The sequence below is a fragment of the Eleginops maclovinus genome, chromosome 1 (genome assembly GCF_036324505.1).
Source record: "Eleginops maclovinus isolate JMC-PN-2008 ecotype Puerto Natales chromosome 1, JC_Emac_rtc_rv5, whole genome shotgun sequence".
Classification (NCBI taxonomy): domain Eukaryota; kingdom Metazoa; phylum Chordata; class Actinopteri; order Perciformes; family Eleginopidae; genus Eleginops; species Eleginops maclovinus.
In genome coordinates, this window is record NC_086349.1 from 6,792,444 (window position 1) to 6,897,288 (window position 104,845).

General features: G+C 39.5%; 1 protein-coding gene across 2 annotated transcripts; it reads right to left on the reverse strand.

Moving 5' to 3' along the window:
* Nucleotides 1-8,968: 8,968 nt before the first annotated feature.
* Nucleotides 8,969-89,241, reverse strand: LOC134866317 (vitamin D3 receptor A). Of its 2 annotated transcripts, XM_063886423.1 has the most exons (10): nt 89,144-89,241; nt 88,132-88,288; nt 40,553-40,700; nt 40,301-40,431; nt 27,703-27,887; nt 24,889-24,988; nt 23,664-23,841; nt 20,222-20,373; nt 17,953-18,069; nt 8,969-16,872 (listed from the first exon to the last, which is right to left on the reverse strand). In XM_063886423.1, the coding sequence occupies exons 3-10, from the start codon at nt 40,696-40,698 to the stop codon at nt 16,619-16,621; spliced, it is 1,263 nt and encodes a 420-aa protein (XP_063742493.1). In that variant the 5' UTR covers nt 40,699-40,700; nt 88,132-88,288; nt 89,144-89,241; the 3' UTR covers nt 8,969-16,618. The 2 variants fall into 2 exon arrangements, with proteins under 2 accessions (XP_063742493.1, XP_063742501.1); XM_063886431.1 differs by lacking the exons at nt 88,132-88,288; nt 89,144-89,241 and adding an exon at nt 59,314-59,396.
* Between the last annotated feature and the right edge of the window lie 15,604 nt (nt 89,242-104,845).

Here is a 104,845-nt window from a genome sequence, read left to right on the forward strand (position 1 = left end):
TTCTTTCCCTTTTTTGTTTCCCTTGTATTCTAAATTATTTTGAAGGTAAAAATCGCCCCCTCTTTCCTTGCCGTGAGAGTAGCATCGTTTCCCTCCATTTTTGTTATCCTTTGTTCGTCTTCTTGCTGCCTTTACCGCCAAACCGTCTTCAATTCACCGCTGCACGTATCCCTTTCATCCATAAAAGTGTTCCTTTCCGTCCGTAGAAGTTGTCCTTGCAGCAGGTTTACTGAAGAGGTGAAGCTTTTGCAGGGGAGGATAAAGTTCTTACTTTTTCCGTGGAGTATAAGTTCTTACTTTTTCCGTGGAGGATAAGTTCTTACTGTAACGGATCCCCGTATATAACTGGTTTGAGTCTTTACTGCTGGTTCAAATTTACTGTTTTATTTTCTCTTGTTCAATACTACATTCCTTATACTTTCAAACTATCACCACCGTAAGAACTGTTTGGCCTCATACGGGTCCATTAAAACTATAAAATCCTTCTATTTTACACACGTACATCCGTTCGTGACCAGATCATACACTGTACTAAAAAGTTACACGCTAACAAAGTGACGTATGATTAACATTTTACCTTTCAAAATAAAAGTCTATAGGAAAATGAATGGCATAAGGCCTGTATAAAATTCTTAAACTAATTCCGTGTTCACAATTATGCAAATAAGTACAAATTAAACTAAAAATGAATTATACCTTCATGGGGTTATTTACAGCGACCTCTTTCTTTCATATAAACAACACCTTTAGAGCTCTTATTAAGCTACAGGGCTCAATTAACAATGTTGAGACATCACAGCAGTTTCACATTCATTTTGGCCGCCTATTGTATGAAAAGCGACCAATTCTTTTTTTTTCTAATTGGCCCAGTTTTTGAAAAATGACAGCCTACAAAGCTATGCCTTAAAATTGACTTTTAGAAACCTGTTGTGACAAGGCTCGATCACTCCTCTATAACAAGTGAGTGAGCTGACCTTTTTCCTTCATTCCCATACTAATGCCTCCACCTGCTGCTGTGTGTCACTCTGCTGCCGTAGTTTACTTTACTTCTAGTGTTACCCTGGTTATTTTGACTTTCTCACCCCTGCCATAGTTTGTTCTGACTTAGCTTAGCTTTTTCCTTAAGTGTTGGATTTATTTTAAAACAAGTGGTGAGTCCTTTTGGTTTCATTGTCACTTGAGGAGGAGGAGGAAAGGGAGAAGAAGGAGGAGGAGGTCGGGGAGCGGAGGAGTGTCTGGGGTTTGGTCGTGGTCCCTTGTGGTAATATTTAATAACAAACATTAAAAATACCGCAGAAATCCTTCACCACATTCCCACGCTCCGACTGGCCGAACACACACACACATGTTCACATGAGCATGCAACCACACACGCACACACAATCATGCCCCTTATACATACCGATGAAACTTCCTATCTATCTCACTTGCACCAGTACACAAAAGTACACAGATGCATGAATTCCAATACAAGTACTAAAATAAAAACAGTTGTAGGGTCAAGTAAGCCTTCAAACAGAGAGGCACACCCACACACACTCGCATCAGATGAACTTGTGTGTGTGTGTGTGTGTGTGTGTGTGTGTGTGTGTGTGTGTGTGTGTGCTGTTGGGCGAATCAGAAAACATATACAACACAAAACAGCGTGTGTGACATTTATAGCAAAAGGCTGCACTAGAGAAGCGCTCATCTTAACTGTCAAACACAGCTGCACAAACAACCCAAACATTAACCATTGAACACACTGGCTAATGTCAAGATGCGCGCATGCACCCACGTGCATACACACACACACACACATACACACACACACACACACACACACACACACACACACACACAGGGACAGAGGGGTGGTGACAGAATGCTGTCCCAAAAAAACAGATGCACAGATTTTTAAATGTCTTTGAATGGGTCTTTGCGTGCGTGCGTGTGTGTGTGTGTGTTTGGGTTTTACCGCTAGTTCCCTCACTCCTATTGGTTTTACGATCAGAACCCAATCGATGATTATCACCTATTAAACTACTATTTAGTGTTATTATTACTACCCCGACTCTACCGTGTGTGTTTGTGTGTGTGTGTGTGTGTGTTCGTCATGTCGCCAGTGGCTTTCTGACCTCGTCTCGAGGTTTGGTGATCCCTGCCAGAGATTCCTTTCCATCCTTCCCTCCCCTCCATGTTTCACATGTGCGTCAGCAGTGTTACCGCAGGCTCTCTGCCTCTCTGTAACCCCATGATGTCCTTGTTTTAAGCACCCCACCCTCTTGTTTTCACCCACCACCTCCGTCCTCTTCTTCAGGCTCTTTCTATCTCTTTCTTTCTCAATGAGCACCCTCTTTCTTATTTTCCATCCCCTTCCTTTCTTCCAGTTTCATAATCACAACTCTCTTATTTATACAATGAGTTCAGGAGTTGAGCAATTGTCAAAAAATCTAATGAGATGTCTAAATCATCATAAACCCACCATTGAATCTATCATAACCAGCACGTTATGCAGCCAACGAACCCACAGAGTTTTATTTGAGTACCAAATCTGTCAAGTTGAATGGGGAAGTACGTCATGCATGTTGTCAGGTCATTTAAAATATTTTATTTTGATGTACTACTGCAGCCATAATAGCATTGTGTCATGTGACTGGAATCAGATGTTGGAATAAGCATAGAGAAAATGTAGGATATGGGCATACAGCTTGGGAAATGTTTTCCCTTTTAAAATCTTTGCAACTTATTTGAGCAAGTCGTTTTGTTTCTGTTGTTTGATTTTCAGCAAACAAATGTACAAAATACTCTATTACCTGCCCAGCAATGTTTGACGAATTGCTAGCAAGCTGACATAAATCATTGATCCTAAAAAGGTGGTGGGGATCAAAACAGAGCTCAAGGATAGGATATTTACATTTGCCACATAGCCACTACCTCCAAATGAATGTTAAAGTTGCTATGACTGCTGAATCGTTCAACAAAGACTACCTCATAAAGTAATAGTGTCAATACCTGTGTAAAAATGTGGAACTTGTTACACCAAATGTTTGACTCCTGGGGCTAGAAATAGATCATTTTCCTTTAAAAATCTAATCTAAGATTGGTTCATGCTTTGAAAATATGAAACCAGCAGCATCTGCAGCAGATAACAATTGACATCTGCTCAGCTGGGAATAATTTGACAGAGACTAAAAAAAAAAGATCTTCTATTCGCAAACATTTAAACAGTGTACATCATTATTACCACATACAGTCGTCTGCCTCTGTTTCACAGCTTTAGCTAATGGCCTGTTTTAAAAGCAACATGAATAATTATTCCTGAGAGTGTGTGTGGCCCCTGTGTGCTACAGTACATTATAGTTGGTGTTTAAAAATGGCAGGCAAAAGTGTACAAGCCTGATAAACTGTGAGCAACAGGAGGCATAATATCACCTAATATCGAAGAACTCCTTCTCCATTTGTCTGCCGCAACAGCTGTGGATGTTGGACGCTTGGCTGCAGGAACAAGAACCTTATTCACTGAAACACTCCTCCTCTGCTGGGAAAGCTGCTCAGCACTGGGAAATGGTGATGAGAGAATGAGACAAGTGAGAAACACTGGAGCTGACTCCCTTCTGGGTTCGGAAGCGTTATGCATACACAGAAATACTGAAAACATAACAAATGTACTATTTAAAACAGTTTAAGGAAATTATTCAGTCATTGATTGAACCTAAAATGATATTTTGGGACCTCAGGGTCTAAACATTAAGTAAACATTAAGTGTGTTAGCCTTGCAATCTTTCTAATATCCAGCAGGGAGCTTCGCCTCCTGAATCTAAGAAAAATAATCAGTGGCATTTGTTACTCCTTTTGTGTAAAATGCGGGTTTCTAAAAATGCACAAAATTCAGAGTATTTGAAGAAAACAGCACTCGTGTTTCCCATGTGCCTTGTTAAATGATTACAGGGGCATGAGAGCAGAGGGATCATAAAGTCCTGATTGGTTGCAGTGTAACAACATACTGTAAGCTCAGCGTCAGAGATGTTTCCCGACAACACTGCGAGCAGTTATTATGAAGGAATGTGACTGTAGCAGCACTTCAGACGCCTGGTTTTTCTGTGTCATCATCCATAACTGCAACTGTGTTTATATGAGTTAGGAGTGCCAGTGAGGTAATAGTCAATCAACGCACAGCAGCGCCAGCCATTAGCAACTGGTTGGTGGTCGGGGGGGGGGGCGACGACTTAATATAGGAAAAGCAGTTATTACAAAACCGCAATGAGTGCGATGTAGCTGCAATGGCGATGCAGTTTATTTCAAGCCTGAGAACACTGTCATCCAACCATGAGGAGCTTTGGCGAGAACATAAACAAAAAGAAAACACTTAATGTATAGCATTTAAGACCTTTTTTAATGAGCATTTCAACGCTTCCTATTACAATAATATCAGCTTTCAAAAACGTAATTAAAGTGTTTTTATTCAATCCTCTATCTTTCCAGGAAGCCCACAGATCTGCATGTGAGGCGTCTCCTGCAGGGTCACAAGGAGGAAATGCTCCTAATGATGTTTGGATGACTCTCATAACAGACAGAGATCCCCCTGTATAACCAGACCTGGGTCATGCAGGGGTTTCCTAACCACTGTCAGACATTTGTTTCATGCTGTCTGGCTGAACTGGGTTTGTAATAACTTTGAAAAATCAGGAAATGTCCATATGTGTCAGAAAACAAACTTGTCTGAAACGAGTAAGACACTTTCAGGTGTCTCTATTCCAGCTCTTGTGGAATTCCTCTGTGTTGAGGCCCAGAAGGATGGGTGGGGGTCAAACATCAGGAGGAAAGTGAATGCAACAGCCTCCAAGCAATGCCACTTTGTCTGTTTTTGAAAGTCTAACATTTATTTTTCCTGGTAGCTGTGAAGAGCTGAGGATTTTTGAGTTTTGGTGAGGATTTCAAAGTAGTGTTTAATTTTAAGAAAGATCTATTTGATCACCCAAAATCAAAGCGATGTTGCACAATAATACCACTTGTAAAAAAGAGGAAAAAGGCTCCACAAAAGAAATATAGATTTGGGGAGATGTGTCAGTCTACTTTGACGCTTTTTAGAATGGTTGAGGTATCAAGAGTTTTACCAAAAAGAAGAGTAAAATATGGGACTTTTCAGATTTAGCTTAGGACCTCACAGGAGGGATCCTGGCCCTTCAGGTTGAGAGCAACTGCCATGACATACAAAAACAGTATTTAATATTCACTGCAAACTGGGAATTTTCTCCTTTTTGCTTTGGCATTAAGTGCTTGTACTTTAGTTCTACCTCAGACCGGAATGGATTTTATCTAACTTGCTGGAATGGTGAACAATGGGCCAAGGAAGAACCCATTAGACCCAGAGTGGATACACGCATTATTTTTTACTTATCGAAACATAGTTGTCCAACAGCTTTCCACTGCTGCATTCCTTCACAGCTTTTGGGGAAGTATTTGAACAGCAATTCTTTTCAGTTTTTCTTTTACTGTAAAAAAACAACAACATTAAAAAGTTAGTCAGAGGTAGTGAAACGTATTTTGTATGGACATACATGTACTCACACATTCATTTTAGCAGCTTCTACAGGTGCACCATAGAGAGTATCTTAACCGGCTGCATCAAGGCCTGGTACGGGAGTTGCACCGCCCTCCATAAGACTCTACAGAGGTCAGTGAAAACTGCACAGCACATCACCAGGATTGAGCTGCCATCCATGGAGGACTTCTACACCCAACGGCTCAGGAAGAAAGCCCACAGGATTATAAAAGACCCCATCACAACAGCAACAAACAATTCTGTCTGCTGCTGTCTGGCAGGCGGTACCACAGCATTAGAACTATAACCACCAGACTCAGGGACAGTTTCTTTCCACAGACCATAAGACTGCTAAACACCTGAGCTCTGTAAAGGGCCTCCATAACCCAAAGCCTTCATCTGGTTGCTTTAGCAATTTATTTATCTATAAATCATATTCCATTTGTGTATACATAGACTACTTTTTGCAATATTTTTATTTAGTTTTTTATTTAGTAGTACATCTTGCAACATTCTCTTGCACTATTTTATTTCTAATCTAGTTATTTCTTTCAGTGTTATTATTGATTTTGATTTGTTTTGAGTCCTATAATATGTTGCATTGTTGGAGGAGCCTGGGACTTAAGCTCTTCATTGCCATATCTACACCTTAGCTGGGCTAAACTTAAAGCACGGGCCATCGCGCACAGTGGCGGTGATTTGGATGAGTACAGGAATTCCAGGTATGCACTCCGGAGAGCTATTAGCAGTGCGAAAAGACAATACAGGGACAAGGTGGAGTCTAACTACAAGGGCTCCAACGCCAGAAGCATGTGGTCTGGACTAAAAACAATAACAGACTACAAAAGGACAACGAGTGGTGCTGAGGAAGTGTCTGCATCACATGAACTGAACACATTTTATGCACGCTTTGAGAAGCCCCCGGCTGTGGAGGCACAGAAGGCCCAGGATCCCTGCTCACTGGTTTTAACCAGTGCAGATGTGTGTAGATCTCTGAAAAGGATCAACACACAGGGCTCCTGGACCTGATGGCATCCCTGGTAGTGCTCTCAAGGTGTGTGCAGTTCAGCTGGCAGATGTGTTCACAGACATTTTCAATAGGTCACTGCTCCAGTCTGTAGTCCCCACATGTTTTAAAGAGTCCATCATTGTCCCTGTCCCCAAAAAGACAAAACCCATCTGCCTCAATTTCTACCGCCCAGTTGCACTCACCTCCATCATCATGAAGTGCTTTGAGCGGTTAGTCAAAACTTTTACCACCTCATCCCTCCCTGACACACTGGACCCCCTGCAGTTTGCCTACAGGGCAAACAGGTCCACAGATGATGCCATCTCCCTCACCCTCCACACTGCCCTCTCCCACCTGGACCAGAGGAACACTTATGTGAGAATGCTGTTCATTGACTACAGTTCAGCATTCAACACCATCGTGCCCTCCAAGCTCATCATTAAGCTCAGGGACCTTGGGCTCAAAAGCACCCTCTGTGACTGGATCCTGAGCTTCCTGACGGGCAGATCCTAGGCAGTGCGGATGGGGAACATCACATCCTCCACCTTGACCCTCAACACCGGAGCCCCTCAGGGTTGTGTGCTCAGCCCTCTCCTCTACTCCCGGTTCACGCACGACTGCGTGGCCACACACAGCTCCAACACCATCATCAAGTTTGCTGACGACACGACCGTCATCGGCCTGATCACAGACGGCGAAGAGACGCCGTACAGAGAGGAGGTCAGAGCCCTGACATCTTGGTGCCAGGACAACAACCTCCATCTCAACGTCAGCAAAACAAAGGAGTTGATTGTGGACTACAGGAAGAGGCAGAGAGAGGCACACACACCCATCACCATCAACGGGACTCCTGTGGAGAGAGTCAGCAGCTTCAGGTTCCTCTGGGTAAACATCAGTGAGGACCTGACATGGACACATCACACCAGGGTCATATCCAAGACGGCTCGACAGCGGCTCTTCTTCCTCCGCAGGCTGCGGAAGTTCAACATGGACTCCAGGATACTCTGCAACTTCTATAGGTGCACCATCGAGAGTATCCTGACTGGCTGCATCACCGCCTGGTATGGCAGTTGCACCGCCCTCAACCGTAAGACTCTACAGAGGGTGGTGAAAACTGCCCAGCACATCACCAGGACGGAGCTGCCATCCATGGAGGACCTCTACACCCAGCTGTGTAGGAAGAAGGCCTGTAAGATATTAAAGGACCCCCATCACCCCAGCAACAATCTGTTCTGTCTGCTGCCGTCTGGCAGACGGTCCCGCAGCATCCGGACCAAGACCACCAGACTCAGAGACAGTTTTATACCACAGGCTATAAGACTGCTGAACTCCTGAGCTCTGTGAATGTCTACTCATATCTGTTTATAGTACACATATATATATATTATACACATCTGCCATATACATCTGTTTATACGTAATATATGCATCTGTCCATACCTCCTCATTCAACAGTGTAAAGTATTTAAATACTCTCAATGTATTCCACATATGTATATATTTCACATCCTCAAATCTTTATTGTTGTTATTGTAAATATTCTTCTCTCTTTTTGCACTATTTTATTTATCTTATTTGCACCATGTATGTTGAGTTGTTGGAGGAGCATGGGATATAAGATTTTCATTGCCAACATATACGTTGTATATGCTGTGCATATGACCAATAAAACCTTGAAACCTTGAGCTACTGTGCATATGACAAAAAGCCTTTGAATCTTGATTCTAGAGGTCAATCAGCTGGTCAGGACTCCTACAGCATCTTGGCGCCCTCTACTGACCAAACATGTACCTGCACCATGTTCAAACAAAGTATAAATGTACATTAATTATAATCAGCAATACGATTACAAACAGATTATAGGCCGATGTGTCTGTGATAAATAATGTGAATATTCTCTTAACTGAATATACATTTATGAATACTTGTGTCTTTTCCTTTTGCCAAAAAATCCCCATTCTAACTTTTTATTAAGCATTTTCACTTATGGTTGTTTTTAATTTATGAATAATGGTACATTTAACTATTTGTATGCATCTTTCTCAGAATAGTTTTCACTAATAAGTATGAAAAACCCAAGGACCTTAGTATAAAGCTGTATCGTTATATATCAGGGGGCACTATTATTCTAGTTCAGGTTCATATTTTGTATTTTGTGCTTCTCTCGTGACATGTTTCCATGCTGTAATGTTCAAAAAACTCTTTATTTTTCTCATACTGCCTGTGCTGTGGCACCTCTTTTCCCCCTCTGTCTGAAACCAGAGGCCAGTCTGCTCTGATTGGTTGGCCGTCTCTGTAGTGATTGATCAACCACTTGGAGATGTCTCGTGCTAGCCAATAGAAGCGTGAGAGTTCTAAAGTGATGTCTACGATCAATGCGTCTCTTTACATGAAACTGAACAGACCTGGAAAAAAGAAAAGCAGGAACACAAGGGTCGTTTTGCATCATTATATACAGCTGTTTTATTTGTGATTTCCCCAAAACATTATCAGTATTCTACTACATACAATGCATGTAAACAAAGTACAATGGATCAACTTTAAAGACAAGAGCAAAAAAAAGAAAGAGAAGAGCGACACGAAAAAAACAGGCGGTGATTTTGACCACGAAGAGAGACATTGGTTAAGGTACTGTATGAATAACACTACTTATTTTATATAAAGGGCTACTGATGCCATGGCAACGGTTTGCTGTATGTTGAAAATACTTAAGTTTCTGCACTGAGGTCGGGTGAGGTTTACTGCATGGTGGTGTGTGTGTGTGAAGGTCAAAGGTTCTTATCTTGGGACTCAACTATTGTTTTTTTCATTTTGATCTGCCTAATAATGAGTTCAGTTCATTCTGTGGGAGGCCAGTCTGCTGGGGGAAAAAACACTTAAATAAAATAATTTCATTAGAAAAAGTAAGATTTTTACTTTACAATTAGGCCATAAATACCATTTTAATATATAAAATATAATCAACCGAGGGGAATAACTTAATGAATAAACCAGCAGGAAAAGTCAGGACAAGCCCCTCACATATTTAATATAATTGTTATAACCAACAATAAGTGGATATAAAGAGAGGAAAAGAATCAGCTGCGGAAACTAAATGAAACAGTCAGAAATACAAAGACGGAGGGTCCTGTATTCTGGATTAAAACCCCTGATATTGTCCCAAAATAAGGCTGTGGGTTCTAGGCACACCAAGGTACAACTGAGCTGAGCAATATATGTGCATTAATGTTTGCTTTTTTGAACTTTATGTATGTTCTGGATGAGTTTTAAATGTATTTCTACTGACCTGGCTACCCCAGGACTTGCTCTAGAATATATTGTTGTACGTTTTTTTTTTTATTTAAGGTTGATTATTTTTGCCGAGTATTTCGAGAAAAAAACACAAGTGCATCATTGGCAAAGAACTGCTGGTGAAGTAGAAAGAAGTGCACACAAATGTGCTGCGTGTCTCTGTTGTGTTCAGTGTCGGTCTTTTTTTTTTTGTCAGTATGAGTGTGAATTCGCCTGTGAGACTTTAAGTGCGTGTGTGAGCAAGCGCATATTTAAAGAGGTAGCAGAGAAACACAATCAGAGCAACAGACAGTTTTGTTAGAAAAAAATGACTTTCTATCTATGCAACCGCTCTCCTCAGGTCCAAACACGGCCCAACAGTTTTGAGGTTTTACTCAAAATCTGACAAAAAATGGCTAAAAGTGTTGATTTTCCGCAGTAAGTTACATGTTAGTGTTAATCACAGAGATGCGATAAAATACTTGCATTACTAAATATCTAATACTTCAAAGAAAAACCTTTGTCACTTCCTGTGAGCTGAAACGTGATTTGAGATTCGACGAAGAGTGTTCACTAAAGGCGTATTGTGTCTTTCACAGCATTTTATTTTGAAGGGCTGGTTACCTGAAAGCTGAGTGAGTGCAGCGAACAAATGAAGGATGCGAGTTAGAAGAAGGCTGAGGTTGCACACACTATTTGGATCTAGGATATATAAAATAGGATCCCAATGTTACAAACCCTCATGAGACGTTAAGAGGAAAGCCACAGCGAGAGACGAACACAACAGGGAATCTGCGAGAGCAAAGCCAAGCAGACACTTTTTACATTTGAGATGTTAGGGCAGAGCTGGTTTTAAAAGTCTAACTACCACTCCCCTTATCCGAGTCAGACGAATAGACCCCAAGACCTCCGTCCCTGTCTCTGAACTGTTGTATAGAGCTGGAAAAAAAACACTGATCGAGGTTTGTCACTGTGAATCCAGCACTTTTAACTGTAAAACAAAAAACAAACAAAAAAAAAAACACCAGAGTACAAATGTCTGCTGTACTGACGGAGCAGCCGCTGCCTCTTGACTCCTGAGCCCAGTTTGCCCCTGAAGTGTCCACTCACGAGCGTTTGACGTCCATCATCTCCTCTTGTTTAATGCTACATTCACATAGCAAGCTAAAACTCGCGGATCAAGGATTCTCTAAATTAGCCTGCTTGCTAAACTTAAGCTAGCAGAGTCTTTTTGGTTTAAACTGCTTTTTTGTACTTTCGAGAAAAACTCAAACTTCAAATGTATACTCAGTTAGGCTGCATTCACATGACACGTTAAAATGACTGCGCTGACGCTGTGCTTCTATACACAGAGCCATTATGAATACGCGGAACCGAATCACTCAAAATTGTCGCCAAATTGAAATTATTTCAACTTGACATTGTATCGCTGAACTTTAGAAGCGCAACCAATCAGATGACAACTTCATGAAGCGGCGCAAGCTAGCAGCGGATGTAACTATGCAAACGACACCTAACAAGCTGTTTTCCCCACAAGGCTCAGTGCCCTCGAGTGGGCAAAGAGCAAATCACGTATCATGTGAATGCAGTTTGAGAAGAAAGTATGCAGCTATATTTACACTAAAAATGACCATCTTGTATGTCAAACTGTTTATTGAAATGAAACATCAAAAAGGTTAGATGTTGTTCACTGCTCAAAAATAACGGAGGTTCTTTTAGCTGCTATGTGAACGTTGGTCTTAACCCACATTGCCACACTTCAGTGACAAAGGGGTTGTAATGAGGTCTCCGATATACTGACTCCAAAGATGTGTAGGCTTATGTTGAGATATGAGGTATAAAGAAATCCAGCATTTGAAAACAGAGGAATCTACTGTACTGTACACACAAAAAAAACCCTTCTTCATTACTGTCAAAAAATGAAAATGGTTGCTTTATCACAAACACAATCATGCTGCGACAAACATACATATATATATATATATATATATATATATATATATATATATGTGTGTGTGTGTGCGGAAGGGAGAGGTAGTATGTTGGGTTATACGCGATGCCAAAGCTTAGCGGAGCGTCATCGGCATAGAGTCGGATAGAGGACAGAAAACAGAGATCTCGTGAGTAAAGCAGAAGAACGGTTAACATGTAGAAACATTGGGATCCACTGGTATACTGACTGGTTTACTGGCAAGTAGTTTGCTGTACGTTTGCGATAAACTGAGGAGAGTTGTGGCATGTTTATGTTTGTGTGTGTGTGTGTGTGTGTGTGTGTGTGTGTGTGTGTGTGTGTGTGTATGTTTGGTTCCCTTGAAGGCTGTTGTGAAGAAGTCTTCCTGTAAAATATTGAGGTATCTGTTAAATGTATCCAGCTGAGTGAGGTTACTGAAAGTAAGGCTACTGAGGTGGAGCTGCTGACCTGGGTTCCAGGGGCGGGGGGAGGGTTGAGACGAGAGAGAGCATCAGCTACAATACTCACGTTAGCCATTAGTGAAGAAAACTGTCATGTACAACCGTTACAAATGTAGTTATCCATTGCGATGTCGAAAAGCAGCTGAGCAAAGCTACATAACTGATGTTTCACTCTCACCCCGTTTCCCTGCCCTGCATTCCGTTTTGAAACAGAAACAACAAATGTCTTATTTTTTTTTATGGATATCAAATTTGCTTTCACTTTTTTTTTAAAGTCTAAAATTCCAAGAGCTGCAATGCGAGACATATTGAGAAAATGAATGTCACACTTTGGGTTCCGTCAGTCGCCGGTGCCTGTAGAGCACGTTACTACATCTGTGGATTCTCATTTTGAAAAATAATTTCATCTCCTAACATCTTCTGTACAGATCCTAGTCTTCTGGAGGTCCAATACCAGCGTTTTCTGGGGTCCGATTTCTACAGTCCTTTTCTCTTTTCACAGTTTGATAGTGACACGTCCAATTCCACAGCAGCTAAATCTCCCATCAGCCCTTGGTGCACCAGTTTTTTTTTAGAGCCTGAGGGGCTGCTGAGTTAAAGCTATGAAGAGTTATCCTGCTGTGATTGGCTATTGCAGAAGAAGAGGTGGTTAGAGGGTTGGGTGGCGGATGAGGAGGCACGCCCATGCTGCAGCTAAACTGTTGGCCATTGGCTAATTCCTGGATCAGTCATTTGAGGCAGTGTTAGTTCACTTGATAGTGTTTGACATCCTGCTTCTGGAAAGCACTTAGCTGTTTGTTTTTTTGAGAGCCAGGGATCTGCCTTTTTTCTTTGCCAATGAAACAGTTTTTTTCTCCTCTGTGTTTGTTCCTCTTGGGTGAGATACCAGGTGGTACAAGCAAAACGAACGAGGATGAGTCCTGTTCCCTTAAAATCCAGGAGGAGTTGTTCATTTTGCACCAAGAAAAAGGCTCCAGAAGTCCATCACGCTCATCTCTGCTTGTTTAAAAAAAATGACAACGGCCCAGCACAGCAAGCCAAAGCGCTAGCAGGAAAACGCTGACACACAATAAAATTGACAATCTTGAAAAGAAAATAAAGAGAAAAAAAAAAAAAGATTTTCACCAAAATGAAATGGATATACTGTATAATTGTCAAAAGCTTATCGATAGACTTTAGAAAGAGAAAAAGAGAAAAGATGTACATCCATAAGCTCGGAATGGACAGAGAGGACACGTCCTGGTGAGGACACATTGAGCTGTTAGGAGTCTTTTTTTAAAAAGCTGCCGGAGAGTTCAGGACTCTCACATCCTGGCTGGTGCAAGGACACTCAGCCAGTCGGAATGATCAACACCACCACTGGGAATGTTCGGCTACATCAAGACTTTCAATTATTACACGTCGGAGTCCCATCATTCATAGGAGCATCATCAGCACAGGGCTGGACCAATGCTGGCCATTTATTATCACTAAAACTGATTATAAATAACGGCGCAATTAATAGGGATTTTATCAAAAACGGAATTATCACAATATTCAAATTACAAGATGCACAATCTTTGTAAAAGCCAAAGATAATAAAATATATTTGTTTGTTTGGGATCATCCCTTAAAATTACATAAAGCTGTTTTTAAAATATATATTTGAACTATAAAGACAATTATAATGTAAGTTTCAGTTTAAATTTGCTGAAAACTATAAGCGTAACACTTTTTATGATGCCATAACTATAATGGTATACACTTTTTATAGTACTGTATAGTTAAAGACCTCAAACATATTCGCTATCCTTTATAATCATACTAAATAAAGCATATTTATTACAACTTATAAGGCCAACCATGATACTTTATATTTGTCACTCCTTTAGTTGGAATACATTATATTTTTTCTATGCATTATTATCTCTGCTATTATGCATTATAATGTGGATATAGATTAGTATACGTGTTCAAAATATATCATTATATCTATGCAAGAACACAAACTACTTAAAGTAACATATTGTGCATTATAAGAGTGACTATAATGCATTATATATAAAGTATTACAACAATAAATGTCATTGAGTAACCCGTTGTTATAAAGCTGTATGATACTTGACCTTATAAGTTATTATATCATGCTATGTGTTTAAAGATATCTATAAGGCCTTATAATAATGACACAGTGCCATAAGCAGATTTTGATGCATTTAAGGTATGCATGGGCATCATAGGAATTGAAATTGTAGAAATAAAAAGTGTAGCAGCTTTCTGGTCCAACTCGTGTCAGGCAGTCTTTTTTTTAAATGCTCCGACCAGCTCAGTCACATGACCAGGGTTTCCAGCTCTCTCCATTCTAGTTGAATACAACATAAGAGTCCATCTCCTAATTGCATATAGTGCTGCATCTCCAGAGCATCTTGCCATCGACAGTTGAGTTCTCTTAGTATTTTGTCTACATTAATCTCTAGCTATGTACAGACTTAGCAAGTGGTATTTACAGAGTTTGTCCACAAGGGGGTGCTGCCGGCCTGTGAGAGAGGGTGAGCATGCACTGTGTGAGAGAAATGATATGTAGTGATGTTTAACATCCTAAACCTCGCTTCTGTGGCTGGTGTTGAAATTGATTGAAATGTGACCCTAAAAATAAAAAAAGGTATGGCGCTTGTTAAATTTTAGGTATAAAAGGTCTCTGTTCAGCTTTACGTTACATTGCTACCTTCATTTTCACTTTTCCCTGAATAAAAATAACTTTAAGGCTTATATTAATCACCGTTGTTTTCAAATGTGGCCATTTAATGAACAGACCAGCTTTAACAATGATCTTTAAAGGTTTGTACAAACCATTTTAAATGTCTCATGAACAGATGATTAAAAATCTTGTAGTAATTTATATTTAAAAAAACGTTTAGCTTACTTATACTGTTACGTAGTTTGTTTAGAAGTCACAGTGATGCCTAGAGCTTCGAGAACGATCTCTGCCTTATGATTGTAAGCTAACGCCACACACACGATAAACACCAAGTACACAAAATCATCAGACAAACTTTTCCCTGAGGCAACAGCCGGTAAGTCGGTTTCTGTCCAACTACCTGGCCCTAACTGTCTTAGCAGCAATCTAACCAGCCGGGTCATTTTTTATTTTTTTTTGCTTGGATAATCTCTATCCACAATGTTTGTTTATGTCAGTCTACAAAATTCACAGGTCCGAAATAAGAAAAAAAGAATCCGTCCCTGTACTAAACCCTCGAGTTAAAGCCTGCACGCACCCCCTTGTGGTCCATCAGGATTCTCATTTACTGTACACACATCACAAAAATAAAAAAGGACTCCTCACACACTTCTCAGCGCTTTCTTATGTGTGACGACACACACAGAACTGAGGAGGGGCCTTCAGATCCTCTACATTATACAACACTATTTGCTTACACGGAAGCAACCATGTTTCGCTCTCTTAAATATATATATATTTATATATATCAGCTTATACGTATCATTTATATTTATATAGCATTATACATACATTCTTGTTTTGTGAAATTCCCTTTTGTCTCGTGAACAGGGAATTCCAACCGTAGCATATCCCTCCCTCCATCTACCACACCTCCGTGACTCCAAATCCCACTTCTCTTGTTGCCGTTACAACACTGAAACATTCCTAATTTGACTTCCTTTCTTTTCTCCAGCTGAGACCTCTCTTTGCACATACACAGAAACACAGCCCGTCTTAACCAAGCATTTAAAAATGTTTTTCCACTATATCATGGTAAGCTAGCTGGCCGTGTTGATGATAATATATTTGGATGTCTTTGCTGTCAACATAGCGATCTAGGTGTATGAACATTGATCGCGTATAATTTGTACCTCACAAGTGCCAGCGTGGTTAATAGATGTCAATCTGTGAATGCATTCCTCGCACTTGTTATGAGGATGATGGTTATAAAGAGGATGTAAACGTCACATCCGTCACGCTGTCAAAACAAAAAGAAAATGGCAGGAATCTAGCAGTGATGTCCGGAGGGGAAGGCGGTGATGAGAAAAGGCGATTTCTTTATTTAGAGTTTGCGAATTTCAGAGAGAATCAGGATGTCCGTCTACTCCAGAGTCAGGATATCTGCCTGGTGTGTAATGCGGAACTGTGTTCCAGAGGTTAACATATAATCTGGTAAGGTGCTGCAAAAATGCACAGCATATCCAGGTGTATTATATCCGTAAATCCAGAGCCTTGCCGCTCGAGGTCAGGTGATGATGAGGAGGTGAAAGTGACCGTCTATCTACGGGATTATCCATCTTCTCCCTTGTGTCTTTCAGAGCTGGGGGTCCGTCGGGGAAAAGAAGGCGGCAGGGGTCGGTATATTTTCCTGTGATGTGTGGTGAGTCTGTGTGTGTGTGTGTGTGTGAGTGGGCTTCCTCCACTGCTATGACACCTCGCTGCCGAACACCTCCAGCACCAGCGGGGTGAGCTGCATGCTGTGCTCGGGCTGGAAGGAGAGGGAGCGGTACTGCTTGGAGTGCTCCTCGTTCAGGCTGCGCAGGTCGGCCAGCTTCTGGATCATCTTGGCGTAGAGGAGGCGTCCGCCCGGGTGGTTCACCTGGATGTAGGCCTGCAGAGCCTCTGACAGGTGATCCTGCAGCTGCTCGATGCGACCATGGTCCTGGACTCCGGGGCGATCTGCCCGTCGGGGGAAGAAGTGGAGGAACATCATGAGCGTCAAAAGAGGAAAGGAGGAAGGCAGCAGAAGAGAGGGAAGAGGAGATAAGGGTTCAGGTAGGGATAGGGATAGATGGAAAGAGAACATCAGCCAGACTGGTGTGGTGATTTTGACTGTAGGGATCAAGCTAATATTTATATATTTCGAATATCTATTATGAGTATCATATTACTTGTAGAATTTGTGCGAGATTGTTTTCGGCTTGTGTGATTAAAAAATAGGTTTGTAAATCCAAAAAAAAGATAGATGTGATGATTTGCAAATTCCACAACATCTTTTTATTTTATGAGAAGTCGGCTTCAATCCAAATTTGTTGGCAGTTGAACTTTCTCAAAACAACATCTTCACACTAATGGAGGCATGCACCTGTATTAATGGTTCGTCTCGCAGCAAACATGTATGACGTTTAACTAACAAAATAACAAAAAATCCCTTTCAACAACTTATTTTAGGGCACTGCAGCATTATCAGTTTCTCTGGTTTAACTATTTATATATATGTTTTTGAGTTAAATGAATTTCAAGGAAATTTGTATTGTATTTTAAAAACTACTGACAACATTTATCTGTGTTGGAATTCAACAGACACTGGAATGGCTGCCATACATGTAGAGATAAAGATTTAAGAAAAACTTGGAGTCGTTCAAAACTTCATCAAAAGCCTCAACGGAAAATGTGGATCAGTGCCCTTGTTTTCCTTACTCTTAGGGGATGAATATATGTTCAAAACAAGGCCATCTTTTGAAGAAAAGAGTTGAAACTTAAGGAAAATGTTGAGTTTCCAATAGCGAGTCTGCATCATCTACTCTTGTAGCTTCTCTATGGCCTTCTTCAATTATTACGTTCATTCGCTGACAAGCGCAATGAAGCACAAACAGATGAGTCACTAATTTCTAACTGTGTAGTGTACCTTCATTCTTCATGTTTTTTCAGTATTGAAGAGCTAGACTTTCTGTACTCTCCTGACATGGCGTTGTTATTAGTCAATTTAGTAACACTCTCACTTAAAAAAGAAAAAACACTGGAACACACAAGCAGTACCTGGGGAGAGCAGGCAGATGGCCATGAGCAGCACGTGTTCCTCCTCGTGCAGGTTGAGTTTCTTTAGACCAACCTGGAACTTCACCAGCGGCTCCAACAGATCCAGAGTGTGACCAGCTAACAGGAAAAAGAACACAAACACACCGTTAGTGCTGCGAACATGTATTGTGCTTTTTTTGTTGAGTTAGAAGTGAAAACACACTTTATACAGCAGTGCAGAATGTTTATTTTCACATTGCGGAGAGAGAGCATTGCTTACTGCCCTGCATGTTTGAGTGAAAAAGAAGTGTGTTTAGCTGCTTTATTGCTTCAATGAAAATACCTGGAGTCAAAACCTCACAGTAATGTGCAAGTGTGCATAGAAAAGCAGCATGTGGGTGACGCTTGTGAGGGTGCGTTATATAAGGTGGGAGAAAAAAAAGAAAAGAGGAATCACAGCTGTGTCATCTGCTTCAACAAAGAACCTGCTTCTGTCCTTGAGACCGTGTACTTGCGTGCAAAGGAACTTTTTGCCAATGCAATGCTCAATGATGCTGCTTTCGTGGAAGTGCACAAGGAAGTATGGAAGCCTATTCACGCCAATGTGAAGAAGGAAAAGAAAGATTGTAAAAGTCTTTAATATGATTTAGTATAATAAAATGATGAAAAACGTCATTTTTGACACATTATTAAGTCATTTGCTGAAATGCTCATTATTACACTATTATAATGCTTATTTTTTCACAGGAGTTATAATTTAAGACACTAAAGCAATTTCTTTGTGAAAGTAGCCTATTCATTATTTTGAGACACTCTTCATTTTTATACGATACTTAAATCATCATTATTTAGATACTAAGTCATTATTTTGAGAAATCAAGTCATTGTTCTATGAAACTATTCATTTCTGTGACAAATTAAGTCAAGAGGATATTTTTTGTTATTACGTTTTTCTCTAACTGGCAGGGATGTGCTTCCGTAGAGGACTGTGTGTATTGACAAATGGTGAAATCAATAAGCAGCTCTGACAAGCTCGGTCCAAACATACTGCTCATGTGTTTATTTATTGATTGCGCAGTTAGAACCAGGGTGGGAATTTCACGGCGGCCATGACGGCCATGGCCTTCATTGCCCCTCGGTCTGGCCGTAATGCCCCGAATATAATTGTACCTCCTACGGCCACCATGGCCGTTGTGCCCCGATACTGTTAAAATCTCGAAGTTGCTTTAAAAGTGTCAGAGCAGTGGTCTGGGCTCTGAACTGCATTAGTCCTTGTAGCTTGGATTGGTTGCACGCACCTCCCGTGTCATCATCGCATCATTCAATCATCATTGCAGCGTCTCGCTATGAGAATACAAGGAGGCCTCGTGTCTGTTTTTGTCCGTGAGTTTATTCACTTCTGAGACAGGTTACTGTCGTCCGTAACCACGCCAAAACAACAAAGAAGAACGTTAATTATCACACACACATATACCGTTAGCTCTCCCATAGCATTCCCCCGTCTCTCTCTCTCTCTCTCTCTCTCTCTCTCTCTCTCTCTCTAGGAACCTCCCTTCCCCTCACCCAGTGGCGTGTTTATATGTACAAAACTGGTGAGGCACGAACAATTCGATGTATAAAGGCTTTTTCTACCTTAATACATGGAGTAAAGAGCGCTATCACAAAGCAAAACTTAACAATAACAACAACCGTGATGCCTCAGCATGAAAACATCAGACTGTAGGAAAACACAGACACTCGTCACCGTGGTTACAATAGCAATCGATCCATCGATACATAAAATATACTTCCGGTCATCAAAGCTCCAGTACATGGTCAACTTCTTTCATTTTCTGTTTGTATTATTTACCGCTGGTGATGTAGTCTAAGCTCTCTCGTCTCACACACACTTACAGCCAATCAGCTCTGACCTATGAGACGATGTTTCAGTGGGGCTGCGAGCGCTTTGCTCCACTTGTGATTTATTTTTTGCCGCACACATTGAATGAAAAACTACTCTATTCAATGCGCAGTGTAGTAAAAAAGTAATTTGTTTTCCATGTCATTCATGTGTTTTTATTATCAGAAAGTTATGTTGTTTATTTGTAAGCTCCAAATCCTAACTTTTCCCTAAATGGCCTTTGTGCCCTGGCATATGGCCTTTGTGCCCTAAAAGCATTTGTGACACAAAAGGCCAAATGGCTTTGCCCCTAAAATGACGAAATTCCAAGCCTGGTTAGAACTCGTGAAACTGAGCCACTCCTGTTTATTTAGTTTCACAGTGGTACTGTGACTGTGAGGAGTAACCAACCCTTTGTAACGTCGTTGATGCAGTATTTGAAGTCGGGTCCTCCGCAGCTCCAGGACATGTCCTCCAGACTGAACGACTGATTTGAGCGCAGCATGATGATCTCGATGGCGCTCGACTTCAACAGAGCGATCTGGTCTTCTGCCGTCAGATCCCTGGAACACACAGTCACAAACACAGAGTGTTAATATAGACGTCTAGCAAAGCTGCATTCCTAATCTCTAAACTTGGGATTTTAATGGGAGGGTAATAGGATAAACCTTTGTGAGCTTTGTTTGTAAACAAAACTTAAACAAATATTACAAAATTAAAAGAAAAAACATTTTGACAAGAAATAATGACCAAAAGTTGAAAACAATGTAATTACTTCTTTCCACCAAAACTAGACTTGAGATTTTTGAGGTGCCGTAGACTCAAACTAAGATGGATTCAAATAAAAAAGACATTTTTGTTTTAGTTTAGAGATCTGCTTACAAGATTAAACTAAAATGTTTCACTACAGAGACAAGAGAAACACTGTAACACACATGGATTTGTCAATAGCTTTCAGCTAACTGCAGCAGCAAATGTTGAAGGTGAAATCCTTTGGCAGTTTGTGGAAAACAAACAAACACACAGCAGATCAAGTGGTGCAAATTAAGTGGGATGAAAATTCACTTGAACAGCAAAACAACATTAGTATTCTCACGGGAAGGGAAGACAGATCGGGTAGCAAGTGATGTGTTGTTGATGTTTTGTAGCATAAATGAGCTGATAAGTAATATGGTAACGTGAAGTCAGATTGGCAGCCATTAACTATCAAGCATTTAAGCTGTAATGGACTCATTTAAGTATGGTAACAACTGGCCATGAAAGCATACACACAAGCACAGTGCCCCTATAGACACATCTTTCTGTAGTGTCAGTGTCTCCACTGACACTACAGAAACATGGTGTAAAACCAAAGAAGACAAAAAACCTTCACCTCTACATCATTGGATAACATTTCTTAATAAAGTGTCTCACTGACGATTAATACACTCAAAGCAGACAAACAGGGAGAGAAGAAAACAGCAGTAAAGTGGTCTATTAGCAGTACATGTACAGTTAAAGGGGCCATATTATGCTACTTTTCAGGTACATATATGCATTTTGCGCCTCTACTGTGAGATGTTTACACGCTTTAATGTTCAGAAAGCTCTTTATTTTTCTCATACTGCCTGTGCTGCAGCACCTCTTTTTACCCTCTGTCTGAAACCAGAACCCATTTACATACACAAAAACCTATAAAACACACTACAGGAAAGGGAAGCACCCCAAAAGCAGGATAGAAGCCCTTTAAAGGTTGTCTCTGAATAACTGTTCCCCATGATGGGCATCATTTTGATCAGTTGCCAATAAATTAAAAACACAGTATTGTATAAAAAGAATGAAAACATCTATAAACATTAATGACTTTTTAAATTATTTGTAGGACAATGAATTGCCAACCACAATTGAAAAGAGTAATGGCCCTAACTATGTAGCTCTTAGCATTGACCACAGAGCTATACGCTATGACATTGTTGCAGTAGATTCTCCTTATATTTCCACAGGAGATCTCCTCACTTCACACTGCTGAGACTCAGCATCATGATAAAGGCAGGCAGAAGGAATATACGTAAATATACCAACAATAATCGTTCTGTTTATATTCCGTTACATGTAAACACACACGTATGCCTTATGTATGCCCATATTTGTCTCCTTTATTATTTCATTATGTGCTCTCTGTATGTGCATACATTTAGAAACTTATCTCTCAACACAGCGTGCATTTATAAAGCTCAGCTTGTTCCTGTGGTTTCCTGGAAGCGCTTGTTTGTTTGGGAGTGATAATAACATCTCACCTCACCCAATGCATAAAAGCAGGCAGCAAATCAAAGTGCTCTGCTAGTGGGAGAGGCCTGGTTGGGTTGCTAGCCTTTGTGTTTGTACGTACTACTGGTTGGATGTAGCAGGATTTTACAACAAATCATAACAGCAGCCAGCGAAGCAGCAGACAGCTGCAGGGGAATGAAGTTTCATTTTCAACATGGCCCCAATATGATTTATTGCACCAGTGGATTTAATATATATTTATTAAACAGGTTGGGAGCAAAGGCAGCACCAACAGACTCGATAATAGTTTTACCTTGCAATTTGGAATATGTATATTTTTCAATCCAAACTAAAAATGTTAAAAGGCCATATAAATAGAATAGCTTATAAAAGAAAAGAAAAGAAAAAAGAACTTTAATCCTGGGAAGGGAGGAATAGTTTATAGAGAAAAGTTAGTTTCATAAATACAAATTAAAACATGTAATTAATACAAAAAATGGTTCTGCTTGTGATTCTAGCTCAGTAAGTAAAACTGGATTTGAACAGCCAAAACCTGAAAAGTAATCCAATTTGAGCGTGTTTGAACCAGTAGATAATTAAAATCCGGTCTATTATGCCATGCAAAATAATAACTGTCTCTTTTTTTATGATTAACTTATTTTCCTTTTTTCTGTGTTCTTATTTTCTGATCTTTTGGTCCATAAAATGCCATCAATACGAAAAGATATCCACCATCATTTTGCAGTACGAAGAGAAACAATATTACAGAATATCCTTATTATTTAAAACCAGTAAATCAGCAAATCCTCACATTTAAGAAAACAGAACCAGCAAATAGTCGGTATTTTTGCTTGATTACCACTCAAACAATGAATGATTTTTTTTATAAGAAAAACATCAATTGTTATTGTTATCTCATTAGCTAAAATGTGTCATTTTAAATTCCTCAAATAAAACCAAATTGGACTCACAGCCCATCAATAGAAGAAAATACAACCAGTATTACATTTTTATTTTTTTTAACCATGTGAAAAATAAAAGATCATTCTGAATTTGTTGAGTCCTTGTCTTGCTCCTTGTTTCGTATCTGTCATGTCCTTGTGTTGTGTTTTATTTTGAAGTGTTTTCCCCTCTTGTGTTATGTTAAGCTTCACTTCCTGTCTGCGTTTCCCTCCTGTGCCTGATTGTGTCATTGTGTTCACCTGTTGCCCCTGTGTTTCTCCTCCCCCTTCCAGCTGTCTCTTGTCTTGTGATTACCTATGTGTAGTTAGTCCCTGTTTCCCTTTTGTCTGTTGTTCGGTAGTCGTCATTTCTTCCCTGATCTTGTCCATGTTACCTGCCTGTTCCTGTCGCCCTTCATGTCTGAAGCGGAGTGTTTTTCATGTCCTGTGTTCCCCTTGCTTCGTGTTTTCGTCAACAGCTTTTGAATAAAGCTCGCTTTTTGTTTGGACCCTTACCTGCTTCCCCTTGATTTACTGCACTTGGGTCCTGTTTCCCCAACCCTGACAGTCCTAGGATAAAAAAGACACGCTGCCAAACAGATTTCCCTGCTGCTCTCCTTTCATGACACCCGAACTTTTTTACCAGCTATGATGGCAATTCGTACCTGAAGCCTGGGATCATCTTTGCAAAGCCGATGACCTTCTGTATGCTGTAGGACACCAGGTCTGCCAGGTGGGGCAGCATGGAAAGCTTCTGGTCCTCCTCGCTGGAGTCAGGACTGCTCGCCCCGTCCTGGTACATCATCAACAGGCTGGTGAAGTTCATCTTAGTGTCCACAGACTCTGTTTGAGGAGGGGAGTAAGACACAAGATGAACAAAAAGGCTGGGGGAGGGTGACAGAAAGGAACATTTTAAAAATAATTAGCTAAAGAGTGGTAAAACAAGGCAGAGCTGCAGGTGAGTTTACAGTGGCGCTAATATAAAGATGTGCAGGGGGTTAACCAAAGTCATGAGTATTGGGGACTGATCGCTAGTTTGTACAGCTCAGAAGGATTTTTAAAAATGTCTTATTTGATGAAACACTTTCTTTCAACAAAAAAAAGAAGGAAAGAAAAGAAAAGTATTTCTAACTATATATCCTCTCTATAAATCTCATTAACAATTCATATTCTCAAAAACAAATATGAACATATTACACAAACTCGTGTTTTTCACTGATTCTAATAATTCCTTTTTTTTGGTATTGGTTCATCTTCAAAAAGCGTTATAATAAATTGTTTTCTTGTACCTTATTTGTATATATTTATATTGAATTTGTTTAAAAAGAAAATGTATAACAATATTATTTGTTGATAAGCAATAGCTTTAGCCCTGCATTGACTAACTATACTGAAGCTAGAATTAATTAAGCAAAAACGTATATTTACAAAAGCCTGCGAGTACAAAACTTTGTGCATGAAAGGCAATTTTAAAACATTCCCTCTTCAGTAACAACTGACATTTTCAGACTTCTAGTTTGAAACCTGTGGATATGTTGTAATAATCGATGTCAAATAGGACCAAAAACATTCCACATTTCCAAAATTTGCTTTATCGCACCCATTCATGGCATGTTGTTGCTCAGTAACACGGTAAAATAGATACTTTATCTCTAGGAGCAGGACAAGGACAATACTTCATGAGTAATGTGTGTATTTGTCCAGTCAGACGCCTTGTGCAGTGAAATAATGTACAAATATAGATGTTGAACGAGCACTCTAAAAGTCAGTATGAATGAGACACAAATGTGTGTTTTTTTCTTTTTTTTGAAGAACAGAGCTGTGTCCTTGTTGAAGTGAACCCCGAAGAATGAAAGCCTCAAGGATAGCAGGAGGAGGAGGAAGACTTACCAGGTGAGTGGTTGAATGAGTCAGAGGAGGCGTCAGACAAAGAGTGAAGGGAGGCGGCTCTGCTGGCACTGCGTGTTACTGGACCTTCACGCACTGGAGGCTGCGGATACACAGAGACAAATATTAATATCAATTCTAATATATGTCTGTAATACACTGAGAAACCTATAGGCCGCTGTGGCTGGGGGATGGTTAAGAATCTTGTACAAATAATCAGCTGAACGGAGGAGGGGTTAAGAAAATATTTTGCGGCATTGACTGATTTCTTTTTTAACATTGACGGAAAAGTCTGAAGGCCGCCGTGTTTTTGACAGGCGAGGACACAGAGTCTGTGTTGACAGGAAAATGTCTTATCTCCATGCGCTTATCAATGCAAAATCCAAGCATGTGATTTATTCAAAAACACAGCGAGCACTTACTGTGGAAAGGTATTGATTTATGAAAGAAGTAATCATTTCAAAATTCAAAACATGTTTTTATCGTAGTAAATGTTATGCTTCAATCCATATTTTGTCAGGTCTCGGCCTCCAAAAACAACATTGTCATCGAGGTAAACAAAAAGAAAAACCTAGTGCCAATTCCGGCCCACAAAGGGAGGCACGCAGACCTAATATCAGCTTCATATGAAAACCTCAATGGAAGCTTGGAATGAAACCAAACACCTTTGATGAGATTCCCAGACCTTGAAAATGCCTTTGTGTAACAAAATTAAAAAGAAAGATGGTTAATAACATAATATGGCACATTTTTGCAAGAAGAAAGAGAGGACGCCTCAGTCGGGCAGATAAACATCTTTATGACTCGTGTTACGGGTGTTGAGAAAGATTGAAAACACACACGGGCGATGACAGCTGATGTGTTGGTGTGAAGTAAATATTGCTGTGGTTACACAAATTAAATAAAGCTATCCCACAATCACAGGGAGGGTTTTAAATCTTATGGCTTTTAATTCATTTTATACCACTTACTATAAATCACACTGTCACTACCACCATACACACCTTTACCCTAACTGTTTTAAAAATCAGAGAAGAGCACAGAAAAGTAAGCACAAAATCAGCAAAAGTAAATCTTCTACATTTGGGTTTGTTTGTTGATAACCATTGCATATGTGATTACACTTTAGTATGTATTACTAACTTAATAATACCCTTAAACCGTAGCCACTTGCCAGCAAAAAAAATTGAATTAAAAACACATGTCTTTTATCTGGACATTTTCCAGATTTAACTTTTAAGTAAAAACATTAAATACAGTTCCCAAGCTTCAGAATTTTTAAAAGCGAAAAGAGCAAAAATGACAAACGATAAAACAGGTGAGCGTAAACTGAGTTCCTAAAGCACACCTGCAATTACATCTTAGGTTTCACCACGGAGAATAAAACAGATCTTCTAGTTTGAATTCATGACAAAAACTGTTTTCCTATTGATACGTATAACAACGGAAACATGGCGCCCTGTGCTCATCAGTAAGGACGATAATGTTAGAGGTGAGTATGATAGTATGATAGCCTGTAGACTGCAACAATATGCATAGCAAAAATAAATAGAAACGCGTAGACTATAGGTTATCATTACAGGATTTAGCTCGTGAGCTAGCTAAATATTTTATTAAATAATATAGTAAAAATGTAACATGCAAACATTCATTGTTGCACTTTGCTGCCCAGAGTACGCTCTGTTGCGCAAGGACTGAGCTGCTTTGAGAAAATTAATAAAAAAGCTAAACCTTTAATAAACTACGACACATGACTTCAATGTCACCATCACTAATATTCAAACTTGTATCCTGATTTTGGGAAAGTCAAAGAACCAATCTATACATCTAAAAGGTTTTGATGATGATTGATGTCCCCAACAAATCTGCAGTCTCATTTAAGCATGTTAGCAAATGGCTTTCACTAGAAATGTACAGGCTCCAAAATCCAAGAGTGGGAAGTACTTGATTTCTGGCACCTCACAAAAACTTCTACACAAGCAAACCGTTGCAAACATGCTAACTCATTCCCTTGTTTGACTACTCATTCTTGCAGCAATCTATCAGCTTTCTAAATTGACTCACTCAGTGTTGAATCTCTAGAGCTCTTTTCTGGATCAGTTGTGGAAAGGCCATTTTCAACACTCAGGCAGAATGAAATGCAAAGCAGGTCTCAACAGCACTCTGAGTTAGCAAACAGTCCAGTTTGTGCCAGAGTGCACTCCATTACTACGAGGGTCTTTTTACCAAGGCACTCGAAGCCTTTTCCTAAATCCGTTTGAACATCAAGACTCATGAAACCAAACACAAATAATAAAAAAAGACTAGCTCAAGATGTATACTAAGTGAGATCATCTAGAACTTCAAACAAAACACCTGTCAAAGATGTTGGGTTGTACAGTGTGGTTACTAAAAGTGAATCCGGTCAAAAAATTCTGAGAATTATCAGTGGCCATGATAGAAGTAATTGAGTAAATGCAGTTATATAGTTTAAACTTCAGCCAATTACAGCTTGGGTACAAACTACAAGACAAGAGGCCAAGGTCTGTGGTGTTGTGGTAAACCAGAGCAGATGGCATCCATATCCTATTGCCAAATTGTTTTGTTTTCTTTGATCAGTTCTCAGGACTTAAATATTGCTTCTTTATTAATTATCTTTTTAAAAGAACATGAATTATTATGGTCCGATGCCGTGCTTCAGGGAACCTTCCCATCCGTTGCATGACATCATGTCCCGCTCCACCCATATTTATGGTTAACAGCAAAGTGAGTTTGGGCTGAACTGAGGATAATGTGATTGTGGTTTTGGTAAAGGAAGAGACTTTGCCATGGACTCACCCTGAAGCGGGAGAAGTCGGAATAGGAGGCATCGTAAGTCTTGTGGTGAGCTTCCACGAGACTGGAGATGATGCGGGCCTGCTCCTCGTTCAGACGTGGCCTCATCGCCTCGCGGGCTGCCTCCTCCTCTTTCCTCTTCATTATCATGTCCTTTTTCCTCTGAACCTCCTCGTCTGTCAGGATGACTGCAATCGAAGATGGAAGAGAGGATATATTTGAATATGTTGCTAAGAACAGTTCAAAAATAACACACACAATTTCACAAATACTGACATTTAATCTGCCAAAAGAAAAAAGGAAAAAAAAAAGCATTCCCGCAATCATGTCAATACAACATTTGCTTTGCTTTGATGAAACAAACAAAAAAGACAGCTGCGAACAAGTCTTGGATCAAGAGGTAACTCTATTAACACCCTGTGGATCACAAGGTTGGTCCTCTCATTGTGTCTAATCCAGTGAAAGTAAACACAGTCACAGATCCACACAGGTGGTGTCACATGGTGTAGCTCTCCTTACACTATCTGCATATCAATGGAGTTGAGCAGAGGAAAAAAACGAAAGATCAAAATTGTTACTTAAGGAGTGTAAGCGTGTCATGTTCTGTACAAAGGACATTCTGTCTGTGTGAAAGTGGATAGTAATGAAACGGAATTAAGATCAAAATAACAAATTTTTGAATGATGTCCCTGTCGATGTGTAATACATTGTGTCTTGTGCGTTGTTTAAAATGTATTGGGGTTTTTAGTTTCTATTTTATTTTGTAGTTCTTTTAAGTCCCAATTAAGATTTTTGGAGTGTGTTGTATAGGATTTTGTGTCCCTCCCACCTATTACATAGCCTTTTCTTTAATTGATTTTTTTATACATTTATAGGATATTCTAATACTTTTTCACAATCAAATTCCAATATTAATTCTTCAGAGTTAACTCCTTTTGAAAGGCCGTACTTGCAATAGTGTGCTATCATATTATATGTATATCAATGGCTTTAAATATATTTTATTTTCTCTATTTTTGTGACGATATGCTGTCCAATTAGAGTAGAAATCCTACTTATGACCCACACTGAAGAAAGGAATTGGTTGTGTTGTACCTTAAAAACACTCAGTTTTAAAGATGGGTTGTGGCTTTAACGAAAAAAAAATTCTACTTGTCAGCAGTTAAATAAGCTTTCAAAACTAAGTGAAGGAGCTGTAATGTAAGCTCCAAATATTTCCATCTAAGGATACATGAACCATACATCTCCTGAGCTTGGCACGCAGGAGAGGCTGTCTTCTGCTTTTTCATTCGGCTGATGCGGCGGGTGTTGGATGTTTAAGTGCCTTTTGCCTTATTCATGCTGCAGGAGCGGAGACTGCAGGCTGAGGGGAACGGTGGAGCAGAATGGATTGGACATACTGTTTATAGTCACTCTCTTAGCTTTGACTAGCTGAGATGAAGCGTTGGGGAATTCCTGGGTTTGCATGCCACTTCCACATGTCTGAAAGAATTACATTACTTTATGATCTTGTATTCACAACACTCATTATTCATTATGGATCAAAAACAGATTTGCATCTATCTGGATATGAAACCCAATGCACTCCAAGAAAAATAATGATTATTATGAGTTTATTATTATGAGTATTATGAGGCCTTTAAGTGGCATCTCAGTAAGAGTCAACCACTGCCTAAATTTAAATGCTATTGTTGGTAAGAGTGCAGAATGTTCTCAATAAGTCTCAACTCATCCTGGAGCTGTAAGAATCATGGTTTTAGTAAAATAACAGAAGGGAGCAGGAGAGAAACGAAAACATTGGCACCTGTGCTGCGGAAATATAGTGTGCATGACAGAACAAATGTTGCCAAGCAGTGACAGAAAAGGTTATATTATGGCCATTAGTGGATACAAATATACTGATTTAGACATATTAGCAACAGCTTTTCTGCATATTGAGTTAGGGGATGTGTCAGCTAGCATCACCCTGGTTCCTCGTAACAAATAGCTAATGGGATTTTTACATTGGATTTTTGATCATGGCAGAAAATGAGCTAACACTTTGTTGAACATCTTCAACAACGGACACAATCTTTATCATTTCTGAAAGATAAATTAAACACTAGAATGAAAAAAAGCCAAACCTTTGATCATCCAAATGACTCCAATCTCCACTACTTAGCTTCCAACTTGTATCTTGTTTTTTTTAAAAGCTCAAACAAACAATAATTTGAAAATACTAGAAACTAAAAACTTCAAAATGGTATAAGACTGTAAGGTGAACTATTGATGACGTTTAGTGTGATCTAAATCTTCAGTCTCATTTAGGCACTTGTTGGCAATCTCCTTCTTCTGAGTCTGAATCAAATCTCTAGAGCTCTTTTTCTACATCAGTTGTGGAAAGGCCTTTTTTTAACACTCAGGCAGAATTCCAAAACCCTAACCCAACTCATCATTCCTGCAGAGCAATATTTTTCTTCTAGACACACCTCTAAGCAACGGACTAAATGACCAACATCTGGATGTGTGGTGCGGAGAGACTATGCATGGTGTGAAACAGGAAAGGCTGGAACAAGCCGTGCCTGAAGACATTTTTATAAAGATGAAAAACAGGCGGTTCTAATGTCCCATGTGTGGGTGTCACAACTGAAAAAAAACCAACTCATGTTTAACAATTATTCGTAGACTTCTATGTAAAAAAAAAAAAGAGTTTAAATGGAAATACATTAACATAACTGTCATTGTTTTAATGGAGATGTTAGATTCTAAATGTAAAAAATATAAATGCTCATTACAATAGGACAAACATATCCACACACTAAACTTTCACGTAGCCTTTTCAGGTACATTTGTTTCTATCATTTATATCAGAACACGATGTTTCTGTTCAACCCAGATAAGGAGTGTTAGGTCATCAGTGTTTGACGTTGCTGACGACAGGAACAGATTGCAAGCTTCCCAGTACACACACAGGAAACTGTGCAGAACAAATATCACACAACCAACTGAACAGATATACACCCAGAGCAAATTTTTAACACTCAACAAAAAGAGATGCACCATGGTCGCAGAAAATATTTCATATTTTGAATGAGTTAATTGCTTATAGGCTTTCTTCTTCAGAATATCGTGGCACCCTAAAATTAACACACAAGTAACAAAGAAGCCCAGAATAAAGAAAATACTCCCAATAAAATAACAGTAAATGTATTTAATTATCCTTTTCTTCCTCGTCCGCCTGAGTAATGCACTGACCCCTGGATGCCTCCGCTCGTATTACCCTTTTGACTCTTTGCCACAGTGACCGATTACCTATGAAGCGCTCGACTGTGCAGACAGACACCAGAACTGCCAAAGAGAGACAGGCCCGGAGCCATGAGGTGACAGCAAACACATAAATGTAGCGCAAACTAATTTGTAGGCATGGCATTTACCGTTTTTATATGATAACTTGTTCATGTAGGCTAAATGCAGGATAACATTTCTGGTCTGCTGTAGTAACGTCTCCTAATCTGCATTTTATTTGTTGGACTTTTTTAATGTGTTCATCTGTTGAAGCAAAATCATCATACCTATCCATTATCTTAACATTGCTTTTGTATATACTGTATATAGCAGTCTAATTTACTAAACATTTTACTCTGTATTATTTTTAATGGCTGTTGACAATATTTGTCATATATATATATATCTGATTTAGAGAGTGATAGCGAGAGATATTTAAAATTCCATTTGTAATAACCCTTGATTCTAATATGACAACAAAACAAAACAATCATTTTGAACCCGGCTTTAAACTTGTCATGGAAAGAAATATTTACCTTGACAATGTAGAGGATTATATGAATATTAAATACACCAAATAAATACATACTTTTCAGTTACTGATGATTGAAGAGACCAATGTGATGACATTAAAGACTTAAGTAAATAATGCTCAGATAATGCTAACTTAATACTAAATACTGTTTGTTTTCCTGGAAGCCGTACACATCTATATTTAAAGGGGATTTACAGTGATTGAAACTGAGGCTGCGTTACATAACCGCATAATGTGGCGACGCAGACATCACCAACGTCAACAACAGTTTGGCTACAGAGGACTTAAAAAGGCAACTGAATGACTGCTAAGTTAACCAAAGGATTTGCTTGGCTTTCATCTCATTCAAACCACCGTCATTAATTAGGCTCTGGCTGCCCTCCAATGTCCAAGTCTAGCCAGGAGCCTCCAAGGACTCCTTGTGGTGAAGACATCCAAGGATGCAGCACGAAGCCCCATTGCGAATAGGCACAGTTTTTGGTCAAAGTTTGGCAAGGGCAGTCAAAGCAAGCTATTCTAAGGGCGGGGACGTGATTGAACCAGTCAGTGCCCGGCCAAGTTTGAGCCCGGGATGGCATAATTAAGGCGGCAGTGCACATAAAAAAGCAACAAACCACAAAAAGGAACATGTTGACCACCCCACAGCGCTTGGCAAATGCACCGCAGTTTGCCAAAAGAAGGTTTTCTGTTTAGAAAGTGACCGATTGGATGCTGTGATGTGGTTAAGAAAGAAATACAAAAAGGAAGGCAAACAGAGAGGGGGGGGGGGGGGTTGCGCTTGGTAATGCCAGAGACACTGACATGGAAGGTTAGGCACTGTAGTGGAGGTTCACAGCGGGTTTACTCATTAGACAGCCAAGCGACCAGTTAAACACAATGCATGCTGCTCAGACTTGGTGTGATATATGTCAAGCTGGACTTGGTGCAGGGCCAATATGACTGCACTGCTGGCCTGGGAGTGTGATGTTCCACGAGGTGAGCTCAGGTCAGTCAGGCATCAGGGCACCCACACATGCCGAGTGCAAACATAGCTACCAACAGCTCACAATGGCAGTTTGCATGGTGGCAGGAAGACGTGGGATACAAACCCATTTGGGTACACTGCGTTTTATCTACTTAGCAATTTGAATAACATGTTTTTATGTGGGCTGTAGTTAACCACACTGCTGGTTGAGTTACTGCCAAAAGAATTGCAATGGTGCATTAGGTAGAGAATGTGTTTTCTCTTTTTAATCAACACTCACTGTGTTTTATTTCAAATTAAAAACGAGGATCCGACAGCTTAAGGTAACTTAGATTTAGGACTTTTTTAATGCCATATTTTACCCACATTTTTGGTTAGGCAAGAGGGACTTTTTCTCAAAATAAATATTCTGTCTGCCCTGTATCTTTTGTTTTGTATTTTTGCCTTTAGAGTATTTCTTCAATACGTTGTATTATTATTATTATTAAAGAGGTTATATTCTGTGTAGGGGTTTTCCCTTTCCTCTAGTGTGATACATATGTTTTTTTGTGCATGTAAAGGTTCTAAAAAGGCTAACATCTCAAAGTCTCTTTACGACAACTCCCTCCCTGCCTGATACGCCTCCATTGGACTCCTTTGGACTCCTTTGTTACACTTGTGCTTCTGTTGGCTAGCACTCCAACACATTGCTAAAGCACAGGGAGCATGAGAAAAATAAAGCATGTTTGAACATTAAAGCATGTCCATATGTCACAGTAGAGGCACACAACACAAATATGAACCTGAAAATGAGCAGGGCCCCTTTAAAAATATTCTTTTGAAATGTTACATCAGAAAAATAGCTTGATCAAATCCTACTTCTTTTGCCTAAGCATGGCCTTTTAAATTATAGATTGAAGTTATTTTAATAGCAATTTGATTGATGAATGTTTTTTGAGACTTCTTAAGGATCTGCAGGAACCCATAAAAACTAAAAGGCACACAACAATTAAATATCAATCATGACGTCACCCAAATCTTTGTAGACTGACCTTTTTTGTGTATGCTCGGCATATAGGTTAACTTCTTTTAGACATGTCAACCCAAATATAAATAAATATATAAATAAGGCATCTTCAGCTTATGGTAATAGGGGGTGTAAAGGTTGTCAAAGAGACAGAATACAAAAGACGCAGAGAGAGGAAGGAGAATTTAAATAAGGAAGGCAAATGGAGGGCAGCGCCATAGGAGAAGCGTTGCTACTGAAAGACACCAAGGGCGGGAATTCAATCATCAAAAGGCTGAAACATTTCAGAAACTCTCCGTGATAATAATCCTGTTAGGAAAAACCTGAAAACAGGCAAGCATGCAAATACATACCCTCACAAACGCACAAGTGAAATGAAAATCTTTTCCTGGCATATACCTAACCTCTGTCAAACCATGACAGCAGAGGTGTTTACTACGAGCTCAGCTGGCACAGCTCACTTAGGGCACAGACGCACACACCAACACACAGTCCCAACTGAATGGTTTTGATGCTGCCAATACAAAGAGAGGGCAGCATAAAGGCAGACAAACACTTACCCACAAAAAAACAGGGGATCTGAATTATAATCAGTCCTCAACGATGCATTCAATGACATCAAAACAACGCACGAGTACTTCTTGAAACCTGATCCTGCTGCTAATGGATTGTTTTATTCAGTCTAGCCAACTTTACATCAGGTAAGATTGGTTGAATTGTCAAGAAAATGTTATTTAAAAAAAAGTTTTACTACCATACGTAACTAGCCGCTGGACACTGTCATTAAGTGTCAAAGTAAATGTCTCTTGGATAAATGAAAATGTCCCTTATCACATTTGTCAGAGCTGTCAGTTCAAATCCTGGGCCCTGCTGTGGTGCCCTTGAGCAAGGCACCGGACACCTCCAATCCCACCTCCCCATTGCTCCCCGGGTGCTGCATAATAGCTGCCTACTGCTCCTAGTACTAGGATGGGTTAAATGCAGAGGACAAATTTCACTGTGTGCTCTGCTGTGTGCATGTGTGTGACTAATAAAGAGGGTTTCATCCTCCGATTCTAATTCTAATTTCCAAGTTCTACAGTGAGACTGATTGATGAAATGCACAAACAAGTAAATAGGACAAACATGTAAACATCTGTACAAAGCCTTCATTGTAATTTTATTTGTGGTGTGTCATATGAGCATCTTACATGTTGTTGTCTTTGTTTTGTGGAGTTTGCCTTTGGTTCTGTGACCTTTATGAGTGCATCCATTATTAACTCCACATGCTGGTTAGTGTGCACCCATGTGTTTGTCTGTTATGACCCAGCTCTAAAACGGTCCCTATTTTGCTCATTTTCAGGTTCATATTTGTATTTTGTGCCTCTACTGTGACATATTTACATACTTGAATGTTCAAAAAAGGTGTTTATTTTTCAAGAAAACCTAAAGAAGCAGAATAGGGCCTCTTCAAGAAACAAGACTCTATAATTGGTTATGAGTCAACATCCCACCAATAAATGATAATGATAAAACGACACAGCCACAGTAGACACAACGTGGTGGATACACAGGCTTAAAATAAGGCAAGGATGGAACATCAACCATGACCCACTGAAACTGTATTAATGTATTTTAAATAGGAAAATAAAACTGGGCAAATGCACAAGGCCAACTATCCAGAGTCAAATTCTGTAAAGGCGAGGAATGCATATTTGATTAGGCTCTATGATTGCTTTTATTTGAATATTATCAAACAGCTTTTAGAAAACATATTTCTGGACAAAAGGGAATCTGTCAGTTCATAAGGGGCAGAACTAATCAGATAAATGAAGGCAAAGACACTAGATGAATGAGTGTGCAGACATCCCAACAGCATTGCCAGTACATGTCTAAAATAGACTTGCATTTTCTTCCAATGATATGCACTGCAAAAACAATTACAAAAGACGAATATAAATTAAGTTATACCGTATGTGTCTGGTTATTTTCAGGCTGCCTGTTGCTCCTTACAAAACATTTAACAAAGGCAGACTGTGGATTTGAAGTGCATGATAGCGTTTTGACGGTGCACGTCACTCCAATTACAGACCGCAGGCGAACACATACCTGTGTTCCTCAGAAGACTCAATAATGTAACAAAATCTTTTATTGCCAAGCACTAATTGCTAGCATATCATCCAGCTTTCTCTTCAGTGCCACCCTGGAGGGATTCTGCCCTTGCAGTTGGCATTAATGCAACATTCTTGTGTTGTTATTGCAGAAGGTCAGGTTTTGTAGGGGCAATACAGAAAATTAACAAAGCTGTTGCCTTGGAAGTTCTCCATTTGGGGGGACGATATGGGCGTACAATGTCGACGCAAAAGAGCAGAGCAGCTGTGAGTAGAGTGGGTTTCCTTCACCCCACGGACATGAAAACTAGCTGTGAGAAACAAAGAGACTGCTTTATACTGACAACTCGTTCTCATCCGGCTGGTTCTTCGCTCATATTTTCACTGCATGTGTCATGTGGTTAGCTGTGGTTGACACAGTGTTTGCTGAACCAATCAGCAACCTCCGGGTCTGAAGAGTGAAGCTGTGTTACCTCAGGTTTGTAGGTAGTTGGGTCGTTTCTCTAAGATCAAAGTGAGTGTTCTTTATTTAGTTGGTTCTTTAGGGTTTGTCGGAGTGAGTGCTTTGTGTTGTTTGTGGGATCTCTGCGTTAGAGTCGAGGCAGAGTTCGACACAGACAGATGATAGAAGAGAGTAAGGTTGTTGTAATGGTGGCTATCACGCTACTGCTTTGGGGTTTATTTGTCTGCAGGTATTGCATAATAAATGACGACGCTGCAACAATTATTCAGATTGTATAGAAGTCTATTAAACAATGATCATATTTCTCTCTAGGTGTACAACCTCCGTAAACATCTTCCTAATAAGTGTATGGTCTCAATTTCTAGCAGAACGTTTTCTTTAATACGCGGTGGCATTAGTATTGAGCATTTACTCAAGTAGAACAGCTGATAAAGCTTTGCTTGCAAAAACAATTCAGAGAGTATAGAAGTCTATGAAAAAAACAAAACATCAAGTTTTACTTAATAAAAGATAGATGGATAGAAGGATAGATAGATGAATAGGTGGATAGAAGGATAGAAGGCTAGATGGATAGGTGGATAGAAGGATAGGTGGATAGAAGGATAGATGGATAGGTGGATAGATGGATAGAAGGATGGATGGATGGATGGATAGAAGGATAGATGGATAGATGGATAGATGGATGGATGGATGGATGGATGGATGGATGGATGGATGGATGGATGGATGGATGGATGGATGGATGGATGGATGGATGGATGGATGGATGGATGGATGGATGGATGGATGGATGGATGGATGGATGGATAGGTGGATAGGTGGATAGGTGGATAGGTGGATAGATGGATAGATGGATAGATGGATAGGATAGGTGGATATGTGGATATGTGGATATGTGGATAGGTGGATAGGTGGACAGGTGGACAGATGGACAGATGGACAGATGGATAGATGGATAGATGGATAGATGGATAGGTGGATAGGTGGATAGGTGTGGATGGATGGATGGATGGATGGATGGATGGATGGATGGATGGATGGATGGATGGATGGATGGATGGATGGATGGATGGATGGATGGATGGATGGATGGATAGATAGATGGATAGATGGATAGATGGATAGGTGGATAGATGGATAGAAGTATAGATGGACAGATGGATAGAAGGATAGATGGATAGATGGATAGAAGGATAGATGGATAGGTGGATAGATGGATAGAAGTATAGATGGACAGATGGATATAAGGATAGATGGATGGATGGATGGATGGATGGATGGATAGATGGATAGATGGATAGGTGGATAGATGGATAGAAGTATAGATGGACAGATGGATAGAAGGATAGATGGATAGATGGATAGAAGGATAGATGGATAGGTGGATAGATGGATAGAAGTATAGATGGACAGATGGATATAAGGATAGATGGATATGTGGATAGGTGGATAGATGGATAGAAGGATAGATGGACAGATGGATAGAAGGATAGATGGATAGATGGATGGATGGATAGATGGATAGATGGATAGATGGATAGATGGATAGAAGGATAGAAGGATAGAAAGATAGATGGATAGAAGTATAGATGGACAGATGGATAGAAGGATAGATGGATAGATGGATGGATGGATAGATGGATAGATGGATAGAAGGATAGAAGGATAGATGGATAGATAAATAGATAAGTACTTTAATGATCCCAATTTGGGAAATGTTTACATTTCAGCAGCATAAAAAGACATGGCATTGTACACAGTCAAATTAAAAGACTAGAAATTCAAAATGTAAACATATCAATAGAAATAAAATAGCATTACAAAATTTGAAAATATATATGTCGGAATAAAAATGTACATGAAATATAAACAAAATATAGAGCAGGATATTATATATACATAACATTTGTAAGGAATGGAATATTAAATGGAATATAAATGTAAAATGTACAGTGTGAGTTTAAGTCCAGTTATCCAGGAGAAACCATGGAGAAAAGAGTTATCTGCCAGGCAGGGGGGATTTGTCATATAAAGGTATGGCAGTAGGCTGGAATGTTCTCCTGTATCTGTCCTTGTGACAGTGGAGCTGGAGCAGTCTTTACCCTTTCTTGTCACTTTGACCTGCTAAAACAAAGATGGTGACTTAAAGCCGTATGTCACAGGCCAAAGGGTGACGTGATAGTGACTACATACATACTTTTTAAATACAGTGAATGGTCTGGAGCCTGCCCGGCATCATCCCTGCTTCACACACACTGTCTGTCTGGGAATGGAAATGTGGGCCAAACCATTGTGCGTCTCTTTGAAGAAAGACAGCCATTGTTGAACAATACTTTAACCCCCATAGCTTCCTTCCTTCCTTCCTTCCTTCCTCCCTCCATTCCCACTCTGTCATTCTCCTCTTGTCGTCTACTTCTTGTCACGGTTAAACTGATAAGCTACTGTTCGTGCTACTTCCTACTGGTTTGTTTAACATTCATTTGCACACTGATTTGAAAGACGACGCTTCCTCCATGCTTGACATTTAAATAGGCGCGACGCAGAGCGGGTATACACTAATAATGATAATTTGCTTACAGAATAAAGAGGGATCTTAGAATCAGTTGTGACCAGATGTATCATTTCTTGTTAACATGGGCTTGAGGTGATGTCTCACTCTCCCTTCACAAACCCCTGTTGACTTGAATTACATCCTGGAGCTGAATAACCAACACGGTAAGAGCAGACTCTTGTCAAATAGCCTTCCAAAAATAAAACCATGCTCTTTCCATCAACTTAAGATTAATACCTACACTTTGATTAATACCATCTACATTAATAATGAAACCCCACCTGGCAGAAATAAATAGATTACCTTTAATTAATTTATCCCACGCCTGACTTTGCCATATGGCACATCCTGCCTTTATGTATGTATATCCATTATTGTCTGCTGGTTTCAAATCAGATCAATTTGCACCCTGCCATTGATTCTATTTGGCTGCTGCTCTCCCAGAATGTCTTTAAACGTTAGATTAAATGTTAAACAAGCAGGAAGACTGACACTTATCTATACCTCAAGTGAAAAAAAGAACATTAGGAAGATGTAATCAATGCGTGTTAGATGTAATTGTAGAAGGATGATAACAAAGCATTGATAAATAATAACAGCAACAAAAACAACAGGACTAAAACTAATACAATTTATAATATAATGAATCCAATGTGAATAATGCATTGATTATAAAGCTGGATTCCAGCTGATTTCTTTTCTTTCTTCACTGCCTTTATTGGACGCTGGCATGTTAGAAATGTGGGGTTGCGGTTGGTTAAGGTGAGCCACACACAACAGCTCATTAAATTAGACTGTAGGGTGCCGTCCTCCAACTGGCTCTATGTGTAATTATATGAGTTGAAAAATGACACTGGCAAAAAATGTTAAGTCTGGGCGAGTGCACAAAAATAAAAACAAAGATTTAACTGTATTTCCAGCATTGATGGCTGCGGATTCAAGCAAAGCACCGATCCTGAGAGGCTTTAGATGCCTGGATGAATATAACATCAAAAGCAATGTCAAGATGAGGACACGATGTTACCTCTTTCCACCTTATAATTCATTTTCACTACTTTATATGGCATTATGTAGTTATTTCATCTGGTTATGAGTCCTTGAATATAATGTATTTAATCAATAGGCCCTATTATGCTTTTGGGGATTTTCCCTTTCCTAAAGTGCTGTGTGGCTTTTGTGCATGTCAATGGTCTGCAAAGGCTAAAATCCCTAAATTCCCTCCAGAGGAAGTTTCTTTCCCACACTCCCCCCGAGGCCTGAAAGGCCTTCATTAGACTCCTCTGTTTACTTTGGCAACATCTGACATCACTATGTAACATTCACGCTTCCATTGGCTAGTGCTGCAACAAAATTGTACGTCATATGTGAAGAGGCGGGACATCTGTAAGCGGTTGACCAACCAAAACAGAGCTGGCCAGCTAACCAATAAGAGCCTCGGCTCTGGTTTCAGACAGAGGGTGAAAAGAGGTGCAGCAGCACAGGCAGGATGAGAAAAATATAAACATTGACATAGCACGTCACAGTAGAAGCACAAAATACAAATATGGACATGAAAATTATGGTAATATGGCCCCTTTAAGGAATAAAAAACAATATGTGTCTATAGATAAGTGAATCTGATCCAAAGTTCTGAGTCAAGTAGTGTATCAAGAGATGAAAGTGAAACTATATTAGAAATACATTTAAAAACACTGTTTTAATGTCTGAGGTGAGGAAAGGTGTACTCACACTCTTTCATCATGCCAATGTCGACGCAGCGTTTGAGGCGGCAGGCCTGGCAGTGACGTCGGTTGTCCTTGGTGATGGTGCAGGTCCCATTGAATGGACAGGTGAAGGAGGCTTTACGCTTCATGCTGCGCCTATAGGAGACAGAATCCAAAACTCTTTCAGCAAGCTTTATTCTCTGTTGTGGTTCAGATGTTACCGTCAGAAAACACAGAGAGGCACAAATGATTCTCCTCTCAGGGACATAGCACCCACCTGAAAAATCCCTTGCAACCCTCACACGTCATGGCGTTGAAGTGGAAACCGGTGGCCTTGTCGCCGCAAACGCCGCAGATCCGCGGGGCGTTGCGGTCGAACTCGTCTGGTCCTACCACCGACGTCGTAACCGTCATGGGCTCCATCACTGCAGAGAAAGGAAAGAAAAGAGAGGAGACGTCAGAGGCCGTTGATACTCCCGCCTTGCTCGTTTAGCGGAAGGCACACTCCTCATCTTTTATATTTTATCGTCGCGCATCAATACCTTTCACCAACCTCGCCCCAAAGCTTCAAAATCAGTTCTGCTCGTGTGTTGTGTAGGAGTTTTTGACGGGGAGATGAGTGTTTTCTCTCTTCTTATACAAACAGGTGTCAGGCTATTAGCATATTCAGCATTGACAGCCACACTCTTGCAGCTATTGGCTAAATGACTCACACACACACAAATGCACCAAACCTGATATATTAATGATGGGGAAATTGCACTGGTAATGGGAACGATAACTAATGGTAGAGAGAGCTTTTTCTACCAAAGGCTGAGAAATGACTTGTGCGTTTAATACTGCCAAGTTGAGATTTGTCGTTTCTTTCCACACTCACACCATCTGGCTGTCCCTTATGAAATAAACAGCAGCAGGGTAACACACACCGACTGCAGGCAAACTCATCCATATCAATGTGTACAGAAATATCCTCTGAAGTCAGATTGGAGTGATGATGATGCATTAAGGTCATGAAAGAGGGGACATTTGATGCAAAATGAAAGAAACACCATGTGTATCATACGGTCACACAAAGTGAAAAAAGGACACTTGCTGGGTCTCCATTTAGATCTAAATATGCTGAAGTCATCTTATGAATATCTTTCAGCTAAATTGGTCAAACCACGTAAGCTAGACAGGTTAAGAACCTTTATCTCAAAAAATAATCGTTCCTCAAAAAGGATTTACATTATCATTGATAAGTATAAAAAGATGGTCTTAGTGTGATTTTTTAGGAGGATATACGAAACATTTTATAAAACCTGTAGAATATTTTGCCTTCACTTAAAATGTTATTACTCATTTTGATATTGCAGTAGTCCATATTCCACCTTTAAACATCCCATGGTTCGTTTTCAACATTTTTTTGTAGTTTTCTTGTAGAATAAAAATACATTTAAAAGATGTCTTTGTGTCACTGTCTAGTCAGTATAAAGAAAACATTTTGAATACTATGATCTAAAATCAAAAGATGATTTTTTGTTTTTAGTTGTGTGGTTTTATACGTAAGCCTATTACATCTTCATGTTAATTGTATTTAATGTTTTTATGCGTATTAAATAATAAAAATGTGTTTTTTAAAAACTAATAGGATAGAGATAAACAAACATATGTTAATCAGGTAGTTTCAATGGCTTTTCTTTTTTAATATTGAAGATTTCGGATGTACCGCCAAAGCAAACAAGAGGATAATATGTTTAAAGGGCTTAAATTCTGACATTTAGTTACATTTTTTTCTGACTGAAGCAACACTAGGAGACTAAACACAATGCAATAATATATAGCAACACTAGCAGATACTAATATCTGAAAAGCAGTGAATTTAAATAAGTTTCAATTCAAGAAGTCAAAACTAAAAAGACACAAAAGACTCAAAATTAAACAAGACATGAAAACACCACATGCTCGGTAGGTATTTTGCATTGTCATGCCTGAACAGAGAGATCTGGGCTAGACAAACAATACAGAGATATGCTACGTGTGAGAGAGGGAGATGTCATGTGAGGAGAAGACAAAGAGGGGAGGTGGTGCATAAAATAAACTTGTGCCCGGCTTGGTCCTGGTCACGGGACTGCAGAATATAGCCTGGGGAGAGGGGGGGGCAAAGAAGTAGGACTCGGGATGGTGTCAAACAAGGACAAAGAGATAGGAGGGAATGTTGCGGCATTGAGTCGGATGGCGGGAGAGAAATAATGAAAGAGGGGAGGGATGAAAGGCAAACATAAGCTGAGTCCATTAGCTCTCATTACATGTTGGCTAGCAAAGGCTTCAGCAGCAGTTCCCGGGAAAACACTAACACCCGTATGAATGAGCCATGAGCTGCTGGCTGTGAAGCATCAATCCCATTACCCAGAATGCCCCTGCACAGGGAGAGTCAGACACGCACTAAAACACACACTTCAATGCAGATGGAGTATCCCTCTAATGCATCTTGAGCACCTTTGCCGTGGTTTTTAGTGTGTGTTTGAACACATGCAAATTAGGGATGCAAAATTAATCTGAATTGAATTCAATATGGATTAGGGAAATACTCAGATCGCAGGACGCACAACATCTGAAACAGGCAGAATATTTGTAAATAATACTCTGAATTAAGTATACAAATGTTATTATGCAGATTTGTTGGGAGCCATTGTTAAAAAGAAAAAAAAAAACATGGTAAAATGTGTTTTACAATGTAAATGATCGATCGATTATCGAAGTAGCAAACATTTTTTTATTATTATTCTGCATCCTTAATGCAAAGAACGGGGGGCTCGTCTCATTCACAAACATAAGAGGTATTTTTTGTCACGGTGCGAGCTCGGAAGCGCAGACAAAAAAACAAGACACACACCATTAATCATCGCTCCACAAAAACAGGTGAATAATGAAAAAGACGGAAGGGGAAATTGAGAGGCGACGTTTCGAACAACCAAACAAATCTGCAAAAACAATTCCATTAGGGACGCTCATTAACAGTGCTCTGTAATTAATGTACGGTGTCATTTCTCCTCTGGTCATTAATCTCACTTGTTTCTCATTTGTAACACTGCATTGGTAATTAGCATTGTTATTTATTCATAGTCAGCATGATCAGAAGATAATAGGTATCAGACTTCAGCTGCAAGCTAATTAAATCTTTGTCTACCACAACAATCCTTGTTGTATTTCCTCATGAAAACACTAGTTTTTATATCTGCCAATCACCCTAATCTTCATTTGTGGCACAGTTCTTTACATATTTGCTACTTTTCTAATGTACTTTACTGTATTCTACTGAAATGTATATGATACAGATGAGAAAAAAATGCCTAGTTTATGAAAATTTAGTCGCATTTTGATTATTTTGTGTCCGATTTTTTGGCGAAATAACACTATTACACCAATAAAATGTTATAGCAGATGAAAAGAGAATTTCTTCCAGGAGATAAAACTAGAGGAAAATGGGCGCCAATTCCAAAGATTGGCATCAATGCCTCACTAATCATATGTTGTGCTGCTTATTTCTATCACTTGTTCAATTTACATGTTTATTTTTGATGCCTGAACAAATTTTAGTGACAGAAACTAGACAGGCAATTTGGCTGGACAAAACAGGCCTCAGACTTTAATAATGGATTCCTCACAGATCCATTTTCACTGAAAATGGATGACTAGACACCGGAAAAATGATTTACAAAGTGTGTGTGTGTGTGTGTGTGTGTGTGTGTGTGTGTGTGTGTGTGTGTGTGTGTGTGTGTGTGTGTGTGTGTGTGTGTGTGTGTGTGTGTCACCAAGATATTCTTTAAGCACAAACACAGGTTCATGTTGACTGTAGTATCACTAGTACAGTTTTCCCTCTTGGAATAAACAAAAGCACAATCCGGCTGAGTTGGCAGTCATAATAGAAATAAAAGATAAATCAAATCTGGTTAATGAAGAAAATCAGTTACATCCCTATTAAAATGTAAGTAAAAACCCAAATTATGCAACAGTGTTACACACAAGTTTGTTTACATTACATTTTTTTTCATTTCATTTCGCTGAGGCTTTTTTTCCACAGTGCAATAATTGCATTCAATCATACATATACTAAGTAAAAAAAAGCAAAAATCCTGCAGGTGCTTTTAATAAGCTAAACCAGTTTGAGTGCTACTGGTTTGTATTTAACTAAGCCAAACATATCCAAGTGCTACTTTAATTTTCTTCTTTGAATTGGCCACGGTGCATTTGAAACAGGTTATTTATTTATTCCAGTGACAAAATATGTGTAAACTTTGTGCTGCCCTTAAAACAATGGGGAGCACACACACGTCGGTTCTTCATTCAGATGTAAGGCCAATCAGGAACTAAATATCTATTATGGTAGTTATTTAAAATATACACAACTAAAAGCTGACAGGTGCATGATGAAAGTGTACAGGACATTTTCTGAAAGTACCTCCATACGTTTTACAGACTTGGCCTTGGGTCATGTTTACCCAGCTGACTGTCCTAGGATGGCTACAAAGTGGAACTGTGTTGTTGTAGTTGTTGTTGTAGTAGTTGTTGTTGTTGTTGTTGTTGTTGTTGTTGTTGTCACACTAGACCACCACTAATCCCCTCGTATTCCCCGTTACAGCCTTGTGACTTTCGATCAGTCACTACGTTAATAGTGCTGCAAAACTCTGATGACAAACTTTTTGCAAACTGTCAGAGTTGAACCAACTGTTGCGTAACGAAATCCAAGTGATTCATTTCCACTTCCAAGTGCTTTCCTAAGGGTGTACTAGATGTGCAGAATGGTATAAATAAGTCAACCAAAACAGAGTTTGGATGTTGGACGAGAGCTACAGCTAACATTTGGAAATGACAACATAACAGAAGCAAGAAACGATCCTAATTGTTAACAGTATATCAGTCTTATGATCCATTGCACTACAGACAGATATAAAGTTTAGCTATGAAAATGTTGCTCAAGTCAAATTTCTTGTGTCGTGGCAACAGTTGATCCTTTTTCTGTCATCCTATCCATGTACCTTTTTCATCCAGGGCTTAATAATTTGAAAATTATAATTAGTTGCTATTAAATTGACTGATATTGCATTTATAATATAATATGCAATAAAAGATGATATATGTAGCCTATATATTACATATCCTAATTTTCAGGTCCATATTTGTATTTTGTGCTTCTTCTGTGACATGCTTTGTCAATGTTTATAAGCTTTAATGTTCAGAAAGGTTTTTCTCATACTGCATGTGCTGCAGCACCTCTTGTCACCCTCTGTCTGAAACCAGATCCCAGTCTGTTCTCGTTCGCTGGCTCCGTTTTGATTGGTCAACCGTTACAGATGTCCGGCCTCTTAGCCTATGACCTACAATATGTTGGAGCACTAGCAAATAAAAGCATGAGGGTTACATGGGGATGTCACTTTGTTACGGAAGTAAACAAAGGAGTGGTGTTTTGGGGGGAGAACTTTGAGATTCAAGCCTTTGCAGACCGTTAATATGCACAAAAACCTATATAAAACAGACTACAGGAAAGGGATAACCCATTAACAGCAAAAAATGCCTCTTTAACAAACTGAAGCCCTAGTTTCACCTCCCTCTCTTTCTTCCCTTAACGTTAGCCTAGATGCCTCTCTCCCTCCCTGTGCATTAATCTCCCTCTATCCTCTGTAAACTGTAAACACATTTGTCCATGTTGCTACTGAGGGTGCCATCTAATGTCAACAACTGAAAGATTCAGTGAGAGGGATAATCAGGCTGGATTACAGCAGAGTCGCTGTGCTTTCGCTGATGCTGTTGTTTATTTTCCTCTAGGAGCAGTGCGGCAGCTGAGTGCCATCCCGTCGTGTTAAAATTCCTAAATCCCCTCATTGCATGTAAACGATGGGTCTCCGGAGGCAGACCATTAAGACTCCATCAACAGGCAGAGTGCCCAAGAATTATTCAATAAAAGACATTTGACAACACTTAACAAACTTGTTTTTTCCTTTCCACACACAAGTATTTGATTCAGATCATGCATCAAAATAAACCCGTTAAAAAGCAGTTAATCCATTCAAGCTCTCAGACTACTTAAACCCATTAATGGATTAGCTGGTATTTGCCAACACAATGCCGTGGTACACCGGTAAAGGTTACTGAAGGAGGCTTGTTGCCTACAGAATAAAAACAAGCTTGAAGTAACTTTGGGTTTTGCAAGGCATCATTGAAAACTGCCACTAAGAACAGGATCTACACTTCCTGACACAATGATGACAATAGATTAAGAACGTGGCTTTAGGTGCCAGTATATATGCACTGGTCAACAAACAAGAGGTTACAAGCCCTAGTTACGAAATAAGTTACAGGGCCTAAAAATGTGAAGAAAATCCCGTCAAGACATTACTCAAATATTGGGTTGATGATAATAGAAATACATTTTGGATAGAGGGAGGTACATAGAGACACACAAACTGTCGTACAGAAGATCCTACACAGGGGACATATTGTTTTAATAAGGCTATTCCAGGTGCAATATGAGTTGAAACTCAGGGAGCTACTCAATCTGTACATTTCTAACAGTTTTAAAGTGCTTCTGAAAGACAGAGAAGCAGGCAACTCTGTCTATAGATGCTTTGTATGATAACGTTTCAGATTGAGTTCATGATATGTTCCCTGTTCTTGTGCTCAATTATAGTCTGTAACTGTGCTGTTAGGCCAGGACTCTCTTATAAAATAGAGGTTTAATTTTAATTAGAGGTCGCCTGTTTAAAAAAGGTCAAATACAATTATTATTTTTTCGAAACAGATGGTCATACAGCTGTCAGTAAAATACGAAATTCAGACAGACTGCCTAAAAACATGTGTTGCTAAGGTATAACATTATTTAAAACATTTCAAAGCAAAAAATGTCCTTTCATATACCCCTTATATCAAAAATGATTACCTCCTTCAGCATTGGAAAGTACTGAACCAACATAGACAAAGCCCACACCTCATTCAAGAGCTTCATGTAACTTTCTGTCTGCTTTTCTTTTCTCTTACCCTGCAGCCCCTTCTGTACCCCTTGGAGGCCAGTCCAACTACTGTGCTGCTGGTTTGGCTTCACTCCCATCGTAAATCTGATGTTCCATTTTGTTAAAAAAAAACGATAGGGCCCTTGAGCTGCTAAAACAACAAGACCACCTTCCTGGAAAGAGAAACATGTCCTATGATATATCATAAGAGTGATTTTGCAGTCTGAATACTATGTAATATACTATGTAGTCTTAGAAATGCCAGGTTGTGTGTGAGGCTTTTGGTTAAAATGGAGCATGAGGTGGACTTATCAATGTATGGATTAACCTGCACCAGTACAAATATCTTCAGCATGATTGAGCTTTTTGTCACTAAAACACTGTCAGATAATTCATGAGCATGTGTTGGCCTTCACCAGAATGTGCCGTTTACACAAAATGAGAAATACTTTCAGAAACCGCAGGCCAGAACAGACTTTTAAAGATTTTGATTTAGATTTTCTTGAGAAAAAAATCATTACAAGTTGCTAAACAACAAATTCAGCCTGGTATGGGGGTAAAGTAAAGATGTTTTACTAGAATAAATGTGTTGGGATGATGTAGAATTAATGTGTTATGGTGTTTTCACAGTAAACGCAAAGCACATTTTTGCTTGTGATACCCTTTTGCCAGAAGATAATTGGGTAATTCGCAAACCTAAATGTGTCTGGTTTAATACAGCTGCTTAAACAAAATTAAAAATAATGTGGCTATGATTAAAAGCAAAAAATTGATTAAAAGGATGTAAAAAAAAAACATTGATTGCAATTTCTGTTCAGGTCAATTCACAAGAAAAACTAATTCTGAAAATGCTTTTTTTCAGAAGGGATGTCAGATCGGATTAGGACTATGCTACCATTGTAATTTATTAATGATGACAGGTTCTTACAAACAGCATGAATAACTGTTTTCTTTCTGATGACAGAATCCCACTGTGATCAAAGAGTTATGGATAGAGGAGGAGAAAAACATACTGAAGTTCCTCTGTCAATACCTTTCAACTCTGGCCATAAACGCACTTAAATAATATTTAACATTCTTGCTTGACTGGTGCCTTTCCCACCTTTTATATCCCATGTTTACAGAGAGGCCACACACTGAAGTGGTTTGAACCAGGCGACATGAAGGCATAAAGGTTCAAGAGATTGTCCCATAACCGGATTTCACAACAGCAACCTATAGGCATCAACACCGCACAAGTGTCCCTGAACTACTACACCCAGACTACACCCTGCCAGCTGTGGTGGCTGCTCCAAGGCTGACCCCGACCCCGACCCCGAACCTCCGACCTCTCAGTGGAGGTGACAACAGAAAGGACAATTCCCCCACTGGGATCAATAAAGTGTTGCCATTGTCTGAAAGAGGACCCTCTTTGTTTGGATTGCCGCCTGCTTACAGGGAAGTAGTTGACTTTTTTCTACTACTATGGGAATTCTGCCAAGATGGATGCATAGATGCTTAGTCCGGCAAGAAAAGGAAGGCCAAGCATACATAACTGTCTGTCGCAAATGTATGGCTGCAGAATTAATCAGATCCTAGCAATAGATGGACCACAGTCAGACCTGCAGAGAAGAAACATATGGATGAATAAGATGAGAAGTCCACTTTTCTCATTATTATAGTAATCAAATCTAATCCAATTCCTTTTATCTTGATTTTTTTTTAAAACAACACTTCACTTCACCTGCATTACTTGGTTACAGTCTTGCAACATGCTTTTGTACAATTTTATTTGTATTTTTGTATGTCTTATGTAAACTATATAGACAAAAATATTGGGACACTCTGGTATATGGGGGTTGTTTTTTTGGGGTTGGCCTAGGCCAGGGGTGGCCAACCCGCGGGTCTCGAGCCACATGTGGGTCTTTGCCCAGTCTCATGCGGCTCCTCAGTTCATATCGAATTATAATTGTGCATGCAGGGTTTCCCACAGCGCTTTCCTGTTAAGGCGGCCGCCTTAACAACACGGGGTTGCCGCCTTGACTAACGTCACGTCTCCAGAAAAAAAAAAAAAAATTATATAGATATAGGCCTATAGCGATATTCGCCGTTTTACTCTTTCATGTTTTCTACCTTTCATTCCAAACCGTGACTGACAGTCTATCTTCTCTGCAGAACGCATTTTAAAATAAAAAACAAATAAAAGAAACGTTTTAAAATGTGGGGCTATGCCTCCAAATATGCCTCTGAATCGCGTGATGCGTCCGAACAGCGGCATCTAGTGGTATATGTCATTGTGCTATCATCGTTCGACCAACATCCTTCAAAACCAGCATTTTTCGGAAAGACTACTATTTGGATAGCTGACAACCTGTCGAATCTACTATTTGGATGGCTGACAACCTGTCGGATCGAAAAACTCAGCCCAAAATCGCCGGCTTCTTCATGCGACGTAGCCGGCCGACTTCACCCTCCGCATCGTCCCGTTCAAAAGTTGAGATAGTTATCATGAGAGGATAATTCACTAAAATACACTTCATTTATTTTTAAATAACTGTCATGAAGCAGTATCTGAACCAACCTTAGTCATGGGTTTGTTTTAAATACAAACATTTAAATATTCATTACAAGCCAGATTTGTAAAGGATTGTTCAAGGCAATGAATGCCAACTTAGTTCAAAGAAGCAACATGCAGTAATATAAAAGCAGTTTTCACGTTATTAAGTGAGAGTGTGTGTGAGACAGTGCACACAATCTTAATGTCTGACGATAACTGGCCTCTGGTCTTAATACTTTTGTGGTGTATTAAATCTGTTCATATACAAAGTTAGGTACTCTCTGAGGTCATATGTTGGGTAGGAAGAATGTTGGGTAATAGGAAGTTGCATAACAACATCTGGAATACGTCAGGGGGCCGCTATGAACGGATACATGTCACTTTAGTGGGGCATACATTGTTATAGATCACCTCGTGTGAGCACACACACTTTGGACACGCACACACGTTTTCACCTATAAATTGCATGCACAAAGAGAGTTTGGGGGACTTCCACAATTGGCTCTGGGAACCTCGTATTGCCCGTGTTGGTGTATGATACTATGCTGTTTGTAATAAACCTTATTATATACAAGCTGGTGTCTCCGGAGACTTCTTCATCATCTTCACAAACATCGCTACAAAGTATACCTCACTTTTTGTCAATATCATGGTGTGTGACATTTACAAGAACTCTGGCTGAGCAGAGGTATGTGTGTCTGTCTGTGTGACGGAGTGTGTGCCTATTGGAGGGTGTGTCTTTGTGTGTGTGTGTGTGTGTGTGTGTGTGTGTGTGTGTGTGTCAATTGTTATTATTGTTATTATTGTTATTTTTTTTCATTTTCTATGTGTGAGAGATGACCTCATGACATACACACATGGAAGCGAGGATACCCGGCCCGGAGGAAGCCCGGGGTCCCCTTCTGGAGCCAGGCCCAGAAGGAGGACTCGTCAGCGAGCGTCTGGTGGCCGGGCTTACCACGGAGCCCGGCTGGACACAGCCCAAAAAAGCAATGTGGGCAACACCTCCGCTTCCCTGTCCCGCGGGCCCACCACCTACGGAAAACAGCGATGGGGTCGGGTGCGCTGCCAGAAGGGTGGCAGTGAAAGCAGAGGGTCTCAACGGACCAGACCTGGGTGGCAGAAGCTGGCTTTGAGGACGTGGAACGTCACCTCTCTGGGGGGGAAGGAGCCGGAGCTTGTGCGGGAGGTGGAGCATTACCAGTTGGATCTGGTGGGGCTCACCTCTACACACAGCGTCGGCTATGGAACCTTACTTCTGGATAGGGGTTGGACTCTATTCTTCTCCAGAGTTGCCCAAGGTGTGAGGCGCTGAGTGGGTGTGGGGATACTCACAAGCCCCGGTTGAGTGCCGCTTTGTTGGAGTTTACCCCAGTGGACGAGAGGGTCGCCTCCCTACGCCTGCGGGTTATGGGGAGGACAAATCTGACTGTTGCGTGTGCTTATGCACCAGACAGCAGTTCAGTGTATTCAGCCTTCTTGGAGACCCTGAAAGAAGTCCTGTATGGGGCTCCTGAAGGGGACTCCTTAGTCTTGCTGGGAGACTTCAACGCACACGTGGGCAATGATGGAGACACTTGGAGGGGCGTGATTGGGAGGAACGGCGCCCCCAATCTGAACCGAAGTGGTGGTTTGTTACTGGACTTCTGTGCTAGGCATGGATTGGCCATAACAAACCCCATGTTCGAACATAAGGATGCTCATAAGTGTACGTGGTACCAGAGCACCCTAGGCAGAAGGTCCATGATCGATTTTGTTATCGTATCATCGTACCTGAGGCCGCATGCTCTTGAAAACCGTGCAGTTTTCGTCCTGGTCGTGGAACGACGGATCAGGTTTTTACTCTCACGAGGATCCTGGAGGGGGCCTGGGAGTACGCTCATCCGGTCTACATGTGCTTTGTGGATTTGGAGAAGGCGTATGACCGGGTTCCCAGGGAGATACTGTGGGAGGTGCTGCGGGAGTATGGGGTGAGGGGGTCTCTACTCAGGGCCATCCCATCTCTGTGTCCGTGTTCTCTGTAGCAAGTTGGACTGATTTCCGGTGAGGGTTGGCCTCCGCCAGGGCTGCGCTTTGTCACCAATCCTGTTTGTGATATTCATGGACAGGATTTCGAGGCGTAGTTATTGGGGAGGGGGTCTGCAGTTCGGTGGGCTAAGGATTGCACCACTACTTTTTGCAGATGATGTGGTCCTAATGGCTTCATCGGTCTGTGACCTTCAGCACTCACTGGATCGGTTCACTGCCGAGTGTGAAGCGGCTGGGATGAGGATCAGCACTTCCAAATCTGAGGCCATGGTTCTCAGCAGGAAAGACCGAAAGAACGAGGGATTTCTCCACAGGGTGGCTGGCATCTCCCTTAGGGATAAGGTGAGAAGTTCAGTCATCCGGGAGGGACTCGGAGTAGAACCGCTGCTCCTCCGCGTTGAAAGGAGCCAGTTGAGGTTTTTCGGGCACCTAGTGAGGATGCCACCTGGGCGCCTCCCTAGGGAGGTGTTCCAGGCACGTCCAGCTGGGAAGAGACCGAGGGGTAGACCTAGGACCAGGTGGAGGGATTATATCTCTTTGCTGGCCTGGGAGCCCCTTGGAATACCCCAGTCAGAGCTGGTTGATGTGGCCAGGGAAAGAGAAGTTTGGGGCTCTCTGCTGGAGCTGTTACCTCCGCGACCCTGACAGATAAGCGGGAGAAGATGGATGGATGGATGGATGGATGGATGGATGGATGGATGGATGGATGGATGGATGGATGGATGTGTGAGAGATATAGGGGGCACAGAGGACAAGAGTGAGGGAGCACACCAGTGGCATAGCTAGGCCTATTGTAGGTGGACTTCAGCCCACCTAAAATGTTTTAAAGCCCACCCAAATGAACATTTTGAAATTGAAAAGATTATTATTATTTTTATTTTTTTTCTCACATTAGTGTTGAGAGTCGTGCCCCTCCCCTTACCAAGACCACACAGTTCTATTAGATAGCCTCTTAATTTGGCTCTCAAAGTGCACCAGATGCATGCAATTCACTTTAAAATGTTTTTAAAAAATCTGCCCGGGGAAGCATGCCCCCAGACCCCCCTACAGGATGTGAAGTCCATCCCACACAAACTTGAAAATCTAGCTATGCCCCTGGAGCCACAGAATGGGAGACAGCAAAAGAGAGAGGGCAAGAGTGGGGGGACATACATCCAGCATGTGTGTATGATGTGGCTCTTTGCAGTAACCCACCCAACTTCTCTGACTGGTTGGCCACCACTGGCCTAGGCCCCTCAGTTCCAGTGAAGGGGATTATTAATGCTTCATCTTACCAAGTCATTCTGGACAATTCTAGGCTTCCAGCTTTGTGGAAACAGTTTGTGGAAGGCCCTTTTCTGTTCCAGCATGACTGTGCCCCTTGTGCACAAGCAAGGTCCATAAGGCATGGTTGGAAGGGTTTGGTGTGGAAGAACTTGACTGGCCCACAGAAAGCCCTGACCTCAACCCCATCGAACACCTATGGGATGAAGTCGAACGGATATTGCGAGCCAGGCCCTCTCTTCCAACATCAGTGACTGACCTCATAAATGCTCTTTGCGATGAATGGGCAAAAATTCCCACAGTCATACTCCAAAATCTGGTAGAAAGCCTTCCCAGCACAGTGGAAGTTGTTACAGCTGCAAAGGGGGGACCCACTTCATATTACTGCCTAAGAATTTGGGTGTAATGTTTAGGTGTCCCAATACTTTTGTCTATATTGTGTATATGTATGTTGCTTCGTCGGAGGAGTATGGGAATCATATTCACACCATTAATTTCCATAACTACACTGTAGCTCCTTTGCATATGACAATAAAGCCTTTGAATCTGAATCAATTGTACCAAGCTGTTAAAAATGATGTGATGTGATTCTCCTGTTGATATTCAGACCCAGAGAAGAACGGGAGGAAGACAAGCCTCCTCTTCTTCGCCGCTGCTCCCTCAGGTGGGCTTTGCTTCCTAAGAATGTCAGGCCGAGTCACATTCCCAACAAAGAGTTGTGATACGCTCACTCTCTTTCCTTCCACATAGTTTGTCTTCAAAGCTCAGCAGTAACCCAGTACTCTATAAGGCTCAGTATAGGAGGGTACCATAGGAAGTGGAATCTGAGGGGTTCACTCTATAGGCGGCACAACAGGGAGCATGGCCTACTTTTACCACCAGCTGCCTCACAGTGGGCCTCACTAACAGCTAACCGCCATAAAATCCAGTCCAGTACAATACAACAAAGCAGCAGCCGGGCGGAGCTTTGCATGCACACACACACACACACACACACTGTATAACCATCCGCTGGAAAACTAAAACAGCCGCTCCACATGTTTCCTCACCATGATTCCCTCTCATCTTTGGCTTGTTTAGGGATCTTGACTAGTGAAATTAGTGAAATTCCATTAGATCAATTGAAGAAAGTCTTTGCCCAGGTATTTGATTCCTCTTTGGCTGAATTAATCCTCATCAAAGGTATACTAAGACATCCCAGAGGGCGCGCAGCATGTGAACCTCAACAACCTACTTTGGGTTCAACCTCAATGTGGGACACAAAGATCAAAGCCAAGGGGTTTTTTTTCTAGTCAACAGTGGGTAATGGAAATTAAAACAGGTCCATAGTTATGTTCCAAAGCCATCCTTCTCTCTTAGGAGGGCAGAACAGAATATTATTTGGTCTAACAACCAGTTTCTATAATTTCATCCGCCCTATTTACCAATGAAGGAAGGCTAAATGATGGAAACACCTGACTGTATAACGCAATACAGATGTTACACATCCTTAATCATCTCTCTAAAACACCTCCAACACAAACAGATCATAAGCTGCATAAACGGGAGAAGGTATTGCAGGCCTGTTGTGTTTGACAGCAACACTTTTAACTGGCATTTAATCATGTAACAAAACCAATTTCTCTACTATCTGGATCTGCGTGACATAAATGTGAGGGCATTTGAAATTCCTTCACATTTAAAATCAACAATTTTTAAGACTTCTTTTTTCCACATCTGTGGCAAATAAATTAATAAAGTTTGGAAGTGCGTGAATTAAATGCATTTGACTAGATAATATACACAGTAAGTTGAAAAATGGGTACTGATTTAATCAATTCGAGCAGCAAATACAACACCATATGAAAAACAGGAGGGCAAGACATGAAACATGGAGGAGAGCTCAGACTTGATCTGCACAGATGCATGTATCCAATAAACGAGCCTTAGGGCCATTAAAAAGAAGGTGGGCTGTGTGTGTGTGTGTGTGTGTGTGTGTGTGTGTGTGTGTGTGTGTGTGTGTGTGTGTGTGTGTGTGTGTGTGTGTGTGTGTGTGTGTGTGGTCTGTTTAAAAGATTTTAATGGAGAGTCCCTAATGGCTGCAAATGAACCCTACACATAGGGACTGATCTGATTGGATCTCTGACACCAATTTCAGACTCACACAACTATCCACATTGAGAGAGACTTCAGTTAGATTTTTGTCTGCAGAAATAGCTACTTTTGTTGTTGTTTTGTAATATAAAAATACAAATAATCTCTGTAGAATCTACAGATCACTTTAAACATTATATAAAAGGTGCAAAATAACCAGCCACTCCGAATATAATATACTTACCAGTTTAGGCCTTTAGATTGTAATCTGACATTAATTGGTAATCAACCAAATAGCCTACATTTTGTGCACTTTATGCTTTTTTTTTATGTGAATTCAATATGATGTAAAAGCCCCCAATTATAAAACAGTGAACAATAATTGTTGTGCAGTAATAGTCACATATTTTAACTCATCAAGCTGCCTTTATGGACACACTGATGGTGTTATTGCAAATATATTTACTTATCTATGAAATGCTCCTTAACTGACAGCAGTAAAGGATCATAAGATTAAAATCCCCATCATGCTCAAATGCACATGAGCTAAAATGAAATAACGCCTCAACTTCATTCACATAGAACCACTTTATTTATCACACGTACCAAAACGTGTTTGTATCTCCTTCCCACGCGCCTACTCACCAGCAGGAGAAGTGCAGAAGATAATGCTCATTTTGTGAATGGTGTGCTAGTGTGCATAACAGGGGGGACTTCAGGATCCATGATAACAGGGAAAAGAAAGCTGAGCAGGGATAAAAGACAGGTTGCATCATGGCTCACTCTCTTCTTGTTTTCTTTTTTTAATGGTGGAGGTGGAGGCACACCAACACACACACCCACACATTTCACATTTCTGTATCTCTCAATTCTCTTCTGCAAGACTCATTTTTTAAAGACTGGATAAAAACACTGTTTAAATGTGGTGCCTGATTATATTAAAATTCCATCTATTTAAGATTTAAATCTGTTCTGACCCAGGCCAGTTCTCCTTCTGTTTTTCCCCCCTTACTGCCGCCAATCCACTACAGCAAGCTTTGAACTTTAGACCTTGTTTTCTAGGCAGAGGATGAAAATGAGCAGGCCGTCGGGCTGCTGGAAAGGCGGAGCCAGAGGAAGCGAGGGCGAGACAGAGAGCAGCTTGTAAAGAAAGGAATGAAGCAGTGAAAAGGGAAAAAAAATAAAGGCGGGAAGTGAGGAATGAAAGGAGAAAGTGAAAGAGAGATGGTTTGAAGGGGTTAAGGAGGAAAGAAAAATAGTGAGGAATGGAAAATAAATGTTTGGTAAAGGAAGAGTCAGAAAGATGGCAAGGACACATGGCTGAGTGAATGCAGGTTTAATTAAAAAAAAAAAAAGACAAGCAAGTGGGAATAACAGGAAGAAAATAATAAAGATAAAATCATTTCATGTGATCTAATCCAAGGACAATCATTTGTCAAGTGCATTTCATTTTGTTTCTCGTGATTAGAGAAAGTACAACAGCAGGAGGGTTTAATGCCGTACAGCTGGATATGGTTCTACCTGGTAACATTATGCTATTTTTAGTTTATGTCACACACATTTCCAAACTAAAATCAATAACTTGACAAGACTGAGGGGAAAATACCGTATGCACGCACAGATGAGCGGAGGCTCACTCATGGAGAATCAATGGACCCTTGTCAATCGCTGACCTAGAATATTTGAATAAGGGCAAAAGGTAATCAGCTGATTGACCGGGCATGGTGTCATGTGGAGGCAAAATGTGTAAATCAAGACATGGCATGTGTAACTGAACCATAGAGATGATTGGGATTATTGAAATCTATAAAAATATTGGCTACAAGATGTAATGTTTCTAATAGCAGTAAAGTGTTTTTAACTTTCTTGTGTTGCCAAGCTACGTTCATTCACATCTGACTCCACAAGAACGTAGCGCTGTGTAGAGAGAGGTGCAGGAATGAGTCCTAAAAACCCAATAAATCAGTTAGCCTTTTACTAAGTGAATTGTTATTTTAATCAGTTTTTGGTAAAATGCCTGAAAAAAAAGGACTAAAATAATAACACCATTTAACATCATCACGTTGAACTTAGCTGTGGTGTCGTGAAGTCATGCGATCCTGATGTAGTTTGTTTATAGCCTAATTATAGTTAGCTTTTTACTTTTGGGGATTTTATTCATGCTTCAATAATGTGTAAGTATCTACATTTGTGGCCCCTGCAGTGGCGCAACTGGCTGGGGCACCTGCACCGTACGCCGGCGACCCGGGTCCTTTCCGGATCTCACCCCGACTCTCTCTCCCGCTTTCCTGTCACTCTCCACTGTCCTATCCCAATAAAGGCAAAAAGCCCCCAAAAAATAAGTTAAAAAATAAACAAAAAAAGTATCTACCTTTGTTTTCAATGGAGCTAAAAATGGAAATATTCTGCACATTTCAATTTTCACTGGGCAAAATCCCATTGGCTTTTATGATGATGCGTTACAATCTCCAAAGACATCTTCCTTAGAAAGCCACCCAGTACCTCCACAGACAAATTACCTTCCACATCGAAATATGACCTCCAAGCTAAATATGTCTGTCTGTCTGTCTGTCTGTCTGTTCAATTCAAAGGTGGTATTTTTAATGTTTTTTTGAATTCTGAAAATAACAGTTAACAATGCCAACAGCTACCATTGGACCTCTGAATCATCATTGCTTACATTTATTTTGCCATTTACAGAATAAAAAAGTCCTTATACAGTACGTTATGATTTGGAAAAGGGTAAGTCTACCAATAACCGCTTAAATGTTCGATAGGGGCAAACATGTATTATCTCAAATTAGCTCAGAACGATCATTAGAGGTCTAGGTTTATTTCTATAAAAACCCTCAAAAGTGCAAGGGTCAAATAGTGTACCAACAACCTGACAACCGAAGGAAGTTCCCATTGAATTGGCAGAAAGGTGTCAAAACTGCTATAATTTTTTTAAGTCAAAATGTCAATCAGTGTTTCCCAAAGCCCAACTAAGAGATATTTAGGTTGACTATCAGAGGAGTAAATAAACCAAAAATTAACCATATTTAAGAAACTGGAATCAGATTTTGTCTTACTAAGTAAATGTCATGAATAAAGTATTCCATTATTACATTTAAAATAATGTAAAAATATTAAAAAACAATAGTAAAAACATTCACCAGTTTCCAGTCCATAAAAAATGAAATGAACAGTTTTCTGGGGGATTTTTGTTTCCAGCCATTGCTATTTTTGTCTTTGTTTTAATTGTATGGTTTGTCATCTGGTTTGGTTTAAGCGAATTTCGTTATTTTGTCCCGAATGCATGCTGGTTCAAACGAAAATAGAAGTAACCATAACAGAGCAGAACATGTCGATTATAGTACACGTAATTAATATGCTGGCATATCCTGTCATGAGTCATACATGACCCATTTAGCAAAGGTTTACGACTCCATTATTGAAAACACAGCAACAATGAGAGGACAAAAAACGTTTTCTCTTCGCTATCTCTTTAGTTGGACTGTTCTGTTTAAATACGGCAGTTGACATCCTAACGTTCTTCTTGGAATGATAGCTACGTGTGTAACAAAACCAAACCATGAATCACAGCATTGGCCTAAAGCTAAATTACACCGACATCGACTGTGACAAAATGAGCTGCCAAATCACTAACGAATAAAAGAGCTTGTAGGTAGAATTACGAAAGATGAATAATATCTGACATAAAGGAAACAACATGGACTTTAATTGAGTGTTTGAACCTTTTGCTAATTTGTACTTCCACTGTACAACAATTCAGAGGTATACTGTGCATTTTTACTCAACTACATTTATTTAATACCTTTAGTTACTCTGCAGATTTGGATGTGAAATATAATCAACCCTTAAATCAGACTTTAGTTACACCTGGAGTAAATTCACAATGCTACCCTGCAGTATACAAAGCTATTAAAACTAGCTGCACCTTTACCAGCTCTGAGAACACTTTAATGATCAATACTTACAAAACATATCGTATATTATTCTGAAATGGACCAATCAAACAATGACTACTTTTACTTTTGTACGTTAATCTTTAATGCTAGTAACATTTTGATTGCAGGACTTTTAATTGTATTCCTACATTCTGGTGCTTCTACTTTTACTCAACAACATCCGAGTACTTCTTCTACTGACCTTTTATTACTATGGGAGAGCTTCCTCCATTTTCTTCCCAGCAGCCAAACACGGTAGCTTGAAGTTGACACTCCTCCAGAAATAAAAATCCCTCAGGGTCGCAAGCTATAACTCCCACTGCCTTCCTTCCTCTGGATTAACTCTCTAGCTGCTCCAATGATTTGGACACTCATTGATACTCCCTACACTCCCTCTTCCTTTACACCTCGTGTGTATCCTCCCACTACACCACCATGCATTAATCTGCCTTTCTTTGCTGCCAGCTGCTCGAATGTTGTGATGCTGCGAAAAAAGCACTGTCGGTGTAGATGAGAACGGGGGCAAAGGGCCAACGAGGTGAAACCTGGAAGTTAATGGTTAACCTGACAATTGGGGTCAGCAGGGTAAGGGCAAACTCCACAAACATAGCACGCTGACATGAGGAAAGACTTTAGGGAATGGAAGGACGAGGGGGGGGGGGAGATTTAAAGATGTAGAAAGTTTAGACCAAGAAAATGTTAAAGATGAAGAGGAAAAGGAAGGAAGTAAAGAGAAAGGAAACGAGGAAAGGAGTGTGAAATGAGGACGTAAAATAAAACAAAAGCAAAAGAAAGAAGGATTCCCTGACTCAAAAAGTAACATCTGATCAAACAAACTTGCACAATATTCTCACCCACTACACTCCGATGCAAATCAAGGGAGCGTGATTAAAGGTTATTAAAGTTCATTAAAAGTGTGTGCCAGCTCAGTTTTACAACCCATAATTCCATTAATGTCTCATGAATGTAAAATTAGAACAACATAATGGTCCAATTCAGATGTTTGGATGCAAATGGAGGTCTTTGATGTAGCAATTGTTACAGCTATTTCGATTTTTTTTTTTTTTTCTAAATAAATTGGCTGAGAGTTGCTGCGTCTTGGCAAAACCACACCCAATTATTGGAGCCAGAAGTAAATGCCAGTTTATAATAACTGGTAATAAAACTGCAGTCATCCTTAGTTAAATATCAACTTGAAAACAATGTGATGAAAAGCTTGGTCGGAATATTTTACGTCAACCTCTCCGATTATTTTTTGCGATAGAGATTATGATTATTTCTAGCAGTTACTCATTGTTTGAAGGGACAATTTTTTTTGGTGCTTTCACATTTTAATTGAAATAAACAGCGCTGCTTTCATATTCTGCTAAATTACTGTTAATTAGCAAATCATGCATCAAACAAGACCGGTCCTTATTCAGAGCGCATCTCTGAGAAGCAAAATATATATTAAATTGTTACAAAACGATGAATAAATCATCCATAATCACTTCAAAATGACCCTTTTCACTATCAGATCTTGACCAATTTGGTATGATACATTTTGAAAAGAAAAAAAAACTGCAAGATTGAATTATTTTGACCTTATTCACAGTAGCATGCTGCTAATTTGGAAATTATCTGGAAAAGGACTCTGGTGCGCATGCTAAATAGTAGTGTGCGGTGGTATCCATAACATGCCAACATGAGACGAAAACATGACATTAATGCACTACATACATTACTGATGAGTTGGGGTTTCCCAAGGTCACCATCAAAGCCATATAAATGGAATAATAAGGTGCATGACAGATCTGGTGACGTACCTTAGGTGGGTGAAATTGGCCTAAGCTAAGGGTGCAGGCCACATGACATTGGAATGCTATAGGGCATGGCTGCCCAAATTGGGGCCCGCGGGCCAAGTTTGGCCCGTGCCTTCCCGCACTGTCCCACCATAAACGATCGGAAGCTCTCGTTGAAAATTATTTATTGGCGCACTACCAAATAATGCCATAGGATGGCTCCAGTCAGCTCCTAGCTATCCGATAACGCCCAAGACCAGTGAGTGAGAGGATTCAAGGATGGAGAGTAGTAGGCTGTGGCACACAGACAAACGAAAATTAAAAAAAACTTGGGAACAGGACTATTTTTTTACAGAGGTAGATTCCAATGCAGTGTGTCTGGTATGTAAGCAGAGGGTTGCTGTTTCAAAGGAAAACAACATTCGCCGTCACTATCTAACTAAGCATGCGGCTGAGTTCGCAAAGTACACTGGAGAACATTGCAAGGTCAAGTTAGCAGACTTGCTAACAAAGCTAACCACCCAGCAGCAAACTCTACTTCAGCCGTCGACTGCACAAGAAAATGCCACTCGGGCTAGTTATCGCATTAGCAATGCAATCGTGAGAAGTGGGAGAGCTTTTGCAGCGGGTGATTTCGTCAAGGAGTGTTTGACAATTGCTGCCCAAGATGTGTGTCCAAATCAGATGCGTGTATTTTCTCAAATTAGCCTGTCACGGAACACTGTCACCCGCCGGGTTGAGGACATGGCCGAAGACGTTCGAGGTCAGATAGCCCAAAGAGCAAGGGCTAACTGCACTTGTGTCGGACAAGGTCTCCGAGTTTGGTGGCTCGATTTTAAAGTACCATTGTATTTTGCAACTGTGCGCTAAAAACATGGGCTTGAAAAACGTAATGCAGGATGTCGTCGCCATTGTCAACAATATTCGCTCAAAGGCCCTCTCACACCATCAATTCAAAGCTCTGCTTGATGAGATGGATGCCCAGTATGGTGATGTATTGTACCATCAGGAGGTGCGGTGGTTGAGCCGTGGGAAAGTTTTGCGGCGTTTCTTTGATCTGCGCGAGGAAATAAAGAGAGTTTCAAGCCACGAAGACGAACAACATCCAAGTGCCCACGGACAGCCACTGGCTTGCAGACCTGGCTTTTCTTGTGGACATCACAGAGCTGCTGAATATCCTCAATCTTCAGCTCCAAGGGAGAGACCAGATGATCACGCAGATGTATGACCATGTCAAAGCCTTCAAGCAAAAGCTCCAGCTGCTTAGCAAACATCTTTCAACAGGTGAGATCTAACTTTAATATTTTATTGAACATAAAACAATGTATTACGCTTGTTGTCACAACCATGCTATCATAGATATATTGTTTGTGATGCATGTATGCTTTGTGTTGGTGGAAAATAGATGTTCTTTTTAAAACCACTAAACCAGGCATTAAATCCAAAACAGCAGTTGTATTGCTTTTCATAGTCTACTGCAGCCATAAACAAAACAAAATATATCCCCTGCCCACCATTTGATTGATGATTGGTATTTCATTTCATTTCATGAACAACCTTGCATCTTACATTGCTGCTTTTGTCTTTGTGTCTGTATTTTCAGGAAATTTGGCACATTTCCCCAGCCTCAGAGAAGTTGGGTTGATGGAGGAAGACACACCAAAATACCTCGACATTCTCAACAATCTTGAGGTGGAGTTCGACCATCGCTTTGAAGATTTTCGTGGAAATACAACAGCATTTGAGCTGTTTGCTCAACCTTTTTCTGTGAATGTGGATGCAGTCAGTGAGGAGCTTCAAATGGAACTTTTGGAACTTCAGTCTGATTCAGACCTCCATAGCAGGTTCAGAGAGCTTTCCTTACAAGATTTTTACAGGTCTATTCCCGCACACAGATATGGCAAGATCCGCAAACATGCCCAGGTTATGTTATCCCTCTTTGGAAGTACTTGTGTCTGTGAGCAGGCTTTCAGCCTTATGAATCTTAACAAGTCCAAACTGAGGAATGCTTTATCTGACTCTCACCTACATGACATTCTCACTTTGTCAGTTAGTCAGCTTGAACCTGATATTGAGAGGCTTTTAAAAACCAAGAACAGGCTTCATGTTTCCCACTGATTGGACTACTACAGGCAGAATATGTAGGCCTGCCCTAGGCCCCCATTGTGTTACCTGGGAGTATGGTAGGCCCAAGGACTGGTAATGTTCCACACCTGTCCACAAATATTTCATAGTGCTTCAGTTATTTTTTTAATTTAAAGAAGCCAGATCGATGTTATGAAATGTTATTGACCTAAATGTGAAGCACAATAAACAGTGCAATTCATTTTTCAAAATGACTTTGTGATATAGTGTTTATTTTGCACACGTATGCTTAACTTACACACGTAATGTACTGCACTCATATATTTACCGCACACTTAATGTACTGCAAAATTATCATTTTGGCCCTCGGCCCTCCCCTCACGTTCAATTTTGGCCCTCCATCGGGAAGTATTTGGGCACCCCTGCTATAGGGCAATGAACTTAGGGCGAGTATCTCAAGCCTCAACTAGCTTCAGGAAGTCAATCCCAACAAGAAAATAGGGAATGTGGAGAATGAACGACTGTTGAGTTTACTTCTGGATACATTCTGTGCATTTGCTGGCAATATTTAAAATCCACCTAAACACTCTGGTGCATCTTTCTCAGCTGAAAAATACAATTCATTAAAGTAATTTAATATCTCCTTAACTTCCTGTGGTCTAAATCAAACATTCCAGTTATGCAATGTCTTCAAAGACCATCACATGTGTTTTAAAAGGGGCCTTTAGCAGCATTTAAGTATTGGTTTCCATGTAATCTTAGTATTCTGACAGAGCCACCCCCCCAACACCAACATTCATGACGGAAGCAGTGACGCACTAAGCACATGATCAGACCAATAGAACAAATATTTAATATATATTCAAAAATAACTGCAGTATAGTATACTGACTGGCAGTGTGTCCGGTAAGATTTCAACCTCCTAGACAAATATGATCTGTGTTTAATACTAAACTTAATAACAACTGATAGTTTAAGTTTCATTTTAATTAAAACAAGTGTGTCAATAAACAGGGGGTGCATAATACTTTTGGTGCATGTGTAGTTTTAGGCCTACATTATTCTTAGATACAAAAAAATTAATTAGATATAAAATGTATAAAATAAATGTATGAATATACTGTATATGAATGAATAGATAATTAAATAAAATCTTTTCGTAAACAAGTCAAAACACACGTTTTGATGGAGGCATGTTTTCGCCGATTGAAGTGTGGTAAATACCGGCTAACGGAAACACTGCTGTCTACTTCATATTGAATAAGTACAGAGTGAGTTTTTAGAAAGAATGTGATTCGTCAATGAAGGGGTTGACTATTCCAGAGCATGACATGATGATATCTGACCTGACAGGAAAGTCAGTAGAAACTTAAGAGAGTGGCTTCTTTCAGGAAGTTAAATATACTATACATTATGCATTAAAGTGGCTTTTGATGGGGAGAGTGAAACAACATGCATGATTTAAAGTTTTATTAAATGAAACTTAAACTTAAAATATATCTACATGGTTATTCCTTCATTCATTCATTGACCTTTTAGCACATTAACCTACATGGGCTGGAATTTATTCTTCGAAATATATGGTTACTTTCCTTCATGGATTTACCATCATGGTGTTGTAAAACAAAACACATTTTGTGAGCAAACACGCAGCAAAGTCCACAGAGCAAGAGTCCCTGTGATTTCATCACCTCGCTGCAGCCAAAAAAAGTTTCTTTAAGTAAAAGAAAAAAAGGGAGGGCTTTTGCCCTCTGCCAAAATCTCCATGTCACAGGCAAAAAAAAGGCAACAGGCCAAAGCCAACATATTAGCTCATTGAAACGTAAGGTGCTTAATGTGGCCAGACAGCACTAAGAGGGAACTTAACTGGAATTGGAAACATTATCATCAGGAAATAGTTTCCTTTGACTATTATTAAATGATTATTGCTCCATTAAGCTGAGGTTTTTGTGGCATACCGAAAGTATCTGAAAATGTAGTCTGCTACTCTTCTACAACAGCCTACAGTGCACATTACAGAAAATAATCCCTTCCTAAGAGCATCTCTTGTTGTTTACTTATTTCAAGAAAGATAATTCAAGGAAGTAAAACATTCTGTTCTCTGTAGGCCAAGGTTTGTCAGCAGTGTAGAGCTAAAACCAGTTGTCTTGCGGTTCTATTAAACCTTACTGATGTTGAAAACAAACAGAAACTGAACTAAAGTGATGGTAAGCCCTACTTCCTACCCTGTCTTTCCTGTTCCCTTGCTCCAATCCCACCTGAGCTAGCTTCACATTACATTTTGTATTAGGACTAACTATAAGCATTCTTTGAATGTCTGTGTTGAGCTTGGACATTTGAAGGAAATCCAACACTGTTCTTTCCTAAGTTGAAAGCTTAGTGCGCTGTGCTTTGTGCTTCGGGAGGCCATTTTTGTAGGAGCCATTTACAGCGAAAAGAACAGGATAAGCCCACCTGGAATGCAACTCTAGTTCATAGCCGACTTCATCCTCTGTAAAGGTGGTTCCTTTGTATTTCATTTCAACAAGTTTAACATGAGCAAGTGGGGGATTGAGTAGAAAAATACAACCACAAATGGTGTCAAACTTGGTATTATGTCACAATTATGAAACATCTGAAGCTTTTACGTGTCTTAAAAAAGGCAGACATGTGATTTAATGACACTACTTCATGTCATCACACCAAGACAAGTCCGACTTTAGCTTAGCAATGTTTACTTGAAGTCATGCATTTGGTTTAAAGCATTAAGTTAGCTACTTTTATGGTTCTTCTTTTTACGATATATTTATTAACACCCGACCCCCAGTGCCTTCTTGTTGCTGTTACTACTGCTTTTATTTATTTGTTCCTATTTCTTTTACTGCATCAACAGAAGCCTACGAAGTTTCGTTGTACTAGTGGTTACAATAAAGAGATTTTGATTCTTATTCTGATCTAAATTTGTTGATAGAACAGTTGCAAAACGTGCCATCAGGCATCATAAAAGGTGTGTTTGGCACAGATCTTATTTGCAACATTCGAAAGTGGAGAAACCCAATTGGCTTTTTTGTCGAGGTAGCGCTTGCGATGTTAATTTCCAAGTCAACATCACTGCACCACTCTATAGCAACGATAAGCCTAGTATCAGTTTATCTTGTACCTCAGTTTTGTGCGGGGGTCTCCTCCCTGTTTGTCTAGGCTGCCAAGTATGCAGGTGTAAACCAATACAGCCCCCATGCCCCCTCCACCAAAATACACACACACACAAAGTTGACATTTAAACTTCCCTGGAATTTAAAGTGCAATGGCATGCTCTAAGCAAGATTTACAACAGTTAAACCAATATTCAGTTCAACAACAAAACAAGCAAATAGGTTACCCAGTGTTATCTGTTAGATGTAAGCATACCGCCTCATAAAATCCAGGTGATAACAGACATCATTCACTGTCAGGGCAGGGGTTAGAATATAATAAAGTGAAGTGATGGACCTTGAGTCTGTGATTGAAAACTCTTGACTCGTTCTCATTCGTTGACGTGGCTTTGCAAGCGCTTTAAGAGCAGAGGAGCTGTTAAGGAGAAGGGCTTGGCACTCAAGCAAAAGGGCCTCTTACTGGAGGAGAACAGCCATTTCAAGATAATAGGGTGTCATTTACACAATAGTAGGGAAACACTCTTACTCAAAATTTCAGCTTAAACTGAAGAACCAGACTACAATTCTTGCTTCTATCTTCATCTAAAAATATTCTGTGAGCAAGAGGGTGAAATGGGGAGGGAACATTAGTCCCATCTGCCCAACCCAGACCTGCATGTGCTTGAAAAATGTATTACCATAGTGGCAAAAGCATAACAAGACCATTTTCATCAAGTCCAGAAACAGCAACTATGTGTAGTAGTTTAAATTGGGGCTTTAAAAAACCAAAAAAAACAGGCACCAGATACTCTGCATTCTGTATTTTTTCAAATTTGTAACAGAGTAATCCCTAAAAATGTATGCTCCAAAACACATTGAAAGTTAAACCATCAGAGGAGTAGTGATAAAAACATTGATTAGAACGTCTTTACGATGTAAAAATGATGCGTAACAATACTATACTACTGCAGTTTATTTTATAATAGTATGGATATATAATCATTTAACATAAAGGGATCAATTGACTTGGTTTATGTTTTTCCCTCTTTACCCTTATGATTCTCTTTTTGAAATTGAAACAAATTATGTTTCACTTTCAATAGCATTGGAAGAGTGCGGGTTTGGTGAAATGCCATGTTCTAAAAAAGGTGCCCTTTTTAGTTTATGTATGTATTAAACTGTAATTGTCTGGTGAGTCAGACAGGCGAGGACACAGAAAAATGAGTCATGTTAAAATGGCATGGAAATTAATAACTGCAGTACATCAGTACATAACAGAAAGCAACTGAGGTAACCATATCCCGAAACTATAAACTGATCAAGAAAAACAAAGATGTTTCTTTAAAGAACAACGTGATGCAAAGAGTGAGAAAAATAAAATGCCGAAATAGTAACTAAGGCAAGGTTACAACTTTAAAATTGCCAAATGAGGTGCCAACATGTTACATCTGTATCCAATAATTTAACATCTGTATCCTTACCTAACAGGTAAGAGCCGAAGCAGTTAACAAAGCTAGGCAATATAAGCTATTTGGCATAAGTGTGTTTATGTTTGTAGAGGTCCCGCCAAATGAAGGAGTGTAAGTGGGTGTGTCAGGGGATGGATGAGCCTTAAAGAAAAGGAATCAACCTGTGGCTACAATTTAGATGAGGCTAGGCTGTGGGCAAATGTGAGTTGTATAGTATGTGTATAAAAGTGTAGCTGCATACATATTTATATATAAAACACACATTAGTGAATATGATTCATTATTACTATGAGCCTGAACATGGTCTGTTGTTGAAATGTACTGTATGTGTTCTCTTAAGAAATCCAGAATTAATAATAGTAGTAGTGCTAACGGAACCGTAGTACTACAGATAACGGATGAATGCCATCCTCTACAATGGCTTTCACTGTGAGCGGCTGGCACATAATCTTATACGAGTCATGGCGGAAGAGAAGTGGTTACAGTGCAGCGGCCAGGGCAGAGATTAGCTGCCGTGATAAAAAGCAGAAACTCTCACAGGCAGATTAGCAGAGTGAAAATGGCCTCTTGAAAGAGATCCTTCAGACCCAAACAGAGACATGAGCTTCCACTCAAACGCTGATTATCCAATTCAATTTCATGCCATTTGTCTTCGGATTCAGTTTAAAAGGGTCTGCCGCAAATCTAATACTTCTCTAATATGTCAATCACCACAGTTCAGCACGGCTCTGCAAATTTAATATTCCTTTCCCTTTCAAATGAATGCTGAGACATTACAACATTTATGTTCACCATCAACCACTAGTGTTACCTTTCCAAATTAATGTCCCAGCGTGGTACACATTAGACCTGGGAAATATATGGAAATAATATTGATGTTGTGTCATCTTTTCCAGTTTTTTTAGGCTCTATTACAGTCAAATTATCTACATTTCTGAGTTTACCATACTACTCTGCCAGTTCTATTCTGCCTGTACCCTGTTAAATCCACATTTCTAGTGATCAATGGACAACCCTAAAATATCAATAGGTATTTGGTTAAAAAAATCTTAAGCCATAGAAGAATCATTTAGCTATAGTACCCTTCATAAAATATGAAAATGGAAAATCTAGCACCTGCCTACACAAGAGTTGTCTCTTACTTTCCTCGAGGCCACCTCTGCCCTAGACATTCTGTTTGTATACCATGTTTCATTGATGCCTCCCTCGCTCAGCTACTGATTGTGTAGCACCTGTTAGGGTAGGGCAGCTTGCATCTTATCAGCACATGGATGTTGATGACCTTCATGGGTGAGCTCTGAAACCTGAGCAGCACAGTGCAGCTTAGAACAGACATGGTTTCCACCTCAATTTGGCACACAAAAAAAGCACATGTTGCTTCTGCCAACTCCTATCAACAGCTCTACAGCAACACTACGTGACGGCTTGTCAACAGTATTGTAAACAATACACACCAACTCACAAATCTTTCACATAGCTTTGGCAAGAATGAATCTAAATGAAACACTTTGAAGTTTACCATAACATCCAAACTTTCTGCTGAGAATCAGCATCATTTCTAGGGCCTTAACAAAATAAATCCACTTTGACTACCTTTGCATAACATTCACTCAAGAATTAACTGTGCTGAAATAAGACCAAAAAGTAAACAGTAAATTATGTAAACAGTTATTTTAGCTGTTAATCAACAATTGGGTCTTGGAGAATAGTCAAATCGAGTAAGGGTTAAACTAAATGATGTACTGGAGAATTACTACACTACTGCTGGCGATTTACGACAGATTTGTGCTATCTGTGTATTGGTTATCGTGGCAGCACCCCTATCATATCGCTCAACGGTTTATGAACATTTGACAAGGGTCATCAATCAGTCAGATTGAAATAAATAATCTAGTTTGCTTACAATAAAACAACCGCTGAGTGGACCATTGTAGCTTCTTTTGCCTCATTGTTTTTTGTTTTACAATCTGCGAGTTTACTGTTTTGGGTTACTCCAGCGCTCTCACAGTGTGACAAAACAAATATCTGTTATTGCACAACTTTAGATCATAAGTTGACCCATTATTCACAACGTACTAATGCATCTTGATAACTTTGAATATTGTAATGTAACCAATTACTGAATTTCATCTCATGCAAAATATTTTAGCAATTCATGTTTTGCTCTATATAGAAAAAAAAGGGAGAAGTTAAATAGGATCAAGTCCATGCTAATGTTTCAAGTTCAACCGCAGCCTGCCCCCGTTCAAAAATTACACCAAAAGTGAAAAGCAAAAAAAAAGGCTCTTTCCACCCACTACCTGGCATCCATTTATGAGCGAAAATAACAGGACTTAGTGGAAAACAACAGTGTCTGACAGAGAAAATGACTCATCACTTGCTCTATCCTCCATCTCCCGCTCTCTCCCTTCCTCTTTTCTAGTTACCGGCACATCCTGTACATAAAAACATAGCTGAACTTGATTGAGAACATGGACATGGGTACTGTGAACAACACGTTAACCAGGCTGTTCCAAGAACTGATGGGGCATTCGGACAAGAAATAAACACAGCATCCAAATGAAAAACAATAAACAGGAAAGAGGTTTCTCAGTTCTTTTAAAATGAGAAAAGGGCCTAAGAATGATTTTGAACATTATTATTTTCATGAATAAATCATTCAGTGGATTTCGGTAAGGTCCAGGATACTTGCAAAGGTTGCCTGTGTAGGTGTAGCAGCCTGGTTTGCTTCCACTGTCAATGTATTCTGAGGTCAATGATGGAAAAGTAGGGAGAGTTTGACTTGCAAAAAGGATACAAAGACACATTAATATTATAACATGTTTTTATCGGGGAGGAATTGATACAAAGAGAGGCAGAGAAACTGTCTATCACAGCCAGGGTTATAAAGTTTGAGCTATAAATCACTAATCCGTAACACCAAGCTACAAAGGGATTGTAGCAAATCCAGATACCTGCAGACAACGTTTCACTTCAAGGCATTTATTTTTTTTGTTTAACCGGGCCCCATTACGCTCATTTGCAGGTGTCATATTTGTAACTGTGGCATGTTGATGCTTTAATGTCCAAAAAGGTCTTTATTTTTCTCATACTGCCTGTGCTGCAGCACCACTTTTCACCCTCTGTCTGAAACCAGAGCCCAGTCTGCTCTGATAGCCAATAAAAGAGTGCATTACATAGTGATGTCATTATGTCACAGCAGTAAACAAAGGAGTCCTATGGAGGCATTTCAGGCAGGAGGGGACTGTGTGGGAGAGAAACTCCCTCTGGAGGGAACTTTTCCTATATGCACAAAAAAACAAAAAAAGGCCCCTTTAAAAAAAATTGACAGCAACCCTAGGAGCACTTTTGTTCGCAACAGCAAAGGGCAGTTATGATGAAGCAACATTTTTTTCTTAAATCTTTATCCACACATGTATGGCATCCATTCCAGTGTCTGTTGAATTCCAACACCGAGATATGTTGTCAGTAGTTTATAGAATACAATTTTTAAAAATGCATTTAACTCAAAGACATACCTAGTAAAACCAGAAAAACTGATAACGCTGCAGTGGTCTCTTAATTTTTTCCAGAGCTGTATCTTTTATATATAATATTAGAACTCACTTGGCAAAACTACTATCGTATGAGGAATGCTATAAACATTCTATTTTTATATACATAAGAAAGAATTATGCTTTTCTTCTCTTTCAAATTGTTACTGATTGACTCAATATAGACCTTGAAGGTAGCATGGAGACCACTCCCTGATAACTGGTATTTTCCAATCAAGATACTATTATAGTGGAGTGAACTGTATGTAGGTCTGTGCCTGTGCGCGCAAGTGTTGTGAACAACACCTGCGAGATGCTTGTTTTCATCTTGATACACCACTTAGATTAGAGGAGTTCCCTGCAGTTCGCAATCAGCACGACATCGGTGGATCAGTGTGTGTGCGTGTTGACCCCCATAGAGAAAGCTGCTCAGCAACATCAATCCAGACTTGCCTTGTTCAATATCTCCTAATCTATCCTTGTCAGCACCCTCTCCAGTTGCCCAACTAACATGTGGTGTCAGAATTGTCTTCAGTTGCTGAGATGAGATGGAAAAAATCTGGAAAAGTACAGAAACAGGATTTTTTCCAAATTTCTAGACTAGAAAACATTTTGAAAGTACATGCCCCTATGTGTTGCTATCTGCACCAAAACAAACGCACGCTTGGTGCAGTTATCCGTCCTTCTCAGCACTCACTACTGAAAATAATCCAAATTTAATCACTGCAAGATTTTTTTCTGGCATGCCCAAGTGTCAGGCACCATAACAGACAGTATCTGATCGAAAAGATTAAGTCATAATGGAATGGAAGTTCTCTAAAGTTCACAGCTGTAAAAGATTTAGTGATGACTTAGGATGGGAATGGAGTTCCCGTTGAGAAACAGTTCCTAGTTTTCCAATTCCTTGGAATCGCATGCTTCCGTAAGTATCAATTATTTTTTTTAATGCTTTCCTACAATTGCGCAGGCTCATGGTCGATGGCCATGTGGATGCAATATGATGTTGCGGGTTGTTTGGGACTGGAGGCATACATAAACCAGTATACCTGAGGAATCACTACTGTCATACCATTTCTCTAATCCCCAGTCTAGATGCAAGAAGAGTCTCAGGTTTTAAAAGATTATAACAAGTCACATGATTCGTCTTAAAACTATGCCAAAACGGCAGTGACAGTATTTCAATTTAAAAAATGTCAATACCCAGAAATCCTATCGTGTTTTATAGTATACCCTTCAGGCTAATGACATTAAAATGTATTTTAATGTGGTACAAGTGCCTGTATTTTTACTCTAGTTTCAAGTATTTATCATTCTATTGAACATCTTGAAAACAAATGTGTTGTCTTTTAAGTAATGACTTCCTGCATACAGTTTGTCGTGCATTTCTGCTAACTGGAATTTCTTTTTATCTACAAACGACTTTGCTTCGCTTAAGAAAGCCATTGAAGTTCTTTCTGCCACTGCTTTTGTGGATTATTTTTTCTTCACATGTCTTGTAAACATGGAAGAGAATGGAGGAGAGTATAAACTGTGGCAGAACCGACAATGAAAAAAAAGTGAATACATGAGCCTCACCATCCGGAACATTCACTTTCCCTATCAGAAGGCACGCACAACATCACAAGTACAAGCAAATGTCAAAATAGGCTTTGTGAATCATGTCTTCAGTGAAGCCATAGAGAACAACACTGTCAAACATGATGGCTGTTTTTTTAAACAGGCGGTCAGAATCTCCACATGTGTGCAAGACTCAGATGCTGAGTGACAGTTTCAACGCAGCTGTGAGACGCACATCTGTAAATAAGTGGGATGAGGAAGCGATCGTGTAGACCTTTCCTGTTTTTTTTTCACTGTCCATATTTACAGATTTATGTGTTTAAATCTCACGCGTGTCAACATGCATGCACCGAACAAGCAGAGGGCTTTGTATTTCATCACCAAATCACTACATCCACATAGTAGCAGTACACAATAAATCCCAAAGCCAACTGACACCGTAGGGAGAGCAACGAGTGAGAGAGAGTGAGGATAAAACAGGAAGGGGGGCTGAAGGAATACAAATCATTACCTCTGTTTAGACGTGTTGTTGCTGTTGTTTGCTGCATGGTTTTTCCTCTCCAAATAAACTAGCATACGTCCTCGGAAAACATAACCACTCTGTTCTGGTTTCTGCGGCTGTGTACACACATCTACACACAGTATTATTTTCAATGGAATAAAACGGCATGTTGTTTTAGTGAGACACAAAACAGCGATCCCAACATCTGCTGCACAGCTAAAGTCAGTCACTGCTCTGTATTCAGTCACTCGATCGTCACTCGCCACAGTTACAGAGGGTTAATGCGCTGGGCTACCAACCAGGATATCAGTACAGTCAACATGTCAAAGTGTCCTTGGTCAAGATACCCAACTCTTGATAACTCATATATGCATGTTTACAGTATTGTAGGATATGCAAGTCGCTCTGAAAAAGAATCAGCAGCTAAATAACATGAAATGTAATGTTAACAGCAGGAATCCTTCTGGGAAAACAAGAGTTGAGTTACTCATTTAGTTTTTGTGTTTTCTAGTGTACCAACAAATGGACTAGGCTTAAACTGCATTTTGTTTTGTTGCCATGTTTCAGAATGACAAAACAAATATCCTAGAATCCCTAAAATGAAGTAAGTAGGATGACTTGGGAATCAGTTTTATAATGACTGGATATTTAAGGCTCAGTGGGGAAAAGCACAAAAAAGGCGCAGAATGTGAAGACACTACGCATCAACAGTTGCTAATTGTATTGGACTAGATCCACAAATGTGTATTCCAGTCATGGAGTGTTAATGAACTGTTCCCTGCAAGGATATTAACAGATGGTTTTCAGTGGCCAAGAATATTGATATATTTCAGCTAAATATCAGGAGGAAGGGAACGTATCACCCTATACAGTAATCCTTTCCTGTGTGCACACAATTGGACAGGTCATTTTGACGTATCTGCCATAACCTTTAATTAAAAAACATATGCAACATGTCATTTTGTTACATTAGACAGTTAATTCAAAATGATCCTTCCTGTTCTTTGCCTCATGCCCTCTGATGCAAACAATTTCCTCTCCTGGCTAAGGTGTATTAAAATTCCTGACCTCCCCCCATGGCTCCCAGCCAGCTGAGGGGCCTCTCGGACTGGATGATGGGGGCTAAGTTCCTCCTTCTTACACTCACCGAATCTCACTCAAACTAAACCAATCCTCTAACTGATTGTGTTGATAAGGAACCATTTTAAATGAAGTAATGATCTAAAGTAGTCTGTAAAATAGGCTATAACCTATTTGTTAATCCTTCAAAGTGACACCATGCCAGGTATCTTGACTCCCTGTTTGTTTTCGGACTTTCACTGCAGTTGGTTTTCCAGTAAGTGAGAGACATCTCCAGTCGGACTGAGGACAGGCCACCTAAGATGACCGGTCCAAAAACATTGGCCACAATGGGAAAAGTAGCCACTGGCTGGTTTTGCTGCATGATAACTATCATTATTCTGCTACATTGTCATTAAATGTAGAACTATGCTAATTTAAAAAAGGGATACAAGTACCAATTTAGATGTGCAACTCTAACACTGTTCAGCCTAAGCTCCATAGTAAGCATCATCAATTCAATCCTAAATTCAATTGATAAGGAAGCATCTTTAGCCAAATTTCAACCCTACTGTAGCACAAATTTTAACTGAGAACATGTGAAAAAAGGGAAATTAAATTGAGTGCTGGTTTCAATCCACGGCAGTCCATTTATTTTGGGTATTTAATCACCTAATCAAGTTTTAGATGTTTTAGTCAGAAAAGTTGCAGAAGTGAAACCAGACGATGTAATTAAAATAGCATCCGTCAGACCTTAAATGTTGAAATATGACATTTGTGTTTTTTTATGTACTGTTTTATTGTGAGCAAATAAAAATCAGATCTGTGTCGCGCGATGAGGTCCACATTTCTCTTTAGTAGACGCAACTCACATATTTCATGTTCCTTATTATTTATTCATTAAATGTGTAGCTTTTTTAAAGTTTTTGGGAATGTACATCATTTTCACTGAGGGTTTTTTACAGCACATACTTACAATGTGCATTAAAAACAGGTGGATGTAAAGATTCCTTATAACATCTCAAATAAACCTCACAGTTGGATAGAAATGCAGCAGATAGCGTGATGCCTGGATTTATTGCTGCTTTGGACTCAACACTTTTATTTCTCACAGTGTTCCACCACTGCCTCCTGGCACTCTGCAGCTGATGAAAGCCTGAGGACTGCGGCTCTAAAATCTAGATAAATTGGAAATGGATGGTTTGGCTCAAAATGACTGCCGTCTTCCTGGGTAGTAAAAAACAGTTAAATACTGGGAACAAGATTGATAGACTTTTTCTTTTTCTTCATCTAGTTATCGCTGTCAACAGCAAACTGTCTATTAAAATTCTGAAACTGATTGTATGGGCTTGAAATTCTTTTGGGTCAACGTGGCCTAGGTCAACTATTTCGGAGGCCACCTGATCGCCAAGCGTCCACCGTAATAATATTGACTCATTAGCTTGGTAAGACGTGGCTAGGATAGACAGTGTCCATAAAGCAGTAAAGCACTAAATCAAAAACTGTAAACACATTACACACAGACCACAAGGACACAAAACCGGTGCACCAAAGCACGCTACGAACACAGTCGCAGCGTAAACCCGTGGGAGGCCGGCCAGAAAGAGAAAACAATCGGAGAAAGTGAGCTGGAGAAAAACAATGATAAAGGAAGTGGCAGGAGTTGATTGGAGGAGAGCCATGGGGTGAAACTGTAGATAGTGTGGAGAAAACAGAGTGGTTACAGTGAAACAGCTGTGTCAGCTTTCAGCACTGGACACCATCTCACACACACACACACACACACACACACACACACACACACACACACACACACACACACACACACACACACACACACACACACACACACACACACACACACACACACACACACACACACACACACACACACACACACACACACACACACACACACACACACACACACACACACACACACACACACACACACACACACACACACACACACACACACACACAGTATGTGCATAGAGTGACTGACACAAGGTATGTGACATCTAACACACTCCCATGGCCTCCCAACATTGACATATGTGTCATATACGTACACTTCCATCAGCTTTGTTTTGACAGCTCTGTAAGTGCGTCACACACACATACGAAAAAGCAGAAGAATTGCAAAGACATGTACAGGCTGCTTAATAAGTACTGCTAACTAAATACGTACATTGTGCCGTATTAAAAGGGTAAATGTTTGGATAAGTGAAGGTGAGTTTTCTGCACAGGTCTAGTTTTTGAAAAGCAGTGATTGAGTTGAATTGACGTGTCAAAAACACAAATACTAAGTGGAAAAGTAGCATTATTATTGTAGCATTATGTTACAATAATAACCTTTTCCAAAAAAAATCATATGCTGGTTTTAAACGTGGGAAAACCATCTTAACTGCTGTAATACAAAAGTCTTTTGAGAGTATATTAACTATGTTTTTGACGGTAATAAGTTATAATAACTGTCCCAATCCCTGTTGATTTTATATGTTGCATATAAACTTTAACTTTTGAAGAAAAATGCGTGTCTCATGTTTCCATCAGAGCCAATGTATCCAACCAAGATGTCTGAAAGAAATAACTGAACTAGTTTTTCTTTAAGATCAAATACATATTAAATATCTCAGAGCAGTTTTTCAGTTGACATCTAGACAAGTCGTGTTTCTTTGATCTGTTCATTAGAAGCAGCATATAGTTTGAGTTTGGCGTCTAGGCTCAGGCCTCGTCACTCCACAGATTTCCATAGAACATTGAGTGATTAGATAACTATCCCCCCGAGCCTACAGGTGGAAGCTGGGGTGGTGGTGGGGCAGGCGAGCAGCAGCAGCATTAGAGAGGCAGGCAGATCTTCAGCTTAAATAGAGCGGCAGGTTTAGGAGAATGTGTTTTGTTGGTCGTAAGAGGGTAATCACATGTAAATATATCATTGGTGCTCGAGTTTACTGCCTGAACTAGCTCGAAGGTTTCAACCCATTATCGTAAGGCTTTTCCTGGAAGATGGCATGTCTAAAAAAAGGGGAAACATGTACATGACATCACAGTGCACATATATTAACACGCAGTATAGACCTAGTTTATGACCTTCATTTCACAGATGATTCAGTCAGAAGGAACAGGCAGCATGCAGTGTGTGTAAAAAGGAGAGTGGGTCTACCCACAAGTGTGTGTGCAGGACTGTTTGTTCTCCTCTGGGGCATACACAACAAACCACGATCAGCGTAGCACTAAGACGGACCTGACCCGAGCTGGTTCAGCTCCTGCCAGGGGCAATATTCTTAAACGTCATACAGCAAACAGTAGGAGTGAGAAGGGAATGAGTTAGATTAACACAGGAAAATCACAGACTAAAGAGAGGCGCAGAGATGAGTATTTTTGTAGGCCGACCCTGAAGTGCTTCCTCTACAAAAAGTCAATGGGATTTTCCATTGGATTTTGGAATATTGCAGAAAAGTTGATGATAGTTATAGGTTTTGTTCAGGAGGACAATCTCCAAATGTTGACACTACTTTTATAATAGCGGGAGTGTAAATGCAAACAGCAGAAGTCAAAATCTAATGCTAAGGCTATAAACAAACTACATCAGTAGACACTAAGCTTAAGGAGGAATTGTGGTAGGCATTTTAGAAGTCACGTTTAGTCATTCGTTAGAAATAGTTGTTTTTAAGACATGGGAAGGCTTTAAACATTTACAAATGGGGTGTTTTATTCACGTATTCCATGTCGTGGAAAAATTAATTAAAATAAAATAACAACATTGACTTCGAGACAAGTGCTAAATGCCTAATTTTCAGGAAAGACTTTGCAATGACAACATATCCCAGATACTTTCACCATTAGGAGTCATAGTGTGCACAGTGCATGTGATGTAGTTTTTGTTACACACTTGCATGAACCAATCACAAGCAGACCTTGGCTGCTGCTAATAAAGCATGAGCCACCTAGCCGTTAGGTTCACACTACTGCAGAAGACACAACTAACTAACCACAATAACACTTTCTTTAACATGTAGGATCAAATTGACACAAGATCGATTGCACAAATGCCTCTGTCTTCATTTTTACTTAACTCAAATCGGTTGTCAATCACAACTGTCAATCATGATGCCTCTACCAGTTTTAATACAAACTTATATTAACACTTGAATATACATCAGTGTGATGAGAACAACCAAAAACTCCAGAAAACATATATTGGAAAATGATTTGCCGTGTTTGTTCTTTGAGTGTCTGGTTTGGCCCTTGTCCTATCCGCTAACACATGCTGTATGAGAACATAAAGTATATTTAGGAGTATGATTCCAATGAATACTCAAGTGTTAAAGTATTTGTAAAGTACAGAGATTTGTAACAATCACCTGAAGCTTAATATCAGAAAACAGCAATGAGCTCGTGGCTGACTATTAAGGAGCATGAGGCCCCCTGTCCTGATTTGGAAGGAAGTGATGAGGGGGAACCCTGGGGTCCAAATCAATACAAAAATGAACTAGGGGTCCAACACTGAGCAGACTGTTCTTACTGAGGAGATTCAGATACTTCATTGATGGCCTAAGAATAGAAGATGTCCTTTCCTGTACAGATCATAAATTCCCTTGAGGCAATTTAGTTGATTTGTGATAAAAAAAGATTCATTGGCCCCGGTCGTTGCGCAACTGGCTGGGGCACCTGCACCGTACGCCGGCGACCCGGGTTCGATTCCCGACCCGTGGTCCTTTCCGGATCCCATCCCGACTCTCTCTCCCACTTTCCAGTCACTCTCCACTGTCCTATTCGATTAATGGCAAAAAGCCCCCAAAAAATATATATATAAAAAAAAAAAGATTTCATTATAAAGAACGTTTTCAAATGTATTAGTGAGCAAGAGAAATTTCAACACAAAATAGGACAATGCTTTGAATAAACTAATGCTGCCAAGAAGCTACAACTTCACATACGTGTTGAAGACAGATCTATACAAGCAACAGTTTCAAGGTGAGCACCATAGATCAGTTCCAACAATTCAGTAAACCACCAAATATGAACTATGGCTACAATCTCCCTTCTCTTTCCTGAATTAAGTGTTAAATAATGACCAGAAATGGGTTTAAAATGCAGACCATTATGATGTCACAGTTGAAATGATCTTTGACAATATGGCTATAAAATGACAATCACCGGCATTCTTAATTGACATCTGTGTCAAATGCTGTAATAAATGGGGGTGGGTTTTATCCTTTTTTTTATCCTTGAGCCTTTCTAACATTCCCTGAAGGGGTTCTTGGGATATAGCATGCAAGAGTGAGACGGACGGACCTGAAAATACGATGCCTCCAGCCACGGCTTGAAATGCAGAATGCAACAACAAAAAAAAAGGACAGAGGGGGGCGGGACAGAGTAAGAGAATAACGAGCGTAAAATGCTGGCGGTGGAGAAGAGGAAGAAAGCAATCTACAGATCATACGAAGAAGGAGACGGAGCATTTTTAAAAGGCAATTTAAGGCTTAACCGTTACCCGGAATTTGATTTAAGAACAATTTAGTAACCAAAACAAAAGAAAACAAAGAGCAGGAGAGGCTGTGTTGCATTAAATCATTCTGTATTCATTTAACTGTGGAGAAATAAAATGTACTTTGACCACCTGACATGAAGCAATGAAGAAACATAAGCATAACAATAGGTCCAACATTGCTGCCATTTACCATATTAGTGTAAAAATTCAGTCTTCTTTCATTTCAAATGATATCCAAATAAATATCCATGTTTCAATTTAAGTGTTGAATTGTACATTTTTCAAAAAACTTAAGGGGCGCTATTATGCTACTTTTCAGGTAGGAAGAAGAAGAAGAAGAAGAAGAAGAAGAAGAAGAAGAAAAGTTTTATTTCATGCCTCTACCAGGACATGTTTCCATGCTTAATGTTCAAAAAGCTCTTTCCTTTTCTCATACTGCCTTTGCTGCAGCACTTCTTTTCACCCTGTCTGAAACCAGTTTGCTCTGATTGGTTAACTGGCCAGGTGTGCTGTGATTGGTCATCCCCTGAGGGATGTCCACAATCACTGTTTGGCATGACTTCAGATAATTATTAAGATTATTGACTAATATTATACATGTAATTGACTTTACCCTTACCTTTACTGACCTGTATTTTAGTGTAAAATAAGATAGGAAACAGAGGGGGAAATGATCTTGGATTAAATCAACACATTAGGATGTTAACTTCCTGATCCCTAAAGGTAATTTCTTGGATAGGCTTCAAAAACAATTACAATCCTCTGACATTAAAACACAGTTCCGTCACTTTATTGACATTTTTTATAATGCATATATTGAGCGAGAAACTCAAAGTCTACTTGACTTTGAGTGATATTGAATGATGTACTGAGGACATTGAGAATATCAAATCTTTGAAATCTAACACATTCGTAAACTTTATACCTTTATGTCTTTAGTTTTAGTCTTTAAATTTAATGAGCAGCTGAGGGGAAGAAACCAAAAACATAAAAGCACCAATGAAAGATATAAATGCTAAGTGTAGCTTTCTCCTAGTTTAACAGCTTAACAGAGAGGATAAAGAAACCAGTTTTCGGAGAGTTTTTCCAAAGCATTTGTACATCTACTGGGAACAGACTTTAAGAGCAATTCTAAATCTAAAACTAGACATTAAACAGTCCCATCTAGCTCATATGATAAAACTGGATAAGAAGGAAGGCAAAAAGGCCCATCTTTAACCATTTTAGGGAGCCTTTTAAAGTGTCAAGAAGATCAAGAGGGACATTTTCACAATCAGTAAACGTCAAATATAATTGTCTTTTTGGTTAGTCTCTGCTAGTCCGACTACATATTGTGTAAAAGAGGGAGAGAGTGAAAGTGGTAGGCCTGTAGCTCTCAGCAGTAAAAAAAATAAAAAAACATGCTCTGTCCTGTCGGCTATGGCCTACTGTTCTGCATGTACACGTGTCAAATACATGCAGGCAGGAAGAAGTTAGGGAAAGGCTGCGAGGCATGAAATATAAATGCCAATAATAATAATAAAGGATATTGGCTGCACTTAGAGGGTGTGTGTGCACATGCAGCGGGCCAGCTACAACACTTTGGAATGATGACTAATTGTCCCACAAACAGGAAGAGGTGGGTGGAGCCTTCATTGGGGGGCCTGTTGAGCTACAACCAATCAACCTCTGTAGGCTTGTCTCTCCCTGTGTGCTACAGTAGCATCGGGAAAGAGAAAATGAGGAATGGAAGGGGGGAAAAAAAGGTTGAGAGGGGTTAGTAGCTCACTGAAAGCCCCTTACAGTGGGCCCCAACAGACAGACGCAGAAAGAGTGAGACAGAAGCTGAATCTCATTTGCTCGTGTTTTATGTTTCCTTTTCACTTTGGGGCATCCAGAAGGTTAACACCTCCTTCTTTTTGAGAACATTATTAAAAGATGACGCCAATCACAGGATGACGTAATTTCCGCCACGTTTTGTGTGTGGTAGAGGAGGGAAAAAGTTGGTCTGGCTTACAAAGGTTTGAAAATATGCACTTCCATAGCACTGTAACAAAATGCAGAACATGCAGGACTGAATGCTGTGAGGACATTTTAGAACGTTTGAACTTTTTTAGTGAATGTGTGCTATTTTCTTCACATAACATAAGGAACAAACAGGACAAACATGGCAGGCTGCTGGTGTGTGGGACTATACTCTTAATAGGGGGGGGGGGGTAATAACATATATTAACATTAGACTACACAACTTTGTTGTGATTGCACAAAGTACTGAGACCGCAGAATCAGAAGTCTTTTTTACCATTTACTATACTAATTAACCCAAGGGAAATTGAGATAATAATTAAGGTGTCCTAATTGTTTTTAGGATGAAATAAATAAAATATTTAAAATTAAAGAAAGTGCAATAAAAAGATAGAATTTAATTAAAATAAATGTAGCAATATAAACATGCGAAGTTAAAGTAGAAATATCAAATAAAACAGAAAAGAAAATGAAATAAAAAGAAAATGCAAGAAAATATAAACCAAAGTAAAAGTATGAATGTCTAATAAAGATCATACAAAATAAAAATGGAAAAAGTACAAATGTGCACATTGTACTACAATACCTATAACATGTCAATATATACAATGTTGTAATAGTATTAATTCTTCCTCTCTCTCTCTCTCTCCCTCTCTCTCCTGGGTTTAATGGGTGGCTGCACTAGTCAGGCTTTTAGTGCAGGCAGTAAAAACACGTCCAAGTTAACTCTCACAGCAATTTAATTAAAAAGCCTCAGTTTAAATCAATGGAAACAGAGAAGGCACTTTTGGCTGCTTGAGGAAAACTCTTTAGCGTGGCGTTTGGTACTCAGATTCCACTTAATCCAAATCAAAGTCAATGAGTTAGTTGCGCTTTTCTGGAAACAAGGACAGACTTTGACTACCTATAGTTAAAAAGGCAAGTGATTGTGTACCACGTGAATATAACATTGTTTACATAACTATTCCATCTTTTCCCACAGCATGAATTGCATGATTAAGTTTTACCGGGTTTTTGCAAAAGCAGTGGCCAAAAGTTTATTCTCAATGTGCAAAGTAATCGAGAATTTTCTCCCTAGCCCAGAGGCTCTACTGCAAGCTAAAACATGACAGATAAAAAAACGGGACATTTACAGAAACTTTTAGAAACAGTTTTATTAAGTTCTACTTCTTGGAATACAATTAGCCAATAGGACAAATAAGTCAGTGCCAGATTGAGGCCATAGAGGATTTCCTGCCAATTTAATATTCAAAATGAAATGTTTTATTCTTTGCTACAAATATGAAACATGGAGAATGTAGGCTTGATTCTCCCAATGCTCGCTCTGTTGATGCACACATTTCTGAAGACATATGCTATCAGGGGCAGTATTAGTATTTTATGTATTAGGTCTAAATGTTCAAGTCATTATTTTAGAACTTGGCATATGTTACTGTCGCCTGGATCCAGATCTGCAGTCCAAGTTACTTCTGTAAAGACAGTCTGAAGGTGATTTCAGTCTCCTGTTAAGCATTTAAGCTGTTCTCTAGCCACCATAAGCCATGTGCGGCTGTGCTAAAAGAAAAGTGGGCTTCGTTTTATCCTAACTCAGCCTGACAGCTAAAATAACAGCTGATGGACAGTATATGGAAGCATGACAGGTCTCAGAACAAAAATACAATTTATTCCCAAAAATAATTTCAAGAAAATAACACGTTTACTTTACTCTGAAATAAAATTAAAGCTATAGAACGTTTTCCTATTTTAATGTGTCTGTGCTTATTAAATCTTACCACTTCTATACCAATGTTTATACCAAAGAAATTAATTTGTTAAGACTATTTAGTTCTGATTCCAAATGTTTAGTTTTTAGGGCATTTGGTTAGTGTGAGGTATTTATTTTAGTTTGTGAATGTTGTCTAGAATACATGAAATTCCTCTAATTATAGATTTAGAAAAAAGATACATTTAAATACTTAATTTTAAGTGTCTAAGCACCTACTCTCAAGCTTTGTAAAACTTATCGGGGCGTTTGGTTTAGAATTGTTTTTAAACGTTTTTTGAAGAAATGAATTGAAGTTATACAGCAAGACAAAAGCACAGTATATTAGCAAATAGAATATTTCATTTCCAATATGAATACATTTTCACTTTATGGGAATTCATCCTCTAACCCTAGCAGTGTTTTTGTTGTGCTGAATGCACCCTGTGATCTCTATGGTCCATGCCCTTGTTCACCGCCGCTGCGTCACTCATATGTTGACCCCTGTGAACGTGCTTTTCTGTAAGCACTACTTGTATGGTAGCTGCTATTGACGTTTCTCTCACCGAGGCCCTTAGGGGCTTCAAACGAGACCTAATCGCACCAGCCACAACACCAGAGCCTCTAACACATTTATGTTGTAGCTACACAATTACCTTTCATAAGGAATCCATTAGCCCCTGTTTACATTCAGGGGAGAGGAGGAGGAGGAGACTGTGGCTGAGGAATAACAGAATAATAAAAAGAAGGGGGTAATCTGTATGTGAATGTCACAAAGCAGATAAAAGTGTTTTTCTCCTCTCTATTACTCTTTTTTTTCTCCATAACAGGGATTAAATCTCTGGAAGCACCTACATTTCGCCAATGAAAACACCTGGTCTGGTAGTTCTTTCCTATTGGATTCATTGTTAAAACTAAGCAGAACACTATGGTTTAACAAACAATAGGAAAATTCAAGAGAAAAGACAACTGAGCTTTAGGAATGACAGGAGAACTGATAAGTGCAGAGAGGAAATACTGCAGCAATCAGCACTTACTGCAAAAGATGGGGGAGTAATATAGGATTATTGCTATAATCAATCTAGTACAATTGTATACGTCTCTGTAATTCTATGACATAGTTGTAAAGACACATCTTCTCTCTTGTGGATCCCAAAGTATAACAGGGAGAAGCCCAGGCTCAATTAAGGTGGGCTGACCTTTAAGGAGGACCACCAGTTGTAATGAAACAGATGGTCCACTTTAAAAAGGTCAGCCCACCTTAAGTGACCCTTAAGCAAGTTTTGGCTATTTTCATTATTCTTAATAAAAAAGTTTATATTTGTTTTAATTTTATTGTCTAGTAATTACATGTTTGAATTACTTATTGAAATATATCCCGGTAGTAAGATCCACCTTTTTAATTTGAATTTTTATTTCAATGTATGTATTCTTGTTATATTCAGTCCTGCATTTATTTAATTCTAATATCTTGAATTTTAGGTTAGTATGATCATTGTTTTTATTTGGTCACCATTTGTGTATGAATAGCGCTGTATAAATAAAGTTTGATTTGATTAAATGGGAAGAGGACATTGTCTGATATTGATCGCATCAAAACAATATCATCGTAAACTGTAATATTGGCATATCTGGTATTGTTGACAGAAAAATTGATGTAATACTGCAACAAAACAAGTGGTTTAAACCCTTATCAAATACGTACTTATTCAACATCTGGGTGAATGGGAGTTTTATATTGTTACTGAACATCAGAGCAAAACAAACATGATCGGGACTTCCCTACAAAGTACCAGCAGTTTAAAAACATCCTTCAGCTTAGCCTGAGCCTCTGTCTGTGAATCGGGATTTTGACGAGGGATCATCTAAATCTGATTAAACGTGGATCTGTATCCAAATATTTATCTGAACTTTGAAAAAGCCCATCTACAGTGTTGATTCAGGACAAGCCCTAACCAAATATGAATAAATCACCAAATGTCTGAGAGCAATACACCCTCAAACAATCACAAAATGTTTTTGAACAGAGTGGACAGACAAGAGTGTCATCCATCTGCCAAACCTAGCATATTACCTTCCACTACAGTCAAGACTGAACACTGCATCTCATGAAGAGGCAATAAACACTCCACTGTAAATTCTTGCACCTGATGCTTTAAAAAAGGACAGTCTAAGCTTGAATACGAACCAGTCAAGTAAGGTAGCAATATAAGAATACAGACTACTGAGGCAATCTAAATCTGTCTACAATTTTTAAAAGTAAGCGATATCATGGTATAGATTTGCTTTCACATCTCTTCTTAATATATTTCAAACAGTTTCGATGATGTTGCAACAACAAAAAATAGCAGAACAGCATTATTGTTTCATTGGATAAGTCTATGTTTTTTTTGTTGCATTAATTTTAACACAAACTTTGACTTTTCCTGATTTTAACATGTCCAGTAAGCAAAACAATACGTAGTATGAGTTTATGCTACTGACTAACACAGTCTTAATGTATTGACTGGTTTAACCTGTGAAAATGCTGTTTTATTTTATAATAGGTTATACTTAACCGTTTGTTTTTTGGACTATTGGTTGGATGGACCTTACTCATTTTAAAGAGCAAACTAATAATCATTTGATAGAGAAAATCCACCAGATTAATCCACAGTAAAAATGATTGTTAGTAGTACTTTTTTTTTTTTTACCAAAACATCCTCCTTATCTAATCTTTCTCATTCAAACTTTGATAAGACTTGTTTAAAAAAGAATAGACAAGTGTCTGTCCAAGTCAGGGGAAAGACTCATCTTCCGTATAAAAAACACATTTAATTTTAAACGTCTGTTCTTGGAAAAGGACTTTCAATAAACGAGATGATAGAATCAGTCATGACAGGCCTAACAATTGTTGTATCTGCATTGAGACCCTTGTATAAATCCCTTTAAAAAGCAAAAACACTCACTTTAAACTCCCTGAACTAAACTAAAGTCGCTGGAAAAATGTAACTCAAAAGTCATGTGTGTGAACGCCTGCACACATGCATTTCATGTTGCCTGGAATTAGCTTATGTTTCAAAATAGTGTGCTGCACCTAGAGGCCCCCATGCATCTGTTATCATTTTACAACCTGCCAGTAACTCTGCAAAGCTCCTGAGCACAATGCGCTCCACTAAGCACCTCATTACAGCAAAAGACCCTTTGTACCCCACTGAGGTAATATGTGGGTGGGAGGAACCCTTTCGATGAAGGAATCAACACGGCAAAGCGTCAGAGTGATTAGCCCTTTCATGGCACAAGCCTCACAACTACCACATTTTTCCGGATTCATAAAAGTGTGAAAAACTTGACATTGTGACTGAATTCAGAGAGGGAAGTGTATCTCCTGCGCTGGGAACATGGAGTGAGTGACGCTGAGATACAGATTACTAAACTACTCTTGGAGATACAAGGTTTTTAGTCCAACAGTGGGAGGTAAGCGGTCAGTGAAACATGTTATTGTAGGGTGTGTTTACTGACATCGTAGGAGAGCAGCAACCCCAGTAAAATCACAATGTGCTAAAACAAGCAAACACACACACGTGCAACAGAACCACAATGTGGCAAAACAGCACAACAGGTTCAAAGCATTCTTTCAGATTTACAGACATTGTCTTCCATCGTATTCAACGCTACAAAAAGTGACCGGAACAGTCTCTGCAATTCCAGCTCACCACTAAAAACGCAGCAGCACAGCTAAAGTGTTTAATAAGCCACGCTTAAAAGAGAATAAAGTCCTTACAGAAAGTCCTGGAGATTAAGGGAAAAAGTGGGTGGAAATACTCAGAACTCAATTATGCCCATACTTAAAGATAATGCTACTTTCAATAGCCAAAATAGTAATTTTTGAAAGAAGGACTGATGGCTTTGTTTGAAACTTGAGCTTTAAAGCAACAGACAACATTTAATAATGATCACTGAGGAGAGATGATTTGAGTTAATGAATGGCATACACTTCCACAGCAGCAACACAGTGAAGTCTAACTGTATGAACAATTAAACTCAAAACAATGCATCTCCTAACACCTAATTTTGCACTTTGATGACTTGAACGTGTTATTATCTCATAATACACATGCAGGATGCAAAAAAGACTTGAAAAAATGAAAAGTTTTTAAAAGTACTGTCAAAGAGTAACACAAAAACATTATGTCCAACTGCAGTAAGTGACTGGCTCCATGCTGATCTGTCCCTTTGTCTACTACGAGGAACAGCCTCCTCAACATTAGCCACTGACAAGCCTCGCGGAAGGAACACCTCTAAACATCACATCACAAAATCCATGACCTTGCACACAGTCAGAAGTATTATTAATTCCATGTAAGTGTAAAAGCCTCCGATTTGGTTAATTTTCCTATCGGGGATTTGCGCACCGGCGGTGCTGCAGGCAGGCAGACATACACATGTGGAATGTGGAGGGAAGCACCCGCCTATAACAATAACACGGCACACAAAACATTACGGGGACGAGGCTAGTGTAGAAGTTTTTGCTGAAATGCGAGATTAATGCGCAATGGGAAATGACATGTGGCTTCAACACACGGTGTGGAGAGGTAACAAAGAAAAAAGCTGCAGGATTGTTTTATGAGCAGCGGCTAGCTCACAACATCACATGCTAATCGGAGCCTTTAGTGTCACGAAGCTAGTGAATGCTGTCTTACCTGATGTGGCATATCAACCTTCACTTCGTGCAGTAGCAGAGGGCGGCCCAAATGTTGGAGCCAGGTCGCCAAGTTCTCCGAGCCAGTGGAGTTGAAAGCTTTTTCCTTTTTTACAATTTCCCCACGCTGAGAAACTTTTCCTCCGTATAAAACAAAACTGTCAACAGAGAAGAAAGGAGGAGTGATTAGGCAGGGGCTATCTAACGGTCAGTTGGGGGGCTGGCAGCACTGATGACGTCCCGTTATTTCATGCACGGACACACTGCTACGCCAAACGTCACTCAATAAATCTAACAATTCAATAGTCGCCTCGCTCGAGCAGATGTGAACACTCTTGAGAAAACATTTTAGGATTTATGTAACATTAGGCCCACCAGTTACACATTGAGCAGTACTTCTTACCCAAAAAGTTTTACGATTAACACTGCTTGCAAACCTGCGACACTTGCTATAATGTTAGGGGGAGTAAATGCATTATCAGTATTTAAAATATTAGAGGGAAATATTTATTAAATTAAAGAATACCTCGTTAATCTTTATAATATGTCAGATAGTTCGTTACTAATTATTTGCCAACGTGCATTGCCACATTAAATGGCCACATGGATTTCGGACAGGACGTTAACTGGGCTCGGACTTGCTAACAAAACAGCCGCAGTTAAAATATGAAAATAGCCTTTAATGTCCACACACCGTGGGGATAATTTTGCGGTGCGTTATGTGAAATGGCCCCTCTACAATGACAATACCCCTAGGCTTACTGAGTGCATTGTTTGTGTCGGCGGCATGTCAAAATATTGCAGCCCGCTAGAGAGCAATAACAACAGCTAACGCTACATTCACAGCAGCTCACTTCACTGGTCTGAAAAGCGCGTGTGCCACTCGGCCTGAAAGCACTTCTCAGCAAAAACGAAACGTAAAAGAGAAAAGAAAAACAATGATATTGTAATTTATAACCCCTTTCACTACACTAAACACTCCCAAAGGTACAGGCAAGTGCAAAATGACTTACATTAGTCCATGCGAGGGGCAACGTAAGCAGACACTCTGTTAGTCCAGTTTGTTAGATCTGTATCAACATAGACGGGCAGCACTTCTTCATAGTCCCGCCCCTAAGGTTTAACAGTGAGGCATATCTATACATATATAATCCCACCAGTGTCCAATCACAGCTTTCGAGTCTGGTGTAGGCTCTGCTCCCATTGGTCGGGCAGCTTGTCAGTCTCGCGATGACACTCCAGCTGTCTCTTTACCATATAGGGGTGTGTCGTGACGTAGCACACAGACTGAGATGTAATTAACAATATCGTCAAGATTAATAGTTGAAATAACAATGGAAAAAATAAAATGAGTACTTTCAAATAAAAACGATACTCTGGCGCTTGTTACGTTTAAAAGGGCGGTCCGTTTCCAGCATTTGGAGAGGCTGGAGTGATGGTGAGGGTTTGGGATGTTACAATATTTTTTGTTATACATTTGTGTGTACACATTTGTGTTTTGACAATGTTGCATGTACTTTCTAACTCCACATTTCTCATGATGCATTATTTATATTTGACCTATACATAATATATGAAAGTTCCAGCATCCTCTTCTCTCTCTCTCTCTCTCTTTGTGGTCTCTCTGTCCTGGAAGCTGCTGGTAACTGATAGTATACACACATACCCAGAGAAGTAAAAGAAACAATTTCAGTGAATCTTTTACTGGTCTGCGTCCATAGTAAATAGAAGGGAGCTCATTTGTGTACTTGGTAGAGGGGATGATGCGGCCCTGTGGGGCTATACTATACCACCCATGGGAGGTTTTATTATAGGACTTCAATCACCTCTTATCCCTCTCTGTAATTAGAAGTAATTCGCTTGTTATTTCCATCTCTTCTCATTCCTCTTGATCCGTTATGCATTGCATGGCGCCAGCCAGAAGAAGTTAAACTACTGTGTCTTTTTTTCAAGTGCATACCAACTGGACTTTAGGCTTTTTGGCTGTTACCGGGATCCAACCTATGACCTTTCATACAAGAATGTCCGTGTTGACAACATTCCAGCAAGTAATCCATAACTTGCCGTACTTTCATGCAACGGTAAAAATGAGACAGGCAACATGAGCCCCTTTCTGACAGATGGAGAAAAAAAAGGCAACTTGAAGCCTGCTTAATGGTGGCTTTGAGCTCTCTGTGAACGGATTAAGGGAATAGCAGAGCTTGCTTAACTCTGCAGTGTGAGAGGGGGCTTTGAGAAAGCCATCCTTCTTATTCACCACATGATTTTTTTTATGGCAAAACTACTGTCATAACGCTAGTCTTGTCTTTTTAAAGGTGTGCGAACGAGTCCAATGCAGTGGAGATGTATTTATCATGCATGCTGTTTGATGTAGTTACAGTTACGTAAACACAATAGCTGCAGTAAATATCTACTCAGGCAAGCAGCTATAATGTTGCTGTTGCTGTCTAATTTTCTTCAAATGCTGTTTATTATTGCCTGATGTCAGACTTATTTGTCAATTTGTTTCACTGTGTTAATTTTGGGTCTTTGATTGTCAATTATTTGGAACGAAAGCATTAGATCCAGAATCCAGATTCATGATTATTTGCAATGCTGTAGAGTAAGGTTGCGGCTGGAACTAATAACTGTGTATAAAAAACCAAACTTAATTTATCAAAACAATCTGCAAACATTCTAAGTTTATATTTGTTTACAATGTTAGACATTTAAGATCAACATTTTGTTTGTAGGCTTTTAAAATCGTATGTCTCTTGTTAAGGACACACATTTTTATTTGTTCTAAGCAGAGAATATAGGAGGTTGAAACTAAATAAATGTAGATTAAAACAATAACCTTATTCTAAGTTTAAAAAGCTGCATTGCTTTCACATTGAAATTCCTAGCTTTTCAAGTCAGACATATGGAATGTAAATGTGTTTCCCTTTGAAAAATGTAATTGAGCATGCCGGGTATATGTTACAATATTTTACATACTGTATACGGTGGGCTTCAAGGTCTGAGAGTGGGCCTCATACAAAGCTTGGAAAAAGAAATCCCCCTCCCCACTTAGTTAACTTTGCTCAATTCCAGGATGCCTATGGGATAATATTTATGTTATTTGATCCAATGAACACACATCACTTGAGCAAAGATAGCCTAACATATCTGTTTGACATAATGTAATATGAAATAATCATGCCATCCCAAATACATAAGCAAAGAGTCTGTCCAAAAGCATTTCTTTTATTTTCATCACACTATTCTATGCCATGCTATCTTAAAATAAGTAATGTTATGTAATGGAAAACAATACTAAACTAAACTAAACTACCCTATGCTTGGTAGCGCTATGCTATGCCATGCTATGCGATGCCATTCTATGCTATTGTAAGCTAAGCAGAGCTATGCTATGCTATGCTATGCTATGCTATGCTATGCTAAGCAGAGCTATGCTGTGCTATGCTTTAATTTACTTTACTACTATACCATACTACAGGCTATCATATTATTGAATATTTTCTCGATTACAGGACCATTTTTTATACATACAATAAATCAAATATTGTCAAGGCTATCGTGTTTTAAAGTTAACTTCCCTAATTGAACTGCTGCTATCATTATTATGCTAATCTTTTAGGTGTTTAATTATAAATGTCAAATCTAAGGGTAATATGGTCATACAATGGTAAAGACGTGGTTTCACCAAGAACAATGGTAGGCTTAAAGAAATTTTAGTTCGAGCTTGAATAAATGCATATATCACAATTTTTAATCAGCTCACAACTGCCTGTAAGCTCACATCTTTCAAAGACTCTAGTAACAGTAACTTAATCGTCACAAATTGAAAATAATAATATAGCTATGACTGTATGTTTATATGATCCACTCTATATTTTGCATTCAATGTGTGTGTTTGCGTGGAATGTTTCCTTGCTCCCTGCCTGTGTGTGCCTGCATGTGCTGGAATCTAGGCCATCCCTTGTGGCTTTGTGTCTGAGAGGCGGATCAGCCTATATGAGGGGCAGCCAGGCATATGGGCGTGTTTGCGTGGGGGCATGCGCACACAGGACTTCATCTTCCTCAGTGTGCGTGTGTGAATGATAGACTATACTGTATGAGGCATGTGTTTTCTTGAGGTGTTTCCACTGTGCAAACACACTGCCGCGTAATAGGAACAGGAGACACTCTCACTTAAATTCAACACACACATTTTCTCTGTAGCTCTCTTTTCCTCCATATCTTCCTTCCTCAGGATCTCTCCATCTTACCACACCCCCACCTCCAAACCATCACACACATGCACGTACACACCACTTTCTCTCCCACTCACAGTCTAGGAAACAGCTGGAAAAGCAAATAGTCGCAGGCAGGCCGACTGGCTCTCACACATGACTGGACCTTTGCTTAGATGAATGCAGTCCTCACACTGATTTTTCAGCTGCAGCCGAAAAAAGGCACAAGGGATGGTGCAACTGCACAAACCTTGAGGAAAAAGTTGGCAAACACACTCTTTGATCAACTTCGCAGTGTGTGGTGATAAAGATTTGTAGCGGTGTCACCCTTCACAAGCTCTGATTTATTTGATAAACAAATATGTCAAGGCTGGAACACTAGAGAACTTTTTTCTCTACACTGAAATTATTAATAATATTAACCTCCCATGAAATTCCTCTGTGTGTATTGTATCTTTTAGATCAATGTTTGGACTGATGAAGTCAGTGAGTTAGATAGTTTACAGAATGTATTCTACCGAATGTTTCTGTAGAATACATGAACTCTCTCAAATCCTAGCTGTCATACTAAAATATATTGTAAACACCAGTTTAGTTTTTAGGCCCCTATTCTAAAGCTTTGCAGAGTATTAACTGTATTTTTAAAGGGGCCCTATTATGCTAATTTTCAGGTAATTATAATAATATTTGTATTTTGTGCCTCTACTGGGACATGTCTCCATGCTTTAATGTTCAAAAAGCTATTTATTTTTGTCATACTGCCCGTGCTGCAGCACCTCCTTTCACCCTCTGTCTGAAACCAGAGTCTGCTCTCATTGGTTAGCTCTGTTGTGATTTGTCAACCGCATTTCCTCTGTCCCAATTCAAAAACGTCATGCTCTGCTTCCAATTTCTAAACAATGTCATCATCAGCCGCCAACGTCAATAAACTCGACCCATATCCAAGACGAATTTTCCGCATTCTTTCCAATCAGACTTGAGGGAGTTTGATAGCTGAGCAAAACTGGGACATGGGGTCAGTAAGTCAGCACATTTACTGTAGAATAAACCCTGCTTCAGTTTAGATAGTCTCATTTAATTGAAACTAAAAGCATTCTAAGGACGTGTGTTTCCGTATGGATCGCATGTTTATATACAAATAACATTTTTACCCAAACTGAACGAAACAAGAAATTGTGGATAGCAGGATTATTTTTTCTGTCATTCAAACAGGAGCAATTTTAAACCATTGGCCAAACACAATTTCAAATTATATATACAAAATAGCTGATGCTAATCTTAAAGGGGCCCTATTGTGCTCATTTCAAGTTCATATTAGTATTTTGTGCCCCTACTGTGACATGATCACATGCTTAAATGTCCAAAAAGTACTTTCTTTCCCTCATACTGCCTGTGCTGCAGCACCTCTTTTCACCCTCTGTCTGAAACAAGAGCCCAGTCTGCTCTGATTGGCTAGTTGGCCGGCTATGCTATGATTGGACAACCACCCAAAGATGTCCTGCCCCTTAGCATATCATGTACTATAAGTTGGAGCGCTAGCCAAAAGAAGCATTAGTGTTACGTACTGATGTCACTATGTTATGGAAGTAGGAAAGGAGTCCAATGGAGGCATTTCAGACAGGGGGGGGAGGGTTTTGCAAAGAAACTCTCTCTGGAGGGAACACAGGGATTTTAGCCTTCAAAGACCGTTTACATAAACACCTCTGAACCTCTGAATATGTATAGAAAAGGGAAACCCCAAAAAGCATAAAAGAGCCCCTTTAATGCCAGTCTTCTCCTACAGTGCAATATACTTAAGACATAAAGAAAGTAAAATAGTGAAATAAAATATGAAGCAAGAGTTACAATGGTGCGGACTGTATGCAGGATTAAGTCCATGTAAGATATGAAAATGATAAAACTTATCAAATTATTTATTTTTCATTATTGTTCATGCCTTAAAGATTTCATTTTTGAGACTTTAATAAAAATGTCTACTGCTCACGTCTACCATTCTGAATATCATGTACACATTCTTCTACTTATTCAGCTCTTCTGTACTGTATGTGTTGCTGCAGGAGGGAACACATCAAAAAGACTGATGTTGGACAGGATTCAAGAATGTGGATATTATAGCAATGTAACATAGACAGCATATGAGAGAGGCACCCTACTATTACATTCCTTAAGAGGAACACTAGCATGCAGCTGTGTGGAACATCATTGCATCTTAATGCATTTATAAACTCTAATGGAGTACAGCACCTTCAATGTGCAAACACTCTGAATCTTTACAAAACACAAAAAGGAAGATCTGAAGTCCAAGACCATTGATACATGAAGACTTTGACCACCAAGATTCCCAGGTTTCTGGAGTCCAGAAATGTTGTTTTCAAATATTCACCAGTACAGTCTCGCACAAGCAGGGTCAAACTCAGGCTACTCAGGCAAACCATTCCAGTAAGGGGCAGGCAGAATACGGGAGGAGCAGATAAATGGGCACGAAAAGAAGACTTGCGCGCTTGGCAGTAAACAGGAGAAAATCTGGCAGGGAGTGAGAAGCAGGTGAGGGGATGAGAGGGGGAAACCAGGTGAGGGCAATGAGGGAGCGGGGGAGGATCTGAAATGACAGCAAAGTAAAGGATATGCCAAAGCAGAAACAACTTAGATTGTGTGGAACTCGTACAATAAAAAAAACTGATTTGCATATTAGGGTGTAAGAAAATATGAAAAGTCTAAAGGCAGTCTTACTTCATAACACTTTTATTTGAACCTCTGATAAACCTTCATTTAAAGCACCACCTTAATACTCCAAATGTAACAAAAAATGTGCTTTAAAAATGTAGGGATAATGGACACAGAGTGAATACAATAAAAGGGACAATGAAAATGCAATTATTAGGGTAAAATAGGATGGAAAATAAAATACACTTGGTTGTAATAATTACAATAAGATACAAAAAAGATTAAATAAAATATATAAAATGCATGACATGAGGTGGAAGGAAAAACCCCTGAATACTAATGCTAAATATAAAAACAGATTAAAATTAAAATGATTAATGACAACTATTGAAATAATCACCGTACATAGATTTTTAGAGGAAAAAATGAATATTTCTGAACCATGCTTCTCAAATTATAATATAATCCGGTTTACAATTATTTGAAGAAAAAACAGATTTTCAGATTAATCAACAACGAAAATAATTGTCAGCAGACGCCTTATCCATAATTAGCATAAACGTTTAATAAATCCATGCTGTTCTTTTCTTTTTCTTGTATTTCTTTGTAAATAATGATTCTTCATACTATTTGTGACATGTTGTCTTTTTTTATGACATGGATTCTCTTTACAAACATTACTTCCATATTCTTGTCTTGCATTTTTTTAAATTTTTTGGTTAAAGTCGTTGCGCAGGTGTTCCTGCCTATCAGTACACATTGATGTTTCATATTTCCTGAGGAAGTTGTGTCTGCACACTGCACATTAATGCCATGTTTGTTTTTCAAGCCTTTAAAGCTCTTTTTATATGTGCACTCTCTTATTAAATTAACACCATTTTACATTTCTCCTTTGCTGCTGATCCAAAAATAAAATATAATTTGTTTTGTATGCACTTGTCCTGAGAGGAAATATATTTGATGGATTGTTTCCACGCGTTTCAGCTCTTCAGGAAGCTTTTAATGTGAAGTGGCTGCAGAGAGGATACACACCCAGCGGGACAGACTGAATGCTCCGCTGTGTACACATACAGCCATTAATCATCACAACTCATCTATCATAACACACACCATTGTGTGTAGCAAGTGTCAGCAGAAAAGGCTTCTGTCAGCTCTGAAAAGAAGAAAACGAAATAGTGTATTGTCAAAAGAAGAAACTGAAGAATATGTATATTTTTTCTTTTTTGTTGTTGTTATCCTTCATTGTGCAAACACTAAATTAATATAATACACAACTATACAGTTGAAATCTTCCAAAATTCGATTTTTAAAAAACATTGTCTTTCTACAAAATATATAGATTATGCTCTTGATGACAGCTGTCCCAATAACCCAGGTAAAGTTTTGTCAAGAAATATAATTTGTAGAAAAAAAAACACAAATACATTTTTATTTGAAATTGTAGGTTTCTGAGAAATAGAAAAGCACCTAGCATAAACTTGATCCTTTTATTTTTGTAACCGGCAGCATTTTTATTGTCGCATTACATTTCATCTACCTGACATTTAATCCAAAGCAAGTTCTTATTTTAGCTTTAACTTTAAATAAGTTGTTCTTGAAGGTTTTAAAGTTAAAATGTCCTTGTGTCCAGCATGCCTGGTTTAACATATAGAACAAAATTAAATTAAATAGCAAATGTATTGAAACCAAATCTACGTAAAATCTAAATATACGTATACACTTGTCGTGCAGTGCAGTACAAAGTATAACATTTTCTTCTGAAGTTAATGAAGCACTATAAGGTATCATTTAACGGTGAAGTAATACCTTAAAGTATAAAAAAAGTATATAACTTAGAGTAAATGTATTTAGTCACCTTTCAGCAAACCGTTACGTGGGTAAGGCTAATATGTGTATGTTTATCTATTTGAACTTTTTTTTTTTTATAATAACAAATTATATCTTGGATTAATCACTTAATAAAATCTGAGTCAGCCTTTAACCAGTCATGATGAAATCAATATAAATACATTTTAAAAGTTCCTGTGAGGTGACAGACAGAGGGCAGATAGACTGCCGTGTCATCATTCGACAACCCTGATTAATGTCAAGCTGTTGCACAACAGCTACCCCCCCACCCAACCCCCACCTCTTTGTGTTCTCTTCTTGCTTCATTTGTTGCTTTCTGCCTTCCTCATTCTCCTCGGGCCGCAAAAAAGCAAACAATGCTGCAATGGAACGAAACTAGGCCTCTCATTTCTGATTATGCAAAATATTTTTTTAACTTCTTACACATTTGGGTGAAGATTTAAAGAGTGACAATGCAGGGTTGTCTCTTTTCTTCACTTACTGTTTTCTTTCCCCCCCTCATCTCCCTTCTCTCCCTCTTGTCCTTTATGACCTTTGCCCTACTGGGATTCACCACGAGTGGCCAGAAAGAGGCCTGAATCACAGCTTTAGATGACTTTTAGGAAACGGTGAAGATTCCCAACCACAACAAACAGATAGGAGCTATTTGACTTCTGGCAGTATGTGAAATTGTGCTGCTCTTGGGTTTTTCCATTTTACCCTACTTTATTTACCATGTCTCATGCCCGGAAAACGTGCCTCATCACTGGAGTTGAGTCTACTTTTCATAACGGTGTAATATAATGCCCCTTCAGCATTGCGTCAGAACCCAAAATGGACATTGTCACATGACCTGAGACCTGAGAGCCAGCGACCACAGACGACACGTTCTCATGAGGATCCCCGGCCAGAACAAGCTTGAGAACTGCTGCTATAATACAAACTTCATGCATAAAAGATATGGATTGCCTTTTTAGAAACACAGAGCAGGCAAAGCATTTTTTTTTTCTTGCTGAGTGCCCCCTATTTTTGATTTTTTTTGTGGCATTTGATTCAATTTCAGTCAACTATGAAATCATACACTTACACTGGCAATTTGATGTTCTGTTTTTATGGAGTTTGCCACACATCCCACACTTCCCAAACAGGCAGCTGGTTATAAAAAAAAGAAATGAGCTCTTTATTCCACGTTATTTTCTTTTTTGTTGACATATAGTGGTCCGCATTTCCTGCCACTGCAAGCTGTGGTGTCAAAAAAAATGTTTTCTTCATAAATCTTTATTCCATGCACGTCTTGTTTTCTCGGCTATTCGAACTCCGACTTGTTGTTACATTTATGCATTTTTCTCCCTTCAAATTAAGTTTCCATTCGGTTTTCTTTACTTGTAAATTATGTTTTTCTGCTTCTGTCCAAAAGCCTACACAATTTACAGCAGATTCAACATTAAACTATTTGTGTCATATGCAGAATAGCTATGGTGTCTTAAACTTTTAAAACATTTTTTTTAAAGTGCAAGAGACAATACTGTATGTAAGATGCTGAGGAGACTGAGGTCTTTTGGGGTGCAAGGGGCACTCCTTCAGACCTTCTTTGACTCTGTGGTGGCATGAGCCATCTTTTATGGTGTGGCCTGCTGGGGCTGCAGCATCTCGGCTGCTGACAGGAAGAGACTGAACAGACTAGTAAAGAAGGCCAGCTCTGTGCTGGGGAGTCCTCTGGACACTGTGGAGGTGGTGGGAGACAGGAGAATGGCAGCCAAGCTGTCCTCCCTGCTGGACAATGTGTCCCACCCACTCCAGGACACACTGTCCCCACTGTGCAGCTCCTTCAGTGACAGGCTACTGCACCCGCGGTGTCTCACGGAGAGATACCGCAGGTCCTTCCTTCCCGCAGCGGTCAGACTTTACAACCAGCATGGTAGACCCCCACACATAACAACACAGACTATAACACCCCACACCATGTGCGATATAATGTGCAATATATATATATATACATATATATATATATATATATATATATGTATGTATACAGTAAATGAACTGTGAAATATTTACCTGGCTGCTACACCTCAGAACGGTTTCTGTGGTTTATTTTTAGGTCTCTGTAAAATTATGTATTTTTTGTATATATTTTTTGTATCTTTTTGTAACATTAAGCTGTCTGTGGCTCTTTTTTGCTGTAACAAATGAAAATTTCCCCTCTGTGGGACGAATAAAGGGATTCTGATTCTGATAAGAAAAACATGTACATATAAAATAGTAAAACAAGAATGAAATACTGTAGACTGTAATGATGTATAAATATGTGGATTTTTGGAATAAACAGATCCCTATTAGCTTAGAACTAGTCGAAAGCTATTTGGACTTTATGCAGAATTGTAAAATAACTCCCACTTTCATCGAGCAGAGTGCACTTTTTCTGAAAAGCACACAAACAAATTCACCTTGATGTCAACAGGAGACAGTTTGAGTGCCGCCATATAGATATCTCTATCCTGCGGTCGTAATGCATAACTCTCACATGAGCATTAGTCCATTCATGAGCAGACGCATGTGACACAGATCACAACATCCTGAAGCACATGCTAAGCTCTGGGGTTAAAGAGAACATGCAGCATGTGACTGCGGGATCATACACGAGGAGAAGAAAGGAAAGGTCATGACATGGTATTGAGTATATCTCCATGGTATGTTTATTATTGAAGATCTATGTCTGTATAGTAATATTGAGGATAGTGATGTGGATGTATTGATTCATACAATAGCTTTTGATGTTGTGCAACAAAGCTTGAATTGAGTCAGAGTGGTGCAGGAATGAGTCCTAAAACTCAGAAATTAGTTAACATTTTGGCACTTTCTGAATGCTTAAAGTCAACAGTTTTATGAATAAGTTTTTTGTGCCATAAATACCACGGTCACCAACAAGGGACTAAATAAGACTACTAAATGCTGTTTTTAGCAAAATATTAGCTTTTGACTTCTCTCCATTTGTCATGATCCTTGTTTCACGTCTGTCATGTCCTTGTGTTGTGTTTTATTTTGAAGTGTTTTCCCCTCTTGTGTTATGTTAAGCTTCACTTCCTGTCTGCGTTTCCCTCCTGTGCCTGATTGTGTCATTGTGTTCACCTGTTGCCCCTGTGTTTCTCCTCCCCCTTCCAGCTGTCTCTTGTCTTGTGACTACCTATGTGTAGTTAGTCCCTGTTTCCCTTTTGTCTGTTGTTCGGTCGTCGTCATTTCTTCCCTGATCTTGTCCAAGATAACCTGCCTGTTCCTGTCGCCCTTCATGTTTGAAGCTAAGTGTTTTTCATGTCCTGTGTTACCCTTGCTTCGTGTTTTGGTCAACAGCTTTTGAATAAAGCTCGCTTTTCATTTGGACCCTTACCTGCTTCCCCTTGATTTACTGCACTTGGGTCCTGTTTCCCCAACCCTGACAGAACGACTGAACCCGATATGTATCCAGCAGTACTTTTTGAGGATTCTATTGTGGAGTATTCATATCACATTTTATGTATTTATGGAGAGTGGAGGAGAGCAGTTTCTAAAGAGGCTCAGGATGCAGCTCTTCTTCGTGCACGCCGGGAATGGGCAGATAAGCCATGGTTAGAGAGCTCACTGCCGGACTATTTAGGGGCATTTGTCGCTTCCCCAGAAAGCCTGCACCCTTTCCTTAAACCTTGTGTCACAGCAGCGACGCTTCCTGCAGCCAAGCCTCCTGCAGCCAAGCCTCCTGCAGCCAAGCCTCCTGCAGCCAAGCCTCCTGCAGCCAAGCCTCCTGCAGCCAAGCCTTCTGCAGCCAAGCCTTCTGTAGCCACGCTTCTGGTTCAAGTTTTGGCACTAGCAGCCACGTTCCCGGCTGCAGTTCCGACACCAGCCTGGCCTGTCCTGTCGACTCCGGCCTCGCCTGTGCTGTCGACTCCAGCCTGGCCTGTCCTGTTGTCTCCGGCCTCCCCTGTCCTGTCGACTCCAGCCCGTCCTGTGTTCCCCTTGCTTCGTGTTCTCGTCAACAGCTTTTGAATAAAGCTCGCTTTTTGTTTGGACCCTTACCTGCTTCCCCTTGATTTACTGCACTTGGGTCCTGTTTCCCCAACCCCAACCCTGACACCATTGCATTAATGTTTCAACAATTAGAAATATGGTAAAAATATATCCTCCCTGCGGTGATTCACTTCAGTTTTGATTACTACATAATGCCCGGCATAAATGACAGACATTAAAGAAAAAAAATTGACTATGGAGCTTTATCAGCTATAGTACCAGTCCCAAAGTGATTTTTTTGTTGAGTAACTTGATGGGTCATTAGCTGAAACGAAAAAAATGTTTTACCTGCTGTCCTGTGACGTTAGTATTCTGTCTGAACAACCCCTTGTCTGCATTCCAATACCCATACTTCAATAACATTAAGTATGCCAGAACGAGATTTAGTCTATCTTTACACATAGATAGTAAGCAGTATACAGGGATGTTCTACTGCATCTGTCAAATGTTGCTGTATGTAAGCCAGCATGCTTTTCTGTCCATTCTAACCCACATCCCTTGCGCAGGGGATAAATATGTAACAGGGTAAAAGTTAGGGGCCAATTGTAAGACGAAGAAGTACAACTCAATTGTATACACACTTTGTAAGGAATGTAGCAGTATATTCTAAAAGTAAAAAGGAAAGGTATGTCATTTCTAACGTCCCTGTCGAAATCTACGCACAAAGCAAGTAAGTGTGTGTACTGCATGTACCAACTAAAGCATCCCTATTGAGAAACAGCATTTGTCAAGCGTACATAACAAACATTCTCTGGTCCAATTTTTGTTTCTATTGTGTGGAATGATGCTTTTGTATGTTTAATATAACGGTAAATTGAATATCTTTGGAATGTTGGTCGGACAAAAATAACAATTTCAAGATGTAACTTTAGTCCCTGGGAAATTATAATTGGAATGTTTCAATATTTTGTGATGCTTTGTTCTTTAATCTATAAAATAAAAAGATGCAGCCAAGTGTTTGGTAATGTAGGGACTTGGTTATTTCCCCTCTCTTTGACAGTACAAACTGTCAAAGATCTTTTGTTTTCCCTTCTTCTTGACAACAGGTGTGAATTTATCTAAGCTTGAATGCTTCCCTGCATGATTTCCCCAGAGGGAAAGGGTTAATAAGGGAGGATTAAGATAGAGGCTTGAAAAACTGTTGTTTACTTCTACAGCTGCATTTGGAAACTATATGTATATGTTCACCGAAGTAACATGAGCACATTTGTTTGTATGCATATGTTTGTGTATTTCTGCTTTGTGTGTGTGGTGTTTAGATCTCATGTTCAAAGAAAAAAAAAATGTTTTGGCAACGCTAACCGTGGTGCCTCGGAGTTATACATAGAAAATTACACAGTGGTGTGCCAGAGCCTCCTGACTCGAGCATGCAACAGAGGGATACAAAGAGACACACACACAAACATAGAACTACTCGACACAGATGCAAACATTGGATAAAATCAAAAACATAAAATAATGCAAAGATCGGATGCACACTAACACAAGCACCAAAATACAGAGACGCACACTGAAACAATTTTCTATACTCTTTTTTTTTTATTTTTTTTTTTAAGAATCAGCCTTCAAAACCACATTTTGGAGAAATTATTGAAAGAAAGAAAATACAAAGACGAAAGATAATAAAGGCTAATAAATATGTAAATAAATGAATACAAACACAAGCAATCAGTCAAATAAATAAAATGTTATTTAATCTGCACATTTATTTATTCATGTAATGAGCCATTTATTTATTTATCATTATGCCAGCTTTAGTCTTCCATAAATAACCACCCAGCTGTTATGCAAGGCAGGCGGACTCGCTTATAATTTTTTAAACGTCAAGCTCTGCGAAAGGAGAGCGGTATTGTTGGAGCTCTCCGAGCAGAGCAATAAGCTCCCTGACAGGCCCTGGTTGAATCTTTCATGCGAGAGGGGAGAAGGGAGTTGTATGTTTGTGTGGGTATGCGTGCACGAGTGACAGGGTGGGCTGGTGATGAAGCTTGGTCAGTCTGTAAAAAAATGTTTAAGGCCATTTTCTAAATCATCGTCTTAAGGTAAAAGCAATAACTAACTGAGACGAAGAAGAAGCACATGCGTTTTAAATGTTTGATGCAGATTAATTTAGCTTTGGAGAGAGGATGGCAAAAGGGCCATAGAGGGCTCCCTCGACAGTGCTGTTAGCTTTCTATCCTGCCTTGGGTAAATGTTTGACAAACGCTGTCCCTGTTTGCCGTATTTGTTGCACGCTAGTGTGCAGAGGAGGCCTAAGAAAAGGAGACAGTTCTGTCACTACGACATCAGGCACTCAGCACGCTCAAAATTAAACTAAAGTGAACTTTTATAGCTGTTCACATTGTGTATATACTGTACACACTCTTACTGGAGTTATATGTACCTATGTGGTTTTGTTATTTACTTACTCACTCCTGTATGTACTTACCTACCACCTCACTACACACTTGCTTTTTTATGTATTTATTTGAAGCTGCAGACATAAAACACACACAGTTAGATAGAGCAGATGCCGTAATTAGTCAAACTACAGAAAACAAAAACGTTTTCAGCTTGCTTGCGGAATCTAACGCCATATAAACAAAACCATTTTCAATTCAATTTCAATGTGGAATACTGTAAAAAGCAAGGTAGCTAAGCTATTATGGGGACCCCATGACCTTAACTCTCACTTTAACAGACAGTCTTCAAAACCAGAGAGATTCAAAACTGATAACAAAGTGACGTAAAATATCTAAACTGAGACGCAAAAGTATTTAAACGAGACCAAAAAAACAAACACACAAAACAACTACAGAATCACACACAAAAAAAGAAAAACCATCAGAAAGAAACTCAAAAGAGCACAAAGAGTCACAAATAATAAGGCTTAGCAACTATAAAGTCTGTTTCTCTCGCTCCTGTGTGATAAAGGTGGTGGGCCCTTTTTGTGTCCAGGGGTTTCATTGTGTTAACTTCCCTCCATGCTCTTCAGGCCTCTTTGATGATAATGCTTAAATCTCATGGACTAAGGGTTACATGCAAAAAAGGCAAGAGAACCCTGATACACATATTTCTGTGTGTATACAAGTGTTTTTAATTTTGCAGCCACCTAATGGTGACTTTTATTATGGTGGGACAAGACTTAATATCCCCAAATAGTTTTCCTTTCATTTGATTGGTTGTGGACGGTCACCCAGCCTGTCTCTAGCCACCAACCTCAAAGACACCACATAAATCTGGGTTTCCGTGGAAAGTCGATGTCTCAGGATGGTCAACATGCTGATCCACAGGCTTTTCCCCCCTGGCAGGACACAGTGACTTCTTGTCATTGGGAGCCATAAAAATAGAAAATCTTTAATCTTGGTTAACATTTTGACATCACTGAGGGGCTTTCAGTCGCCACAGACTTGTATGTGGGACATCGTACAAATAAAGCGCAAGAAGTCCAGTGTGTGGTCAAACAACTCTTAAAGTGCTAAAATGAGACCATTAACACTGTTCCTCTGTTGGAAAACCACTTAACCTACCCTAACCTGTGCTGGATTACAGCCAAAGACTTTCTATAAGCCAATCAGACAAGAGGAAGAATGATCTGTTCATCCTGGGTAGAAGCCCTGCTGTGACACTGTTTTGAGTTGTTGTGATCTAAATGGCCACTACTGTCTGGAACCAAGTACAAATACTTTGAGCCTTTTGAAAGAGAAAGAGATGAAATACATTTTTCCAGGTTAAGACTGGCGTTCTTCTATACTACTCTAGTACTTTTCTCAAGGTCCGAATGAACTTTTAAACTTTTGGAAAGATGTTTGTTTCAGTGAAGTTATCCAGTGATTTGGTGTTATTGATTAGCAAAGCATCATTAGCTTTTCTGTTGGCCAACAATGTTCATGTTCTGTTGCAGCTATATCGCTATAACGACCTCATGTTCAAGGAATAATTTGCATTTTGGGCAAGAAGCTCATACACCTTCTCGGATGAGAATATCAATATTAC

Bases quoted from the DNA above. Each gene is read 5' to 3' on its own strand.
- LOC134866317 (XM_063886423.1), bottom strand. From the start codon at position 40,698: ATGGAGCCCATGACGGTTACGACGTCGGTGGTAGGACCAGACGAGTTC. The intron at 20,374-23,663 runs GTACGAATTGCC...TGTGTGTTCCAG, and splicing joins AAGATGATCCCAGGCTTCAG to GGATCTGACGGCAGAAGACC. The intron at 16,873-17,952 runs GTACTGCTTGTG...CCCGACGGGCAG, and splicing joins CATCTGCCTGCTCTCCCCAG to ATCGCCCCGGAGTCCAGGAC.